Raw genomic sequence first — 120,107 nt, 5'->3', positions numbered from 1 at the left:
GATATTTAGGAACTCCTTTGCACTCCCCTCATTTAGTTCTACCCCACGGAATTAACAATTGTTAATATGTTCTTGTTTATCCTTTCAGAACTCCATTTATTGGTGAGAATGGTGTCAAATAAAACTTCTTAGCTAGACTCAGGAGGCTGAGGCAGCAGAACCGCTTGAACCTGGGAGGCGGAGGCTGCAGCGAGCTGAGACCACGCCACTGCCCTCCAGCCTGGGAGACAGAGCGAAACTCGGTCTCAGAAAAAAAAAAAAAGAAAAAGAAAAAGAAAAGAAGTCTCAGCCAGGCACAATGGCTCATGCTTGTAATCACAGCACTTCTGGAGGCCAAGGTGGGAAGAAGATCCCCCAAGGGCAGGAGTTTGAGACCAGCCTTGGCAACCCAGAGAGACCTCCCCCCCCATCTCTTATGTTTTTTCTTATGTTTTCTCTTGGACATTTCTTTATTACATTTCTTCCTCTTTTTACAAAACCACTGACTTATCTGTATATGTGTCATGCCAAATTCAAATGAGAGTGATAAACTCTCTTGTATCGTGGGGCACCTGTTTCACTTCAACTTTGCCCAAAGAGTGTCCATGAGGGATTTGCTGACTAATCTTTTCTTGGGATATTGTTTCTCATTTTCCCTTTCCTTTTTTATTTTCCTGTACATCTTCCAGCTCCTTTTCATTTTCCTCTTCTTTTTCTCACTCTCTCTTTCCACCTGCTTCTCCTCCTCCTTCTCTCCATTTCTGCTTTCCCTTTTGTTCATCTTCACTGTAATTTCCATTTGATTGTTCTGGATTTTGATCACAAGGCATAGCTGGTTGTTTCTGTATAACGAGATCCCAACTTTTCAATTTTGTGAAGTTACCACCACTTTCCAGCCCTTGCTGATTTAGATCCATGATTGTTTTGCTTTGGGTCTTCTCTCTTAGAGGCTCTGTTTGATTTTTAGAAATAAAAAAGTTCTCAGCGCCAGATGATTTTACCTCAGAAAAGTCACAATTGTAGGAACTGTCTTGGCCAGTCTGAAAGGATCCAAGCTTCTGATTTTAATGAAAATATTTCCTGGCTGGGCTCGGTGGCTCATGCCTGTAATCCCAGCACTTTGGGAGGCCGAGGTGGGCAGATCATAAGGTCAGGAGTTTGAGACCAGCCTGGCCAATATGGTGAAATCCCATCTCTACTAAAAATACAAAAATTAGCTGAGTGTGGTGGCACGCACCTGTAGTCCCAGCTACTTGGGAGGCTGAGGCAGGAGAATCGCATGAACCCGGGAGGCACAGGTTGCAGTGAGCCGAGATCACACCACTGCACTCCAGCCTGGGCGACAGAGCGAGACACCGTATCAAGAAAAAAAAAAATTTGAATGAGTTTGCTTCCACTAAAGCCAAGAAATTAGAATTTAATAAATTCTAGTTTTGGTGTAAATAACATGTTTTAAACTTAATTGCTGTGAATTGTAATTTATCTTTTTCAATATTTTTTCAACTCCTTTAATGTTCCAGGAAAAATTTAATTATTCAAGAATACATAAAAACCTGTATATGGAACCTGTATTTTGCCTTTTGCCTCAAGCTCCAATATGGTTCAGTATGGCACTGTTACTGGTCCTGTCTTTATTAAAAATATTGATATTTTGTTCATCATGGACGTTTGCATTAATTTGATTTTTTATATATTTCATTAAAACATCATTCCTCAGACTGGGTGTGGTGGCTCACGCCTGTAATCCCAGCACTTTGGGAGGCCGATGTGGGTGGACCATGAGGTCAGGAGATCGAGACCGTCCTGGCCAACACGGTGAAACCCCGTCTCTACTTAAAAATTCAAAAAAATTAGCCGGGCGTGGTGGTGGGCACCTGTAGTCCCAGCTACACGGGAGGCTGAGGCAGAATGGCATGAACCCGGGAGGCGGAGCTTGCAGTGAGCTGAGAAGGTGCCACTGCACCCCAGCCTGGGTGACAGCAAGACTTGTCACAAAAACAAACAAAAAATCATTCCTCTCGATAACTGAATTTTTTGGTACCCCCTTAAATTTTGCACATGAAGCAAGAGTCTCACTCACCCTACCCTATTCTCAGCTCTGCTCGAGGTCCTTAGATGTAAATAATCTATTTGATATGCCAGTGTTGTGTGGGAAGTGCAATTCTTTTTTTAAAAAAAGAGCTTCCTTTCGGCCAGAACTGCCATCTTCTAGTAATTTGCCAAAATGACGAATACAAAGGGTAAGAGAGGCACCCTATAGATGTTCTCTAGGCCTTTTAGAAAACGGCTGAGGCGGGAGGATCACTTGAGGTCGAGTTCAAGACCAGCCTGGCCAACATGGCAAAACCCCATCTCTACTAAAAATGCAAAAATTAGCTGGGCGTGGTGGCAGACGCCTGTAATCCCATCTACTCGGCAGGCTGAGGCAGGAGAATCACTTGAACCCAGGAGGTAGAGGTTGCAGTGAGCCAAGATCACGCCACTGCACTCCAGCCTGGGCAACAGAGCAAGACTCTGTCTTAAAAAAAAAAAAAAAGAAAATATGGAGTTGTTCCTTTGGCCATGTACACGTGAATCTATAAGAAAGGCGATATTATTAGCCGGGCGTGGTGGCATGTGCCTGTAGTCCCAGCTGCTCAGGAGGTTGAGGCAGGAGAATCACTTGAACCTGGGAGGTGAAAGTTGCAGTGAGCCGAGATCTCACCACTGCACTCCAGCCTCGGCAACAGGGCGAGACTTCATCTCAAAAAATATATATATATATGTATTTTTTTCTATATGTATATAGAAAAATATATGTTCATTATGGACTATATATATTTCTATATATATTCTATATACATATAGAAAAATATATATATACACATATAGAGACATCGAGGGAATGCATACTATTCAAAAAGGAATGTCCCATAAGTGTTACCATGGCAAAACTGTGTCTACAATGTTAACCAGCATGCTGTCGGCATTGTTGTAAACAAAGAAGCTAAGGGCAAGATTCTTGCCAAGAGAATTAATGTGCGGATTGAGTACATTAAGCACTCTAAGAGCCAAGATAGCTTCCTGAAACGCATGAGGGAAAATGATCAGAAAAAGAAGGAAGCCAAAAAGAGAGGTACCTGGGTTCAACTCAAGTGCCAGGCTGCTCCACCCAGAGAAGCGTACTTTGTGAGAACCAATGGAAAGGAGTCTGGGCTGCTGGAACCCATCCCCTATGAATTCAAGCATAATAGGTGCAAAAACATAAAAGACCTCTGCACTGTAAAAATGTTTCTCTTCATTAAGTAGACGTGTGCTGTCCTCTCCCCCAGATATTTAAAACAAAATTTAAAAGTGTCCTAATTCATTGTGTAATGTCTTTACTATTCAAATTTAATGTATTTCTTGTTGAAAGATGTGAGGTGGCTTATTATGTAACAAATTACTCAATTGGCTAGAAACGGTCAGATATTATTTATGAAATATTTGTACTTGTTGGAAGATAGTCAGGCTGGGCATGGTAGCCCATGCCTGTAATCCTGGGAGACGGAGGTTGCAGTGAGCCGAGATCACGCCATTGCACTCCAGTCTGGGCGACAAGAGCAAAACTCTGTCTCAAAAAAAAAAAAGAGTCCATTCAAATCATCATGGAAGAAATAATTTACAAAATTTAAAAAAAGAAAAAAGAATCTATTTGAGACTAGGGGATATCTGAAAGTATTGTAGTTGAATATATAGGTTTTTTATTCCTAAAAGTGGTTTCTATCACACGTGCACACTTTTTAGTACAGAGTTTATAGTGCTGAAATGGAGAGAAATTTTATTTTTAAAAATAATACGTATTTTTTCTGAATACGTAATTCATTCACATGATTCAAAACTCAAAAGGTATAAAGAAAAAATACATGGCAAAAAGTCTCCCACCCCTACTCCCCAACCACCCAGTTCTTTTCCCTAGAGGCAATCAATGTTAACAATATCCTTTAAGAGTTAATTAATGCTTATTCAAGCAAATATGTGTTTTAATCCCCACCCCTTTTTGCACAAATGGTAGTCTTTAATCTTGCTTTTTAAATTTAACAATATGTATTGGAGCTCACTCCATATCGGTTTATAAAGAAGTTTGTGATGGTTAATACTGAGTGTCAACTTGATTGGATTGAAAGATACAAAGTATTGATCCTGGGTGTGTCTGTGTAGGTGTTGCCAAAGCGGATTAACATTTGAGCAGTGGGCTGCTATTCGTTGAAAATGGCGTGAGTCATGGCAGTAGTTGGGAAAAGTTCATACTACATGGGAATGACTGCACTCCAGCCTTGGAAACAGAGCAAGACCTCATCTTAAAAAAAAATAAAAATAAAATAAAAAAAGGTATTGCAATGGGGAAAAATTGGTTTTTAAGAAAAGGACCATCGATTGTTTTCCATTATCCCATGTAAAGATTATTTTACATGGAGTTCATTGATTTGTTAACTTTAGAATTCAAATTCCTTATGGAGTTTATTGTAAATAAAGAGCAAGTTTTTGCTTGATTTCCTTCTATTATCCCTAATGATCGTACACAGACTCACTTTCAGAGTGTGCTTGGTAAAACCTGGAAGCTTGAAGACGAGCCTTAGGCATCACTGGCCATGCAGGTGGGTGACAACACAACAGTAGGCAGGCTTCCAGATACCCACCAACAGAGCAGCTTGGCTTTTCTGCTTTACATATCAGGCTTCTAAGTAAGATTTCATTTCATGAAAAGGGTCTGCTAATCCAATTCTTTTGTTTTACAACTGTTTTGAATTTTCTACCTTGAATATTTGAAATGAGGACTTTGAATGTCATCAGGGCTAACAGAATCACCTATCAAGGTTCTGAAAATGCATTTCGAGATTGACAAACCAAACAAAAGCCCAAATTGCTGCTCTGGGGCTTATTAACCTCAGACAGGGGATTTGTTACACCTTTTCTTTTCTATTGTCTTTGTGCCCAGTAGTGTCAAAACACATAATTGGTGCTCAAGTATACTGTATGAATCTGACAGACCTTTCTCATGATATATATTCGCTGAGCAAGCAATACTGTAAAGCAAAGACATTTAAGTTTGTGTGCGTATGTAATGAGAACACTTTAATACTAAATGAGGCCAGGCGCGGTGGCTCACGCCTGTAATCCCAGCACTTTGGGAGGTCGAGGCAGGTGGATCACGAGGTCAGGAGATCGAGACCATCCTGGCCAACACGGTGAAATCCCGTCTCTACTAAAAATACAAAAACTAAGCCGGGCACAGTGGCCTATAATCCCAGCACTTTGGGAGGCTGAGGCGGGTGGATCACCTGAGGGCAGGAGGTCGAGACCAGCCTGGTCAACATGGTGAAACCCTGTCTTTACTAAAAATACACAAATTAACTGGGCGTGGTGGTGGGAGCCTGTAATCCCAGCTACTTGGGAGGTTGAGGCAGGAGAATTGCTTGAACCTGGGAGGTGGAGGTTGCAGTGAGGTTGCAGTGAGCCAAGATCACGCCACTGCACTCCAGCCTGGGCGACAGAGCGAGACTCCGTCTCAAAAACAAAAAAAAACAAAAAAAACCCCCCAAAATTAGCTGGGTGTGGTGGCATGTGCCTATAATCCCAGCTACTCAGGAGGTTGAGGCCAGGAGGCAGAGATTGCAGTGAGCCGAGATCATGCCACTGGCTTGGAGCAGAACGAGACTCCATCTCAAAAAAAAAAAACTAAGAGGGAATAATATAGTAATAAATAACATAATAGATATAATAATAAAGAAAAGACTAAAGAACCATTCCTATGACTTGAGGTTTTAAGAACACTTTTTTTTTTATTTTTGAGGCAAGGTCTCACTGTCACCCAAGCTGGAGTGCAGTAGCGTGATCATGGGTCACTGCAGCCTCGACCTCCACAGGCTCAGGTGATCCTCTCACCTCAGCCTCCCATGTATCTGGGACTACAGGTATGTGCCATCATGCCCAGCTAGTTTTTGCATTTTTTGTAGAGATGGGGTTTTGACATGTTGCCTAGGCTCGTCTCAAACTCCTGGGCTCAAGTAATCCTCCCACCTCAGCCTCCCAAAGTGCTGGGGTTATACATGTGAGCCACCGTGCCCAGCCTCACATTAAAATTTTGTAGGAAAAAAGTCAACAGGGACATATAGATAAAAGGTACATGCATTTTAAAGTCTCATTTTCCTGGATTTCTAAATGCCATTATACTTACTACTACCGCTACTGTTACAACTTCTTCACCATGTGATGTTGCCCAAAGAGCAGCCAGACCCTCCTAAAATTAAGTTATATTACATCACTCACCCGTTAAAAATCCCTCAAATGGCTCCCCATCTTGCTTAGTAAAAGCCCAAAGTCCTTGCCATGGTCTACAAAGCCCCACATAATCAGTGCACACACACTCCTTGCCGTGATCCATTGCATGCATTTTTCTCCAACCTTATTTCTTTTTTTTTTGAGACAGAGTCTCACTCTCTCACCCAGGCTGCAGTGCAGTGGGCCATCTCGGCTCACTGCAATCTCTGCCTCCTGGGTTCAAGCGGTTCTCCTGCCTCAGTTTCCCAAGTAGCTGGGATTACAGGTGTCTGCCATCACGCCTGGCTAATTTTTATATTTTTTGCAGAGACAGGGTTTCACCATGTTGGCCAGGCTGGTCTTGAACTCCGGACCTCAGGTGATCCATCCACCTTGGCCTCCCAAAGTGCTGGGATTACAGGCATGAGCCCACCGCACCCGGTCTCTCCAACCTTATTTCTTACCATTTTCTTTAATTTACTTTACCTCAGCCATAATGACCTCTTGACTGTTCTCCATGGCATCATGCATGCAGTTCCTACCTTGGGGCCTTTTGGACTTACTGTTAACTCCTGCCTGCAATGTTCTTCTCTCAGACACCCACAAGGTTTGGTTGCTTAGTTCATCCAGGTCTCTGTTGAAATGCCACCTTCCCAAGGAGGCCATCTCAAACCATCTTATATAAAATAATCACACTCCATAAATATTCCCTAACACCCTTACTCTGCTTTTTTTCTCCATGGCACTTATTACAATGACATATTTATGTTTATTGTTTACCTCCCCTAACTAGACCACAAGCTCCTCAAGGGCAGGGACTTTGCTTCTGTGCACTGCTGAAATCCTGTCACTAAAAACAATGGCACAGAGTATGAATTTAAATGTTTAACTGTATTTTTATCATGATTTAAAAAAATTTCCAGCAGGGCACGGTGGCTCACGCCTGTAATCCCAGCACTTTGGGAGGCCAAGGTGGGCAGATCATGAGGTCAGGAGTTCGAGACCAGCCTGACCAACAAGGTGAAATCCCATCTCTACTAAAAATACAAAAATTAGTCCGCCACTGCACTCCAGCCTGGGTGACAGAGCGAGACTCCGTCTCAAAAAAAAAAAAAAAAATTTCCTTGTAGTACCTTTTAGGGAAAATCTAACAGGAACTTGAAGCTTTTAGAGATGTTCATTTCCCCAGATTTCATGGATTTGCACTAGAGGCTCCCAACAAGTAGGTCCATTTTAGGTCTATAGTCTACAAGGATTTGAAATAATAAGAGGAGAATCCAGTCAATACAACCTCTACTGTACTCAGGGACTTGACTGCCAGCACAGAACTGCTTCCCTTCCCATGTTAACTCAAGGTTCTCTTTTCTCTCGAAAAGGTCAGGAACCCCTGGAATACTGTGCTGTACCTTACACAGAGCAGGTACCCAGACTGACTGACTATATTTTAGCCTTGGAATCAATCAGCCCATGCTAAATCTCTCCGGGTTGCAGATAATAACTGCAATAGAATGCCTTCTCAATCACAGAGTTGAATCTTATATAGCTTTTATTTCAGTGATCAAAAAAATGCAATAAATGGAATCTACACTAATTAACATTAGGCATGCACCTCTACCTGAAACTGCTGTTAGCTTCTGATTGGCCTAAATCTTTATAACTTATTTAGGCACATCACTGAATTTTTTGTACCCTGATATACAGGGTAAGTTAACTTCTTTCTTGTGGCAGTCTAGTAATAAGAATTATGTTCACTGGCTAGATTCCTTTATAAGTAAAGGCCTCTAGACTCTTAGGCTACCTATCCTACCTTGAGACTATACTTAATATGGATATTTAAGCAAATCATCATATAGGAAAGGGAGATCATCAAGAAAACTGAAGTGTACTGTATAAACACTCTTACAGATCTTTTTCTCCAGCACTGATAATCAAACACTAGATAAGGACACCAAATTATTCTTCCCCCACTTCTGCCCTTTCTGATAAACACAAGGATCTTCCCTGAAATCAGAAATGACTCCACACAAATGAGAGATTTTTACGTATGTGGTCCCACTATCAAAATTATAGGAAGCAGTTAATGGGGCTTTGAGAAAAGCATAGTCCCATGTACAGTAATATGCATCTAAATAGAGTTTTCCATTCACCTGTCAATTATTTTCACAAGATTAGCATTAAAAAATACAAGCAAACATATGACCCTCAAGCTTCACACACAAAAAAATTGGTCTTTGTTCATTCTCAGATGACAGGATGTCCCAAGAGTAACAAAAGATGGGAGTCAATCCTCTCATAGCCGTTTCTTCAATCATCCCATCAACAGCTCTTCATTTCTTGAACTACCTTCCTTTTCCAAAGAGGTAATGCTGAGATCAGTCAGAAAGGCTTTCTGAGAAAACTGGCTTGGATTTCTGGGTCTGTTCCAGTCGATTCAAGATGAACTGGCTTGTATCAATGAAGCGCTCAACGCAGTTCACAAAACAGGCCTCAGCCCGACTGTCCAACTTTGGCCCAGGCTTGTCCATGCACTTCTCCTGCTCAGGACAAGATACAGAATCACAAAGGGAACTTGGAAAAAAAAAAAGACGGTTGGGGGCAGGGGTCCCTTTCTTGTTGCTTAGAGAAAAAAAAACTACCTAAAAATAGTATGTGATATGTTAATAATAGTTCACATTTGGCAGCTGACCAAGTATATAGCAATGTTCTCTAGCCTTACATTAAATTTTTACAACAATCCTATGGAATAGATACTATTATAAATCCTTGTTTTACAAAGAGGGAAACTGTGGCACAGAGATACTTTGCCCAAAGTCACAGGGCCAGAAAATGGCAGAGCTGGGATATTCCAGAGCAAGAAAATGGCAAAATACAAGTGAAGTAACCTTTCGATGAATTTGGTTTAACTCCACAATGCTGTTTGCACTAAATGCCTTTAAGTTAACTACAGAATAAAAGGGTGAAAGGATAAAGCATTACAGCAAGATACCCTAAAACTTACCAAAGAAGAAAAAAATCTATGACTTGAGATTCTATAACCTTGTCTACTTAAGCTAGAGATTCTTGAATCCTGTCACGATGAATGGAAAATTGTATGAATTTTCCTAGAGGGTTCATAGCTTACAGGTTTTTTTCCTTTCCTTTTTTTTTTTTTCTTTTTTGAAACAGAGTCTCTCTGTCACCCAGGCTGGAGTGCAGTGGCATGATCTCACTGTAACCTCCGCCAGGTTCAAGCCATTCTCGTGCCTCAGCTTCCTGAGTAGCTAGGATTACAGGCGGGTGCCACCCCGCCCAACTAATTTTTTCTATTTTTAGTAGAGACAGGGCTTTGCCATGTTGCCCAGACTGGTCTCGAACTCCTGACTTCAAATGATCCACCCACCTCCCAAAGTGCTGGCATGAGCCACCACGCCTGGCAGCTTACAGATTCTTGCAATAGTACTTAACCACAAGCCCTCCTGTCCCCAAAGTAACCAATCACAGATATTTTTTAAAAAGAATCAAAGCACTCTGGTCCAAGGCAGACCAGAGTTAAGTAAGCATCTGGTAGGTGTCATAATCCGGCAATACCATAAGTTTATGGGAAAGGGCCTGTGGAAACCAGTGACTGTATATAGTTCAAGTTAAGTGGTTCAAAAATTTCGTTCATTATTCTCTGCCATGTACACAAGCCTCAGACCCTCTAATTCCAAGGAAAATTATCCTTGGCCTCTGAATTCGGTGAACTGTGTACATTAAGGGAGAGCTGTCCTTGGCAAGCAGAACACGTTGTCAAGCTGCAAATGCCTTCCACCCTTTTGCCAAAGTCCCCTCACAGGGCAGGCTCAATTCCTTAACCTTCAGACCCGAAACGGCTTGGTATTACACAACAATCCAACAAGAAAGCAAATAAGTATGTACGTTGGAAAAGATTACACCACTTTTATAGTTAGTGGGCTGGAGCCACTCATTTCTCAGCGGAGAGGGTTAGAACTAGGTAATGAAGGTAAATCCCGAGAAGTCCAGGAATAGCAGATTCACTGATTCACTGACTCTCTGGGATTCGGGCTGCCAAAAATAAAATCCCAGTACTGGGGACTCCAATCAGTCTTGGTGACCAGCACTAGGCAGCTTCAACCTCGGGTGCCTGAAAGTGCTGGGTGTCCAGTGGCATAAGTCTTCTTTGATACCCAGTCCTCTGCACCAACAAAGCCGAGGTCCGGAATGACAGTCCCCAGAGAACCGGAGTCACCCTTCTCCCATCCGGCTAGGCCACAGGAACCTGAGAAAATCAAGGGGTGCTGCCAGGTGCCCACCCCCTCCCCGAATCCCCTACGTTGTCGCGAGTCCCGCGGTACAAGGGCAGAGGGAAAGTAGGTACACTGTTCAGGTCCCAGCCCCAGGCTCCTCACCCAACAAAGTTCAGTCATCTGGTGCACCAGCTGCTGGAAGCGCTGCTTTTGAGTTTCTACCTCGATGAAATGCTGCAACTGCGGGTCCACTGCACCCAAACCCGCCGCGGAGGAAGAAGAGGAGGAATCCATCCCAGGGCGACCAGGCTTGCAGAGACGAACTCCGCACCAACTCGCCGACCTTCACGTGTCTCCGCGACGGAACCGGAACCACAGCTCGCCGCCTCTGGGACCGCCCCCGTGAGTGCACTGCGTCGGCGCAAGACAGGCGCCCAACTCCACCCCGCCGCCTCACAAGCCTTGGCGCGGGTGCTTAGTTCCCGGAGTCGGCGGGTCCCACTCCTGGAGCCTGTAATCCCGTAACCCCGCAACCCCGCAACCCCGCAACCCTCTGGTTGCGCCCAGCCTTGCGCCTTGAGATCGCAGGGCTTAGTAAACCCAGAGCCGAGGTGCCGTTGAGATGTTATTCCAAAAAGAAAACAAAGGAGAAAAGGAATTTACTTCAGACCACGTGGTCCATTCCGTGCTGGCCCAACAGCTCCGCCCCTGTCCATTTCCAAATTGGCCCGCGTTTTCTGAGCTACCAGAGTTGTGCGCTGACCGAACAGCTGGGCCGGTTATTTGGCTATCCTGGGCCACTGGCTTTCGTTTTTTGATGAAGTTTTCCTCTCCCGACGTAGGGAAATGAGACTCTGGCCGTTTGTGCCCAACTTTCAGATTCATTCAAATAACATTGCATGCCTGCTGTAACAGGCATTGTTTTGGCATAATGCATCTCTGATTCAGAGGCAGGAGTTAACAAGAGGGCTTAAACCCGGAGGATCCTGTCGAGTTCTCAGTGTAGGAATATGCCAAACTAATGCCACACAGCAGCTTTCTGGAATACTGAGATAGGGTGCTTCAGGGAGGCTGCATGATTAATAGAGATACCAAAGACTTTCAAGCTTTCTAGTAACTTTATTTTATCAAAACACCCTCCCCTCCCATCTTTATGACACCATTTCATTTTTGCCAAATTCTGCCCACCCACCCCCATACCCCCAAGCTCTACCAAATGCCTACTCAAAGAGCTGTTGGACCCCTTTGTGCGGCTATTTACATCTTCCCTCCTAAAAAATGTTTTCATCGCAAATTCAGTCTGTCTTAATTCTCTCGGGAAATTTCAGGCACAATAATTTCTTGGCCTTTGCTCAGAAGCCACTGTCCCAGGGAATCAAAGAAGAGGGGCATTCCCAGATGTAGAGAGGGGCCTTTTTGTATTCAGTGGGAGTACAAAGGCTCCAGGGCTCCTAAGCTTGGGATTTCCTCTGAGAAAGTTAAATTGGGGCTTGTGGAGAAGAGAAGTAGAACCAAGAAGCTTATTGGCGAGCTCAGGATTCTTCATCCATGACATCTAGAATATTGCTCAGAAGAATTTTGAAAGTGGGACGTTCATCTGCTTTCTAAAACCAAAGAAAAAGTAAAGTGAGAGTGGCTAGAATCCAGAATTCAAGGGAAATGCAATGAGTAAGCAGCAAATGTTTATTAAATACATGCTCTATGCCCAGTAGCATGCCCTGTCGATCACAAAAGGAAAAAAAAAAAAAAAAAGAAAAGAAATAGCAGCTCTCCATAAAGTATTTGTGCACTTTTCATCTTTAGTAACTCAGGTTATTAGTGTGATAAGAACAATTTGCAAATTAAACTGACAATCACATTGATCAAAATTGAGGGCAGGTTCATTATGTAACTGTACACAACACATTCTTATTTTGGATCCTCAAGTGAAAAATGGCTACCAAACAAGTTCAAGTGGTTGGCAAAACAGAAATCTCATGTGATAATTTTTAATTTTTAGTGATTAATATTTCAAAACCAGGCCGGGGGCGGTGGCTCACGCCTGTAATCCCAGCACTTTGGGAAGCCGAGGTGGGCGGATCACAAGGTCAGGAGTTCAAGACCAGCCTGACCAACATGATGAAACCCCGTCTCTACTAAAAATACAAAAATTAGCCAGGCATGGTGGTGCACGCCTGTAATCCCAGCTACTTGGGAGGCTAAGACAGAGAATCGCTTGAACCTGGGAGACGGAGGTTGCAGTGAGGCGAGATCAGGCCTCTGAACTCCAGCCTGGGCGATAGAACAAGACCCTGTCTCAAAAAAAAAAAAAAAAAAAATTTCAAAACCACAGGCCATATCACTGAGCAGGGATTCTGAGTACCTGGGACCTTGTGTTACCACTGTCTGGTAACAAAATGACTAAGGGTTTTTTGTTTTGTTTTGTTTTTGTTATCACTCTCTGGTAACACAAAGACTAAGGGTCTTTTTTTTTTTTTTTTTTTTTTTTTTGATAGAGTCTCACCCTGTTGTCCAGGCTGCAGTGCAGTGGTGCGAGCTCAGCTCATTGCCACCTCCCGGGTTCAAGCGATTCTCCTGCCTCAGCCTCCCAGGTAGCTGGGATTACAGGCGCACGCCACCATGCCTGGCTAAGTTTTGTGTTTTTAGTAGAGACAGGGTTTCACCATGTTGGCCAGGCTGGTCTTGAACTCCTGACTTCAGGTGATTCGCCCGCCTCAGCCTCCCAAAGTGTTGGGATTACAGGCGTGAGCCACCGTGCCCAGCCTAAGACTAGGTTCTTTTTGATGGCCATGGCCCATAAGCCCCCAAGGTATTTAGTATTTAGTGGTTTAGGGAACATTCATGCCAGAATGCTCTCAATCTGTCAGAACCAATGGTCATCAATTTCTTGATTCCTTAATTCAGTGATTCTTAAACTTAGCTGAGTATCAGAATTTCCTGGGAAGTTTAAAAAGAGATTTCTGAGTTCCACTCCAGGCACACCTAACGAGAATTTCTGGAGAAAAGGCCCAGTAATCTGCTTTTTTTTTTTTTTTTTTGGTGATGGAGTCTCGCTCTGTCACCCAGGCTGGAATGCAGTGGCAGGATCTTGGCTCACTGCAACCTCCGCCTCCCAGGTTCAAGTGATTCTCCTGCCTCAGCCTCCTGAGTAGCTGGGATTACAGGCGCACACCACCACGCCTGGTTAACAGGGTTTCACCATGTTGGCCAGAATGGTCTCGATCTCCTGACCACGTGATCCGCTCGCGTTGGCCTCCCAAACTGCTGGGATTACAGGCATGAGCCACCGTGCCCAGCCAGTAATCTGCATTTTTAAGAGTTCTTTAGGGTTTCTGATATACATCCAATTTTGACCACTCCTCTAAACAGGCTGTGGATAAAATACCTGTCTGAAATCATTTTTAATTAGCAGAGTAAGAAGGTCCTGGTTGGGAGGGAGCATAGCCAATCACCCTTAATCCTGCATCACACAGGAGAAAGAAGGAGTCCTCCCATTCTGCACCCTTTCTCTGTGATCTGTCATTTGTTCGAGGGAAACGAGCCATGCTCGGATCCAGATACCCACTTTTCACCTCACCAAGAGGGCTCCAGATTCACATATGCACTTGTTAGACACTCTGAAGAGTTGAGCATTTATTTCCTACTAGAAATTTGGGTTGCCAAGGATCTACTGAAAAGTCGAGAAGGCATCTTGGGAAGAACTCGAGGTAAGAGGAGCAAAGCAGTTTAATAGTAGTAGGACAGATTTCCTTATTTCCAAAATACCACACTTACCCACATACCCCACAATGCACCATATTAAAAAGCAAAAACAAAACAAAGCAAACAAAAAAACCCCACTACCTATTTTAGTTCTCTTTCAAGCAGTAGGGTTTTTAAAAATATCTCATTTAGCTGGGTGCAGTGGCTCACACCTGTAATCCCAGTACTTTGGGAGGCAGAGGTGGGCAGATCACAAGATCAGGAGATCAAGACCATCCTGGCTAACATGGTGAAACCCCATTTCTACTAAAAATACAAAAAATTAGCCGGGCATGGTGGCGGGCACCAGCAGTGCCAGCTACTTGGGAGGCTGAGGCAGGAGAATGGCATGAACCCGGGAGGCGGAGCTTGCAGTGAGCCGAGATCGGGCCACTGCACTCCAGCCTGGGCAACAGAGCGAGACTCCGTCTCAAAAAAAAAAAAAAATTCTCATTTAGGACCTCAGCCAGAAATAGTAGGCAGCTAATAAAGTAGAAGAAAGGGCCAATGACACACAAAGGAATGAACAAACTTTCATGACTTTTCTTTTGTAATGCCCATTCACTTGTCTGAGTGCCTCTGGCTGCCTGTTTATGCTAGATGACATGGCCCCACAACACCCCACTCCCTAAAGCTGAGTTGGCATTGGAGTGTACTAATGACACTCTAGTGAGAATTGGAGTGGGCCTGGGAAAGCCTCTGGCCATCGGATGATCGAGGTGCAGGCCAAGGTCAGAGAATGTGTGCAAGGTCTGGCATGGTGGTTCACGCCTCTAATCTCAGCACTTTGGGAGGCCGAGGTGGGCGGACCACTTGAGGCCAGGAGTTTGAGATCAGCCTGGCCAACTTGGTGAAATGCCATCTCTACTAAAAATATAAAATTGGCTGGGCGCGGTGGCTCACGTCTGTAATCCCAGCACTTTGGGAGGCTGAGGTGGGCAGATCACCTGAGGTCAGGAGTTCAAGACCAGCCTGGCCAACATGGTGAAACCCTGTCTCTACTAAAAATGCAAAAATTAACTAGGCGTGGTGGCATGTGCCTGTAGTCCCAGCTACTTGGGAGGCCGAGGCAGGATAATCGCTCGAACCCGGGAAGCAGAGGTTGCAGTGAGCCAAGATCGCGCCATTGCACTCCAGCCTGGGTGACAGCGAGACTGTGTCACAAAAAAAAAAAAAAAAAAAAAAAAAAAAATTAGCTGGGTGTGGTGGTGCACGCCTGTAATCCCAAGTACTCGGGAAGCTGAGACATGAGAACTGCTTGAATCTGGGAGGCGAAGGTTGCAGTGAGCCGAGATCGCGCCACTGTACTCCAACCTGGGTAAAAGAGCGAGACCTTGTCTCAAATTTTTTTTTAAAAAAAAAGGAAAAAAAGAACATGTGCAGCTATCAGTCTGTGGCTGAATGGCCAGCTAAATGGGCAAGTAGATTCAAGGAAATAATTTAAGAGGTTATAAAACACTTACCTCATGCCAACAACTGTACATGATGGTATATACCTTCTCTGAAGCCAGATGAGGCCTGTAGAGACGTAGGCCTTGGGCAATGTGTTCAGCAGTCTCACTGTTAGTAAATCTCTCATATGGCATCTTCCCCAGGGAGTAAATTTCCCACATCAAAACTCCTAGAAGACGAAAAAAAGTGTTAAATTAGTTTGCAGTCTTTTTGGATAGCAGGGGGTCCTAGTCTTCCTAGATCAACCTCAAAGATTAGAATCAGTTGGTTCCCCACTCTGTGCTTTTTACATTTTGCCCAAATTTCTGCTATAGTACTGACCACACTAGATGGAGATCAGGGTCGTACTAGACTATTAACTCCTCTAGAAGAGAGACAGCATCTTATTTGTCTTTGTAGTTACAGGGTCTGGCAGAGTGCCTGGTACATAATCAGTATTCAGAAGCTGTCAAAAACTGAATGAATTGTTTTATTTAACATGGTTTAAGTTCTAAAAAGACAGAGATCATGTCCAGTTCAGTTTTAATCCTCAGAAACCCCTGTGGTGGCTGACACACAGTAAGTACTCCCCAAGGATTAGATGAATGAAAGCAAGAACAATCTCTCTGTGGAGGTTGCAAAGTGTGAATTTTCCCATTGCATTTCTTTTCCTTTGAGCTGTATAATCTATGTAATCTTATCCACTTACCAAAAGCCCAAATGTCAGATTTGCTGCTGAACTTGCTATACATCAGGACTTCCGGTGGGGACCACCGGACTGGAAATTTGGAGCCTACTGAGCTTGTGTATTCATCATCCAGGACATACCTGCAAGGGATCCAGGACTTGTTGTCATTAGGATTTGGAGAGCTTGGTATTTGCTTACGTTTTCTTGGCACGGTCACAAGAGTGTTACAAACACACACTTACAGGCTTTCTCAAAAGTCTATCCTTCTCAACTAGTATCTTCTACAAATGTTACTTTTAACGAATTTCCTGTTTTTGCATCTGATTGAGCTTTCCTGATTGACAATATGGTTACAAGAAGGATGAAGTGAAATAAGATCTAGTAGGTACTCCCTTCCTCTTCTCTATACCTTTCCTTTCTCTACTCTTCTCCTTCCCTTCCTTTTATCTGCAGTTGTCACTGGGAATTTGATTAAGAAAGAAGGAGGAATGGAATAAAGTCATCAGGATTAATAGATCGAGGTAAGGTATTGGGGAAATAGCTAAAAAAAAAAAAAAAAAAAAAAAAAAAAAAAAAAAAAAGAGGAGGTAGAGATAAAGAGAGAAAGGGAGGAAAGGGATATGATGATAAAACAAAAGGATGAAAGAGGTGGCTTAAATAACTCAGAGGAAGAAAAAGAATAGAAAGATAGGCAGAAAACACTAGAATGAGAGAAAAAAAAAAAAAGAAAAGGAGAGGATTAAAACTATAACACCTACCCATATTTCATACTGTGCTATTTTTACTTCTGGAGGGAAAGATGAAAAAGGCACACTCACCTGGACAGGCCGAAATCAGATACTTTAACAACTCCTTGATCGTTTACCAAACAGTTTCGAGCTGCCTGTAGTGCAAACAGATACCAGTGAGACTCCGTCCCCAGCACAGAGCACAAGCTTCTGCTGACCAGTAGAATGAAGGCAGGGAAGCCTCATCTCCTTCGACTACAGACACCTTCCCACCTAATAGGAATCTGTTGATGCCACCAAGAAATTTTGATTCATTTCCACCATGTGGAAAGCAACCTGCTGTGTAGTCCTAGGTAAAGCACTGAGGACATACAGAACGATTGCATTCTCATGGGCAATTCCATACCACCCCATTCCCTCACTGGTATGCTGAAAGAATTAAGGGAGAGGCTGAGTGCAGTGGCTCACGCCTGTAATCCCAACACTTTGGGAGGCCAAGGTGGGTGGATCACCTGAGGTCAGGAGTTCGAGACCAGTCTGGCAAACATGGCGATACCCCGCCTACTAAAAATACAAAAATTAGCTGGGCATGGTGGCGGGTGCCTGTGATCCCAACTACTCGGGAGGCTGAGGCTGGAGAATCACTTGAATCCGGGAGGCGGAGGTTGCAGTGAGCCGAGATGGCGCCACTGTACACCAGCCTGGGTGACAGAGCGAGACTCCATCTCGAAAAGAAAAAAAAAAGGAGAATGAGAAGTAAGTTTGTTTTGCTTTCTGCTTTTCTGCCAATGAGACTAGGTCAATTTGAGCCTTGGCCTGACCGAAACAGGGGCGCAAACTCTGATGCTTACAGGGGCCAGGCAAGTTAAGCAAGAGTGAAGTGAAGTGGATGGAGATTGCAGGAAATGGAGAGTACATGCCTGGTCTAAAGGAAAGGAAGTGGTTTGTGAGAATGTCGACCTGGTATTTCCAGATGGTCTAGATTTTCAAGAGAAGCTGGAAATTCCAGGGTTTTTTTTTTTTTTTTAAGTGAAATGTTTCTTTTTAAGGGTTTGCTAATTATTATATAACATTAAAAAACAAACAAACAAACAAAAACACATGTTGGCCAAATACATCCACAGGCCCCAGTATGTGACTCTGAAGGAACCAAATGATGACCCCATGACAGGAGCAGTCCCATTAGGAAGCACAGTCCCTTCTGTTCCAAATTCAGAATGGCCACTGAAAGACCCCACCATTTTCTTATAGGTGGTAGAGGGTTGAGGGTGAGTGACTGCTCTGATTCCCACCATGGCAGACTTCATGGAGCTGAGGCTGGAGATATTTAATGGGCTCAGCATTGGGGCAGAGGCACGCCTAACTTACAGTATTTTCTAGATAAAATTGAAATGATGGCACCAGCAGCCCCCCTCAACCATGTATGATATATCCTCCACTGCTACTTCCACCCCATCAGCCCTTGGTCCTAAGCCAATTCTTCTAAGGTCCCACCAGGTCTCGGTGAAGGAACTGCTTTGACTCCAGGTATTCCATGGCTTCACAGACATCCTTGCACATCTCCAGCAGCTGCTGAGTCTGGAAGCGGTGGCGCATCTCCCTCAGGTAGTTCAGGAGGCAGCCATTGGCCATGTATTCAGTGATGATGAAGATGGGGCGCTGCTTGGTGCAGACGCCATACAACTGCACCAGCTTCTCATGGGAAAGATTCCTACAGGAAAGGCAATGATCTAGTCTTCCCCTTTTGGCTCTGCATACTAGCAATAAAGGGGCTGTGGAGGAAGGGGTTGACCTAGTAGTAGAGCATCAGATAAGGAGTCATACCAGCAAGTTTATTTTCCTCTTTTCCACCCTAAATCCCAAAAGTGCTTAATATGTGGAAGTAAGCAGGGATTTGGAGCCCATCAATTGAAAAGGAAATGAGTCCAGGAATGAAAGAATGCTAAGGCTAAATTAGAATCTGTCTTTCTCTTGAAAGTTTAATTTTCTACATCTACCCCCAAATGCTACTGAGATGGTACACACCCATGATCACCACTATTCTCAACCAATATCTAAGTCACAAAAACCATTATCTTAGCAGTTGGGACTACCACCAGTTGAAGGTTAACTTCAATCCCTCGTCCCAAACCTCTCTCACTGTAAGTCATCTTTAAACCTCAGTGGATTGTTGTGTGAATTCCTAGACTCCAGCAAATAGATTGAGAGTTGAGTTTGGGCTATAACTCACATCATGACTTTGGCTTCTTCAATGAATTCATCTTCAGACATGGAGCCTTCTTTGATCATCTTGATGGCCACATCATACTGGCCTCTCCATTTCCCATACTTCACTACCCCAAATTGTCCAGTCCCCAGCTCCTTCAAGAAGGTCAGGTCCTTTGGATCAATTTCCCATGATCCTAACAACAAAGTCTTGGTGTGATTCTTTGGGGTCATGAATGTATAATTCTTACAATAGATAAGAATCCCTACTGGGGTAGAAATAGGAAAAGTAGTAAAAGGGAAATTTTTAGAAGTACTAATCTGTGTTTGCTTAAGTCAATCTCAGAGACAGGGGATTAGCTGGTTAGAGGAATCTGGGAATTTTAGGTTCAAGGTGGCCATAAGGCAAGAAGATAGACTAAGCAACCTCCCCAGATCCATTTATGATTATGTTAGTGATGGTAGTTAATGAACTCAGGGATAGTACTGAAAATTTTTCCACAATTAAAAATAAAAGACAAAAAGACCCAAGACAACGACAAAGCTCTTTATGAATCTATGTTTTTGCAGTCCCAGTAGTAGCCACTAGAGGGAGAAAATCAGTGCTTGGATCTGTCTTGAGTGTCCTCGAGGCAGTTGCTGCAGAACAGGGTACCTCAAGGACACTCCCCAAGGCAAGGCCAGCAAAGGTAGTTTTTGCAACTGGCCAGTCCACCCTATCCCAGAGAAATAAGGAGTTACCATATCCCAGGCCTGCCGTGGAAGGTGCATTCTTGTTTTGTTGAGACACTGGATATTTGAGCCTGGATATGAGTCCTGAAACAGAGAGAGATGTCATGCTGTTGGTGTGGTGTAGGAGATGGGATGCCTCACACTTAAGTGCCTCCTCACTTAAAGCCTCACACTTCTGGTGTGTATCTTTCTAGTACATTTTGAATCCCAGAAGATCTCCGTGAACCCACATATTTCCAGAGGTTTCTCCTCTCACAAAATACTTTTCAGGGACAAAAAAGAGAAAATACTAATTGAAATACACCGCCTAACTGAATATATTCCCACCTCCCAGCTGAGGCTTAGCTCACATCCTACCTTCTTGATGAAGTTTTCCCCCATATCCATGCCCTCACTGATCTCTCAGTTTTTAGAATTTTTACAGTGCTTAGAAACTTTCTTCTGATGTTGTCTAACCTGTATGTTCTGAGGACAAGGACCTCAACTCAGAATGTTCCTGTGTTCTCCTCTAGAACTGAGGACATCGCTGAGTACACAGTAGGAACTCAATGAATACTTGCTGATGAATCAGCCACCAGCCTCTTTTGTGTCTTAACACTGAGCATCAGTTACCAAATAAAGAGTCAGTCCCTGTTGGGTGTAGGCCTGCCTCTGACCACCTCTTTACCAGCTTCTACCCAATATCACAGGTATTTCCTTTCACAGTGAATTCACACTGTCCTGTGAGGTGGATTCTTTCTCTTATCACCTTGTCTTACATTGCTTATCCTGGTGTCTGTAACCCCCTTCTCCGTTGCCCCTGGTACTCACCCGCAGAGTTGTGCTGATGGTAGTTAATGAGCTCAGGGATGGTGCTGAAAAGGTGCTTCTCAGCCAGGTAATACTGGCTTTGAGGTGTGGAACACACAACATAATGACGTATCACCCCTTGAGGGTCCCTGAAGAAGTGGATGCTTAGTCAGTAACTTGGGCACAAAGGTCAGCAGAACCCAGGAAGTGAAGTGAGATGAGTTTTGAGTTTCAGAGACAGAGGAAGTGGGACGGGCACACTATCAAGGAGCTATTGGGAGGGTACCCCTGTTCTTTGTCCTCAGGGCCTTGGAATAGCAGCACTCACCCTGTGGATTTAGCAAACACAGACACTGTATATTTGCCAGCTTTACTGGAGTCTCTGACAATGAAACCTCCTTCTTTCCCCTGAAACAACAAAAAAGAAGCTGTCTGTAGGAGGAAGTGGTGCTCACACCTGCATCCCACCTGCCCAAACTTGAGAGAGAAAATAGAACAACCCCTGATTTTACTGCCAAGTTCCACGCTTGAGCTACAGCCTCATTGCTTTTAATATTAAAAGGTGCAGGCCGGGCATGGTGGCTCACGCCTGTAATCTCAACACTTTGGGAGGCCGAGGCAGGTGGATCACGTGAGGTCAGGAGTTCAAGACCAGCCTGGCCAACATGATGAAACCCCATCTCTACTAAAAATACAAAAATTAGTTGGGTGTGGTGGCTTGTGCCTGTAATCCCAGCTACTCGGGAGGCTGAGGTAGGAGAATCACTTGAACCCGGGAGGCGGAGGTTGCAGTGAGCCCAGATCGCGCCACTGCACTCCATCCTGGGTGACTGACAGTCTGTCTCAAAAAAAAAAAAAAAATGGTATAATTGGGACCCCAGACGATGGCAGCTTTGACACTGCCTTGTCCAAAGGTGGGGGGCAGAACAGGCCCTCAGTTCAAGATCCTCACTTATGCAAGGAGAATGCTGTGTGCTAGTGGTTCCACACTTACCTCTTGCTTTAGCAGTTGCTCAGCCTGACTCCGAGTCATGTGTTTGGAATACCACCTGTGAAGGGAGAGTGCTGCTTGAGTGGCTCCTGGTCATAAGCAGATTGGAGGTTACAGCACCCTCTAGGGCTTGTCCATGCCGGTGATTCAGTCAACTCACTGAAACCCTATTTACTGACCATCTGTCATGTGCATAGCACACTGTATCGCTTTCCCAAACCCAGGTTGGCATTGAAGATTCATGGAAATGGAGAGTAGCAGGCAAAGGCAGGCAGCAGGGAGTTGCAGGGAAGAGATCAGGGACTGGGGCACCTGAGAACAATCCACTTCCATGATTAGGGAGGAAAGAACAACAGTAGCAGTTTGACATTTTAATTCTTTCATGAGGTCATCAACTCCTTTTCCTTTGAGTGTGATTCTTCTGAATTTGAGGGCATGGTGACCTCTCCAGCTCTCATAAGTGGAGGGTGTTTGGGGGGTAAAGGTAAGACAGACACACTAATTTGAGGTGGTGGCATCATTTGATTCAGATGACACTAATTTTAATATATATCTTGAAATAAAAAATATGTTGAAAGTATAAAAAAAGTGTATATATATACACTTGTGTATGTATACATAATATACCTATATATACACCAGTGTATGTATACATATATACACTTGTGTGTGTGTGTGATATATATATATATGGAGAGAGAGAGAGAGAGAGAGTGTTCCTCCTGAAAGATTGTGGACTGACATAAACATACTTACTCATACATTTCTATGGAGTCTTCTGCTTCAGTGACGTAGTTACTAGGAATATAGCCTTCTTGCCTGTGAAGAAGACAATGTGGCAGTTCATCCAGCATCTCCCCATCCTCCAGGAGACAGATTCATATGCCCACATCCCTGAGCTCAGAACAAATCTCAAATGGAGGTATATGTATCATGCACCTCCCTCAAAGACAACCACGTCTCTGATGTATGGTTAGGCAGTGAGCCAGTGAGGTGCGGAGCTTCTGTACATGTCACATTGGTTATATGTGCCCAACAACAGAGGCTCAGAGAGGTGGTAGAGGCCATGTACAGAGAGCTGCACACTGGAAAGTACTTGGAGGGACAGCATGTTCAGTTTGGTGCGGGAAGAACAGTCTTTGATGAGGATGCTGATCAGGGGAATTATGCTGCAGCACTTTTCACATGTAGGGAGTGGGTGGGCACCAGGCTCAGGAAGGGCTGGTGTGGACTCACCCATTTTTATCTCGTGCTCGCCACCATGGTAAGTTGCTTTCCTCCAAGATAAAATATTCGTCGCCCTTCCGCAGCTGTAGGTCATTTGCATTCATTGGCATATAATCATAAAGGGCCACAACCTTTTTCAGCTCACTTGTGGAGACTGGTGCTGCTGCTGGCTCAGGCGGTAGTGGCTTTTTCAAGATCTGTGTAGTTAGAAGAAAAGGTAGGAGGGTTTGTCTAGATATCAAGTACTCTTTTCTCTCCCAACTCTCTCTCTCTGGCTTACTCAAGACGCTCAAACCAGGCATAATAAAATATTACTCAGCAGTCATTCAACAACTATTTTTAAGCACCAGTGCAGGAGTTCTCAGCCTTGCATGCATATGAAGACCATCTATGGAGCGTTTAATAATTCCAATGTACTTTGGGAGGCCAAGGCAGGCGGATCACTTGAGGCCAGGAGTTCAAGACCAGCCTGGCCAACATGATGAAAACCCATCTCTACTAAAAATGCAAAAATTAGCTGGGCGTGGTGGTGCGTGCCTGTAATCCCAGCTTCTCAGGAGGCTGAGACAGGAGAATCACTTGAACCTGGGAGGTGGAGGTTGCAGTGAGCCGAGATTGTGCTATTATACTCAAGCCTGGGCGACAGAGCGAGACTGCGTGTCAAAAAAACAAAAACAACGAAACAAAAAAACCCAGAAAACTTTCCATTAAAAAAAATCAGGCTTTGTTCTAAATAGGTGATTGGATTACAGGGTTGCTGAGAGCCTTCTATCTTTCCATTGAAGAGAAAATCCTAATTAGAAGAACAAATCCCCTGTCTTAGCAAGAATACCAATTAACACTGCCAAGTCCCAGGGTAATTCTAAGACTCTGGAGTGTTCTCAGGGTTTGACTCTAAATTTCCATTTGCTGCTGGCAGCACCCAGTTTCCCTGTATACCTGGTCCTCCTCAGGCGTTGGGGGAAGAGGCTTTTTTGTCTTCCTGTGAGAACTCCCAGGTTTTAAGCCTGCAAAACAAGAAGCCAGTGATGATATGGAATGTACTTTAGGAAAGGGCCCAAGGACAGGTTTGGTCAGGGACTTTACCGTCCATATTGAGTGCCTTTAGGAAAGTTAGAAAAAGTAGCTAGGCATGCCAGGTCACATAGCTCGGAGAGCAGATTACCAACTGGATTTCAGCCCTCATGTACCTCCTCCCTCCCCCAGGACCCTTTGTTTAGCACCCAAAATGTACAACCTTATGCTATGTCCCTGGGCTTGACAGACCCTTGGGAGAGTGATAGAAACAGAGTCAAAGGAGGAAGAAATTACATCGATCAGATCTCTTACTTCCATTCCTGTTTTCCAAAATTTGGCAGCCCATAGCATTTTTGGCTGTCTGAGAGCAGCAGAGATACTGCCCATCGATCCAGAAGCAAGGGTGGTATTTCTGAACCAGATCACTGTTGTACCGGATTACTGTAGTAGGAGAGAAGAGAGAGATCACGTCTGACATGGAGGAGAAGCCACCATTTGCATGTTTTCCTCTTTGAGCTTAGTGGTGAACTTCAAACAACTGCCTCCTCCTTGGCCACCCTGAAGGAAAGCAGATCTCAGGACCGGTTGGCTCACATGACTGGCTTGCTTGACTGTGCCCTGGTCCAAGACACTTCCTGTGCAGTTTTCTTTAGTGGTCTGTGATGAGGAGTTATCTCCCAAGCAACGAGATAAGACTATCTGATGGCTCTACAGCCCAATAACAGAAACATATTATCTATGTTTTCCCAGTAGCCATTACAATCTTCCTATAAGGCAGGTGTTCATCATGGTGCTTGTTTCCCAGATAAGGGAAACAATGTGCCCAAGCCAATCTCCCCAGCTTGTAATACTGTCAGTTCCTTGAGTGATCTTTTAGAGATAATTAGCCTCAGTGAGAACTTCTGCATGAGGCTTTCTATATAGAATAGTCAACAGAGCTGATCTCAAGGGCAAATGAAGGTGACTTTGCCTCTAGAATCAACATGATTTGAATCTTCCTAGGGCCACTGAAGTAGACTGAGCTCATTGCCAGAGGTAATACAGCAGCTTCATTTCCCTCATGGAGTTGTGAGGCCCAAAAGATCTCCCAGAATAAAAGTATTTTGCAAAGAATAGAGTGGATGCAGAGAGGAGGAATTAGTATTGGTGTTTATAATACTATGGCATATCAAGAACCTTAACATGAAGTCAATTAGAAAAGTCGGCCAGACGCGGTGGCTAACGCCTATAATCCCAGCACTTTGGGAGGCTGAGGCGGGTGGATCATGAGGTCAGGAGTTCAAGACCAGCCTGATTAAGATGGTGAAACCCCGTCTCCACTAGAAGTACAAAAATTACAGCACGCCTGTAATCCTAGCTGCTCGGGAGGCTGAGGCAGGAGAATCGCTTGAACCTGGCAGGCGGAGGTTGCAGTGAGCTGAGATTGCGCCACTGCACTCCAGCCTGGGTGACAGAGCGAGGCTCTGTTTCAAGAAAAAGAAAAAAAGAAAGAAAAGTCACCCAGGGTTCATAGTGTCAGATAACTGAGATAAGCAAAGACAACTGAAATAATTGACAGCAGCAAACACTGGAGCAAAGACACAGGCTGGTCCAAGAACACGCACATTTGAGAACATACACATTTCAGCATTTACGGCTAAGAAGAATCCCACATAACATCATCATCATCATCATCATCATCATTATTATTATTATTATTTGGAGATGGGGGGTCTTCCTGTGTTTCCCAGGCAGGCCTTGAACTCCTGGACTTAAGCAATCCTCCCACCTCAGCTTCCCAAATACCTGGGACTAGAAGCACTCACCACCAGGTCCAGTGGCTGGCATAACTTTTTTTAAAAAAGACAAAAGCAAAACAAAACCTTCCACTGTAGAAAACAACTAAAATTCGGCTGGGTGTGGTGGCTCACACCTGTAATCCCAGCACTTTGGGAGGCAGAAGCGGGTGGATCACCTGAGGTCAGAAGTTCAAGACCAGCCTAACCAATATGATGAAACCCCGTCTCTACTAAAAATACGAAAATTAGCTGGGTGTTGTGGCATGCACCTATAATCCCGGCTATGCGGGAGGCTGAGACAGGAGAATCTCTTGAACCCGGGAGGCGAAGGTTGCAGTGAACCGGGATCGCGCCATTGTGCTCCAGCCTGGGCAACAGGAACAAAACTCCATCTCAAAAAAAAAAAAAAAAGAAAAGAAAAGAAAAGAAAAGAAAAGAAAAGAAAAGAAAAGAAACAACTCAAATCCTTAATGACTTGCTAGTCACACTTCATTCACTTAAGGCTTTGCGGGAAAGCCTAAAAGCTTCTAGTAGCTGGTGCATTTTGCAGGCAAATGAACAAAAGTTCTTTTTTTTTTTTTAAGAGCCATTTTGATGCTTTTCTCCACATAGATTTGGAGACCATTCTCCCCTGCCCACCCTCACCCTGACTTTTTCAGCACTCCTCTTCACCAATGTACCAAGGACAGAATGGTGGGAGCTGTTCAGATAGAGTGCAGACTATAAGGGACTGCACTGCATAGAGGGAATTTTTTTTCTTTTTTTTTTTTTTTGAGACGGAGTCTCGCTCTGCCGCCCAGGCTGGAGTGCAGTGGCCGGATCTCAGCTCACTGCAAGCTCCGCCTCCCGGGTTTACGCCATTCTCCTGCCTCAGCCTCCCGAGTAGCTGGGACTACAGGCGCCCACCACCTCCCCCGGCTAGGTTTTTGTATTTTTAGTAGAGACGGGGTTTCACTGTGTTAGCCAGGATGGTCTTGATCTCCTGACCTCGTGATCCGCCCATCTCGGCCTCCCAAAGTGCTGGGATTACAGGCTTGAGCCACCGCGCCCAGCCAGAATTTTTTTTTTTTCTTTTGAGATGGTGTCTCACTATGTTGCCCAGGCTGGAGTACAGTGGCGTGATCGCAGCTCACTGTAACCTCCACTTCCTGGGTTCAAGCGATTCTTCTGCCTCAGCCTCCCGGAGTAGCTAGGACTATAGGCATGCGCCACCAAGCCCAGCTGATTTTTGTATTTTTAGCAGAGACGTGGTTTCACCACATTGGCCAGGCTGGTCTGGAACTCCTGACCTCGTGATTCACCCCCACCCCCACCCCTGCCCCTCAAAGTGCTGGGATTACAGGCATGAGCCACTAGAGGGAATTTTAAAGCAATAGTAAAACCAACCCAAAGTCTGCCTTTTGTTATTACTAAGCACTGGTAGTTGTGAACAATGTCATTGATACTTCTCCCTGCCAGGATTGATTACTCCTACCACATCCACCCTCTGGCCCCTCCCCCCCATGCCACTCCCTGTCACCTAGGGATTTGAAGACCCTCAGGTTTGCTCTGTCTTCTGCAGGGCTGGGCACCAGTAGACATGCCAAAGAATACCTAATCGACAACTAGCCACTCTAATAAACTAAGCTTGCTAATATGATAATGAGGGGAAATAAGGCTTCTTGCTTTCCCTACCCCTAGCACACTCATTAAGAAACCTCCCTACATTCTCAGATAATGTCTGCCTCTTAAGAGGTCCCTTGAAGATGACACCCCTTCTTTTGTTGGTTAATCCAAAGCTGGTATTTCCAGCTACTTAGGAGAGGATCGCAAAAGCAGGGTGTCCAAGTGGGAGGGCTAGGGGAGACTGCTTGCTCCACCAATGCACATGGCCAGCCCTATTGGGAAGCACTAATAGTACACATTCTCCAAGCGCTTGATGGGTTGGTCTTTTCTATCCGTATTTATCAGGTTAATGTCTAAAATTCTGTTTCAGGCATATATGAATCATTCCTTTCCATACTGTTGGAGATTTGCCAATGCCATTCTTCTGTTCATTTTGGCGAGGTCAGGTCATTTGCCTACTTTTGAATTTGCAATTAGGATAGGTTCTATTGAGCTTGACCAAACAAAGATTCAAGAATAAGTATAGGCAAATATTTGTGGTGCTGGAACATAGAAGGGCCCACTGCCATATTTAAGGACATGGAGAGAGAGTCTGTGGTTAAGCCCTCAGGAATATAACCTTTGCATGGCAAGCACCATGAGAAATGAGAAAATGTGGCAGCTGGATATGAGGTATCTGAGACTCTGCTTTTAAAATTGAGGTATAGGCCTGGTGCAGTGGCTCACGCCTTGGGGGGCCGAGGCAGGCAGATCACTTGAGGTCAGGAGTTCGAGACCAACCTGGCTAACATGGTAAAATCTTGTCTCTACCAAAAATACAAAAATTAGCCGGGTTTGGTGGTGCACGCCTGTAATCCCAGCTACTAGGGAGGCTGCGGCAGGAGAATCGCTTGAATGCAGGAGGCGGAGTTTGCAGTGAGCCAAGATTGTGCCACTGCACTCCAGTCTGCGTGACAGAGCAAGACTCTGTCTCAAAATAAAAATAAATAAATAAAATTGAGGTATAATTTACATATAATAAAGTGCACAGATCTAATGTGTATAGCAAACCATATTTTTCCACACCCATTTAACCTCCTTGAGATCCAGCACCTCATGCCTCTTCAGTCAATATCCCTGCAAAGGTAACCAGTATTCTCATGAGGTCCCCTTTTCATGTCAATGATTTCTTATTGGTGCATTTTACCCAAGAGCAGGATAATAAAAACATAAAAGCAAACAAGAAAAAACAAAAAGAGTGGAATAACATCATTATTTTGTGGCTCCTAGGGTGACTCACTATTGACATTGGCAGCACCTGGGACTGTCCTGGGATTGTTAGGACTTGCACCTAAATCTCCCAGCAGTCATGGTATTTGTTGGAAGGTGCCTACTTTTTGGCTCCTGTTGTTAGCCCAGGACGGTTCAATAAGACTGTACCTAGGTGGAACTGCTGGGGAAAAAAATGCCTTTGTTGAAACCTAAGGGAAGAGAAGGCAAAGATGTGCCTAGCCACACTCCCTGGTCACACTGATGACCCAGCTGAAGTGGTGGTGTTTCTGTTTATTTATTTTGGCTTTATTTTTAGCCTGTCGTAAATTTACTTAGCTAATGAACTTTAAGAGCAGCATATAATCAAGATTGTAAGGTTAATATCTGAGTGAAGAAACCAAGCTTGACTGGGCATAGTGGCTCACGCCTGTAATCCCAGCACATTGGGAGGCCGAGGCGGGTGGATCACCTGAGGTCAGGAGTTCAGGACCAGCCTGGCCAACATGATGAAACCCTGTCTCTACTAAAGATACAAAAATTAGCCGGGCACGATGGTGCACACCTGTAGTCCCAGCTACTCGGCAGGCTGAGGGAGGAGAATCGCTTGAACCTGGGAGGCGACAGTTGCAGTGAGCCAAGATCACGCCACTGCACTCCAGCCTGGGCAACAGAGAGAGACTCCATCTCAAGAAAAAAAAAAAAAAAGAAAGAAAGAAAGAAAGAAACAAAGCTCACAAGCTCACAAGCTGGATATCCTTATCTTCGGTCATTACTCACCCTTGAATATAGTGGACATTCAATAAATATTTGTTGGGGCAGGTGCGACGGCTCATGCTTTAATCCCAGCACTTTGGGAGGCAGAGGCGGGTGGATCACCTGAGGTCAGGAGTTTGAGACGAGCCTGGCCAACATGGTGAAACCCTGTGTCTACTAAAAATGCAAAAATTAGCTGGGCGTGGTGGCGGGCGCCTGTCATCCCAACTACTCGGGAGGCTGAGGCGGGAGAATCGCTTGAACTCAGGAGGCGGAGGTTGCAGTGAGCTGAGATCGTGCCATTGCACTCCAGCCTGGGTGACAAGAGTGAAACTCCATCTCAAAATAAATAAATAAATAAATAAATATTTGTTGGACTAAACTATGACTGGTTTTGAAATTAGTATATGAAGTGTAAAGAAGTTACCAACTTGAGCATGCCAGTTTCTCCCTTATTTCTCCTTCAGCTAGTCTGCCTTACATTTCCCCATTTCCAGGCTAAAACCTAGCCATTTATCAATGTGGAGCCCAAGTTGGTGGTGGTTGTTTACTCCCACGGATAAATCAGTTAACACAACTATTGATCCCTTTCTGTATGCAAGGCGCTGTATGAGGCATTATGGAGAGAACTAAAGAAGTACAAATATATATGTCCTGCAGAGCTCCTATCCCAGTCTCTGCAAATATTTCTCTGGCTGGAAATAGCATACTGGTTCAGGACATGGAGTCTGGAGCCTGAATTCAAAGCCTGATGCTGCCATTTACTAACTGAGTGCCTTTGGGCAAGTTACTTAACCTCTCTGTACCTCAGTTTTCTTATCTGTAAAATGGGGATGATAGGATAACTGCCTCATATGGTCAATACAAAGTTAATATATGTAAAGAACTTAAAGAAGAGCCTGTATCACAATAAGCAGTATTAAAGAGTTTGCTCATTTTGTAGCCCAAGGGCTAAAGCAGACCCCTTATCTTAAAATATGCCAAGAACTGAACTGTGTAGTGCAGGATATCACCTATTTGTAATATTCAACATAGCTTTACAATAGAATATTTTGCAACCAACTACATGTGAAATTTCTGGACTTGGAAACCAAGCAGCACAAAACTATGTAATGAGCTTGGGCTTTGGAGTTATACAGACACAGGGATGTGATAAGAATTCAGGCTCCACCATTCACTGTGTGCCCATGAGCAAGTTACATAACATCTTTGAGCTTCGGTTTCCTCATCTGTAAATAGGGGAATAATACATACTTCTTAAGGCTATTGCAAAGATAAAATAAGTAATACATTTGAAGCACTAGGCACAGAGCCTGCTACATAGTAAGTGCTCATTAAGTGTTAGTTATTGTTGTTGTTGTTGTTTTTAGCCCAAGGTTGTTGTGAAAATTAAATGAGATAATATATACAAGGTATTTAGCTCAACGTCTGACATATAGCAATAACTGAATAGATGATCCTTCATCTTCATTCCTCCTGTTCCCTTTCAGTTTGAAAGACTTAACTAATATAATTTTGACCAATCAAAGTTGCATTCAACGGAGTGTACAAGGCTGGTATAGCCAGCCAGTGAGTATCAGAATCTAAATGTTTATTAAGACAAAGAGCTGTCATGCAATAACCCAACCATACCATTATCAGTCTGCCATCCTTCCTGTTTCTCTAGGCAGCCTTTCCTGATGTCAACTCAACCAGTTAATCTCTCAGTCACTTGACATGTGGCTATATATATACGCAAATATGTGTGCATGCATCCTGTGCTGCAAGCATTTACAGTCAAGTTTATCTGAACACACTGTATGGTTGATGTGAAATGCTGAAACTGTTCAAGTTTAGGTCCTCACAAAGCAAGGAATATAAAATATTTCCTTGGGAAATATTTATCCACAACAAAGAGATGTACAGTGCTTTCTTGTACAGTGATTTACAGTTTTCCATGTGCTTTTACATGTATTATTACTTCATTTAATCCTTACAACAACCCCAGAGGTAGGTGTGGCATGAATTACCATTATTCTCTTTTGAGAAGAAGAAACCGAGCATCAGAGAAGCTTGTTGACCTTCTTGCCAGAAATCACCCAGTTTGTAAGTGGTAAAAGAGGGCTTGAAACCAGGTTCTCTGACTCTGACTTCAAGCACTCTCATACATCATCTATTTAATTTTTTGGAGCTAGGTATTTTATGCTTAGGATTCTAAATATTGTATAACTATTGAATGCCACATCACCCTTGTATTCAGTGTGAAAAATGGGACTTTTTTTAATAAACAGAGAAATGGAGGTGCCTACAATTACAAAATTGCACTAGAGAGATAGTGGTAGAACTGGAAAACTCTTAGTCTAATATTTTATCTTTTATTCATATGATAGAATACTAAGCTCAGTTGTATTACTAATACTGAAGCAAAATACAAACTTTCCTTTGTTTCTCTCTTTTCTATTTGTCTTTCTTTCCTCCCTCATCCCCTTCCTTCTTTCCTTGCTTCCTTCCTTCCTGTCTCCCTCCTCCCCTCCCTCTCTCTTTCTTTTCTCCCCTTCTATCCATTTCTTCTTCTTTTCTCTCTACGTTTCTCCTTTCTCTTTCTTTCTCGTTTCTCTCTTCCTTCTTTCCTTTTCCTCCCACCTATCTCCTCTTCCTTCCTTTCCTTCTTTCTTTGGAAACATTTATTTTCCAAATAATTCTCACCGTTTTTGAGCTGGTGAATCCACCGCTTCCTTAGTTCTTCAGTTGGGGAGAAGACGTAGAGAGGCCCTTCATCATATACAACCTGGATCAATGAAAACACAGACTTCTGCGGTTAGGATTCAGAAAAAAAGGAGAACGACCTTCAAGGTACTAATCTTAGGGGACAATTTGTATATTCATTGTAGAAAACAAAGAAAGGCAGAATCTTCAGTCAGCAGTGGTGTTCAGGTTATGTGAACTATCTGAAGGATTCCTGAACTCTTCATATCTAAGGATGTAGCATTTGAAAGCTCTTAGAATTTTTCATCCTCTTAGGTCCCTCCTGACTTGTGTTTCAATTCATGCATAAACTTATTTTATAATGTCTCAGTCTGCCCTTGCTGGAGATAACATTTTTGTTTATCCAACAAAGGGTATTTTATCTTATTATTAAATTCTGACTTTGTATAGAAGAGAATTGAAGTGATAATCTATATAAATTGTCTTGATTAGTACATAAGGGTTATTCACTTGGATAATATGGAGTAAAATTTTAATTCATGGCTAATTACCTCCACCTCCACTACCTAGTGGCCTCCCCTCACCAATATTAGCCAAAATAAATCAAATTTGGAACTACAAACCTACTTCAAAAAGGGCAAGTTATATAATAAGCAATATCATCAAGTCAAATAGTATTTTTTTAACCATGTACAGGCATCATGCTAGGTGTTATGAAGATGCACGAAATATATAAGATGTGGTTCCAACCCTCACAGAGTTTATAGACATCACATAATAAATTATAAAGTCAAACATAAATTAATTTAAAATTATCTGCTATTCAGCATTATTCACTAGTGCAGCCAAACAATGTCATTTTGTTGAAAGGCATTGGTAGTAAAAACTGTATCTGAAATACCCATCTTTCAAAGGTTTTGTAACTTTGATATAGTCAGGGACATGAACAAGATCCTTTTACATTTTTCTTTTTGCTTGTTAGTCTTGCTGTGCTCATAAATCCATGACAGAAAGCCCCCTCCCCTGAGACTTTCCACTTCCTTTTCTGGCTTTCACTGTTGCAGAGGCTGCTATATTCACGACATGTGGCCTACAGAGTTCTCAGGATGTAAGCAAGCCAAACTGAAGACCAAATTTGTAGTTCTTGCTCTCCTAAACAGATGCATATGTGGCACTTCAGTTCTTCCAGATTACAACAGAATTTAGGTTTATGCTAAGTCTAATAAGTCTTCCTCATACTGAACTTCCTAATACTACTCCCCTTTTCTGTCTTCAACCCACATGACCACCATTAGACAGATTATCAGAACCAGAAGGAAGTGAAATGCTCACTCAACAAGCAGAGCATCTTTCTCAATGCAGTTATCATAGACAAGACAGACTATGATAGAATTGGTCCTGCTATGTATTCTTTTTGAGGTATAGAGACTAAAAGAAACTATATTAGATTAGGTAAATAGAAAAGCAAACATTCTCAACCCATGCCAGTCTCATTTCTTGGTTCAGCATCCTTGTCCACCTCAACTTCTATTTACTGGGTCCTCGTAGCCTTCCCTCTGCCCTGCACCCCACCACCCCTTCTAATTGTGTTACAGGGGCCTTTCAAGACTTGGTGAGAGAAAGTAACTCACCTGGAAGGGATAAGGGAATCTTTCAATGATTGAAATTTGCTCCATTTCACTGGACTCTTCACCTCTTCTCTGTAATGAAATAAGAAAAAATGGTTATTGGTTGATGCATTACTCTTTTCTGAATTTCCTTAGGTACTGGAAGCCTTTTGCTGTGGCTTCAGAAGTTTCTCCTGCACAGACAAGGCTGATGCTTAGTGATTACTTTCTATAGGTCAATAGGGACACATATACAATAGGACCCAGCGCATACCCAGTCAAGAGAGACTCAGGTATTTCAAATCATTGGGAAAATGAAGGTTTCTAAAAAATTGTTGTTGGGACAAATATTTAACCACTAATGTTGTGGGGAGGAGAGGAGTTAGGTAGCTATGTTACACCATACACCAAAGAAAATTCCAGATGAATTCAAGAGCTTAATATAAAAAATAAAACCATGAATGACTGAGAGTAAATATAAGCGATTATTTATATAACCTTGTGGGAGGCAAGCTTTTTCTAATTTAATGATAAAACTTAGAACTGTTGAGAAAAAGCTGAACTAATTTGATGACATAGACTTTAAATCCCTATATGGCAAAAAGCATCATAAACAAAATTGAAAGATAAAAGATAAACTGAAAAACATTTTCAGCATACATTATAGTTAAAGGATTAATATTCTTATATCAAGATCTCTTTAAAAGTATTAGAAATGAGGTAAACATCTCAATGTAAAAATGGACCAAAAGGGCCGGGCGCGGTGGCTCAAGCCTGTAATCCCAGCACTTTGGGAGGCCGAGATGGGCGAATCACGAGGTCAGGAGGTCGAGACCATCCTGGCTAACACGGTGAAACCCCGTCTCTACTAAAAAATACAAAAAACTAGCCGGGCGAGGTGGCGGGCGCCTGTAGTCCCAGCTACTTGGGAGGCTGAGGCAGGAGAATGGCGTAAACCCTGGAGGCGGAGCTTGCAGTGAGCTGAGATCCGGCCACTGCACTTCAGCCTGGGCGACAAAGCGAGACTGTGTCTCAAAAAAAAAAAAAAAAAAAGGACCAAAAATTAATGGGCAATTCACAAATAAAATATAAATGAGCAGTAGACCAACTTTATGAATAAAAGAAATTGCAAAATAAGTTAGCAATAAAATTATATATATATATATATATATATATATATATATATTTTTTTTTTTTTTTGAGATGGAATCTTGCTCTGTCGCCCAGCCTGGAGTGCAGTGGTGCGATCTCAGCTCACTGCAACCTCCACCTCCCAGGTTCAAGGAATTCTCCTGCCTCAGCCTCCCGAGTAGCTGGGATTACCGGCTTGCGCCACCATGCCCAGCTAATTTTTGTATTTTTAGTAGAGACGGAGTTTCACCATGTTGGTCAGGCTAGTCTCAAACTCCTGCTCATGATCCGCTTGCCTTGGCCTCCCAAAGTGCTGGGATTACAGGCGTGAACCACCGCGCCCTGCCTCAAATGCTATTTTTCTTGGCTGTCAAATTAACTAATATTTAAAATATCTAGTGTTGGGCCGGGCACAGTGGCTCAGGCTTGTAATCCCAGCACTTTGGGAAGCCCGAGGTGGGAGGATCACTTGAGGTCAGGAGTTCGAGATCAGCCTGGCCAACCTGGCGAAACCCCATCTCTACTAAAAATACAAAAATTAGCCGGGTGTGGTGGTGGGTACCTGTAGTCCCAGCTACTCAGGAGGCTGGGACAAGAGAATCAATTGAACTGAAGGTGGAGGTTGCAGTGAGCGGAGATCGCACCACTGCCCTCCAGGCTGGGCAACAGGCGAGAATCCGTCTCAAATAATAATAATAATAATAACAACAACAACATAAAATATCAAGTGTTGGAAAAAATGTACAGAAACAGGCACTCTCATACATAGCTTGTAGGTGTGTATGAAATTCAATTCCACTTCTAGAAAATGAAATAAAAAGATAAAAATAACCAAAGTGCACAGATTTTCTTAAAGAGAAGAACAAAATTTTACTTCTAGGAAATTATCATAAGGAAAAGAATAAAAAAAGTACAGAAAGATGTATGCAATATTGTTCCTCTCAACATGGTTTATACTATCAAGCACTTGCAGACAAACTGAATGTGTAATAATGGGAGATTAGTTAAACAAATTACAATACATCCATAATAGGGAATACCATGCAGTCATTAAAATCATGTTATTAGAGAATATCTATTGCCATGAGGAACAGTTTCCCACGTATCGTTACATTGAAAAAGTAGGTTACAAAGCAAGATGTGTACTATGAGTCTATGTTTTAAATGTATAACATATATAAGTGTATGTGTATGTGTTCTTAGTGAAGAAAAACATCTGTTTTCCAGGTTTAGTAAGTCTAGGTACACCAATATGTTAATAGTTGTTTTAACTGGGTAACAGGATTATGCATCATTTTAATCTTTTTGTGTTTTTTATATATTCCAGAGTTTCTATAATAAATATGCAATTCTCTTGCGATCAAGAAAATACCAAAAATGGTCAGATACAGTGGGTGGCTCACTCCTGTAATCTCCGCACTTTGGGAGACTGAGGCAGGCGGATCACTTGAAGCCAGGAGTTTGAGACCAGTCTGGCCAACATGGTGAAACCCCATCTCTACTAAAAAAATATGAAAAGTTAGCCAGGCATGGTGTTGCACACCTGTACTTCCAGCTACTTGGGAGGCTGAGGCATGAGAATTGCTTGAACTCAAGAGATGAAGGTTGCAGTGAGCCAAGATGGCACCAATGCACTCCAGCCTGGGTAACAGAGCGAGATTCTGTCTAAAAAAAGAAAAAGAAAGAAAAAAAGAAAATACTGAAATTGATATATATTTTTTAAAAGTGAACTCAAAAGTCAGTAGGTTTTATGCCTCTTGCTCTGGAAAGTGAGAGGAGAATGAATAGTAGGTATTAAAGAATATCATGTGACTCAGAGCCCTAGGATTCTGGCATTCAGACTTACTCAAGCCTCTAAATCTGATCCTGGTAACTGAGGGAATAAAACCAATGATCTCTGATCAGTTTGAAAACTTGATATAGCATCATTTAAAAGTTTGTGTTAACAAATTTTCCAGGTTTAGTGAGATGTTCTGAATCTGAAAGAAAGAAGCTAAGCTTCTTTGTAACCAATGTGGTAGAGTGAAGATTTTTTAAAGGAAATTTGACTGTGTTCCACATTGCACAGCATCACCAGTCTATTTACAGAGAATTTAAATGTTGCAAATTTCTTCAAATCTGCTGTTCCCCGTCTCAGACATTGGTCCCTTCTTACCGGAATCTGTCTTTCAGGAGGAGGATTTTTTTCAGGAACCACTGTTTCAACGCAAGTGATCTTCTCAACGTCTATTGAACCCTTCTTACTGCCTCTTCTCTGAGAAATAGAATGAGGAAGAAAACGGAGAAAGATTAAGAGGTATTAAGCAACCAGATGATTAGATTTTGTTATCTAATCATTCAACGTAGTGAGGTGGCACGCACAGGCTACATCAGGACCTGTCATGTGGGGAAGAAAAAAATATCCTTCCAGATCTATAAATCTAATCTTTGACTACCAAATGGAGGGCAAATACCATGGAAGAGTGAATGACTGTATGTGCCTTACTCATAGGAAGTAAGGAAGCAATTTCCAACTCTTCGATTTCATTCTCAATAATCATTTCATGAGTGCTCATCAATTCCAAGATTCCACGGTAATATTTTCCTTCTGGCTTCTTAGGACCTTTGACTTGCCGGCTTTAGCTAGTTATAGGCTAGGAAATACTTCGCTGAATTTGAAGGGACTTAGGTCCATTCTACCCCCCTCCTCCTACCAATGAAAATTTACCTCTTCCCCAAGAAAGATCTAAGGCCAAGTCCTTGACATCTTGAAACTCAGGTTTCATAGTCGAGAAACTTACCCCACGTTCAAAGTCATACTCATAGTAGGAGAGTTTGTGCACGGTCAAGAGAAACAGGCGCTTCTTGAAGTTTAGAGGTGATGTTTTCTTTTTCTGTTGGGATCGCTTCAGAAAGATGCTCTCCAGAATCACTGCAGCCATAGCTTCTTCTTTCTGGAGCTCACCTGTGTGCTGTTGATAATGAAAGTTCCTGAGGACCCAGGACATTAATCCTCATCCCTCTTGGTTCCCCCTCAGCCTAGCTACCTAGTTTCAAATGGAACAAAAATGTGCACAGCTCACAAAATAATTTCTTTCTACCACCCTCCTCCCACAGCCCCCAGCTCTGTCAGGTTTTAGGTATAATGGATGCACACTGAATTAGGGAGATTGGTTCGATGTTGTGAGCTCATATAAACTGGGTTCTTATATAAGGCAATGGAATGCTCTAGATGTTAAATGGCACACACCTGTGTGCTTAGTAAGGTGTAGAGGTAGCTTTACACTATTCACCTTTATATGATATGTGTAGAATCTGTGAAAAGCAAGTATCTGTGCAGCTGTTGATCTTGATATACCCAGAAGGGATAATGCAGGTGCCAGAACTCCACTGAGGCAAATATTGGACTTTCAGTTCCCAATTTCCTAGACAGTGAATGTAATTTTTCAAACATTGTCCCACTGGGGTCTGTAACCAAGGGAACTAATAAGGATATGGAGGCTGCACCTGCAGTTATGGACACACACTAACTGCTGCCCAACTGATTTTGCCCACACCCACTGACAGAGCTACAAAGGATAGAAGCTTTGTTCTAAAGTTGAAAACATATATATATATATTTTTTGGTGTGTGTGTGTGTGGGAGGGGGGTAGTTGTTGTTTTCTGACCTTTTCCCCATTTAGCTTAAATTAGTTCTTTTAGACAGCATCAGGCAAAATTGATGCAACTAACTGTCTTACTGATATAAATGCCACCTCTGTTCATTTATGAAACGCAACTCATTTAGCCTCCCCAAACCTACAATACTCCAGAAGGATTCAATTTAGGTAACTGAAACACAGAAAGACAAATAAAATCCCCAAAGTCACCATTGGCTTTTTTATTCACACCAAGCAACACTTCATATCAGTTATTCACTTACAGTTTATGCACAATGTTATATTATTACTAATTCCGAACTTTCGTTGGAAAGATAAAGTGAAAACAAATGCTGTCATAAAAATAGAACACTAGGCCGGGCTTGGTGGCTCACATCTGTAATCCCAGCACTTTGGGAGGCCGAGGCTGGCGGATCACCTGTGAGGTCAGCAGTTCCAGACCAGTCTGGCCAACGTGGCAAAACTCCATCTCTACTAAAAATACAAAAATTAGCTGGGCGTAGTGGCAGGTGCCTGTAATCCCAGCTACTTGGGAGGCTGAGGCAGGAGAATCACTTGAACCCGGGAGGTGGAGGTTGCAGTGAGCCGAGAGTGTGCCATTATGCTCCAGTCTGGGCAACAAGAGCATAACTCCGTCTCAAAAAACAAAACCAAAAACAACAACAAAAAAACACTAAGTAAGTAATGAAAAAACCACCAGCCCTCCACTCAAGTTTTATTAGAGGTAGGGATTTTTCCTATGGCGGGGTGGGGGGTGGGATTTTTTTTTTTTTTTTTTCAGTAACTCCTTATGCTTTTGGTGGCACCGTGGAAGAAGAATGAATAAAGTCAGCAGGTTTTTTTTTTTTTCTACTTTTTAAGCAGATTATTGCTCACACTAGGAAAGCAAGGGAGTGAATTTTATGAAAGCCTGGGGGCTATCCACACTGTTATTTTGCTCTTTCCTGTGGTGTAGGAGGTTCTATTCTCATGCTGGGGAGATGAAAATAGGTCAAAGGAACACCAGGGGTGTTCTGGACGATCGCTTTGCCACTTATCTACCATGTGTATGCCACCATCTTCTGGAGGTGGATTAATTCAGTATTTTGTAAATTAGATTTTGAGAAAAATTGGGCAAGAGTGCAAACCTTTCCCTCCACTCTGCCACACACCCTGACTCCCTGGTTTAAATGGTCTCTCACTGGAGTGACAAATTGATGAGTTTACAATCAGCCCTTTCCAACACTCAGTTTTAGCTCTAACCTCAAAGAGGTTCATTTTAACATTACAATTATGCATTTACTCAGGAGTAGTGGTAACCAAATAATACTACTCTATTCTCTGGAACTACCAACTCATTGAGATCCCTGTAATCATACCACAGTCGTTCTTGTGGCAAATTATAATTAAGTACCTCTTCACAATCAAAGACTCAAATTACAGGATAAAAAACAAAACCCTAAACAAATTGAGTACCATGACCAGTAAATGGGGGTCAGAAGCATCCCAACAAACCACGTCTGGTGTACTTCTCTTAGTTGAATAGATCGCAGGCAGCATTTTACCTTTAGTTTTGTTGCAGGCTCTTAGTGGATACATTCCCTGCTTAGATCCACCATCTGTTTCATTCTTGGCCCCTGCTCTTACTTCCTATAAGACAGGTCCTTCTGGAAGCTGCCTCTACTCTTTTTCTGTTTTAGAATAAATCCAGTTTGTACAAGAGGAAGTCTTCCTTTCTCTCAAGTATCTGTATTGGGGCAGGGTTTGGTGCTGGTCTGACTATGAGGAAGTAAGCAAGTCTCTCACTAGCCATCGCCCCTCTGAGCAAAAGGTGAAATGGCCTCCACCTCTAGATCATTGAGCTAGAGGTCTACCAGAATTGCCATGATTTGGTATCACGTTCTTTGACTGCTTTTCTCCTATTTTTTGTGATCCAGTCCAGACTCACACAGCCTGAAAATGTGGTAGCTCTTCCTTAGACGCCACTGATCCATCACTCAATAATGTGAAAGGAAACGGATCCATCTTTGAGTCCTCCAGAAGGCTGATGTGTAACACACAGCTCTGAGTTAAAAAGTAGTTAGAGGGTAAAGTTTCTGTGGGTACTTATTGTTAAAGGCCTCATTTTTTTTTTTTTTTTTTTGAGATGGAGTATTGCTTTGTTGCCCAGTCTGGAGCACAGTGGTGCAATCTTGGCTCACTGCAACCTCCACCTCCTGGGTTCAAGCAATTCTCCTGCCTCAGCCTCCAAAGTGCCACCATGCCTGACTAATTTTTGTATTTTTAGTAGAGGTAGGGTTTCCCCATGTTGGCCAGGCTGGTCTTGAACTCCTGACCTCAGGTGACCTGCCCACCTTGGCCTCCCAAAGTGCCGGAATTACAGGTATAAGCCACCGTGCCCGGCCAGTAAAGGCCCCATTTTTTTAAAAAAACAATTTCAGTAGCCTACAGAGTCAGTTTGACCACAAAATATGCACAATGATGGCCGACCCTGAGCTCCACTCGGGGTGAAGGGTGGAAATGGAAGTCACATGAGTGTCTCAAACACACACACACATACACACACACACACACACACACAACTGTTGTTCATAGAAAGAAAGAAATGGGGGAGGAGAAATAATAGACACACAGCTCTTCATTTAAAATATAAAGTTCCAGTGTTATAATGTTCTCTTTATTAAACTATAAATGCAAGGATTTTTACATGGCCACCTTTTGCAGCCTCCTAGCTCCCTATGGAGCAGCAGAATTCAGAAAGACGAAGCTTATTAACAAGAGTTCAGCCATCATACGAACTGCACTGTGCCAAAGAATTAATAGAAATAGCACTTGCAGAATCAGTAAACTAAGCCATCTTGGGCTCTTATCTTTGCTCGTAAGATAAAATACTATTAAGAATAATAAGGCCAGGTGTGGTGGCTCACGCCCGTAATCCCAGCACTTTGGGAGGCCAAGGCTGGCGGATCACTTGAGGTCAGGAGTTAGAGACCAGCCTGGCCAACATTGTGAAATCCCGTCTCTACTAAAAATACAAAAAATTAGCTGGGCATGGTGACAGGCACCTGTAATCCCAGCAACTTGGGAGGCTGAGGCAGGAAAATCGCTTGAACCCAGGAGGTGGAGGTTGCAGTGAGCCAAGATCGTGATACTGCACTCCAGCCTGGAGTCTCAAAAAAAAAAAAGAAGAAGAAGAAGAAGAATACCAGAGCAAAATTCAGAAAACTACACAGCCAGCCTATGATTGGGAAGAGTCTATGAGATATGACTTAAAATAACCAGTCAACTGTACTTCAAATAACTACTTAGCCAAAATATCCAAGAAGTAGTGTTTTCTCTTGATCTCTCCTTGAAACTACTACTCATTTGGTTAGGAAGATTCTGGCCATTCCCTGTCTTTCCTTAGGGGGATGGAATGGAACTTCTGCTCCTTTCGGTGACTTCTACCTGTCAGGTATTTTACAGGTATTATTTCATTTATTCCTCACAACAAACAGATGAGGAAACTGACACTCACAGAGGTTATGTGACTTGTCCAACCTCATCCATCTACAGCTCTTGGTATATCATCTATAGCCCTTGCTCTTTTTGTGGTGTTTCATTGCCTACTGGAGGGATTTTTGTTTGTTTATTTGTTTTTTGGTCTTTGATGAGGTTGATGCTATCTGCCTTGGGGCTATCATCAAAGAGCAGTTGGGACAAACTCCTCTCCATTTTCTAGGAATGTTCAGCAAGAGAGGAAATGGTGGTAAATACAGGAGATAAGAGAGTATTTAAGATCCTAAGCTCTTTCCTCTGCAGTATTCCTCCAGGCTGGTAAGGATGATCTGTCCCTGTTAACTGTCAATTATATTTTTTTCCACATGAGAACTCTTCTTAGTCTTTCCAGGTTTTCTTACATTTTCTCTCTTTAAATCATGCCCAAGGAGATTCTGTCTAACTAGTGAATTTCTAGAGTCGCTTGTTTCCTTTCCTGGATGTTTCATTGTTGATGGAACGAAAGCACAGTGTTTAGGTGGAACATCCACCCTTCTCTGTCCCTAGGGTTCTTATTGCTTACTGTGAATATAAAACTTTGATCAAATATACCTTCTATTTTTTTGAGACAGGGTCTCACTTTATCGCTTAGGATGGAGTGCAGTGGCAGGATCACCACTCACTGCAGCCTCCACCTCCCAGGCTCAAGCGATTGTCCTACCTCAGCCTCTCAAGTAGCGAGGACTACAGGTGTGCACTACCACACCCAGCTAATTTTTAAATTTTTTTTAGAGACACGGGTCTCACTTTGTTGCCTAGGCTAGTCCCAAACTCCTGGATGCAAGTGATCTTCTTGCCTCAGCCTTCCAAAGTGTGGGGATTATAGGTGTGAGCTGCCACACGTAGCCTCAAATATACTTTGTTTTATATTATGAAATATTTCAAATAGAAAGTACAGAGTCTATAACATTACAATCATGGACTCACCGCTTAGCTCTACAAAATCCTAACATTGTGCCATATTGCCTGAGGTGTTAAGAACTGAAATACCATCTATATAATCAAGACCCCTTTATGTACTCCAAAATCTTAGTCTTCTCCCTCCTCAGAGATTACCAGTATCTTGAATTTGGTGTTTATCATTCCTAAGTATGTTTTCATATTATTATTACAGATGTAAGTATCTGTAAAAGATATATAGTATTGGTTTACATGTTTAAAATTTACATATGGCCAGGTGCGGTAGCTCACGCCTGTAATCCCAACACTTTGGGAGGCTGAGGTGGGTGGACGGCAAGGTCAGGAGTTTGAGAGCAGCCAGCCTGACCAACATGGTGAAATCCTGTCTCTACTAAAAATACAAAAACTAGCTGGGCCAACGCTACTCTCCCAGCTACTCAGGAGGCTGAGGCGGGAGAATCGCTTGAACCCGGCAGACGGAGGTTGCAGTGAGTCCAGATCACGCCATTGCACTCCAACCTGGGCAACAAGAGTGAAACTCCATCGCAAAAAAAAAAAAAAAATTTATATATATATATGGTACACATTCTTCAGCAACTTGCTTTTTTCCCCCTCAATATAATATGTTAGGTTTTATTTATCTGGGTAGTTCTACTTCATATGTTTTAATTCATTTTTATATGCATAAAATATTCTGTATGATTAATACCTTCCGATTTATTCATTCTCCTGTTGATGGACTTTAGGTTGTTTGTTTTCAATGATAAACCATGCTGCTGTGAACATTATTGTGATTTTTTTAATCTCAGAATGAATTCTCAGTTACTTAGACAAAGTGGCAAACCCAGGTCTAGCTTATCTGTTGGACTACGCACATTGCATCATTCCTTCTTGCCTTTTCAGTCCTGTCTTCCCAATGCTTCACTATGAAATGTGGTAGAATTATCAACTATCTCTAGTGGGAGCCTAAATTTGGCCTACAGAAAATCTCTTCCCAGTCCCAAGAAGCATCCTTCAGGTTCTAACTGAGATTTCAATTGAGAATTCCTTGGCCTTGCGACCAGAAGAGAAGTCTTCTTTAAATATCATAACTGGCCAGTCGCGGTGGGTCACACCTGTAATCCCAGCACTTTGGGAGGCCAAAGCAGGTGGATCCACGAGGTCAGGAGTTCGAGGCCAGCCTGACCAACATGGTGAAACTCCGTCTCTGCTAAAAATACAAAAATTAGCCAGGCATGGTGGTGTGCGCCTGTAATTCCAGCTTCTCAGGAGGCTCAGGCAGGAGAATCGCTTGAACCCAGGAGGTGGAGGTTGCAGTGAGCCAAAATTGTGCCACTGCACTCCAGCCTGGGTGACAGAGTGAGACTCCATCTCAAAAAAAAAAAAAAAAAAAGAAAAAGAAAAAAAGTCATAACCACAGCAACAAAGCAACCTAATTAATCTTGTTAAATTCCCAAGATGCTTTTGTTCGGGCCCCAGTGAAACCTAATTATTTTATGATAAGCTTCATAGTCAGGGCTACAGGGGACCAAATTTGTGATGAAGGCATCAAGCCAAAGTCAATTTTCTGGCTGCATGCTAACCAGGGAAACTCTCCTGCTGTAGTCATTTACAGGAGGCCGTAGGGCTCTCTGGTTCTTCCATAGCAGTTCATGTTTTATTTATTTATTTATTTATTTATTTTCGAGACAAAGTCTCGCTCTGTCATCCAGGCTTCAGTACAGTAGTGCAATCTTGGTTCACTGCAATCTCTACCTCCAAGTTTCAAGCAATTCTCGTGCCTCAACCTCCTGAGTAGCTGGGATTACAGCCGCACACCATGACGCCTGCTGCGGCCTCCCAAAATGCTGGGATTACAGTCTTGAGCCACCGCACCTGGCCTTATGTTTTTATCATTTTACATTTTTCTTCTGTGGTTTTGGAAACTTCTAGGTCTCTGTGATTCATCATCTCTTTTTGTCTTGCACTAGCGACAATATATTCTGGCCAACTGATGATGGAAGGAGAGCCAGAGAGCCAATCTGCAAGTTTATAGTCAGTGCCAGATCAGATTGGTGGTAATACTTTCAATATTTTCCCTCTGCTCTGAAGGTGACTGCTGGGGTGTCTGTCTTTCACTCTGGACTTGTGTGCCCCTTTGGCCTTCTTTTTCAACCTAGTTTTTGTTTTCCTTGGCTTAAACATTTTATTTATTTTTTCCATCGATATCAAAATAACACATGCAGCTGGGTGCAGTGGTGTGCACCTGTAGTCCCAGCTACTTAGGAGGCTGATATGGGAGGATCTCTTGAGCCCAAGAGTTCAAGGTCAGCCTGAGAAACACAGGAAGACCCCTATCTCGAAACAAAACAAAATATAGTAAAATAAAACATGCATATTGTAGAAAATATGTCAAGTACAGGGATATAAAAAAGAAAAAATCAATTATAAACTCATCCAGAGGCATTAATATTTTGGCATATTTCCTTCCATTTTTTTCTGTGCATGTTTCTTATAATATTTGAGATCATATTGCACAATCAGTTAATTTACCTATTTTTCGTAGCATCTATGTATGTATGTATGTATGTATGTATGTATCTATTTATCTATCTATCCATCCATTCAAGGTACCTTTTCCCAAAAAAAGATCTAAGATTCTTATTTAACATTATTCCTAATTATTTTCCCATGTTATTAGAATCTCTATACAAGCATCATTTCCCGAGTCAAAAAAGTATGTGCATTTTGCATTTTGATGCATACTGCCAAAATAGTTTCCAGAAACACTGTCCCAATTTCAGCTCCAAATAGTTTTAGAGAACCCCCTTTCTCATTATCCTTATCTCTTTTCTGGTCCATTTCTAATCATTTTTAAAACTCTGGTTTTACTGCAGACAAGTCTGTTTTGTTTTGTTTTGTTTTTTCATTGAGTCAACGATCTTAAACTCCAGTATATTCCAACCTCCAACTTGTCTAAAACTTAACTTCTCTTGACTCTAGAATTTCTTTCTTCTGGGGTGAGCTAACAGACTACAGTTTGTTTTCAGTTCAGGGAGGTAGGGCAGTGAGATCAGCTTCTCCTTGAGATTCAAATAACCAATATAATCCTAAAGATATCTTGTGAGAACTTTCTAAGAGCAGATAGAAGAGCCTGGGATTAAAGCTTCTGGGTTTCCAATGCTCTCAGATCACCCTCAGCCACTGCACATGAATCTCCATAGAAACTGAAAGTCACACGTGGCCCAATTGTTTCAGGGTCCTCAGAGGAGTTCTCCCTCCTCCTTCCCCTCCCCAGATGGCTTCATGCATAACCAAGTAGCTTTGGAGTCAAATATGTCAAGGCCTCTTTTCTAGCTTCTTGTTGAGCACTGTGTCCCTGAAAATTCTAGTCCTTCCTTATTTTCAGTAGTTACAATCAGGTCTCAGCAATCAGATCATTGCGGGAGTAGAAGCGGGTATCTGATAACTCTTTGGAGAACACCCAAACTTTGGTTTTTGAAAGCTATATCTTCCCTTTATACCTAAGTCACTTCCTGATATGGGTCTAGTCCACTGAAAGGAAACTCTATAGGAAATTTGCTCGAATGGAAATAGCAAATCATAGTGATAATTTAAAATTGCACCAATCCCCCATAAGTTGATGGAAAGTTACATTAGTTCACACCATAGGAGTTTACAAAGAATTCCAGGTTGGTTGTGGTGGCTCGTGCCTGTAATCCTAGCACTTTGGGAGGCCCAGGCAAGAAGATCACCTGAGGTTGGGATTTCGAGACCAGCCTGACCAACATGGAGAAACCCTGTCTCTACTAAAAATACAAAATTAGCTTGGTGGCGCATGCCTGTAATCCCAGCTACTTGGGAGGCTGAGGCAGGAGAATCGATTGAACCTGGGAGGCAGAGGTTGTGGTGAGCCAAGATCGTGCCATTGCACTCCAGCCTGGGCAACACGAGCAAAACTTCGTGTCAAAAAAAAAAAAAAAAAGAATTCCAAACAAAAACATCAACAGCCATATGCAATGGAAATTTGGACTTCAACACAAGCAAGCAGTTTAAATAGTTTGAATATAAAAGGAATCAGAATAGAATAGGGCAAGCCCTAAGGGACACTGTTTGGGTATAATGCTTTAGGTTGCCATGAGCAAAGATGACAGCCACTGAGCTGTGTAGACCCCCCATAGCCGCTGGGCTTTGCTGCTGCCCTGCCTCTAGACCTGCATGGCATGAGATAGAGACTTTCAGCTTTGAGAGCTAGGTGGCCAAGAAATTGGTTCATTTGGAGACTGGGCAACTTATCCAAGGATGTCTTGATTGGGGTCACCAATCACTTTTATTCTAAATGTCCTATAATTTGCTCTAGGTAGGCCCTCTGGGGGACATTGGCAGGTCTGAGGCAGAGTAAAAATTATAGCAAATACTGAGATCCAGCACTTACCATTGCCAGGCCCAGTTCTAAATGCTTTACATGTATTTGCACATTTACTGCTCACAACCACCTTATGGGGAAGGTACTAGGCAGGCAGGGAGGAGGAAAGGGAAAGGGAAAGGAAAAGGGAAAAGAGCAGGGGAAGAAAGGAGCAAGAAAAAGTCAATGTAATTCGGCAATTATTTATTAAGTGCTAACTGTATGTCAGAGTCTATGGTAATCAACAGAACAGAGGAGGGTATAGTGAAGAAGGGATATAGGTAGAGAAAGGAGGACGAGTGGGAAGAGGAGGAGGTTGGAGAGGAGAAAAGGAAAGGGGAAATAATGAAGACAAGAGACAAGCAAGCCATGCACATGGAGGGCAATGATAAGAGGAGAAACCTTTGCCAGAACCTGAGGGGTTGGCCGCACTGTCCGGGCTGAGGCAGAGGCTGCTTTCTCCTGGCCCAGTCTTTTACCCATTGTTACCACGAGGTTGGGACAGCTTTCACACAGTCCTTTCAACAAGCCGGCTCTGATCCTGGCAACATTTGGCCTGGTACAGCTCAAGGCAGGTAGCCTACACCCTGGCCTAGCCGGGCCTTTCCCTAGCTCACAAAGGTCAACTGCATAATGTGGAGTGTGAGCTTTTACCATGTTCTCAGAGAATCTGCCTCATAGTATTTCTTTTTCTAAGGGCTTCATTGACCCATGTATCCCTATTGAGTCTTCAAGCACTATTTGACAGAAGGGCTTGTTTTTATGTGACTGCTCCCTGCAATATTACTTTTCCACTAAGTTTGCCAGAGGTACCCCTTTCTAACATTTGCTACCTGTTCGGATGGTCACCTCATGTCACATTTTTCTCTTCCTGTTCACCCCACCCATAGCTCTTGTCGGAAAGGACCTTTTCGGCCTGTCTAATCACCAGACGGGACTGCCAGGGCCTTGTGCTGATGACACTCCCACCCTCCGTCAGCCTCCTCTGCTAGCTGATAAATGGCACCAGCCATGCTGTCTCTCTGTTTTTTAGGGGTCCCAAGAAAGGTACATTGCTGCTGCTGCCCAGCCCCTGCCATACCCCAGACCCACCTCAGTCCTGACTTAATGCAGGTAGCTTCCCAGATGCATTGAGATGCCAGGACTTGGAAGGTGGGACTCGATCGCAGCAGACACTGGCCCTGGAGACATATTCTTACAGTCCAGAGAGGAAGGACAGTCTGAGCAAACCCCACCCTTTCACAGCCACTCAGTTCCCTTTTTTTGTTTCCTGACCTAAACCAATGTCTTTTTTTCTTCTCAGCAGCATGCTATCTGGTTCCCTGCTGCCGTCCCTATTCCACCCCCTCAACTGTCCCCGCCCTTCATTTGCTTGGGACCTCTGACACTACTATCTTGAGTCTGTCTCTGAAAGAACCTTTCTCAACATGACTGGGGCCACTGAGACTCTAGATGAGGCTGGCCTGAGCAGACAGATCATCAAGCTATCCTCCTAGAGGTAAAGGGACAACATACTTGAAGTACTATGAAGACAGTCAGCACAGGGAGAGGGGCTTACAGAAAAGAGGAGAGATGCTGGGGGCTGGCAGACACAGAGCAAAGAGATTGGCCAGGAAGAGTGTTTTCGAGTCTCCTGTCCTCCGGGGCAGAGGAGTCTCAGGGACACACAGTTGAACTTGATAGTGAAGGGACCCCAAAGGACAGAGCCAGACAGAGGTAGAGACAAGACTTCCCCCTGCTGAGTCATTTTCTAAGAAAGCATTTTTCCCCTACAGATAAAAATGTCGGAATATAAGCCCACAGAAATACTTGTGCCCTTCCCCATTTTCTGTGGATGTTGATTTTCTTCTTTTAAGATTCAGCCTCAGGGATTATCTCTCAATGTACACCTTTCTCTTGAGTCGTGTAAACCCGTAAAGCAGACTAGTGTCACTTGAAGCCTGGAGGTTTTCTCAGGGGCCCCCTACTTTATGCTCCAACTGCAATGTTTCCCCCAGGGATTCTTCTAGGAAATGCAGCCAGTATTGAATGTAGACCATGACACTGGAGCCCCTGCTGACTGATCTGCCTGCCCACCTTGACATCTTGGGCACTACCATATTTCCTTGCCCCAAGGCACTGTATCCTAGTGTAGAAACAGATCACAGGTCCCACTACAAGTTCATCCGAGCTTTTAAGTCAACAGGACCTTATTTTATTTTCTTTATTTCGTCTAAAAAACAAACAAACAAGCAAACAAAAAAATGGGATACATGTGCAGAAGGTGCAGGTTTGTTACATAGGTATACGTGTGCTGTGGTGATTTGCTGCACCTATTGACCCATCCTCTAAGATCCCTCCCCTCACCCCCAACCCCCAACAGGCCTTGGGACCTTTTTTTTTTTTTTTTTTTTTCCAGACAGGGTCTTGTTCTGAAGCCCAGGCTAGAGTGCAGCGGCATGATCATGGCTCACTGCAGCCTCTGTCTCCTGGGCTCAAGCGATCCTCTCACCTCAGCCTCCCTAGTACCTGGGACTAGAGGCACACATCACTGTGCTGGGCTAATGTTTGTATTTTTTGTAGAGGTGGGGTTTCACTATGTTGCCCAGGCTGGTCTCAAACTCGTGGACTCAAGCGATCCTCCTGCTTCAGCCTCCCAAAATACAGGGATTACAGGGGTGAGCCACCTCTTCCGGTCACCAACAGGACTTTAAATAAAAACATTTAAAGTATTTGTAGACTGATGATATAGTGGTTGATCCTCACATTTGCACAAGATAGATGGACAGCATGTGTTGTATGATTGCCTTACTTTATTGACAACTTCTATCCTTTTGCTAGTCACCCCCAATAGCTGCTCCACTCACCTGCCTGAGGATTGGTCACAGGCATTCACCTTCCCTCCTCTTTTCTTCATCTTATGTCACTTGTTGTCACATGCCCCGTCCCTTCTCAAGGTCCATCTTGGGGTGGGGACTGGGAGGTGACAGGCATCCAGTGGGAGAGCTAAACAAGAGAGAGAGAGGAGCACAAGGGAAAAGAGCAAGTAGACGTAGGCTCTTCTTCACCCTCTGCCCACGACCACTCCCCTAGCACACTCATCCATACTGACAGGAGGACTGTACTCAGATAGCACAAATGAACAGCTGAGTGTCACCTGAACAGATTCCCAATGCGATATAAGATTCTATTCTTGGTGCTATCCTGTTCAACATTTTTGTTGATGATCTTTGAGGAAAATACAAAAAGTAGCCCAGTTAGTTTATGAATGGTGCAAGGCTCTGTGTGCTAGACTGGATGATGGAAGAGGGCAATTAGTTTCCAAAAAGATCTTGATCACCTGGTGTGAGAAGCCAAATTCCACAAAGTGTATTTTACCGGGGCTAAAGGTGATGTCTCACAATTGGGCCCCAAATTTGAACTTCAAATGACTCCAGGAGAAAGTGGAGTAGCAGTAGCATTTGTGAAAATGGTTCAGGGGTTTTTCTGATAGTAATCAAAAGGCATGCCATGTCAGTTAACATGGCTTCCAGAAAAGCCAACGTGACATTGAGGCTTCCTTACAGAAGTAAAATATCTAGACAGAGGAAGGTAACATGCCACCTACTCTGCAAAGCCAGACCACACCTAGAGTCCTGAGTGCCTCATCTTAGGGGAAATTAATGAGCAGGAACATGTCCAAAACAGAGAACAGCTCAAGTGATCCTCCCACCTCAGTGTCAGCATTGGTGTACAAACTTTCACTTAAAGGATGTATAAGTTCTGGGGATCTAATGTACAATATAGTGACCATAGTTAATAACATTGTATTATTGAAATTTGATAAGAGAGCAGATTTTAAGTGTCCTCACCTCCCCTATGGTAACTATGGATGGTGATGGATGATAAATATGTTAATCAATTTGACTGTGGTAATCATTACACAGTGTATACACATATCAAATCATCATGTTGTACACCTTGAATATAAACAATTTTTGTCAATTAAATTTTTTTAAGTAAGCAAAAACAAGCAAAAACCCCACAAAGCCATGTAATACAGGTATGATAGAAAGAACTAAGGTTGATTAAATGAAGAGGGGCCATGTTCATGGCCTTCATATTTCTATGTTACTAACATAAACCCCTAAAGGCCGGTGAGACTGCTTAAGAATCTGGAAAGAAAAAGAAAATGCTGGAAGTTTGGCAAAGAAACTTTCAGGAAATGTAGCAGGTAGTGGTAATATTTTTATTATCTCATTCCCAGAGACCACCCAACAAAAAAGGGGGTGATCAGAGTGTCAGGTCAGGTCCCACGCGTGTTCCTGGAGGGTTGTGCAAGCAAGATACCCCAGACTGTCATGGTTCGTCAGTCCCTACTCCACTGCCACCTCCTCCTGTGTCTCAGCCCAATTCTGTCTCCTCACCATCCTCTACACTGCAGATGCCCCTGCTTCCTTGGTATGATGTAGTGGTTAAGTGCAAGGCTGTAGTGTTAGACTACCTAGGATCAAATTCCAGTTCCACAAAAAAATAACAACCTGTGTGACTTCAGGTAAGTAAACTTAACATCTCTTGTGCCTTAGTGTCCTCACCTGTTAAATACTAATACTGGTACATACCTCCTGGGGTTGCTGTCAGGATTAAACGGGGTAGTATGTAAGGTGGTTAGGAGAATGCCTGGCATATAGTAACTGCGCCATATATACACACACACACACACACACACACACACACACACATATATATATATATATAAGCTATTATAATCACCAGGCCACAACAGCAGTATTTTATAATGTTAAAGGAACCCAGGTTCTAGAGTCAGTCTACCCGGGTTTGTATCCTAGATTCACTAAATACTGTTGACATTGGTAAAATCGTTTAACATCCTACGACCTCAATTTCTTAACCTGTAAAATGGGAATAATAGTACCACCTGTCTCCTAGAATTACTGTGAGAATTGTATGACACAATCTATTTAAAATGTTTAGCACCCTGCAGTCTTTCTATGCTGGACTCTCTTGAAACCTAGTATATGCCTTCTGCCAGGTCTGCAAGGAAGGGAAGAGCCACTGGATACTTTCTACTTCTAGGCTTGATGATTGCTATTACAGGAGCCGAACAATTTCATTGTCACTTTTCAGAACCTAGAGCAGCTGACTTACTCCCTCAACAGAAGGGTGCTGCTTTAACGCCAATCATTGTTCCTTTTCTTCAAAGTACTTAGTTCATAATTGTACATTTATAAGCCTATTAGATTACTGTATCCCTCCCCCTGAACAGTGCCTGACACATAATGGGCATCTAATGACCATTTGTTGAATGGACCAACTGGCCATGTGATTGATGAACTGGAGCAATTGGCTCCCTCCAGGCCTTCATTGAATCAGCAGTTTGCTGCGAAAGGTGTTCCCAGTGACCTTGAGGTGGAACAGGAATGGAACATGGAGGTGGAGGACCCCTCCTTTCGACCCTAGTCCTGGCTTCCCTCGGGGACGGGGAGGCCAGAGGATCTGGGAAAAACACTGCTCCCTTCACTGAACGCCACTATGTACCAGCGTCCACCAAAAGAGATAAAGTGACGAAACGCTGCAAAGCTGCGGGGCGGAAGTTGGGGTGAGTGGACCACCCTTTAGGCGGAGTCCTTCCTTAAGCTCCCGCCCGCGGCTCGGAACTGAGTCCTCTCAGCAGCCGGAGGGCGCTGCGCCGAGCCTTACACTCTATGATTGCTCCTACCGACTCCCATGAGGAAGTGCGATCGGGAACCTCCTATATACTTCCGTTTGCGGCGCGGCTTCTTTCTTTCTTCCCGTGCCGGTATCGCTCTCGCAAGCATGGTAGGACCTGCTGGTGGGGCCGAGTAACATCCAGCGTAATCTTTCCCCCCTTCGTCGCCGGTGCTGTGCCGGGATGGGTCCAGGCTCCTGTGTGGACTCGATATAGCGGAGCAACCCAATTTTGCCGGGATCAACCCTAAAGGGACTGGGCTACGGGGCCAGGAATTGAAGTGATGGGTTCAAAGAGGTAGAGTTAGCCGGGGGTGGAGTTAATAAGATCTTTTCCCTCTTTGGGGCTCGACGGAGGGAGGAAGCTCTGCTTGAAGCACATGGGGCTGACCCACCCTGTAGTCAGAGTTAGCATGTAGTGAGGAGTACTCGTGGAGTGCCTTAGCTTTAGCTGGGTGAGGTAGGGCGTTGTGCCATTGTCGTCAAATAACACTGCACATTCTGAACGGTTTCTTTACTAGGTTAACGTCCCTAAAACCCGCCGGACTTTCTGTAAGAAGTGTGGCAAGCACCAACCCCACAAAGTGACACAGTACAAGAAGGGCAAGGATTCTCTGTATGCCCAGGGTAAGATGGATTCTGCATAATTTGGTGTTAATGTGACATTTGTGTTGTAGAGTAACATACGGGTCCAGGTCTCTTCCCCCCCACGCCCGACTTGAGCGTTTATATTTCTGCTGCAAAATTAAGATAAAACCTGTAAGAATTACTTGCTGATCTTCCGTATTTTATAACAAATACCAATTCGTTTTCCCAGGAAAGCGGCGTTATGACAGGAAGCAGAGTGGCTATGGTGGGCAAACTAAGCCGATTTTCCGGAAAAAGGTGAGTGGTAATTACTGTTTGACGTTTCCCACTTAATTACAGTAAGGATGTATACTTGTCTCTAGTCCACACACTTCATGATATAGGTATAGCGTTAGTTTAGCGAAGTTTTCACAGTTGACTGCAGTGATATATCTAGTAGGTGATGGAGCTGGGAATGCAACTCAGGTCTGATTAGTCCACAATACTGCACTATTTCAGTGTTTACGATTTTGTATCCTTTCCCTTCTGAAGAGGCAAAAAATCGAGGAATGTGCCCTGCTTTCCTAAGAACTGAGGTGTGAGTACACTTGTAAATCCTTTCATTGGCCTTGCTCCTTATCTGTCGTCATGTCTGAATCCTCGACTGTTGCTTGCACTAAGTTCTGTTGTTTCTCATCACAGAAACCTGCAGTCAGCTACCTGTTCTCGTGAAGTCTTAAAACTCTTATAGAATAGCCATTTAGGCCTGTCTGCTAGCCTCCTGAATTCTGTATTCTCAGGCTGAGCGAGTTTCTGTTTATTCTCAAACCTTAGGTGATTTGGCTAACCATTAAAGTAATTAGCACGATGATTGGAATGGAGCATTCTCTCCAACACAGCATTTCTTTTGGCACTTTGCCTCTCGTGCAGTTTAGCTCCAGAAAGTATTAAGGAATGACTTTAGTGCTCATTTGGATGCAGTAAGTAGTTTGGTCTCAGGGTGGCAGAAAGAATGCTTTTTTATACCTTTTCACATTTGGATAACTTGTTTAGAAGACAGGTTCTAACTAGGTTTTGGCCTGTTAAGAACTGCAAACTAGCAGCAGTATCAGAACTCTTGCTAAAGGGGCAAGCTTATTAAGAAATTTGAGTATTTAAAAATTGAGCTACCATATGATCCAACAATCCCACTGCTGAGTATATACCCAGAAGAAAATCAGCATATCAAAGAGATATCTGCACTTCTATGTTTGTTGCAGCACTGTTTATAATAGCTAAGATTTAGAAGCAACCTTAGTGTCCATCAGGGGATGAATGAATAAAGAAAACGTACCTATATGCAGTGGCTCGTGCCTAGCACTTTGGGAGGTCGAAGTGGGTGGATCACCTGAGGTCAGGACTTCGAGACCAACCTGGCCAAGATAGTGAAACCCCTTCTCTAGTAAAAATACAAAAATTAGCTGGGCGTGTGGTGCGGGCCTGTAATCTCAGCTACCCGGGAGGCTGAGGCAGGAGAATCGCTGGAACCTGGGAGGCAGAGGCTGCAGTGAGCGGAGATCACGCTGCTGCACTCCAGCCTGGGCGACAGAGCAAGCCTCCATCTCAAAAAAGAAAAAAAAACAAGGAAAAAAGAAAATGGACCTATATGCAATGGAGTACTATTCAACCATAAAAAGAATGATATCCAGTAATTTACAACAACATGGGTGGAACTGGAGATCATTATGTTAAGTGAAATAGGCACACAAAGACAAACATCACATGTTCTCATTTGTGGGATCTAAAAATCAAAACAAGTGGACTCGAATATAGAGAGTAGAAGGATGGTTACCAGAAGCTGGGAAGGGTAGTGGGGGGAGGTAGGGATGGTTAGTGGGTACAAAAAATTAGAATGAATTAGACCAACTATTTGATAGTACGACAGGGTGACTAAAGTCAATAACTTAGTTGCATATTTTAAAGTAACTTAGAGTGTAATTGGATTGTTTGTACCTCAAAGAAAAAATGCAATAAAACTACAGTGGAGAAACCTAACAAGCACTACCTCAGCCAGGTAATCAAGGTTAACATCAACAGCCATGAGTCATGTTGATATATACCCTTGATAAGGTGTGATGAAAATGACACTAAAAAATCCATAACTCTATCTAATCATGAGAAAAACAAATCCCAAGAGGGGCATTTTACAAAATACCTGACCAGTAGTGCTGAAATTGTCAAGATCATCAAAAAGGTCTGAGAAATTGCCACAGCCAAAGGAGTCTAGAGACATGATGACTAAATGTTAGGTTGTGTCCTGGATGGGGTCCTAGAACAGAAAAAGGACATTAGGAAAATACAAGGAAATTTTTAAAAGTATGGACTTGAGTTAATAAGGCATCAGTGTTGGTTTGTTAATGAGTCATACTAATGTAAGATGAGAAACTGGTTGTAAGGTTTATGAGAACTCTGTAGCATGTTTGCAATTTTTTGGTAAATATGAAACTTGTAAACAATATTCTGTTTAGGTAAAAAGAGCAATCAAGGCCATGCGTGGTGGCTTACTAAGCACCTGTAATCCCAGCACTTTGGGAGGCCGAGGCGGGTGGATGACCTGAGGTCAGGAGATTGAGACCAGCCTGGCCAACGTGATGAAACCCCCGTCTCTAGTAAAAATAACAAAATTAGCTGGGCGTGGTGGTGGGCACCTGTTATCCCAGCTACTCAAGGAGGCTGAAACAGGAGAATTGCTTGAACCCAGGAGAAGGAGCTGAGATCACGCCATTGCACTCCAGCCTGGGCAACAAGAGCGAAACTCCGTCTCAAAAAAAAAAAAAGGAACAATCAAAAAAGTTGAGTATTAGTGGGGAGTGTAGTTTGAGTTAAATAATTCAGTTGAATGCACATAAATTCTAGGTAGGCTTAGAATTTATTGATCTTTTATAGAGACGAGGTTCTCACTGTGTTGCCCAGGCTGGTCTCAAACTCTGGGCTCAAGTGATCCTCCTGCCTCAGCCTCACAAACTGTTGGGATTAAAGAACTATGCAGAGCTGCTGAATGGCCACAAGTTCAGGGTGGCCCATTTGATAGGAATCTTTAGGATGTTTGATCTGAATGGGGTTTGGATTCAAACTGGATGACATGCCATCTTTGCTATTAGCACGTTTTCTCTTTTTATGTATATATAGATTTTTTTTTTTTTTTTGAGATGGAGTCTCGCTCTGTCTCAGGCTGGAGTGCAGTGGCTCCATCTCTGCTCACTGCAACCTCCGCTGCCTCCCGGGTTCAAGTGAGTCTCCTACCTCAGCCTCCCGAGTAGCTGGGATTATAGACGCGAGCCACCACGCTCGGCTGACTTTTCGTATTTTTAGTAGAGACAGCGTTTCACCATGTTGGTCAGGCTGGTCTCGAACTCCTGACCTTGTGATCTGCCTGCCTCGGCCTCCCAAAGTGCTGGGATTACAGGCATGAGCCACTGTGCCCAGCCTTTATTTTTTTTAGTCCTCAAGTTCTACACATTTTCTCTTAAATTCACTGATTTTTAGATTATTTTCTCCCTATGGCTTAAGAGTACACTGAGTACTATTTAAAGCAGTCATTTTTGAAGTAACTGATCTTCTGTAGTTACTTATTAAGGCTTTAATTTTTTTCCAGGCTAAAACTACAAAGAAGATTGTGCTAAGGCTTGAGTGCGTTGAGCCCAACTGCAGATCTAAGAGAATGCTGGCTATTAAAAGATGCAAGCATTTTGAACTGGGAGGAGATAAGAAGAGAAAGGTATATAATTGTGGGTGGAAGGTGCAATATTTTTCATAGCTTTATTATTTGAAAAGGTGAACATTCATTGTGGCGTAGAGCTCAGGGGTAATACTCTAAAAATACTAGATCTATAGCTAAAGGTATGTGAGATTTTCTGCTACAAGGAGGAAAGGAAGAATGAGGAAGCTTAACAGCATAGTGAACATTTTAGGAACAGATAATGTTCTTGATGGGGCAGTAGTTCATGGCAAAATACAAAACTCAACTTTTTTCTGTTCTGTTACAGGGCCAAGTGATCCAGTTCTAAGTGTCATCTTTTATTATGAAGACAATAAAATCTTGAGTTTATGTTCAGTTCATTTATTTGCCATTCATCTTTTGGGAGGGAATAAGCTAGAGCCATCAACACAGTTCCGCCTGTGGGGAAATTTATGCCTCTTCCTGGTACTACTTGTTTTGGATTGAAGCTGACTGGTTGAGTTCACATCGTATGTTGCAATTTTCTAATTTGGCACTTCAATCACTGGGGGCCTTATGAGATGCAGTTTGCCATTACGCAGTGGTTATTGGTTATGTAAGTAGACACATTTCAGGTTAATAGGGAGAAGTCAGTAACACATTCATAGTGAATATCAGATGTTTTTACTAAGAGTTAAGTCTCAGATCTTTGGTATAACAGTTAATTTAATAAAGAATTTTGGCATTGTTCTCCGGACACAGTTACGCTGTAACATATATAATACTGTCTATGGACTTGGTCTTACACTCTTAAACATTTTGACATTCCCCCTCACATTTTAAAGTAGACATATTTATGCCAAAATAACTACAAAGAACAGGTTTTCTGGCGTATGAAACTCTCTAGTGGAATTTTTTTTTTTTTTGAGACAAGGTCTCCCTCTCATGTGGACTGGAATGCCAATGGTATGGATCATAGCTTGCTACAGCTTTGAGCTTGCAGGCTCAAGTGGTCCTCCTGCCTCAGCCTCCTGAGTAGCTGGGACTAGTGGTGCCTGTCACCACACCTGACTACTTTGTTTTTGTGGTGGGGGTCTCTCTTTGTTACCCAGCTGGGCTGGAACTCTTGACCTTCAGTGAAATTCCCATCTCAGTGTTCCAAGATGTTGGGATTACAGGCGTGAGCCACCATGTCTGGCTAAACTCGGTGGAAGAGTCTTAAGAGACAAAATAACCATTCATTAAAATGCCTCCTAACAGTTCCAAATTATACATCTTTTATTTTTTTGAGACGGAGTTTTGCTCTTGTTGCCTAGGCTGGAGTGCAATTGGTGCAATCTTAGCTCACTGCAACCTCCGCCTCCTGTGTTCAAGTGATTGTCCTGCCTCAGCCTCCTAAGTAGCTGGGATTACAGGTTCCTGCCACCACATCTGGCTAATTTTTGTATTTTTAGTAGAGACAGGGTTTCACCATGTTGACCAGGATGGTCTAGATCGTCTGACCTCGTGATCTGCCCGACTCAGCCTCCCAAAGTGTTGGGATTACAGGCGTAAGCCACGGCACCTGGCCTATAAATCCTTTTTATTACATTTCAGTCTTAGTGATGTTTATAGCTCTTTGTAGTTAAATATTACACATTTTGATAATTGGGAGAGAATCTCAACAAGGGGGGTGGGTATCTGGATGAGTAAATACATGTTTAATAGTTTTAGTACCAAAGTTTCAACTTTGGAAAATTTTATTCAAGGAATTAGAACTTTTTTTTTTTGAGATGGAGTCTCACTCTGTTGCCCAGGCTGGAATGCAGTGGCATGATCTTGGCTCACTGCAGCCTCCACTTCCCGGGTTCAAGTGATTCTCCTACCTCAGCCTCCTGAGTAGCTGGAACTACAGACGCCACCATACCTGGCTAATTTTTATATTTTTAGTAGGGCTTCACTGTGTTAGCCAGGCTGGTCTCGAAATCCTGACCTCAGGTGATCCGCCTGCCTCAGCCTCCCAAAGCACTGGGATTACAGGCATGAGCCACTGAGCCTGGTGGAAAGGGAGCTTTTGAAGTGAATAGAGAAAAAGGTAGACGGGAAGTAGTAGTTGGCAACAAAATAAACATTTTAAAGTAAGTCTTTAATTGACATCTGCATTGTATTTTCTAGCCGAAGCAAAACAGTGCCTGTGGGATTTATGTGACTTCTTAACCTTGAAGTCCATTCATAGAACCCTAGCTTCCTTTTCACAGGGAGGAGCTGTGTGATGAAGCAGGCAGGATTACAGGCCACTCCTTTACCCAGGGAAGCAACCGCAATGGTATAAGAGCGAGGTCCACCGATCTCCTGCCGGTTTATCATAGCTACAGCCCAGGCTAAGTCTGAGAGAGGTCGTTCCCACACTTCAAAGTTGTCTCCCTGAAAAACCAAGAAAATAAGTGTGATTGCTTAGCAACTAGTGATAAGTGGCCCTGTTAGTTTGGCATTAATTCTTAATGTCAGAACTATCAAGCACTTGTAGGAAAAATTAAAATGATACTATAGCATTATTTTGGAAATAATAGTTCTAGCAAAAAGCTTTATTACTGATAGTAACATCAAGAGCAAGGGAAAAAAATAGATTTAGGCCCAAGACAAACTTGGTACTGGGTATATAAAGCCATCTTAAAATATATACCCTTATTTACCTGTCTAAGCTGGTACCCCTGCTTGCCCAAGGGGTCCTGATTGATGGCAATTACATCCTTATCCTGAAGGAGAGCTTTGGCTTGAGGGCTGATGTGTCGGAGGTCATTAGACATGAATAAAGGAGCAGCCATGATAGCCCAGAGGGCCATCTGAGTTACTTGCTGATTCCAGCTGAGGCCAAAGTTGCCAATCACTAACTGAGACAAAGAATGAAATAATTCAAACAACAGAAGAGGAAGCATTCTTAAAGTTACCTAGATGACCCATATGGAGAAACCACTTTCCACAGCATCCTGCTCTAAGTACTGTCACATAAAGCCTCCTCCCAGGAACTTTACCTTTATTTACCTTGAATGTCAAAATAGGAAACAAGCCTACTTCAGGGTCTTGAACAAGGAGAGCTCAAATTTTTACCATATCTGGGTCATTCCAACCCCCTGGTCCAGCAACATCAACAATTCTCTCCTGGTTAAAAGATGTCCAGTCCAAGATACTCTTTATACTTTTCCAGGAATCATCAATGTCAGCAAAATTTCGCCAGTGATTGCAGTACTGTCGGATTTCTGTATAATTGGGCTGTGAAAATAGATATGACTCTTCTGTTTACTTTCTACTAACATCCTTGTGAGATGAAAACAGTCAAGTTTAAAGGAGGCACTCGTAGCCTTGAGTTTACAGATTGAAGGTCTCCATAAGGAGGTCTAAACCCTTATAATGAATTTTCACTGTAAGAAGTTTGCTTCAGAAGTAGGCCATATAACTTGAAATCCTTTAAAGTTAATTTACTTCTATAATCAGAACTAAAATGATCTTAATGAGTACAATTAAAAGCTGCAAAATTACATAGGACTCCATCAAGCATTAAGAAAACTTAAATCCTAGGCATATAGTTTGTTAATGGAATAAAAAGTTTGTAGAGGCTGGGCGCGGTAGCTCACGCCCAGCACTTTGGGAGGCCGAGGCAGGCGGATCATCTGAGGTCAGGAGTTTGAGAAAAGCCTGGCCAACATGGTGAAACCCTGTCTCTACTAAAAATACAAAAATTAGCCAGATGTGGTAGTGCACACCTGTAATCCCAGCTACTTGGGAGGCTGAGGTTGCAGTGAGCCGACATGGCGCCAGTGCACTCCAGCCTGGGTGACAGAGTGAGACTCTGTCGCAAAAAAAAAAAAAAAAAAAAAAAAAGGTTTGTAGATAGGCAGGTGGGATATCAGGTTTAAGATGCTGAAAAAAAAGACTGTTTTGCAGAGATGAGGGAATAATAGGGATTCATTCCATAAATAACCATTCAACACTTAACCATATGCTAGGGATACAGTCAAAGTCAGACAAGGTCCCTGCCCTCATGAAACTTACACTCTAGTGGGGAGACATGGTAACAAGTCAACAAATACTTCCAAATAGTGCGGAGCTCTGAGAAGGAAATTAAACAGGTTAATGTGATAAAGAATGAATGGACAGAGGGCTATTTTAAAGTAGAGAAGAACTGTCTGCATATGTGGCATTTGGTCTGAGACTTCAATGTTAAGGAGCCCGGCCCTTTAAAAATATTTGGGGAAGAACTGTTTCAGGCAGAAAAAAAGCAAGTGTAAAGGCTCTGGGGCAGCAATAGGCTTGCAGTGTTGAGGGACAGAAAGAAAACCAGTGTAGCCAGGGAAAGAGCCATGACCCCTTGGACATTGGGGAGGCAGGCAAGGGCTGGATCAGTGCGGTTTGGTTTCATTCCAAGTGCAATTGGAAGCCAGTTAAGGGTTTTAAGCAGGGAACTGATGATGCCATTTATATTTTTTATAACTCTGCTAAGTCTCAGGGTTTTTTCTTAAAAAAAAAAAAAACAACTGATATTTACATTTTTAATAAGATAACTCTAGTGCTGCTTGGAAAATAGATGGGGGTTGGGACAGAGTGGAAGCAGAGAGATCAGGCTGTCACAGCAGTCTGGGTGAGAGCCGATAGTAGCTTGGAAGGCCAGGGTGCATGTAGTGGAGATGGAAGAAAGTGGGCTGATTCAGGAGATATTTTAGAGATACTGGTAGAAGGACTGTTGATAGACAGGACATGAATGGTGAAATAAAGGGGAAGACACAAGGATGACTTTCCAGGTGATGGTAGCTTAGACTATAATTATAACAGTGCAGATGGTGAGAAGTGGTTGGAACCTGGGAGAGATGGTAGGATGATATTAAGTAATGTTGGAGTTTAAAGGAGACCTTGGTTTCCTTTGTTGTCAAGTTCTATCTATCAGCACAGTTCTATTGGATTCTGGGCTCACTATCTCACCTTTTGAAAGGGCCACATATAAAGAGGCCACTCACAGGAGTACACAATGCTTCTGCCAGTCCTATTCAGGGCCAAGGACATGTGCTTATAACCTGTATGAGAAAACAATGGGTGAAATAAGGGAAAGAAATGAATTTCCAGCTGGGGTTATATATATATATATATATATATATATATATATATATATATATAATTTTTATTTTTTGAGACGGAGTTCACTCTGTCGTCCAGGCTGGAGTGCAGTGGTGCGATCTTGGCTCACTGCAACCTCTGTTTCCTGGGTTCAAGTGATTCTCCTGTCTCAGCTTCCCAAGTAGCTGGGATTACAGACATGTGCCACCAAACTCAGCTAATTTTTGTATTTTTAGTAGAGACGGGGTTTCACCATGTTGGCCACGGTGGTCTCGAACTCCTGACCTCAAGTGATCCACCTGCCTCAGCCTCCCAAAGTGCTGGGATTACAGGCATGAGCCATCACATCCAGATGGGGCTGTATATTTTAAGAAGAGGCTACCTGGAAGGTTCATGTTTAAACTAGCAGCAGGGACAGGCAGTTGCTCATGCTTAAATTATGTAAAGTACCTCCCAGACTGCTGGGATTGTTCTGAGGAAGTAGTGCAGAGATGGTGTGTATATTGAGGAAAGGCAGGAATGAAGATGCTTCTTTCTTTGTGACCAACTGACAACCTGGACTCTCCTAAATGGTGTTATAGAGAGTTACAATCACTAATTAACTCTTAGAGCCCTCTTGAATTATAAGTGCACAATATTAGCTATGGTTAGGCATGTGTGGATTTTACATGAATTAATTAATTAATTAACTGAAAGAGAAGAGATGGGAGCTCTGGCACATGGAGAATAATTACTTCCAGTATTGTGACAGGGTATTTAAAATTCTGAAGATTGGTTCTTTGGCTCAGCTACCTTGGCCTCAAAGTTCTTTCCTTTGTGGCTAAATCTCTGGAATGAAACATACCATCTGCCAACTTTTCCAAACTGTCACAGTAACAACCATCAAATTTCAGCAGATCTACTCCCCAGTCAGCAAAGGTCTGGGCATCAATGTCATAGTATCCAAAACTCCCAGGGAAGCCTGCGCAGGTTTTATTTCCAACATCTGCATAAATCCCTAGCTTCAGTCCTTTGCTGTGAACCTGAAATGAGAGGGAGGAAAAGAGTCACCATCGTAGAAGCACAATCATGAGGTAGCAGAAAGAGAGAACCATTCCAGGCTGGGGGAAGAGACAAGGTGACTTCACCAGGTATTGGGAGCTTTTTCCCACAAACCCCCAAAATCACCCAGATGAGTTTGTTGGCAGACAAAGAATAAATCCCCCAGTTCTGCTGCGCTAGTTCAAACTATGCGTGTGAGCTATAGCCCAGAACTGAGGAGAAAGCTAGCAGCCATGCTAATCTTCCTGATGGGATCCTGAAAGTTACCTTTTGAGGGCAATGATAGATTTACCTTGGCAAAGACTCTCCTTGACGAAACTTTGGTTAGACTTCTCTGATGAGCCTTCTTTTCGACTAGACCTCCACCTTGGCTTCCTATGTCTGTCCTAGCAAGCCCCCTTAGCAAGAATCCTGCTAAGTTATTACTGCCACCATTGATATCTGATCAATTTCCCTCATTCCCCACCCTTCATGTTTAAGCTCACGGTCTGCCTTTAGCAAGAAGCTCCCTACCCTTGATGTCTTCTTACATATTCCATCCACTGACCCCCTCAATCTGCTCATTGGCTACAAATCTCCACCTGTCTTTATTGTATTTGGAATTGAACTTGGCTCTTTCCTCTACTGTGGTAGTACTGAATAAAATCTGTCTTCATCGGCTGGGCGTGGTGGCTTATGCCTGAAATCCCAGCACTTTGGTAGGCCGAGGTGGGCGGATCACAAGGTCAGGAGTTCAAGACCAGCCTGGCCAATATGGTGAAACCCCGTCTCTACTAAAAATACAAAAATTAGCCGGGCTTGGTGGTGTGCGCCTATAGTCCCAGCTACTTGGGAGACTGAGGCAGGAGAATCACTTGAACCCAAGAGGTGGAGGGTTGCAGTGAGGTGAGATTGTGCCACTGCACTCCAGCCTGGGTGACAGAGCAAGAGTCTGTCAAAAAAAAAAAAAAATCTGTCTTCATCATCTTTTTTTTTTTTTTTTTTTTTTTTTTTTTTTTTTTGGAGACTAGAGTTCAGTGGCCGGATCTCAGCTCACTGCAAGCTCCGCCTCCCGGGTTTACGCCATTCTCCTGCCTCAGCCTCCCGAGCAGCTGGGACTACAGGTGCCCGCCACCTCACCCGGCTAGTTTTTTGTATTTTTTAGTAGAGACGGGGTTTCACCGGGTTAGCCAGGATGGTCTCGATCTCCTGACCTTGTGATCCGCCCGTCTCGGCCTCCCAAAGTGCTGGGATTACAGGCTTGAGCCACCGTGCCCGGCCAATGTCTTCATCATCTTTAACTAGTGTTGGACTCTATTTCTCTTCAATGATCTCCAGAATATTTTCCTTCTATCTTCTAAAATTCTAGTTTATAGTACCATTGCAATAGCTTCCCAAAGGTTATATGGAAATGCATGCACGCTTATGTCAAGAACCAAGTTCCTTTTTCCTCCTAGAGAGTTCAGTCGTTTTAGCAAAAGGAGAACTCCAAGATGGGCCTCAACAGCTATTGCAAAACATTTGTAGGCCGGGCGCAGTGGCTCACGCCTGTAATCCCAGCACTTTGGGAGGTTGAGGCAGGCGGATCACAAGGTCAGGAGATCGAGACCATCTTGGCTAACACAGTGAAACCCCATCTCTACTAAAAATACAAAAAATTAGCTGGGCGTGGTGGCGGGCGCCTGTTGTCCCAGGTACTCGGGAGGCTGAGGCAGGAGAATGGTGTGAACCTGGGAGGCGGAGCTTGTAGTGAGCCGAGATCACGCCACTGCACTCCAGCCTGGGAGACAGAATGAGATTCCGTCTCAAAAAAAAAAACTGTCTGCTGATGGCATGCAAAGTCCACATGATAAGCCTTACAATTCGATGTTCAGATAACAGCCAGCTATTCTACTTTCTAAGTGTCATGAGGGTTGTTTCTTTTTTTTTTCTTTTCTTGTTTTTTTTTTTTTTTTTTTTTTTGAGATGGAGTTTCGCTTTTGTTGCCCAGGCTAGAGTGCAATGGTGCGATATCGGCTCACCGAAACCTCCACCTCCTGGGTTCAAGCGATTCTCCTGCCTCAGCCACCCGAGTAGCTGGGGTTACAGGCGTCCATCACCATGCCCAGCTAATTTTTTGTATTTTTAGTAGAGTCGGGGTTTCACCATGTTGGCCAGGCTGGTCTCGAACTCTTGACCTCAGGTGATCCACCTGTCTCGGCCTCCCAAAGTGCTGGGATTACAGGTATGAGCCACTGCGCCCGGCCATGAGGGCTGTTTCTAAGCAAGCTTCTGTACAGAAGTGCTTACAGTTCTCTGAATGAAAAAGAACATTATCTATAAACTCACATAATTAGCTAGCTGGCGAATCCCATGAGGAAAGCGCTGAGGGTCTGCCTGAAGTCTGCCTTCTAAATCTCTTTGGGGAGCCATCCAACAGTCATCAATGCAGAGGTACTCATAACCTGCATCCTTCCAGCCATCTGAGACCATGAGCTCTGCCATCTCCATGAAGAGCTTCTCACTGAAAGAGAAATTCCAATAATCATTACAATTCATTAAGTGAACACTTAGGTACCTATTAGGCACCTTGTAATTTCACAATTTTTTCCAATCCAGTAATAGTGTGGTAGTAATCACAAGCAATGTAAGGTAAAATGAATTGTTTTTCCAAATTTTCTTTTGTCTCTCTTATCCCCTTAATACTTCTGCCCTAAAACCCCCAAATAAAATAGGAATGAGAAATATATGATGAAATTGAAAAGATTATTAGATCTAAGAAGACAGTTCAGTAAAGTAAGAAGCTACAAAGTTAACATAATCAACAGATATCAACAATAATCCTATTTGGAGAAAAAGATCCCATTCACAAGAACAACTGAACAACCTAAAATGCCTACAGATAAATTTAAGATATGTGCAAGGCCCATATGTTAAAACTATGATGCTTCTAAATAATTTGAATAAATGGACAAATATTATTTTGCTCTTGGATAAGCATACTCAATATTAAAAATAAGTTAATTCTCCCTGCAATCCTTTACATATTTAACAAAATCCTTAACAAAGCCCAAAAGTACTTAGGTTTCTTTTTTATCTTTTTTTTTTTTGAGATGGAGTCTCCCTCTGTCGCCCAGGCTGGAGTGCAGTGGCGCCATCTTGGCTCACTGCAACTTCTGCCTCCCAGGTTCCAGCGATTCTTCTGCCTCAGCCTCCCGAGTAGCTGAGATTACAGGCATGAGACACCACACCTGGCTAATTTTTGTATTTTTAGTAGAGACAGGGTTTTGCCATTTTGGCTAGGCTAGTCTTGAACTCCTGGCCTCAAGTGATCCACCTGCCTCGGACTCCCAAAATGCTGGGATTATAGGTGTGGGCCACCTGCCCAGCTTCCGAAAGGGCTTTTTAAGGAACTTGGCACAACATCACAAAAAGTTCACCTAAAAGATTACATACATGCACATTAATTAAAAGATAAAGGAAGGCTGGGTGCAGTGGCTTACGCCTGTAATAACAGTACTTTGGGATGCCAAGGTGGGCAGATCACTTGAGGCCAGGAGTTCGAGACCAGCTTGGGCAACATGGTGAAACTACCTCTCTACTAAAAATACAAAAATTAGCTGGTTGTGGTGGCGCGCCTGTAATCCCAGCCACTCGGGAGGCTAAGACAGGAGAATTGCTTAAATCCGGGAGGTGGAGTTTGCACTGAACAGAGATCACGCCACTGCACTCCAACCTGGGTGACAGATTGAAACTCCCTCTCAAAAAAAAAAAAAAAAAAAAAAAAAACAAAAAACCTAAGGCCGGGTGCAGTGGCTCACGCCTGTAATCCCAGCACTAGCACTTTGGGAGGCTGAGGTGGGCGGATCACGAGGTCAGGAGATGAAGACCATCCTGGCTAACATGGTGAAACCACATCTGTACTAAAAAATACAAAAAAAAAAAAAAAAAAAAAAAAAATGAGCCAGGCGTGGTGGCGGGCGCCTGTAGTCCCAGCTACTCGGGAGGCTGAGGCAGGAGAATGGGGTGAGCAAGACTCCATCTCAAAAAAAAAAAAAGTGTTATTTACCTAATGTCACAGGGTTAAGTAACAGTGAGGCAGAATTTGAGCCCAGGCTGGGTGCCAGGGTCTTGTCATTAGCCAAACATGACATAAACATGATCCATTTTTTATGGAAAATAATGAAAAAAAGAAATCTGTTTTCATTTATATAGAAAACAATTGCAAGGTTGTATATTAACATTTTAATCATGATTATTTCTGGGTGGTGGAATGGTGGGGGGAAATCTTTATTTTCATTTTGCTCTTCTTTATCTACATTTTTTGCAATGATCATGCATTAGTTTTCTAATCAGATGCAAATACTACTAAAAAAAAATCCGTGACGGGCAAAATTGCCACACATACTGTACCACAGGGTCACATGAAACTTAGAAGGCCAATTTCTTCTGTGAGATCTGACCAACATCCTGACTTTATCTGTAAAGATATTCATAGGAATAACTTATGAACACAGAAATGTACTGTGACTGCCACCTTTTACCAATATCTATCAGTGATTCCTAACCTTTTTAAAGTCACAGAGCCCTTTGAGAATCTGAAGAAAGGTAAATATCCTCTCTCCAGAAAAATACACATATTCATTCAGATTTGTAGGTTTACATTCATTTTCCCATCGATTCCAGGTTAGGGAACATTTGCTCTGTACGCGCAATTGAATGGTCAAGCGCTGTGCTATGTACTTTAAATAGGTTATCTCCTTGAAAGTTCACCTGTGTGAGATAAGAACTATTTTTCAGATCTTTTTTGTCAGCTCCCTGAAATTAAAAGGTTGTAATCCCAATTTACAGATAAGGATTGTGAGGGTCAGACACGTTCAATACCTATCTAATTCAGCCTCAACCCTCACCCAAACGTGTAAATGTATAAAGTTCCTCCATGTCAACCTTCCAGCCTGATGCCACGCTCATAGGCGAGGTGGGAGACATCTCAGCGACCTTAGGGTCTCTCTAACTCTCTCGAGATAGTGCCGAGAAATCCACGACCCCAAAAGGAGAAAAAATGGCACGAATCTTAGTCCCCGATCCCTCCTATCCATCCTAGATGTTCTCACGGTTAGCATCCGGCAGAGGAAGAACAAACGTTCACAAGAAGGGTCTGAATAGAACCGGGCAGGGCTACTTTGGGCACACTGCCTATGGGGTGGCCCTGCTCTGCAAGGAGCAGTGAAAAAGGAGAACCGGGCAGGGAGAGAGAGAAAGAGAGAGGAGAGAAGAGGAAGAGAAAGAGAAAGAGAAGGCGGGGGGGGGGGGGGGGGGGGGGGGGGGAGAGAGAGAGAGAGAGAGAGAGAGAAACAAACAGGGGCTGCTGGCCGGACCCCCATCCCAGGAAAGGTCACACAGAGAAAGTTTAGGGCTAGTCCCGATTCGAGACAGTTTGCTGGGGATAAAAAAGCAGCGCAGAGTCGGGTCGGGAAGCGCTCCCTCGGGCTCAACTGTTCCCGTTGAGACCCTCCAGTTCCCCAAACACACCCAAACACACGGAAAAGCAAAGGGAAGGGAGTACCCAATATCTGATACCTGATGCAGGAATCTGGCTCTTCCTGGCAGTCAAGGTTGCACATGAAGCGCTCCCAGTGCAGCCAGCCCATGGTAGGCGTCCTCGCCAATCCATTGTCCAGTGCTCTGGCCCCAGGGATGTCCCAGGAAACGAGGGCCAGGAAGAGAAGCGCAAGCGCGCAGCCCAGATGCATTTCTGGGTTCCTCAGCTGCATTGTCACAGTGATCAGACAGCATAGATTTCCGCGGGTAACCTAGGCTTTTAAGTTTAACCTCAGGGGAGGACCAATCACCAATTACTTATTAAATAATGACGTTACTGTTTCTCCGGCAACTGGGACGGTTATCCCCAGAGGTAGACCAATAATCAGTCACGTAAGACGTTCCGCTAACCAATCACCCTCTTTCTTTCTTGATATTGACCCGCCCTATTTCCATACCAGAAGGAAGTGCGGCACCTTAGTGATCCCGAGTTTAAGCCGAGAGTTGCTCACGTGACCGAGATCTCACATGACGTAGGCGCTCACGTGATTACTCGCTTACGTGAGCAGAAGTAGTTCTGGTCGTCGTCTACCGTCTCGCTATAGCCGTTTGAGGGAAGAAGGAGGAAAATTACCCGGTATCGTTAGAGGTTGGTGTGTGGGTGGGAACTGGGGACCCAGGGGTGGTGATGATGAAGACCAAAGCGGGGTTCGGGGGCCGCCTCCGCCTCTTTCGTTCTCTGCTTTCCCCTCCCCCCTCGCGCTCTCTTCCCTCCTCCCCCCCATCTCAGTGCCGGGAAGCCGCCTGTGCTGCGCCTGGTGGGGAAATGGTGGACGCTCATGACTGTGTATGTGTTTTTGTATATCTGTCTGTCTGGGCCGGTCTCGGGGGACCCCTAAGGGTGACCGTAAGGCGAAAAAGGTTTGAAAACCACAGCCCTGAGTTAAGAAAAACAGATACTGAAAATAGTGGTCTGAGTGCTGGTCTATCTATTCAGGCACTCAGTCTCCACTGCCTGATTGTCTGTAGGGGGAGGCCCCAAGTGAATTTTATCTGTAGAGTCACATCTAGGCAAATGCGTGCTTGACAAAGGCGCCCAATAAATTACTTTACTGAATTGAGTATTCGAATAATGTTTATTTTTCTGCTGATAACAACAATCTACATACTCAATTTCGAACATTTGAAAAATAACAATATAGTATAAAATTTAAAAATACACGTAATTCACCACCCAGAGACGACTACTCAACCTTATGTCGTTACAGTTTTTTAAAAAATGTGTGTAACACGCATATAAATACACAAATTTTTAACTCACAAAGAGTCCTGGTTCCCACTTGAGCCAGCAGTCCTGATGGCCTTCCCAGGAGACGCAGTAATGAAGTAGAACCTCTCTGCCCCTACAGAAGGGCTCTTAAGGGGTAGAGTGGTGCAGGGAATTAAATGGGACGGGTTATCCCAGGGATAAGGCAAGCAAAAAAAAAAAAAAAAATTGTACAAAATGTAATAAACAGCCTGTAAATCTGTCACTGAGACCTTAGGATGGTTAATAGGAAAACTGTTATCACTGCAGATGCAGTGTGCTAGGCACTTAATATGCAATCAGTAAATGTTAAATCGTTTCCTCAGTGTAGTTTTATGGCGGTTATTACACTTTGTACTTTGTTTCCAAGAGGCCCAATGCTCACAGACCATATCAGATAACCATCCACATTCAAAATTGGACAATTTTATAAAATTTCCTATACCAAATCCCAGAAATGCAAACATTTCAATTTGTTTTATGTTACTTTTTTGCTGAAGTAAAAGTAATTATTTCTGTAGAAATTTAAGACTGCATAAAAAAATTGGAAAAATAACATGGAAAATCCAAAAACCTACCACTCAGAGTAACCACTAATATGTTCTTTCTAACTTAAAAAAAATCCCAGTACAGCAAATTTAAAGAATTAAAACTGTATAGAAGTATATAGGGTAAAAAGCGAAAAGCCTACTTCACTCCCCCTAGCCTTCAGTTCTCTCAAAAACAAGTTTGCTTCCAGATCTTCTTTTATTTATTTACATACGTATATACATGCATGCTAATCTTTTACTATAAGTAGGATCATACTATGTATGTTCTTTCATTTAGTGTATTTTGGAGATCTTTCTGGGTCAAGGCAGATAGATTTTTTTTTAAATGGCTGCATTGCATTCCATTTTAAGGATAAGGTATAATTCATTCAGCCATTCCTCTAATGATGGCTATTTAGGTTTCCAATGTTCTGCCTTTACTAACAGTGCTGCAAGGAACATTCCTAAGTATTTCTGTTGACTAGATTCCTGGAAGGATTCTAGCAGTGTCAAAGGGTATGGGAATATGTATTTTGTACATAGTTGAGATTGTAAAGCAGCTGTGCTCTTGGGTCACTTATAATTATAGCATAAGTAATTTCTCATGTTATTAAATATTTTTGTAACTTTAAAAATTAAATGCATAATATTCCAGTTTTCTTAATAAAGTACTTTTCAAAGAATATATAGCTTCATAAATCTTTGTCTGAATTTCAGATCATCTCCTTAGGGCACATAACTGAAATGTATTTGCTGTCAAAAGGCGTGATACATATTATCAAATTGCTTTCAGGATATAGTGGGATTTATCAAAAAGGAAATAGTTTATATCAATTATCACTCCTCTAGTAGTGTATTATTAGTTTGTGAACTCTGCATAGCACTGATTTACTGTCACCGTTTAATTTCCATTATCTTGATGGGTGAAAAATAATGATTAGTTCTGGTTTTAACTTGCTGGAAGATTGATTAAATTTGAACATTTCCCAGATTGCTCTCCTGTATCCTCCTATACCTGTATTCTCTCATACTTAATCTGTTATCAAGTCCCGCAGATTCCACTTTTTTTGGTATGTGTAGATATAGCTTTTCTCCATTTTACTCCTGTTGCCTTAGGCGATTCCTTTAACGTATATTTAAGAGACAAGTTCTAACTAATCTCCCTAGTTCACCTCTGAGTACCACACTGTTGCCGGGGTGATCTGTCTGAAAGAGTTTTGGTGAAGTCACCCCACATACTCCCCGGTTTAAAAGTCTTAAAAGGTGCTTAGTGTATATAGTGTGTATATACTTCTATACAGTTTTAATTCTGTAAATTTGCTGCATTGGGATTTTTTTTAAGTTAGAACATATTAGTGGTTACTCTGAGTGGTAGGTTTATGGATTTTCCATGTTATTTTTCCAATTTTTTTATGCAGTCTTAACTAAGCACTGCATAAAAGTCTTTGGGATCTGATCTATGCCTTGCCAGCCTTTTCTCTTGCTTTTCCCTCTCCTATTTGTGCTTTATCATAATTTTAAAAAATCGTTTATGGATCCCTGGGCAGGTTAGTCTGTTTCATTTAACCATTTGACCTCCAACCAATAGAACTGATAACTAGTCCCTCCTTGATACTATGCTTATACCCCACCCAGAGGGTCATGGCAAGTATAATGTATATTTGTATTGACATCTTTAATAATGATATTTGGTGCTCCTGTAGGATCATAAGCCCTTTCTGGGCTTATTGATTCTTGTATGCCAGAGCTGAGTATTGGACATGGCAACTAAAAAATATTTCTAAAATGAATGTGTGAATTTCCAATAATGTCTTTTTTTCATTTATCTCTGAAGCCCAAATAGTTCCCTGATTTTATTGATTTGCATACATTTGTATATAAGGAGATTATATAAAGAACTTATATAACCTGTGTTTTGTTTGTGTTTTAATGTTTTAATTGTTTAATCTTTTGATCTAGTGAAGTTTTTTATGTGTGTATATTCAGATATAGCCATCTTTTATTTGTTGACTTATCCCACTGATTTGTTGCTGTTAATTAATTAATTAATTTATTTTTTGAGACTTAGTTTCGCTCTGGTGGCCCATGCTGGATGGAGTGCAGTGGCGTGATCTCGGCTCACCTCCACCTCCTGGGTACATAAAAGTGGTTTTCCTGCCTCAGCCTCCCGAGTAGCTGGGATTACAGGGGCCTGCCACCACGCCCAGCCAATTTTTTGTATTTTTAGTAGAGACAGGGTTTCACCATGTTGGCCAGGCTGGTCTCTGACCTCTAGGTGGTACACCCGCCTGACCTCAGGTGGTGGTACTACTGACCTCAGGTGGTACACCCGCCTCAGCCTCCCAAAGTGCTGGGATTACAGGCGTGAGCCACCACACCCGGCCGATTGCTATTAATTTTTAATGGTATCCAACATGTAATAGGCATTGAATAAATAACTTAAAAAATGAATGAGTTAAAAATTTGGTGAACTCTTTGTTTATACAGACATCTTACAGAAAAGCTGTCAGCATAGTTGAATTTTCTATTAATAGTTTGCTTTTTTATCTTACTATATCACGGGCATTTTTCCATGACAGTAGTCTTCTAATTTTTTTTTTCAGCTACACTAAAATTGCATTGAGCCAAACTTGCCACCAAGAGCCCAACAGTCACCATGATGCTGAGCACGGAAGGCAGGGAGGGGTTCGTGGTGAAGGTCAGGGGCCTACCCTGGTCCTGCTCAGCCGATGAAGTGATGCGCTTCTTCTCTGATTGCAAGATCCAAAATGGCACATCAGGTATTCGTTTCATCTACACCAGAGAAGGCAGACCAAGTGGTGAAGCATTTGTTGAACTTGAATCTGAAGAGGAAGTGAAATTGGCTTTGAAGAAGGACAGAGAAACCATGGGACACAGATACGTTGAAGTATTCAAGTCTAACAGTGTTGAAATGGATTGGGTGTTGAAGCATACAGGTCCGAATAGCCCTGATACTGCCAACGATGGCTTCGTCCGCCTTAGAGGACTCCCATTTGGCTGTAGCAAGGAAGAGATTGTTCAGTTCTTTTCAGGGTTGGAAATTGTGCCAAATGGGATGACACTGCCAGTGGACTTTCAGGGGCGAAGCACAGGGGAAGCCTTTGTGCAGTTTGCTTCGCAGGAGATAGCTGAGAAGGCCTTAAAGAAACACAAGGAAAGAATAGGGCACAGGTACATTGAGATCTTCAAGAGTAGCCGAGCTGAAGTTCGAACCCACTATGATCCCCCTCGAAAGCTCATGGCTATGCAGCGGCCAGGTCCCTATGATAGGCCGGGGGCTGGCAGAGGGTATAATAGCATTGGCAGAGGAGCTGGGTTTGAAAGGATGAGGCGTGGTGCCTACGGTGGAGGGTATGGAGGCTATGATGACTATGGTGGCTATAATGATGGATATGGCTTTGGGTCTGATAGATTTGGAAGAGACCTCAATTACTGTTTTTCAGGAATGTCTGATCATAGATATGGAGATGGTGGGTCCAGTTTCCAGAGCACCACAGGGCACTGTGTACACATGAGGGGGTTACCTTACAGAGCCACTGAGAATGATATTTATAATTTCTTCTCACCTCTTAATCCCATGAGAGTACATATTGAAATTGGACCCGATGGCAGAGTTACTGGTGAGGCAGATGTTGAATTTGCTACTCATGAAGATGCTGTGGCAGCTATGGCAAAAGACAAAGCTAATATGCAACACAGATATGTGGAGCTCTTCTTAAATTCTACTGCAGGAACAAGTGGGGGTGCTTACGATCACAGCTATGTAGAACTTTTTTTGAATTCTACAGCAGGGGCAAGTGGTGGGGCTTATGGTAGCCAAATGATGGGAGGGATGGGCTTATCCAACCAGTCTAGTTATGGAGGTCCTGCTAGCCAGCAGCTGAGTGGTGGTTATGGAGGTGGTTATGGTGGTCAGAGCAGTATGAGTGGATATGACCAAGTTCTGCAGGAAAACTCCAGTGACTATCAGTCAAACCTTGCTTAGGTAGAGAAGGAGCACCAAACAGCTACTCCATATATAAAAGCTGTACATTTGTGGGAGTTGAATAGAATGGGAGGGATGTCTAGTATATCCAGTATGATTGGTAAATGGGAAATATAATTGATTCTGATCACTCTTGGTCAGCTTCTCTTTCTTTATCTTTCTTTCTCCTTTTTTAAGAAAACGAGTTAAGTTTAACAGTTTTGCATTACAGGCTTGTGATTCATGCTTACTGTAAAGTGGAAGTTGAGATTATTTTAAAACTTCAAGCTCAGTAATTTTGAACACTGAAACATTCATCTAGGACATAATAACAAAGTTCAGTATTGACCATAACTGTTAAAACAATTTTTAGCTTTCCTCAAGTTAGTTATGTTGTAGGAGTATACCTAAGCAGTAAGCGTATTTAGGTTAATGCAGTTTCACTTATGTTAAATGTTGCTCTTATACCACAAATACATTGAAAACTTCGGATGCATGTTGAGAAACATGCTTTTCTGTAAAACTCAAATATAGGAGCTGTGTCTACGATTCAAAGTGAAAACATTTGGCATGTTTGTTAATTCTAGCTTTTTGGTTTAATATCCTGTAAGGCACGTGAGTGTACACTTTTTTTTTTTTTTTTTTTTTTTTGAAGGATACGGGACAATTTTAAGATGTAATACCAATACTTTAGAAGTTTGGTCGTGTTGTTTGTATGAAATTCTGAGGCTTTGGTTTAAATCTTTCCTTGTATTGTGATTTCCATTTAGATGTATTGTACTAAGTGAAACTTGTTAAATAAATCTTCCTTTTAAAAACTGGAAAAAATCTTGTGCTGATTGATTTTTATTATGTTCTGTCATATGGGCATGCTGATTGACTTTATAATTCCCTCAAAATTAAAATTTTTAATTTTAAAATTATAAACTATATTTAGCATCTTTATATGTTCATTGTTGCATATATCATTAATTATTTCTAAGATATATCCCCAGAAATGGGATTGCTGAGTCAAAGATATACTCATTTTTAAGGCTTCTGATTTGTGTTACCAGCAAGATTCTGGTACTTTATCTTTTTACCTGGAGTGTGTGCTTTATTTTCCCCCTTATGCCCTCCTTATTGATGCGCATTATTCTTTGTGATCTTTGCCAGTCTGTTAGTTGAGAAATGATATCTCATTGCAATTTTAATTCGTATTTTTTTGATTAATATTAAAGTTGAACATTTTCTTCTTTTATAAAAAAACTTACCATGTCTACAGGACTATTGAGCTACTTTTGGAGCCGCTTACCAAGCTAGTATTCTCTAAAATCTAAAGAAGTGAAAGTGAATAAATAATCCTTTGTATTTCATCACAAACTAGAAGGCACCTTTGTATGTTAAAAAAGAAGTAGGCTTACAATTATGTGTCAAAAACAAAACATAAAAAAGAAGCAGGCTTATGTTAAGGAAATAAATTGTCTCCTCCATGAATTCATTAGGAGATTCTCTAAACACTCTCAGGTGTATTTTAGGGCATCTAAAGCTTATCTTAAACCAGCGTTCTCAAACTTTTCATGTGCATCAGAATCATCTGCAGGGGTGGTTTAAACATTCATTTCTAGGCCCCATCCCTAGAGTTTACAGTTCAGTAGTTTTGGGATGTTGCTTGAGAATGTGCTGATACTGCTGGTCTCAAGACCACGTTTTGAGACCCATCACAGTTCCCCAAACAACTTTAAGGAGCAGCTTCCTTTATGATCCCTGATTGCCTCCCCTTTGTTCCCATAACAAGTAGTTTAAGTTTTCTATTAAAGTCCAAACCACATGTTTACAACACCTCGCACCTCTCACGAGGATTCTGAGCACCTGTGGCATTGTGTTCTGATGTCTTAGATTTTTGTCTGGATCACAGTGGTCATTAACAATTCCACCCCTCAATGACATTAAGACCCCGATGTCCCTCTGATCAGTACCAACTGTACCTTGAACTACAGATCTCTTTGTAGTTTCACTGACCCCTTGGGAACTGTATTGCTATACTTGGGCTGTTCAGAGCTTGGGGCCCAGAGAAATGAGATGGGAGGCAAATACCAAGTTGGTATTACCTGACTCCATTTCATTCAGGAAATGAAAATCAATTCTGGAAAATCATTCAAGCTGAAGATGCAGTGGGACGTGATTGAGATTCTTTGATGACTTCTAATTTTTATCACAGCTTTCAGGAGAGCAAGAAATCCATTTTGACTCCTATCATGTTGAGCCAGTCCTTGTCCAGGAAGCCTTTTTCAAAGGGTAAACAAGTAGGTGTTTTTGCCTTCCCAGGCTACTTAGTTAATTTTCCAGAAGTTTCTCTAAGTCTGAGCAAAGATTCTCAAGTTAGCCACTAGATGGCACCAAATCCCAGGAGACTGGAGGGCTCCTTGTGATCTTAAATGTTCACTTACTCTTCTTCGCTGGATAAGAAAATTCAGAAGGGCCCTGGGGAGCAAAGGAGAGAACCTGGAGAAGGTCAGTGGTCAGCACTAGAGGTTCCAAAGGGACAGCAGTATAGCTGGTGTGCACACGCGTGCACACACACCACCACACATGCTCCAACACTCACATCTAACACTACTACCCAGGAAAGTGCTGGGAGGTAGAGTGGGCAGCCCACCCACAACACCCCCCAAACACTGAGTCAGAGGATTTATTTTCAACTGCGTGTGTGAGCTATTTGGCAGGATCAGGCAGAAAATTTGCAGCCACAATTATCACGGCCTAAGAGTATCGGATGGCTTGTGCCAGTGGTTCTCTGTGTGGTGCCCAATCAGTAACAGCATGAACCTCCACCTTGTGAGATATGCAGATTCTTTTTTGCCCCCCCGCCCCACCCCCTTTCCCCCAACGACTGAATCAGAAACTGGGGGTGGAGCCCAACAAGCTGTGTTTTGTTTTTTGTGTTTTTCTGAGACAGGGTCTCGCTCTGTTGCCCAGGCTGGAGTGCGGTGGTGCGATCTCGGCTCACTGCAGCCTTGAATTCCAGGCTCAAGCGATATTCCCACCTCAGCCTCTCGAGTGGCTGGGACTACAGGTGAGTACCACCAAGCCCAGTTATTTTTAAAATGATTTTTATAGAGACGGGATCTTACTATGTTGCCTAGGCTGGTCTCGAACTCCTAGGCTCAAGAGATCCTCCTGCCTCGACCTCTCAAAGTGCTGGGATTACAGGTGTGAACCTCTGTCCGGCCAATAAGCTGTGTTTTAACAAGTGCTCAGGGTGGTTCTGCTGCAGGGAACTACTGGCTGATGGATACATGGATTCCGTTACCCACCCATTCATTGATTCCTGCATTCACTCATCCAACCCTAAAGGAAGTAACCAAAACAAAGACAATTCCATGTGTAAGCATGACATATCTTCTCTGCCTTCTCTACCCAGCAAAGTGATATGAAAATGCATTGTGAACGTGTTTATAAATCAAGCTCCTTTTCCATCAGGTAGAATTCCTAGCGCTGTCAGCTAAAATGATTTCTTCAAGATGGGCCTCCAGGGCTATTGCAAAACAGCTGCTGATGGAAGGAAATTCCACTTGCTGTGCCTTATACCAGGCCGGGAGTGTCACAAGAGCCCTTTACAAGCTGCTCCCACACTGACCAAAATTGTCTTCTCATGAGTGCAAAGCAGGCAAGTCCAAGGGGCGCAGGTTAGCATGGTGCAGGGCTCCTCTGGGAATGTGAGGGGTTATCGTCGCAGGGGAGTGTCAACTAACTGGGCTGGTGGTGCAGGGGTAGAAGAATTTACCAAGACAGTTGTAGGTAAAGAAAGGCAGATTTATTAGAGAAAGTAGGAAAATACATTTCGAGAAGGCAACGGGTAGCCTGCAAGAGAGGAGCCAACTGCAAAGAAACAAAGGCTTGCTGGAGATTTTACAGGATGGTTTTTGGGCTGATTGAGAAAGCCAAGGCAGTAGGGAGCTAACTTGCATTCTTCTGTCAGCTGGGGTGTTTGATAAATTGAGGCGTTTGATAGTGAGCAGGAAGTTTGTGAGTTATGTATGTTATCTGTGCAGGAAGCCGCATGTCCTGGGCTATAAAGAAAAGCAGACCTATAGCTTATCTGCTTCCTCTTTTTGTTTACATGTTCTGGACCATGAAGAAAGACAAATTTGTAGCTTATTTGCTTTCTCTCTTTGCCTTCCCCTGCTCCAGCCAGCCTGACTTCTTTTTTCTAATTAGGACTCCACAGTTATGTTGTCCCTGTGCCTGCAGCCTGTGAATGGACGCCCCACCACCTCTGTCACAGCAGTGGTCAGCATAGATAAATGCACAGAACACACATTGCTCTGGCCCTCTGAGAAGAGAATGTTAGGCTTCTGAAAGAAGAGATAAGTACTGAGAGATAACATCTAAGAATCAAAATAATATATTCAGTATTTATTTTCTGAACCACTGACCTATCCTAATGCTCTGACCGATACATTCTTTACAACATCTACCCGTACATTCCAAGGACCCTTTTTCCAGGGCCCTTTTTCTCCCTCCATCCCTCTTCCTGCTCCCCCTCTTTTGCACAGGGCATGTTTCACATATACAAGATGTCTTTACGTGTCATCCCACTTTAGAGATGAGGAAATTGAGTCTCAGGGAGGGTAAACATCAACTTTGTCTTGGGGAAAGGGCAGGAAGCTGGAGGAGAGGAGGAAATGAGCTCTGGCGAAGGACAGAGGACATGGCTGGGATCCTTATGGGGTGGTGTAAGGGTACCCGTGCCCCAGGATCTGTGGGGTGAGGGTGGCGGTGACCAGTGCTAGGACCAGCTCCTCCTCTCTCGCTCCCAAGCCCACAAGAAGGCGGGGAGAAAGGGTGAGGTAGGGGGCTTCGGGAAAGCGGAGAGACTTTGGAAAAAATCCATCCCTCCTCCCCGGCGGCTTTCTGGAGACCCTCACACAGCGCCCCCCGCCCCGCCCCGCCCCAGTACATTTCCTTTCAGGGAAAGGCACAGGGAAGAGGCTGCCGGGAAATGGCGGCCGCGGCCGGGCTGGGGCTTCAGCGGGAGGCAGCAGAGGGGAAGTGGCCAGCGCGGCGAATAACGGAAGGTGGCGAAGGAGAGGAAGAGGGGTCGGGTGTCCGCGGAGCTCCGAGAGGGAAGACAATCGCTTTGCCAAACATGGCAGGGCATCTGGAAAGGCCTGGGAACCTCACCCGCCCTCCCTCCCAGGCCCTTCGGGCTCTTTTCGGTCTCACTGGGAGGAGGGGGAGGGCGGTAGGTGGGGACCGGGAGCAGGCCTAGTCCTGCGACAGGAGAAGGGAAGGAAGGGCCGGCCCCAGCTGTGTCCCCCTTGCGTCTGACCTGTGCCGGGCGCCAGGGCTCCGAGTGATCTCGGGCCGGGCCCCGGGGGAGTCCAGCTTCTCGCGCCAGGGGCGTTCTCAGCCCCAGGGCAGTCCAGGGAGTAGGTGGAAGGGGGCATGCAGCCACCTGGCCGGGGCAGGGGGAGCTGCGGGGAGCCGTTTTTTCCCTACGCAGAGCCCCTTGCTTGACACACAGTAGGCACTCAATACATGTTTATTTTCAGTTGAGTGTTGCTTCAACTTTTATGGCTTGCGATAAGTCCTTATCCTTCTGTTCTAGAACTCGCATTGCTTGCTGGATCAAGGACAGACAGCTCACCGACCATGACAGCACCATATTGGAACTTCAGAAAGTTCTGAAAACATGTTGGTTCGTTCGTTGGAGTATTTTTCAACTCAAATTCCTTTTCCTTTTTTTTTTTGCGCACTTTTTCCTCTGCAGAAAAACCTTAAAATGTTCTACCTTTTCCTTGAAACCTCCGCCCACTCCTTAGTTCACATTGATTTGTCTTTAAATGTTTTTGAGCAAATAATCAGAAATGCACAATTAGTGCCTGGTGGTTCTCAAATTATTTCACGCGTGGTAGTTTTGATTTTTGCTTTTCCAGTGAGGCTGTACCTTTCATCCACAGGCAAATATGATGGCTTTCAAAAGCAGCTATGGGGTGGGAACTGGGAGTGGCTGCAAATGGGCATGGAGCGTCTTTTAGAGATAACGAAAATGTGGTGATCGTTTGCACAACTCTATAAATTACTAAAAACTATTGAATTTGCAATTGAAAAGGAGGAGAACTTTCTGAAATATAAATTATAGCTCAAGCTCTTAAAATGCCTATGGAATAATAAGTAAAGAGTAGTGGGGATATGATCTATTTTGTGGGGAGACTAGCAGCAAAGTAAGACATAAAGATAAAGAAACATACACTGGCCTGAGAAAGTAACAAAGACTCTCTCTTTGAGCAAACTTTGGACAGGCTCCTCTGAGCCTTCTTTTCAACTATGCCTTGTCCTTGGGCCCTGTCCTCAGCCTGCCTAACCCAGTTTTAGCAAGAATCCTGCTAAGTAATTCCCCCACCCTTGATACCTGATCACCTTGTCCTGCCTTGGGCAAGAATCCTGTTTAGTCAGTTGAGCAAGAATCCCCCTACCCTTGATGTCTCTCTCCCCTTTGGAATTTTCTTTCTACTGGCTCCCTCACTCTGCTGCTTGACTGTAAATCCACACTTGTCCTAGTTGTCTTTGGATTGAGCTTAATTCTATACTAAAGTCTCTTTTTCCTTATTACAATAGTACTCAAAATATGTCTTTACTGCTTTTGGCTAGTGTCTGGCTCTGTTTCCCTTTGGCAGAAGACACTCTCAGACAGTGCTTCTAGTAGTATATATTAGCCTGACCTGCTGGGGTACAATTCTTTTTAAAAAGTCTGCCAATTGACCAGGTGCAGTGGCTCACGCCTGTAATCCCAGCACTCTGGGAGGCCAAGGCGGGTGGATCACGTGAGGTGAGGAGTTCGAGACCAGCCTGGCCAGCATGGTGAAACCCCTTTCTCTACTAAAAATACAAAAATTAACTAGGCATGGTGGTGTGCGCCTGTAATCCCAGCTACTTGGGAGGCTGAAGCAGGAGAATCACTTGAATGCAGGAGGTGGAGGTTGCAATGAGCCAAGATTGCGCCACTGCACTCCGGCCTGGGTGACAGAGTGAGCCTCCGACTCCAAACAAACAAAACAAAACAAAACAAAACAAACAAAAAAACACCAATTTATTGCCAGGCCTTGTGCTGGGTGCTGAGGAAATTTGAGCAAAAACACCTATTAAGTCCCTGTCCTCAAAGAGCTCATAGTACAGTGGGGAGCCAAGTCACAAGCAAATAGCCATACAAGTGTATTGCAATGAGGACAAGTATGAAAAGGAGGGTACATGGTGCAATGAGAGCCTGTAAAATAGGGGTATTCGACTAGTCAAGGTGGTCAGGAATTGCTTCAAAGAAGCAATTATTGAGCTGAGAGCTAAAGGAAGAATAGTGGCTAATTAGATTGGAGGTGAGAATTGGAGGAGCTGGTTTGAGGCTATGTGTTCAGAGATAGCATGGTGAGTAAGACTGAATGAAAGTGGCTGGAGTTCAACAGGCAGTAGGGACAGCAGTGTGGTAGGGGTCAGGGCATGCAGGGCCTTACAAGCCACCTTAAGCCATTCAATCTATATCCTGAGAACCATTGGAAGCCCTGTGGGATGAGGAGAAGAATCAGATTTGTCTGAAAATATTGCCCTGGGGGCCAGGCGCAGTGGCTCATGCCTGTAATCCCAGCACTTTGGCTGAGGTGGGCGGATCACCTGAGGTCGGGCATTGGAGACCAGCCTGGCCAACATGGTGAAACCCTGTCACTACTAAAAATACAAAAAGTTAGCCGGGCGTGGTGGCTCACGCCTGTAATCCCAGCTACTCGGGAGGGTGAGGCAGGAGAATCACTTGAACCTGGGAGGCGGATGTTGTGGTGAGCTGAGATCACGCCATTGCACTCCAGCCTGGGCAACAAGAGCAAAACTGTCTTAAAAAAAAAAAAAAAAGGCAAGAAAAAGAAAATATTGCCCTGGCTGCAGTGTGGTGGATAAAGGATTGGGAAGGAGTCAGAATGTACTGGAGAGTTTCATTAGGAGCCATTTCAGCAATCTAGAGTAGAGGTAATAGTACCTTGCACTACAGTAGCTGTGGTTTACATGGAGTGGATTGATACACTTTAGGGTTTCTTAGTAGGTAAAATCCTCAGGACTTGGCAATGGATTGGAATTGGGAGGATGAGAGTGTGATATTGTGAAGTACACATTTAATCTTTATTTTAGTTTGTTTTGTGCTGCTGTAACAATACCCGAGAGTGGGTAATTTATAAACGGAAATTTATTGCCTCACAGTTCTGGAAGCTAGGAAGTCTAAGGTTAAGGTGTGGGCGGGTTTGGTGTCTGGTGAGGCCATTCTCTTTTTCCAAGATGGTCCTTGCACACACTGTGTCCTCCAGAGGAGAGGAAGGCTAGATCGTGACATGGCAGAAGATAGAAAGAAGGGCCAAGAGATAGAGCAAGAGGAGACCGATCTTGCCCTTTTATAATGGCATTAATCCCACCTGTGAGGGTAGAGCCCTCATGACTTAATCACCTCTTAAAAGTCTCACCTCTTAACACTGTTACTGTAACTGCCCAGTGGGTTCACCTTGCCTGCTGCGTAGACTGAGCCGATTTATCAAGACAGGAGAGTTGCAATGGAGAAAGAGTAATTCACACACAGCCAACTGTGCAGGAGACCAGAGTTTTATTATTACTTAAATCAGTCTCCCAGAGCATTTGGGGGATCAGTTATTATTATTATTATTTTTGAGACAGTCTTGCTCTGTTGCCCAGGCTGGACTGCAATGGTGTGATCTCAGCTAACTGCAACCTCTGCCTCCCGGGTTCAAGCGATTCTCCTGTCTCAGCCTTCTGAGTAGCTGGGATTACAGGTGCCCGCCACTATGCCGGTCTAACTTTTGTATTTTTTAGTAGAGATGGGGTTTCACCATGTTGGCCAGGCTGGTCTCGAACTCCTGACCCCAAGTGGACCACCCACCTCAGCCTCTCAAAGTGCTGGGATTACAGGCGTGAGCCACTGTGCCTGGCTGGGATCAGAGTTTTTAAAGATAATTTGGCAGGTAGCGGCTTGGGAAGTACGGAGTGCTCATTGGTCAGGTTGGAGATGGAATCATAGGGGGTTGAAGTCAGTCTTTCTTGCAGTTTTGTGTTCCTGGGTGGGATGGCAGAATTGGTTGAGCCAGATTACAGGTCTGGGTGGTGTCAGCTCATCCATGGAGTGTAGGGTCTGAAAAGTATCTCAAGGGCTGATTTTAGGTTTTACAATAGTGATGTTATCCCCAGGAGCAATTTGGGGAGGTTCAGACTCTTGGAGCCAGAGGCTGCATGACCCCTAAACTGTAATTTCTAATCTTGTAGCTAATTTGTTAGTCCTGCAAAGGCAGACTAGTCCCCAGGCAAGAAGGGGGTCTTTTCTTCTGGAAAGGCCTATGATTCATTTTGTTTCAGAATCAAACCACAAACTGAATTCCTTCCCAAAGTTAGTTTGACCTACGCCCAAGAATGAGCAAGGACAGCTTAAAGGTTAGAAGCAAGGTGGAGTTGGTTAGGTCTGATTTCTTTCACTGTCATAATTTCCTCAGTTATAATTTTGCAAAGATGGTTTCATTATAATGGCAATTAAATTTTTTATTTTTATTTTGTTTATTTATTTATTTATTTTGCGATGGAGTCTCACTCTGTTGCCCAGGCTGGAGTGCAGTGGCGCAATCTCAACTCACTGCAACCTCCACCTCCCAGGTTCAAGCGATTCTCCTGCCTCAGCCTCCCTAGTAGCTGGGTTTACAGGCGCCCGCCACCATGCCCAGCTAATTTTTGTATTTTCAGTAGAGACAAGGTTTCACCATATTGACCAGGCTGGTCTCGAACTCCTGACCTTAGGTGATCCACCCATATCAGCCCCCTAAAGTTCTGGGATTACAGGTATGAGCCACCATGCCCATCGGGCAATTAAATTTTAACATGAGTTTTGGAGAAGACAAACGTTCAAACCATGGTAGTCTTTATCCTCATTTTCTCGAATTACAGCTTTTAAAACCCTTAGAATCTCTGAGGTGATAAGAGTGTCTTTTGCCCCGGGTGTGGTGGCTTATGCTTATAATCCCAGCACTTTGGGAGGCTGAGGTGGGTGGATCACTGGGGGTCAGGAGTTTGAGACCAGCCTGACCAACATGGTGAAACCCCATCTCTACTTAAAATACAGAATTAGCTGGGCGTGGTGACGCATGCCTGTAATCCTAGCTACTTGGGAGGCTGAGGCAGGAGAATCGCTTGAACCTGGGAGGCGGAGGTTGCAGTGAGCTGAGATCGCGCCTGTGCGCTCCAGCCTGGGCAACAAGAACGAAACTCTGTCTCAAAAAAATAAAAATAAAAATAGAAATAAAAAAGAGTATCTTCTGCATGCTAAAGAGATAACTGGTGGCTGAGGCTCCTAGGTAGATTTAGGATAGGGGGCTGGTCAAGGCAGGATTAGAGAGTTGAGACTTTTTTACCACATCCCCAACCTCTGGGAAAGGGAGAGGAGCTGAAGGTTAAATTGACTAGCAGTGGCCAATGATGTAATCAATCATGCCTACATAGTAAAGCCTCTTATTTTATTTATTTTTAATTTTTAATTTTTATATTTTGAGACAGAGTCTCGCTCTTGTTGCCCAGGCTGGAGTGCAACGGTGTGATCTCGCCTCACTGCAACCTCCATCTCCTGGGTTCAAGCGATTCTCCTGCCTCAGCCTCCCAAGTAGCTGGGGTTACAGGCATGTACCACCATGCTCAGCTAATTTTGTATTTTTAGTAGAGACGGGGTTTTGCCATGTTGGCCAGGCTGGTCTTGAACTCCTGACCTTATGTGATGCGCCCACCTCGGCCTCCCAAAGTGCTGGGATTACAGGCGTGAGCCACCGTGCCTGGCCGTAAAGCCTCTATAAAAACGTGAAAGAACTGGGTTTGGAGAGCTTCTGGATAGTGAACACATGGAGGTTCCTAGAGGGTGCTGTTCCTGGAGAGGGCATGGAAGCTTAGTGCCCCTTATCCTATACCTTGCCCTATGTGACTGTTCCATCTGGCTGTCCATCTATATGCTTTGTAATATCCTTTATAATAAACCTGTAAACATGTTTTTCAGAGTTCTGTGACCCTCTCTAGCAAATTAATCAAACCCAAGGAGAGGGTCATGGGAACCCTGATTTATAGTGGGTCAGTCAGAAGCACAGCTTACAACCTGGCATCTGAAGTGGAGAGCAGTCTTGTGAGCCTGAGCTCTCAAACTGTGGGATCTGACACTATCTCCAGGTAGGTAGTGACAACTGAATTCAATGAGAGGACATCCAGCTGGCGTCTACTGCAAAATTGATTGCTTGGTATACGGGAAAATTCTCCCATACATCTGGGGCTACAGAAGCATTCTGTGTTAAATACAGAGTATAGGAAAATCCGCACTTTGTTTACTCCCCACTATATCTTACAGTGAGAGTGAGCGATCAAGGGTGACTTCTCAGTTTCTGGCTTGTGCAACTGGATGTTTGGAGTAACAGCATTAAAAAGCAGGACCTTTAAGATCACATTGAATACTAAGTTCAGGTATGAGGATTGTGAGTTTAGTCTTAGACATGTTGTGTTTGACGTATCTTTGAGAACACCCAAGAGAAGTTATATAGATGGATGGATGGATCTAGAGCTCAGAAGGGGCCTATATACTGGATATATAAATTGTGTGCTGTATGGATATAGGTGATAATTCAAGCCATGTGTGGGGATAATGTTGTCTAGGCCAGAGAGTATCAGAATGAGAATGTAGGAGATCAAAGAGGGAGCCTTGAGAAACTCCAGTATTTCATGTTGAGTATAGGAGGGTCAGGCTACAAAGGAGACTGGGAAACAGCAGCAGGGAGGTTTAAAAGAAAGTTAGAAGGGACTTGTGTCATTGAAGCCAAAAAAGAAACTGTTTCAAGAAGTAGGGAATGGACTGTTAACAATGTCCATTGCTGCTCAGAGGTCAAATAAGATGTGGACTGGTAAAATTTAAGAATATGGAGGCATTGGTGTCCTGGACAGATCTATTTTCATGGAATGACAGGGCAGAAATCTAGAATGGAATGGATTGGAGTGTGGTTAGCAGAGAGAGGAAGGCACTTTTTTTTTTTTTTGAGACGGAGTTTCACTCTTGTTGCCCAAGCTGGAGTGCAATGGTGCGATCTCGGCTCACTGCAACCTCCGTCTCCCGGGTTCAAGCAATTCTCCTGCCTCAGCCTCCCAGGTAGCTGGGATTACAGGCATGCGCCACCATGCCTGGCTAATTTTTTGTATTTTTAGTAGAAAAGGAGTTTCACCATGTTAGCCAGGCTGGTCTTGAACTCCTGACCTCAGGTGATCCACCCACCTCAGCCTCCCAAAGTGCTGGGATTATAGGTGTGAGTTATTGCGCCCGGCCGGTAGGCAAGTTAATGGAAACAAAGAGTATAGGCAACTATTTGAAGCAGTTTGGCTGTGAAGGGCATGGAAAAGTCAGGGTAGAAGCAGAAGTGAGACTAGGGGTCAAGAGAGGCCTTTTAAATTTATTATTATTATTATTTTTTGAAACAGTGTCTCACGCTGTTGCCCAGGCTGGAGTGCAGTGGCACAGTCACAGCTCACTGCAGCCTTGACTTCCTGGGCTCAGGGGATTCTTCCACCTCAGTCTCCTGAGTAGCTGCGACTACAGGCACGCACACCACCATGCTGGGCTAATTTTTGTATTTTTTGTAGAGACGGAGTCTCGCCATGTTACCCAGGCTGGTCTCGAATTCCAGGGCTCAAGCAATCTGTCCGCCTTAGCCTCCCAAAGTGCTGGGATTACAGTCTTGAGCTATTACACCCAGCCAAAGACTTTTTTTAATAGGGAGAAATTTTGTGGATGTGTAAAGTTTACAATTAAGGGTCTGTAGGGAGTGAGTGGTTAAAAATACAGCAGAGAGATAGGATAAATCGTAGTGTACATTTGTTAAGAAAGAGGAGCATCTGGAATCGAAAGCTTAGGTGGAGGAATTAGTGTTCACTAGAAGGCAAGAGTATCTGTCTTAATTGAGGAACTAACTGCTGGTAGGATGTGTGCAGGTATAGTTGATTTATTTTGGTGTTAGGAAGATGAGAGATAATTTCCTTCTGAAGAGTCCCCCAACCCCATTATTTTTTCTGTAAATGAGGGTGTGGTCATCTGCATGTAGAGATAATAAGGAGGAGGAGTTGGAAGGCTGAAGAGAATGGAGAAGGTTCAATGAGTTGTAAGGGTGAGGGCAGATTGTAGGTTGACCAGAGAAATATAGAAGGACTGCTGAGAAATGTTGATGGCTCACTTCTGGTTGTTGATGGTAAATTTACTATGAACCAAGCTTTATTTTTTCTAAGTGCTTCTCTAAGTGTTCTAGTGTTTTATTTAATCCCCTAAGCAGCTCTATGAGGTAGGTATTATTATTATCATCCGCTTGTCACAGATGGTGAAATGGAGGTACAGCAAAGTTGTGTCATTTGTTTAAGGACAAAGAGCTAGATTTGGAGCCAGGTAGTCTGACTCTAAAGCCTATGATCTTAACCATCACTCTAAAATATATCCTAAAAATAGGTCCTGATCATACTTTTTCATTGATAAACATAGATCTGTATAATCACATTTAAGGACTACATTGCATTCCATTGTATGGGTGTAGCACATGTTAAAAGGTGATCTAAGCATTTTTTTTTTTTTCCTTCAATAGGCACAAGCTCAGTTGCCAGAATAGGAATAAACTGTGCTTTGTGTTTCTTTGCCCACTGGGCTATGTAGTAAGAATGTTTAGGAAGGCTGGCAGTGAACATGGAGTTGTTTGCCTTTCTGGGCCTGAGTAGAGGCTCTGTTCAAATCAAGGCTTTCAGTATATTAGACTCTGACTCTTTCATAGAGACCATCTCCATGGATTTGTAAGTTGGTTTTGTGCTTGATGGTCTGTCCAGTGACTTTTCCAGAAACTCTCTAGCTGCATTCTCGAGTCAATGCCAAATCTCAGAAAGGAGAGAGCTTATTTGAACCCTAGGTTACAAAAGTTTTGATTTCCTTTCCTTCTAAGTTTGCTATATTTTCCAATTTTCTATAGAGAGTACATATAATTTTCATTTTGTGGGGAAAAATAAAGTTAACATCCCTAAAATAAAAAAGCCAGGCTAGGAAGGGAATAGAGGTCTAAGACTCAGTGTTTTTAAAATCTACTATAGCTAAACATGTTTACTCTGTGTCTTAGTTTATTTTGTGTTACTATAACAGAATACCTGAGACTGTGTAATTTATAAAGAAAAGAGGTTTATTTAGAGGTTTATTTAGTTTTGCAGACTGGGAAGTTCAAGGGCATGGCCTCAGCTTCTGGTGAGAGCCTTCTCTCTCTCTCTCTTTTTTTTTCAAGACAAAGTCTTGCTTTGTTGCCTAGGCTGGAGTGCAGTGGTGCAATCTCGGCTCACTGCAACCTCCACTTCCCAGGTTCAAACCATTCTCCTGCCTCAGCCTCCTGAGTAGCTGGGACTACAGGTGCACGCCACCATGTCTGGCTAATTTTTTTTGTAGTTTTAGTAGAGATGGGGTCACACCATGTCGGCCAGGCTGGTCTCGAACTCCTGACCACAGGTGATCTGCCTACCTCGACCTCCTAAAGTGCTGGGATTACAGGCATGAGCCACTACACCTGGCCGAGAGCTTTCTTGACATATCATAACATGGCAGAGAAGGTCAAAGGGGAAGTGAACACATGTGAAGAGGCAAAATCCAAGAGGCATCCTGGCTTTATAAAATCCTACTCTTGTGTGGAACTAATTCATTCCTAAGGGAATGAATCCAGTTTTGAAAGAGGGAGAACTCACTCACTACCGTGAGAATGGCACCAAGCCAATCATGAGGTATCTGCTCCCATGACCCAAACATGTTCCATTAGGCCTCACCTCCCAACATTCCACATTAGGGATCAAATTTCAACATGAGTTTTGGTGAGGACAAACTATATCCAAAGTAGAGCATTCTATAACTCAACAACTCCATTCCTAGGAATTTTATTTCAAGAGAAATGAAAGCTTATGTGTATATGAAGATGTGTGCACCAATGTTCTTACCAATTTTATTTATAATTGCCCCAAACTAGAAACAGACAAATGTGCGTAAACAAGTGAGTAGATAAACTGTGGTATATCAATGCAAGGGAATACTACTTAGCAATAAAAAGGAATAAATCCTTCATATATACACCAACATGGACAAATCTCAAAATAATTATGCTGGGTGAAATATGTCAGATTAAAAAGGAGAGTATATACTGTATTACTACATTTATATATTATAGGAAATGCAAATTAATGTGCATTTTCAGTACTTAGATCAGTGTTTACCTCTGGAGGTGAGGATTAACTAGGAAGGGGCATGAAGGAATCGTATGAGGCGATGGAGATGTTCTATATCTTGGTCTAGTTACACCAGTGTATACATATATCAATTTCATTAAGCTGCACATTTGAGATTTGTGCATGTTATTCTGTGAATGTTGTATCTCAATAAAAAGGTTAAGACAAAGGTTAGCTCCTTTTGTCAGTCTCCTTTCCCTTTCTCTTGACCCTTTCCTATATTTCTTTTTCTCTCCATTCCTTTCTGTTCTTTACTTTTTGTGTTCTTTTGAGAGAGAGTTGATGGCACGTCAGGCACTCATGCTGACTCTACACTTAACCCTGCCAATTAAATGTTCATATCCCTTCAAATGTACAGTTTATTCATGAAAGTAGGATTGAAGAAGTCTGTGGTTAAAGAATAGCTCTTAGGAGTGAACATTTCTTCCTTTTCCCTTGCACTTGAATTAGATATGTATCCTCAGGCCTTCACTTCTGTTTTGGTATTTCTTTTCCTTTTTTTTTTTTTTTTTTTTTTTTTTTTGAGACAGAGTCTTTGTCACCCAGGCTGGAGTGTAGTGGTGTGATTACAGCTCACTGTAGCTTCAACCTTTCAGGTTCAGGCAGTCCTTCTGTCTCAGCCTCCCGAGTAGCATGTGCCACCATGCCCGGCTAATTTTTTAAGTTATTTGTAGAGATGGGGTCTCCCTATGTTGCCCAGACTGGTCTCGAACTCCTGGACTCAAGCAATCCTCCTGCCTTGGCTTTCCAAATTGCTGGGATTACAGGCATGATCCACTGTGCCCAGCTCTGTTGTGGTATTTCTTTAAGAACTGGTGTCATAGGAATCAGACAGACTTGCTTTTGAGTCCCTGTTGCACCACTTGTTAGCTATTTGATCCTGAGACAATGACTTATCTTCTGTGATCCTCAGTTTTCTCATCCAGAGCATGGGTATAATAATGCCTACCTCCTCGATTGTCTTTTTTTTTTTTTTTTTTTTTTGAGATGGAATTTCGTTCTTGTTGTCCAGGCTGGAGTGCAATGACGTGATCTTGGCTTACTGCAACCTCAGTCTCCTGAGTTCAAGCGATTCTCCAACCTCAGCCTCCCGAGTAGCTGGGACTACAGGCATGCACCACCACGCTTGGCTGATTTTTGTATTTTTAGTAGAGATGAGGTTTCACCATGTTGGCCAGGCTGGTCTCAAACTCCTGACCTCAGGTGATCTGCCCACCTCGGCCTCCTAAAGTGCTGGGATTATAGGCATGAGCCACCGCGCCCAGCCAACTGTCTTAAGAATTAAATGAGATAATATTGGTAAAACACTTTGCCTGCCACCGAGAGGCCACTTAATTTTGGATGGCTTTCTTATTTCCAAAGATTGTGAACTTGTGACTTTTGATTCTTGGATGACATCTGGCCCTGCTCCATTAGATATTAAATAACTCTTTTCATTGTTACTACTGTAACAACTAGGGGGAGGACTTATACTTGCAATATGACTCTTAAATCTGTCCTTGGGCTCACATAACATGTTTCTTACCATATAAGAATGGAGAAGGCTTTTTTATTGACTTCTACAACATTCCTGGGTGGTTGGTTTGACACAGCTACTTGTTGCTATCCTGTTACTGAGGTGAAGACAGGAGAGGCATCTTGACTTCACCAAGGTCTTACATCTTGTATGGTGATAGGTCTGGCACTGACAAATGTTCTATATCTTTCCTTGAGCAGACGTAATAAGACATTACGGACATCTGAGTAAATAAAAATAGGGCTATGGTTTTTCTTTCTACCCCAGACTCTACCAGATGACTCATTCCTACTACATAGGAATAACAGTGAATGTCAATCATAACACAGATGCCTATTTATTTCTCTCCTTACTGACTCATTTTTGAGAGCTTTTTAGCTAGCTGCACTATTTAGTTGATCTCCAAGTTTTATCTTCTGTAGGGGAGTTTTGGTGGAAAGAAAACTGATACTTGCTGAATGATTGCTCTGTGTCAAACATAGGGCTAGTTGTTTTTAAGGAGGTCTAATCAACTCTGAGGTAATAAACACTATTGGATTTTGGAGAATGAGAAAACTTGATTGTGGAAAAGAGAACCAGTTTCTAGACCACCACTCAGCTAATATGTGACAGAAGCAATATCCCTTATCCCCATCCATTGATTTTATTTCTTTTTGCTTCAGATTTAAAGAGCATGTGACAAAGAGTCTAGCCTTTCTCTGTCTTAGCCCCATTGCAGTCACTGTTAACCAACTATCTGCTTGAAACCAGAATGACTCAGCCTAACCACAGAAGCAAATCAAACACTGATGGCCCATAATCTCCAGACAAGGCTTTAACCAAACCTCTGTCTATCTATCTATCCATTTGTTCATTCATTCAACAGATATTTGTTGAGCATTGACTCTTTGCTAGACATTGTGTGAGGGGTTGCTGTTGATCCTAGAGTAGAACTATTTATCTTCCACAAATGAGGCATGGCCCTGCTAGGGACCTGTGTTACTAGCAAGCAGCTTTGAGGTTAGTGTAGGAAGTGAGGATAGAGTCTCAGAAGGAAGAAAATAAATATTTAGAGAGTATGGATTGTATCCGATTCATGGGATCCTGGAAGTTTATTAACTGCCAGGAGGATTCCTAGTTCTCAGCTCTAGGCAGCAGCATCTTGGAAGGCTTCTCTGAAGGGTCTAAGCCTCAGATGTTCCCCTTTCAGCTTCTGCCCTCCATTCCCTGCACTCCTGGGTCTTAGATGGTCATGCTTGTCTCTGTATCCAAAACCTACTTTTTGGCACATGTTTATTTCCTCCCAGCTCTAAGAATGGCTTGTTCACTTGGGAAGGTCAGACTTCAGACTGGAACTCTTTACCATTTCAGAGGGGCTGTGAGGATACATAGTATACCTGGGGGAATGAAGGAGTTGGGTCTCACTCCCCAGGATAAGGCAAACAAAAACAAGTACAGACACATATCACTATGACTTAGGTATGGATTAAAGATTAACTGCGCCTTGCACAGAGGTGGCTCTCAATACATATTTTCTGCATCCCATCTTGAGCATCATTTTTTGGCTCTATTGTATTCTGCACTTCCTTCCAGTTCAGCGTTTCCTAATTCACTGACAGGCAGTTGAAAAATTGCCCCACATTTGGTATTACAAAAGTTTATGTACTATGTTTCTTTCTTTTCTTTTCTTTTCTTTTTTTTTTTTTTTGAGACGGAGTCTTGCTCTGTTGCCCAGGCTGGAGTGCAGGGGCACGATCTCAGCTCATTGCAAGCTCCGCCTCCTGGGTTCACACCATTCTCCTGCCTCAACCTCCTGAGTAGCTGGGACTACAGGTGCCCGCCACCACGCCCGGCTAATGTTTTGTATTTTTAGTAGGGACGGAGTTTCACGGTGTTAGCCAGGATGGTCTTGATCTCCTGACCTCGTGATCCGCCCGCCTCGGCCTCCCAAAGTGCTGGGATTACAGGCGTGAGCCACCGTGCCCAGCCTGCACCACATTTCTTAAAGGCATATATAGTGATGATTTTCTTTTCTAGTTTTGCTAATAGTGTATGTTTTGCTGATCATGTAGTAACAATGTTTTCTTTAGAAATTTATGAAAGTACAAAAAGATATATGTGAAAACAAATGAGCCAGAGGAAATTACTGTTGACATTCTGGCATATTTTCCTCCAGTTTTTCAACAAATCTTGAATATATAATCTTGAATTACTCTTTTAAAAATTGACATTATAACATGTGCATTTTCCTGTTTTCATTTAAAAATTCCCATAGTCATCTGTTTCAGGGTTTGCATATTCTCCCTCTTATGGCTGTAGGCAGGTTCACTGAATGACACCTTAGCCTTGAAGCCCTCTATGACCACTCTTGACCTTATATGTCCTGCCTCTGGAATGGACTGAAGTGAAGATGAGTCCCGTGTTCTCTATCTCTTAATAGTGGTTTCATGTGAGGGAGTTCTGCTTGCTGGATAGAGTGAATCACATTCTCCAAGACACTAGCCTTCTAAAAAATTTACCATATAGGGCTGGGCGCGGTGGCTCACGCCTGTAATCCCAGCACTTTGAGAGGCCGAGGCAGGCAGATCACGAGGTCAGAAGTTCAAGTCTAGCCTGACCAATATGGTGAAACCCTGACTGTGCTGCAAATACAGAAATTAGCCAGGTGTGGTGGCGCTCGCCTGTAGTCCCAGCTACTTGGGAGGCTGAGGCAGGAGAATTGCTTGAACCTGGGAGGCAGAGGTTGCAGTGAGCTGAGATCCTGCCCTTAGGACAGTGTTGTGCAATAGGAAGGTCTTCATAAAAACATTTTTGGGAAAAGTACTTACTTTCTCTGAGTTTCCTATCTGGCACATCTGTTTCCTCATCTGATCCATGTGGATCACAGGTATACCAAGTCATTGGGTTGTTTTGGTGATTAAATGAGAAAATGTCTATAGACAAACCCAGTGCTTGGCACATAGAATGTGCTCCATAAATGTCAGTCATTATTACTATTCCCTGATAAATGAAGTAGTGTCGAGAAGTATTGATTGAGTACGGAAAATAGGACAGGGCTTAGAAGTGGCGATTAATCATGATACAAAAATAAAAATTATTCTCCTGCAAAACCCGCTTGCTTTATGCACATTGGACTATTGGGGCAGAGACCATGGTGGGCCTGTGGGCTTTGAAACCACTTCAGAAAACATTTTACCTTAGAGCATTCTTTTTAATATTTATTTTTAAAAAGAAGCTATCTTAGGTGGTTATTCCCTTTTTTTTTTCCTTTTTCTTTCTTTTTTCTTTTTTTCTGAGACGGGGTATGACTCTGTCGCCCAAGCTGGAGTGTAGTGGCTTGATCTTAGCTCACTGCCACCTCTGTCCCCTGGGCTCAAGCAATCCTCCCACCTCAGCTTCCCAAGTAGCTGGGACCGCAGACATGTGCCATCATGCCTGGTTGTTTTTTTTGTATTTTTAGTAGAGACATGGGTCTCACCATGTTGCCCAGGCTGATCTTGAACTTCTGAGCTCAAGCGATCTGCCCACCTTGGCCTCCCAAATTGCTTGGATTACAGGTATGAGCCACTGCGCCTGGTCAGAGTATTCTTTTTTTTTTTTTTTTTTTTTTTTTTTAAGATAGAGTTTCATACTGTTGCCCAAGCTGGAGTACAGAGGTGCAATCTCTGCTCATTGCAACCTCCGCCTCTCAAGCAATTCTCCTGCCTCAGCCTCCCAGGTAGCTGGGATTAGGGGCATTCGCCACCATGCCCAGCTAATTTTTTGTATTTTTAGTAGAACAGAGTTTCCCCATGTTGGCTAGGCTGGTCTCGAACTCCTGACCTTGTGATCCACCTGCCTCGGCCTCCCGAAGTGCTGGGATTATAGGCGTGAGCCACCGCGCCTGGCCATGGTCAGAGTATTCTTAAAGAACATCAAAATGAGTATAGGGTGGGAAGAGACTAATATTTTTTGAATGCCTACTATGTGCCTGACACTGTAAAGTGCTTCCTCCACGGTTTCTCATTTAATGCTCTCAACAATATTGTGAGGTAGAGACATAATCCCAGCTTTACTGATAATGTTGCTGAACCTCAGACAGGCCCTGAAAGTCTTAGAAGTTCACATAACTGCTAAGAGGCAGAACTTCCATGCAAATCCCAGGAGTACCTGGCTCCAAGCCCACGATCCTCTTACTTCACCATGATGGTCTGCTTGCTGAAGGGCTCAGCAAAGCAGCCAACCTACCATCTCCTTCACCTTGAAAAAGCCCAGATTTCATGAAAGGCAAAGAGGAGAGAGCCTGAAGAAGGTCAGTCAGCACTAGAGGTGTGCCAAAGGACAGCAGTGCCTGTCAGGACAGCAGCACAGATGTGTGCATGTGTATATATACATGTGAATATACATACACACACACACGCACACACACACCAGCAGTGCTCTAACTCAAATCTAACACTACTACCCAGGAGAGTTTGCTGGGAGGTAGAGTAGGCAGGCCACCCACAACCCCCCGAAACACTGGGTCATTTTCAACTATGTGCGTGAGCTAGTTGGCAAGATCAGTCAGAAAGTCTGCAGCCACAATAATCATGGCCTAAGAGGATCTCTACTGATGGCTTGTGCTAGTGGTTCTCAGCGTATTATTCCTGGACCAGGAGCATCAGCAGTACTTGATATGCAAATTCTTTGCTCCTCTCCCCACTCCCTGCACCCCAGACTAAATCAGAAACTCTGGGGGTAAAGCCCAACAAGTTGTGTTTTAACAAGTGCTCAGGGTGGTTCTACTGCAGGGAATTACTGACTGATGGATGCATGGATTCCGTTAACAACCCATTCATTTATTCCTGCATTTTTTCATCCAATTGTAAAAGAGGTAACCAAAACAGAAACAATCCTATGTGTAAGCATGGCATATCTTCTCTGCTTCACCTGGCAAAGTGATATGAAAATGCATTGCAAATATGTTTACAAATCAAACTCCTTTCCCATCAGGGAGAATTCCTAGCGCTGTCAGCAAAAAAATGAAGAATTCTCCAAGATAGGCCTCGAGAGCTATTGCAAAACAGCTGCTGATGGAATGAAATCTGCTTGCTGTGCCTGATACCAGGCTGGGAGTGTCATAAGATCCTTTTCACAACTTGCTCCCACACTCAGTTTTGTCAGTGCAAAGCAGGTATGTCCAAGGGGTCACCAGATTAGTACAGCACAAGACTCCACTGGGAAAGACCTTGGTGGATTCAGCAAATAAAATAACTCCCTGGGAGTCAGACTCTCAGCCATACCCGACATGTCCTCCTCTTTTCTTATACACCTTCTTTATCCATGAGCACACTCAAACCCAACATCCTTGGTCCTGACCATGGGGGACTTTAGCTGCTGTGTAAAGCTCCTGAAACTCAAGGATAGAAGAGATATGTTTTAAGAACACACAGGGTTTTCCTCAACCTTGACCAAAAGGCAGGTCCGCCTGTTAGGAGGGCTCTTCAGAGACAGCAACCCATACTTGCCCCCAATTTTCCACCCCTGTAAAGGCTTCCCAGACCTCTCTCTACCTCTATCATCCTGTCTTCAGGCCACTATCCCCTGGCAAAGACACTGCTATAGTTTGGATGATGGTGACCCCTCCAAAATTTGTGTTGAAACATAATCCCCAATTGGCTGGGTGCAGTGGCTCACCCCTGTAATCCCAGCACTTTGGAAGGCTGAGGTGGGCGGATCACGAGGTCAGGAGATCGAGACCATCCTGGCTAATACAGTGAAAGCCAGTCTCTATTAAAATACAGAAAATTAGCCAGGTGTGGTGGCAGGCACCTGTAGTCCCAGCTACTCGGGAGGTTGAGGCAGGAGAATGGCATGAGCCCGGGAGGTGAAGCTTGCAGTGAGCTGAGATCGTGCACTGCACTTCAGCCTGGGTGACAGAGTGAGACTTCGTCTCAAAAAAAAAAAAAAAAAAAAAAAAAAGAAATCCCCAATTAAACAGTATTAAAAGGTGTAGCCTTTGGGAGGCCATATCTTTTAAGTCATGAGGGCTCTGCCCTCATACATGGGATTAGCACCCTTATAACAAGGCTCAAGGTTGAAGGGCACTCTCTTCCCCTTCTGTCCCTTCCATCATGTGAAGACACAGTGCTCCTCCTTTCTGGAGGATGCAGCAACAAGGTGCCATCTTGGAAGCAGAGGGCGGCCCTCATCAGACACCAATCCTACCAGCACCATGATTTTGGACTTTACAGCCTCCAGAACTATGAAAAATAAATTTTTATTCTTTATAAATTATTTTAGTCTAAGTATTTTTATTATTTTGTTTTTATTTCATAATCATAAACTTAACTGCAATACAGCTAGACATAGGAGTAAGGAAAATATGGAACCCAAAAAACTGCAGTGGGAGTACCAAGATTATAGGATACTGTGAGCAAATGAGGTGGAGTGCTCTCCCGAGCTACAGAAGGAATGATCTGGTGGTTAAAACACAAGTCACATCTATTAGAGTTATCTACAGTCAGCAATAGTTATCTTCTTGTCGATCTTGCCATTCCTGCTCCCAAAGTGCCCCATGGCTTCCACAATATTCATGCCTTCTTTCACCTTGGCAAAGATCACATGCTTGCCATCCAACCACTCAATCTTGGCAGTGCAGGTGAAAAACTAGGAACTATTTGCGTTGGGTCCAGCATTTTCCATGAACAAGATGCCAGGACCTGTGTGCTTCAGGATGAAGTTCTGATCATCAGATTTCTCCCCATAGATGGACTTGCCATCAGTGCTATTATGGCATGTGAAGTCACCACCCTGACACAGAAAGTCTGGGATAATTCTGTGAAAGCAGGAACCCTTATAACCAAATTATTTCTCTCCAGTGCTCAGAGCATGAAAATTTTCTGCTGTCTTTGGAACTTTGTCTACAAACAGAAGAAGATGCAGCCCAAGGGCTCACCATGGGTGGCGATGTTGAAGAACATGGTGGGTTTGACTGTGGCTGGTGGCAGAGGTCTCTGTGGGTCAGCGGCATCTACAAAGCAGCCCAATCTGAGTATTTTGTTATAACAGCACATACAGACTAGGACACCTTCCTTGACCAAACTTTAATTGGGCTCATCTGAGCATTCTGCTTAACCAGGGCATGACGTTGGTCTGCCATTAGGCAAGAATCTTGCTAAGTTATTTTAGGGAGACTCTCCCCACCTTTTATATCTAGTCACCTTTGATATTAGATCAAGTTTCTTATTCCCCACCCTTGATGTCTAAGTCCTTGGCTTCCCTTTACCAAGAATCCTATTAGACAATTTTAGCAAGAATCCCCCTACCCTTGATATCTCCTTTTGTTAATTCTCTATCCACTGACCTTTTCATTCTTCTCATTGGCAATACATCTATAGCTATTTTTGCTGAATTTGGAGTTGAGTGCAATCTCTCTCCCCTCTTGTAATAGTCTTGAATAAAGTCTTCCTTACCATTTCAATAAGTGTCAGAATAATTTCTCTGTTATCCACAGCTTTATTAAGGTATAAGTGACAAATAAATATTGTGTATATCCAAGGTATACACTGTGATGATTTGATATATATATATACAGTGTGAAATATTTACCAGAATCAAGTTAATTACAACCTCATCACCTCACATAGTTGCCATTTTGTGTGTGTATGTGTGGTAAAGGCACTTAAGATCTACTCTCTTAGCAAATTTCAAGTATACAATAATTATTATTGACTATAATCACTATGACTACCAACAGAAGGACATACTGCTTGCCCTGGCTGTCTCTTTCCCCATCCTCCAAGCTCTTGGAATAACATTACTGTCAAAAAGTTGTGGGCAAAATGCAGATGTTTATATGTACACAGCTTTATTTGAGATTAAATTTAGGAGTTAAAATTTTAGAATGTAAGACATGATGTATTTTAACCATAATAAGTAAGATCTTGAAATAAGAGGAAGGACACAAAAGATACCATTTCTACATCATTATCATTTGAAATATTACTATTCTTGGCATTCTCATGCCAAAGTATCCCCAACCCTAGCCAATGGTATATTTGCTATCCTGGGTTTTTTGACATTATTTGTAGAGTACTGGGCTGGCAGTCAAAGCTCCCCCCACGGTGGATCAAGACCACATTTTCAGTCCTGTTTTCCAAGAACTCTGTGCTCTTGGCAAACGGCACCATTTTCTGCTCCCTCAAAAGACTCCTTCATTTTCTACAATCCTTTAACATGCTAGGGTTGAATTTTCACAGGACTTGGCCTTGGCACACACATGATGTCACCACATCCTCAGATCAAACCCATGAAAGAACATTGATACCTACTTTTAGAGGAGAAGAAAACAAGTCTTGGGGAGGGCGTCTTGCCAGCCTTGTTTTTGGTAAAGAAACAGATTGCTGGAGATTAGAGAAGGGTGGAGGAATAAAGTTGTTTTGGTATTAAATGACAAAATGAATATAAATCTTGAATACATATTCAAGTTACGTAAATGGTGTTTATTATTATGAAGTCTCATTAGCATCATTGGCATAAATTTGCCCCTCCAGCTCTATTTCCAGATTCCTTTCCCCTACCCCTATCTATTTTGTGGAGGGAAGATGTGAGGAGGGAAAAGAGGAGAGGGTGAGTATGTGGTGCCTACCCTGGGGAGGAGAGTTCTGTACTTGGGTGGTAGCTACAAAGTTGGATGTAGTGAAAAAGTGAGCCACTTTTCCCCATGCAGATTCCCTTGCTTGGCACGTAGTAGGCACATAACACACGTTTATTTCCAATTGACAGTTGTCTTTATTGATTGTGATTACATTTTTTCCCTTCTGTTGCAGAAGACCTTACTGCTGATAGCACCATCTTCAAATTTATGGAAGCTTATGTGAGTTGGATAGGAACATTTCCTACATGTAATGTTGACTCTTCCATTTGTTTCCCATTTAGTATTTCTCAATTGATATTAGTTTATGTTTTTGTTGATTAGAAAAACAATTTTATTCTCTGCAGAATATACTGAAAATGTTTTTACTTCCTCTTTGAAACCACTTTTTATTTCTTCAGCCACTCTGATTTCTTGTCTCTTGGTTCTTTTTGAGCAGATTTTTTAGTCCCCTTTTGATGGTCTCATATAGTAAGTGTGTTCATTTTGCTCATTCAATTTTACCTGTAAACTATGCTAGGGCCTTCACAAAAGCTGATTGAGTAATACATGAAGAAGCATGACATGTGGTATATGCTGTGGGCAGAATAAAACAAGGGGGCATAGAATAGCAACTTCCTACATTGCTTCCACTAGTATCTGTAGTGGTATATATCTGCCTTTTGAAGGGAGCAATTTGTTTGAAAGTCTCTTATGAGTTATCTGCTGTTGCATAACAACTTACCCCCGAACTTAGCTGCTTAAAATAATAATTTTTTATTACCTCATATATTTCTGAGTGTCAGGAATCTAGGAGTGGTTAAGTTGGGTGTTTTGGGCTTCAGGTCTCTCATGAGGTTGCAATTAAGAGGTCAGCTGAGGCCGAGTGTGGCGGCTCACACCTGTAATCCCGGCACTTTGGGAGGCTGAGGCGGGTGGATCATGAGGTCAGGAGTTCAAGACCAGCCTGGCCAAGATGGTGAAAACCCATCTCTACTAAAACTACAAAAATTAGCCAGGCATGGTGGCAGGCACCTATAATCCCAGCTACTCAGGAGGCTGAGGGAGAATAATCGCTTGAACCTGGGTGGCAGAAGTTGCAGTGAGCCAAGATTGCACCACTGTACTCCAGCCTGGGCTCAAAAAAAAAAAAAAAAAAAAAAAAAAAAAAAAAAAAAAAGAGGTAGGCCAAAACTGAAGTCATTTGAAGGTTTGGAGTTAAAGGATCCACTTCCAAGACAGCGCACAGAGATGTTTGCAAGATGCTTCAGTTCCTCACCATGTAGCTCTCTTTACAGGGTTGCTTGAGTGTACTCATGATATGGCTGCTGGCTTCCTCCAGAGGGAATGATCTGAAAGAGAGAGAGATAAAGGAGAAAGCTGTGATGTCTTTTATGATCTAGTTACACACTGTTGTTTTTGCCAAATTCTATTAGTTGGAAGCGTGTCACTAACTCCAACCCACACTTAAGGAGAAGGAGATTAGCGTACACTTTTAGAGGGACTAATATCAAATAATTTTGGACATCTTTTTAAAATCACCACAGTCCCCTTAATTTTACCTACCTATTACCTATTCATTCAACAAATATTTTCTGAACATGCCTACTTAGTGCTGGGTCCTATGCTAAATCCAAAGGATCCAGTGGTGACGAAATAACAGTAACATCGACTAAACCCTGACAAGGTTTCTCTTGATGTCTACAGAGCAGAGTGGGAGGTGAAGAGATGGTCAGACAACAATCTGATAATGAAACAAACACATGTGAAGAGAAGATGCTTAGATGATGGTGGCCCTGAATTGGAAAAGGCTGTCTGGGAGCTCGGCTGCCCACCCAGCATTCAGTGTCTACTACCTCCTGTCTGTTATGCTTGTGTCTGGTTTTTTCAAGTTTTTATTTTTTTTAATTCTTAGTTTTTGTGGATACATAGTAGGTGTATATATTAATGGGTTACATGAGATGTTTTGATACAGGCATGCAATATGTAATAATCACATCATGGAGAATGGGGTACCCATCACATCAAGCATTCATCCTTTGTGTTACAAACGATCCAGTTCGACTCTTAGTTATTATTAAAATGTACAATTAAATTATTTTTGGCTATAGTCACCCTGTTGTGCTAGCAAATACTAGGTCTTATTCATTCTTTTTAACTATTTTATCATACCTCTTAACCATTCCCACTTCCTCCCCACCACACACTATCCTTCCCAGCCTCTGGTAACCATCCTTCTACTCTATCTCCATGAGCTTAATTGTTTTAATTTTTAGCTGCCACAAATAGTGAGAACATGCAATATTTGTTTTTCTGTGCCTGGCTTATTTCATTTAACATAATCACCTCCAGGTCCATCCATGTTGTTTCAAAAGACAGGATCTCATTCTTTTTTATGGCTGAAGAGTATGCCATTGTGTATAAGTACCACATTTTCTTTATCCACTCATCTGTTGGTGGACCCTTAGGTTGCTTCCAAATCTTAGCTATTATAAATAGTACTGCAATAAACATAGGAGTGCAAATATATGTTCAATATACTGATTTTCTTTCTTTTGATTATGTGCCCAGAAGTGGGATTGCTAGATCACAAAGTAGCTCTATTTTTACTTTTGTGAGGGAATCTCCAAACTATTCTCCATAGTGGTTGTACTAATTTACATTCCCACTGACAGTGTACAAGGGTTCCCTTTTCTCCACATCCTTGCCAGCACTTGTTATTGCCTGTCTTTTGGTTAAAAATCAGTTTAACTGGGATATAACTGGGGTAAGATGGTATGTCATTGCAGGTTTTTTTTTGTTGTTGTTGTTTTGTTTATTATTTATTTATTTATTTATTTATTTTTAATTTTTTGAGATGAAGCCTCACTCTGTTGCCCAAGCTGGAGTACAGTGGAGTGATATCGGCTCACTGCAACCTCCACCTCCCGGGTTGAAATGATTCTCCTACCTCAGCCTCCCAAGTAGCTGGGACTACAGGCACGTGCCACCATGCCCAGCTAATTTTTGTAGTTTTAGTAGAGACAGGGTTTCACTATGTTGGCCAGGTTGGTCTTGAACTCCTGACCTCGTGATCCGCCCACCTCGGCCTCCCACCAAAGTACTGGGATTACAGGCAAGAGCCACCGCATCTGGCCGTTTTTGTTTTGTTTTGTTTTTTCACAGAGTCTTACTCTGTCACCCAGGCTGGAGTGCAGTGGTGTGATCTTGGCTCACTACAACCTCCCCCTGCCAGGTTCAAGCAATTCTTGTGCCTCACCCATGCAGCTGGGATTACAGGTGCGCACCATCACACTAGCGAATTTCTGTATTTTTAGTAGAGACGGGGTTTCACCATGTTGGCCAGGCTAGTCTGGAACTCCTGACCTCAAGTGATCCTCCTGCCTCAGTCTCCCAAAGTGCTGGGATTACAGGCATAAGCCACTTCGCCTGGGTCAAACCACCATTATAACTTTCTTGTACTTTGATATTGGTATCTTCTCTAGGTTTCAGAAGTTCTCTGTTATTATCTGTTTGAATAAACTTTCTACCCCATCTCTTTTTCTACCTCCTCTTTAAGGCCAATAACAGATTTGCTCTTTTGAGACTATTTTCTAGATCCTGTAGTTGTGCTTCATTTCTTTAAATTCTTTTTTCTTTTGTCTCCTCTGACTGTATTTTCAAATACCCTGTCTTCAAGCTCACTAATCCTTTCTTCTTCATCATCCATTCTGCTATTAAAGGACTCTGATGTATTCTTCAGTATGCCAATTGCATTTTTTCAGCTCCAGAATTTCTGCTTGATTCTTTTAAATTATTTCCATTTATTTGTTACATTTATCTGGTACAATTCTGCATTCCTTCTCTGTGTTATCTTGAATTTCTTTGAATTTCCTCAATACAGCTATTTTGAATTCTCTGTCTGAAAGATAACATGTCTCTTTTCCTCCAGGATTGGTACCTGGTGCCTTATTTATTTTGTACGGTGAGGTCATGTTTCCCTAGATGGTCTTGATGCTTGTGGATGTTCATCTGTGACTGGGCATTGAAGAACTAGGTATTTATTGTATTATTTACAGTCTGGGCTTATTTGTACCTGTCCTTCTTGGGAAGGCTTTCCAGGTATTCAAAAGGACTTGGATGTTGTGATCTAAGCTGTATGCATTAGGGGACACCCTAAGCCCAGTAACACTATGGCTTCTGCAGACCCATAGAGGTACTACCTTGGTGGTCTTGGATAAGATCTGGAAGAGTTCTCTGGATTACCAGGAAGAGACTCTTTTTCTCTTCCTTTACTTTCTCTGAAACAAACAAAGTCTCTTTCTTTCTCTCTCTCTTTGTGCTGAGCCTCCTGGAGCTGGGGGTTAAGTGACAAAAGTACACCTGTGGCCAGCACCACTGATAATTTTCTGGGTCAAACCTGAAGCTAGGACAGCACTGGGTCTTGCCCAAGGCCCTCTGTAACCACTACCTGGCTACCACCTATGTTTGCTCAAAGCCCTAGGGCTCTACAACTGGCAAAGCCAGTTAAACTTGTGTCTTTCTTCCCTCCCCTTCCCACAGGCACATAAGCCTCACTCCGTAGTCACTGCCACCACAGGCCCATGGGGAAGTACTTCCAGATTACCATCAATATTCACTTAAGGCCCAAGGGCTGTTCAGTCAGCTTGTAGTGAGGGCTTCCATACCTGAGACTCATCCTTCAGGGCAGTGAACTCCCCTCTGGCCCAGGGCAGGTCTAGAAATGCTGTCTATGAGCCAAGGCCTGGAATCAGGGACCCCAAGAACCCACTTAGTGCTCTACTTCCAAGGGCCAAGCTCATACCTAAGGTGCAAGAGAAAGTTCTCTTTACTTTTCCCTCTGCTTTTCTTAAACAGAAGCAGTTTTTCACTACAGCCACCATAGCTGGGAATGTGCTGGATCTCTCCTGAAACCAGCACATCTCAGAACCCAAGGCCCATAGTGTACTTTCTGGATATTGTTGCTGGTTATTCAGCGATCCAGGGCTCTTCAGTCAGCAGGTGATGGGTTCTGCCAGGACAGGGTCTTTCCCTTTAAGGGAGTGGGGTCCCTTCTGGCCCACAGTGTGTCTAGAAATGTCATTTGGGAGCTAAGGCTCAGAATAGGGGCCTCACAACTCTGCCCAGCACCCTATCCTACTGTGTCTGAGCTGGTATCCAATATACAAGATAGTCTTCTTTACTCTTCCCTCTCCTTTATAGAAATGGAAGGAAGGGTCTCTTTTAAAGCTGTGAGCTGCGCTGCCTGGGGTTGGAGGTGGGGTGGCATAAGCATTCACTGAGCCTCCCTGGCTTGTGTCTCAATAGATCACGGGACCCTCAGTCTTCTGGCTCTGGGCCCAGTTCAGCACTAGGACATGCCTAGGAATTGCAGTCCTTACGGCCTAGACTACCTTTCAAGTTTATTTAGGGCCCCAGAACACTTTAGCCTGTGGTGACAAGGCTTGTCAGAACTCAAGTTCTGACCACCTCTGGCTAGGGATGGTCTAAACGCTCCCTCTATGGGCAGACATCAACTGAGTTCAGCCTGGTTTTGCTTTCTGCTATGACAGGGCATCACTGAGTTCAATGCTAAGTCTCAAGATCACTGCATTCTCCTTCTCCCAAGCACATGATATTTTTCTCCGTGTCATATGGCTGCTGCCAGGGGATGGGGGAAAGGTGCCATCAACAATTCATGATGATATTTCCTACCCTCTTTAGTGCCTCTTTCAGTGATATGAAGTTAAAACCAGGTACTGTGAGTGCTCACCTGATTTTTAGTTCTTTTGAAGGTGCTTTTTTGTAGATAGTTGATAAATTTGGTGTTCCTGTTGGGGAGATAATCACTGGAGCCTTCTATTCAGCCATCTTGCCTTGTCCTTCTCCATGTATGTTTTTTTGATAGGTGAAGACACAAGACCAAAATGTGCTTCCCAGAGAGCATGAATGAATACAATATTTACTCCATACACTGATCTAGAAAGTCCAAAGAATGAAAGGAAATCCTACAAATTCATTTAAAAAGAATGTAATGTTTTTTCTTTCAACTCTATGTCAACCTAAAATAACCAAAAAGTTCACAATATAGTTTGGAAGTTTATTCAAGCAAAAAGGTTGAGGACAGCCTGCCCAGGAAGCACAGGTTTCAAAGAATGCAAGTCAGTGTTCCAAAGAGTAGAAGTTCAAGATCATTTATATAGATAAGGTTCGGGGAAGTTTAGCAGAATTTCAGTGTCTTTCTATGGAAGCCTTAATGTATAATTACAATGATACAATTGGTCGAGGTGGTCTTTTTATTTCAGGAAAGGTTTATTTAACATTCCACACTGAAGATATAACTGTCATGGGATAACCGTTTGGGGGTGTTATCCGATCTGAGTTAGATGCAGGACAAGAAAGGAGGCAATTGGTCTATAACAAAGATCAGTGATTGGAAGCAGGAAGTCTAGTCTCTGATCTTCCCTAGTTATTTACAGAACAAGAACAATGAGGAAGAGAGTTAATCTGTAATCTAAGAAGCAGAAGTTATAAATACATGCTACATGACTCAGATCACAGTTACATCTCTCTCAAGCCTTTAAATGTCTTGGGGCTTCCAACAGCTTTTGTATTTTATTTTCACACCTTGTCCCATCAGAACAACTCATTATATCATGCAGAAATAGTGTTATCACATAATGTGCAAAATATTGTTTATTTTCCTTTTTGCTGTTAAATTTCCAGAGGTTCTCCATGACATGGTTGGGCTAGTTTTTTATTTTTATTTTTATTTTTATTTTTTGAGACAGAGTTTCATTCTGTCACCTAGACTGGAGTGCAGTGGTGCAATCTCAGCTCACTGCAATCTCTGTCTCCCGAGTTCAAGCGATTCTCCTCCCTCAGCCTCTTGAGTAGCTGGGATTACAGGCGTGCACCACCATACCTGGCTAATTTTTGTATTTTTAGTAGAGACGGGGTTTTGCTATGTTGGCCAGACTGGTCTCGAGCTCCTGACCTTAAAGAATCTACCCCCCTCGGCCTCCCAAAGTGCTGGGATTATAGGTATGAGTCACCACACCCAGCTGGGCTGTTTGTTTTATTATGATTCTTTTTTTTTTTTTTTTTTTTCAGAAAGCAGGTAGTAGGGAGGGAGAGAACTTACACTAAATGAGCAACTACAACACACCGGTTACTATATAGGTTTTCTTATCTAATTCTCATTACCAGCCTGAAAATAAAGTACTATTATCACCATTTTACAGATGAGGAGATGAACAGTTAGAAAGGTTAGTTTTTTTATAGGATCACTCAACTAGTGAGTAGAACAGGAAGGACTCAAATCCAGGCTTGTTTAACTGTGGTGGTTATTATGGTGCTTCATTCTGAGATGGTGTGCTTTCAAGATTCAGGGTTGCATTGATTTGAGCTTGCTAAGTCATAGAGTTCTTTTTTGATTCAATGCCAAAATGAATATAAATCTTTACCATATTTTCATGACACAAAAATAGTATTTGTTATTATGAAGGGCCACTAACATTAATACTCTGAACTCCATGGCTCTAAGCCCCTAATTGCTCAGTTTCAGTAAATTTGATGTTCTATAGACCCATGCTTCTCAAACTAAAATGTGTAACAGATCACCTGGGGTATGTGGTTAAAATGCGGGCTCTTATCCAATAGGTCTTGGGTGGGGCCTAAGCTGCATGTCTAATAAGCTTTCACGTGGTGCTGATACTGCTTGTCTTCATATCATAGTTTGAGTAGCAAGACTGTGGAGTAGCAAGACTTAAATACTCTTGGAATTTCCGGGGTGCTTCTAGCAGTCTAAGAATTTGTAGTCACGGACAAGGAAGGCTAGCTGAGCTAGAACTCTGAGGCTTCTGGTCACATCTGTTTTACAGGGGTTCTCCTCTACACCAGAACTCTGCTTGTGGTACCACTTCTATCTCCTGTATATGAGTAGATTTGGAAATCTGCTATGCCAGGTATTATTGGATCTGCATACTATTGCAGTCCCTTGATGTTAGTTATAAGAAGATATGAGCAATGGCAGCCTAGAAGAGGGTGAATCAGAGAGGCATGTACGATAGGCATCTGCTGTTTGATAGGGAGGAGAGAGAGGGAGCCTGGACCATGAAGAGCTTTAGAAAGTTTAAACTTGCCGGGCGCGGTGGCTCAAGCCTGTAATCCCAGCACTTTGGGAGGCCGAGACGGGCGGATCACGAGGTCAGGAGATCGAGACCATCCTGGCTAACACGGTGAAACCCCGTCTCTACTAAAAAATACAAAAAACTAGCCGGGCGTGGTGGCGTGCGCCTGTAGTCCCAGCTACTCGGGAGGCTGAGGCAGGAGAATGGCGTGAACCCGGGAGGCGGAGCTTGCAGTGAGCTGAGATCCGGCCACTGCACTCCAGCCTGGGCGACAGAGCGAGACTCCGTCTCAAAAAAAAAAAAAAAAAAAAAGAAAGTTTAAACTTCCCTATATATCTCTGTAAGCCAGATACTAAGTAAGATTTTAGAGATATAGCATCTTCACCCTCAAGAAAATTTCAGCCTGGAGGGGAAGACTGACAAGTAATCTACAGAACATAGTGATGGTTGTAAGTTTAGGGCATTATCAGAGCCTAGAGTAGAGCCATTTAACCCACACTTGGGATGGGGTGGGGAAGGAGCAGGGCAGTGGTGTGTTGGAAAATGTTTAACAATCAGTTCTCTGAAAAAAAAATAGAAGCTCTGATCTGTAGTGTTTGTTGACTTCCATGGTGTAAATACTTCCATCATGGCCAATTCCTTTTTATTTTTTTTGAGACGGAGTCTCACTCTGTTGCTCAGGCTGGAGTGCAGTAGTGCAATCTCGGCTCACTGCAAGCTCTGCCTCCGGGGTTCATACCATTCTCCTGCCTCAGCCTCCCGAGTATCTGGGACTACAGGTGCCCGCCACCACACCCGGCTATTTTTTGTTTGTTTGTTTGTTTGTTTCTTTTCTTCTTCTTTTTTTTTTTTTTTTTAGTAGAGATGGAGTTTCACCATATTAGCTAGGATGGTCTCAATCTCCCGACCTCGTGATCCGCCCACCTCGGCCTCCCAAAGTGCTGGGATTACAGGCATGAGCCACCGTGCCCTGTTCATCATGGCCAATTTCAATGTGCTATATTGATGCAACTGAACAAAGAATTGGGAAGAGTTGTTCATAATTGGCTCTTGTAAGTCAGGCCAAGCTGACTCTAGCACACCATTGAGGTAGCGAATCCTTCCCAAAGTAAATGTCTTTGTCAATTCGGGCTGTCATAACAAAGTACCATAGACTGGGTGGCTTGTAAACAACAAGAGTTTATTCCTCACCTTTCTGGAGTCTAAGATCAGCGTGCCAGCATGGTTGGACTCTGGTGAGGGCCCTCTTCCCAGGGTTGCAGACTACTAACTTTTCACTGTACTCTCACATGGTAGAAACAGGGCAAACTAGCTTTCTGGCCTCTTCTTATAAGGGCATTAATTCCATTAATGAGGGCTCCATGCTTATTACCTAATTACCTCCCAAAGGCCCCACCTCCTAATATTATCACATTGGGCATTGGGATTTCAACATGTGGATTTTTTGAGGGAAGGAGAGATACATTTAGTCCATTGCAATGGGTAAGAAGAGATTTGAAGGATAAGCAGAAGTTAGCCCATCAAATGTAGAGGACAAATGAGAGGATTCCAGGTAGAAGGAATGGCAGGTACAAATGACCCAAGGTAATAGGAAACATGGTGCTTTGGCAGTAAGTTATGAATTAGAGTGGAAGTGGACAGTCCTAAGTCTCCAAGTAGGCAAACATTTAATTACAGAACACATTTAATTATACTCTCTTTTCTGATCCCATTATTAAGCTTTTGCCAAATCATTTCCATCAAACTAGACCAATGCTGCATTTATGTCTGTGATGAGCTTAAATCTTAGTAAGGACATTAATTGAATCTATTTGTATTTTCTTTCAAGTTATTAAGCAAAGCATGTTACTAGATACTCCACAAAGAGCATATTTGTAGTAATGACACAATTTTAGATTATTACCACTAAACTCTTTTAAAGATAATTTATAATCTACTTAAGAATTACACAACTATCACAATGTGCATCTTAACAAAGGCACAAAAAGATAATGCTCCTCCATGGTTTATTATGATTTTGTGTATAAAAAGAAGATATATGAATATGAATGCTTTTTTTTTCTACTTTTATTTTAGGTTCGGGGGTACATGTGCAGATTTGTCACATGGGTAAATTATATGTTGCTGAGGTTTGGTGTATAAATCGTCTCATCTCCCAGATTGTGAGCATAGTACTTCATGGGTAGTTTTTCAACCCTCTCCCCCCTCCAGCCTCCCATCTAGTAGTCCCCAGTGTCTGTTGTTTTCATCTTTATGTCCATGTGCACCCAATGTTTAGCTCCCACTTATAAGTCAAAATACGAGATATATGGTTTTCTGTTTCTGCATTAGTTTGCTTAGAATTATGGCCTCCAGCTACATTGGTGTTGCTGCAAAGAACATGATCTCATTCTTTTTTAATGGCTGTGGAGTATTCCATTGTGAATATGTACCACATTTTCTTTATCCAATCCACCATTGGTGGGCGGGTACCTGGGTTGATTCCATGTCTGCTATTGTAAATACTGCTGCAATGAACATATGGGTGTGTGTCTTTTTGGTAGAACAATTTATTTTCCTTTGGATATATACTCAGTAATGGGGTGCTGAGTTAAATGGTCGTTCAACTCTAGTTCTTTGAGAAATCTTTAAAGTGTTCTCTTTAGTGGCTGAACTAATTTACATTCTCACCAAGAGTGTATAAGTATTCCCTTTTCTCTGCAGCCTCATCAATACCTGTTTTTCTTTTTTTTTCTTTTTAACAAAAGCCATTTTGACTGGTATGAGATGGTATTTTATTGTGGTTTTCATTTGCATTTCTCTGATGACTAGTAATGATGAGCACTTCTTCATCTATTTGCTAGCCTCATAGGCGTCTTCTTTTGAGAAGTATCGTTCATGTCCTTTGCCCATTTTTAATGGTGTTGTTTTTTGATTGTTGAATTTTAAAGTACTATAGATATGTACTTCTTTTTATTGTGGACTTTTTCAAACATACGTAAAACTAGAATGGTAATGAATTGCCATATTCTCACCAACCAACTTCAACAATTATAAACTCATAACTAATCTCATTTAATCCTCCTAAAGAGTTTTGACTTAAAAATCCATAACTTCAGTATTATTATTATTCATCAAACAATTAACAATATTCCTTAAAATTATTAAATCTTCATTTCGTGTTCTAATTTTCTTAATTGTCTAATTTTTCCTTTATAATTTGTTTAAAACAGGATTCAAAGTCCGTATATTTTATTTTATTGACTTTTTAAAAGTTTCTCTTAATTTGTTGGTTCTCTGTGTATTTTTATTTTAAAATTATTTTATTTTACTTTGAGGTGGGGATTTGCTTTGTTGTCCAGACTGGTCTTGAACTTCTGGGCTCAAGTGATCCTTCTGCCTCAGCCTCCCAAGTAGCTGGAATTACAGGCATACGCTACTACACCCAGCTTTATTTTAAAATTATTTCAACTTCTTTGTTGAAGAAAACAGATTGTTTAGCCTGTAAAATTTTCCACATTCTGGAATTTGCTGACTCCATCCCTGTGGTATTGATTAACATATTATTTTGTTTCCTATTTTCCTGTAAACTGGGAGATCTAGAGGCTTATTTTGACTCAGGGTTGATTTTCTGGAAGGAATATTTCATAATTGTTGTTTGTATTTCTTTCAAGAGGTACATACTACCTGACTGAAGCTCTTTTTTTTTTTTTTTGAGATATTAGTGGCCATCAATGGTCATAGCCTAGATTCATTATTTCCTTAGGGAATTGTAAGATGGTGATATTCAATTTCTGTAATTCCTTCTTCATTTATTAGTGAAAAAAAAAAAAAAGGCCTTGGTGCAGTAGTTCACTCCTGTAACCCCAGCACTTTTGGAGGCAGAGGTGGGCAGATCACCCGAGGCCAGGAGTTTGAGACCAGCCTGGCCAACATGGCAAAACCCCATCTCTACTAAAAATACAAAGTTAGCTGGGTGTGGTGGTGCATGTCTGTAATCCCAGCTACTCGGGAGGCTGAGGCAGAGAATCACTTGAACCTGGGAGGCGGAGGCTGCAGTGAGCCGAGATCGTGCCATTGCACCCTCGCCTGGGTGACAAAGCGAGACTGCGTCTCAAAGACAAACAAACAGAAACCCCCCAAACCCCCTTTTTTTAGACGGAGTCTCACTCTGTTGCCCAGGCTGGAGTGCAGTGGTGCCATCTTGGCTCACTGAAACCTCTGCCTTCTGGGTTCAAGCGATTCTCCTGCCTCAGCCTCCTGAGTAGCTGGGACTACAGGTGTGCACCACCACACCCGGCTAATTTTTGTATTTTAGTAGAGACGGGGGTGCCATGTTGGCCAGGCTGGTATCGAACTCCTGACCTCAGGTGATCCACCAGCCTCAGCCTCCCAAAGTGTTGGGATTACAAGCATAAGCCACTGTGCCTGGCCTAAAAAACCTTCTATAAATGGAAAATTTCTCTCAATAACTGGTCACTGTGAGGGACAATTTGGATTCCCTTAGCATCATCCTTTAAAGGTGGCCAATAAAGATTTTTTTTGGTATTATTATGAATTCTTAGAGTTTTAACATATTCGATGTGTTTCGACTCATCAGTTCATTGCAGTTATTTTTAATGATGCTAAAATTTGCTATTGCGATCATTTTCAAGTCGGCTCCTGAATGCTTTTGAAACAACCCCAATAGCCTTTGATAGCTTTCTTGCTTGGTAACTAGTAAAATAACATAAATAAGTAATTTGAAATATTTATGACATGTTAACTGCGAAATTGTGATTCTAAATTACCATTTCGTTATGCTTCATATAAAAGGAAATAAAAACTACCCTTGCATCCAACCTATGGAATGTTAAGTTGACATATAAGACAGTCAAAGCTTCCTTTAATTCAATATCCGCCCCCCCCACTTGTTTTTTTTTTTTTTTGAGATGGAGTGCAATGGTGTGATCTCCACTCACTGCAACCTCTGCCTCCTGGGTTCAAGCAATTCTCGTGTCTCAGCCTCCCGAGTAGCTGTGATTACAGGCGCCTGCCCCCATGCTCGGCTAATTTTTGTATTTTTAGTAGAGACGGGATTTCACCATGTTGGCCAGGCTGGTCTCGAACTCCTGACCTCAGGTGATCTGCCCGCCTTGGCCTCCCAAAGTGCTGAGATTACAGGCGTAAGCCACCGTGCCCAGCTCAACATCCCACTAATTTCTAGCTTTACAGAAAAATAGGCAGCTAGTGCATGATTTCCTCTTCTAAACAAAGCATTGACACTTATCTAAATATAAATAAAATAAAAATGGAATGGGGTAGAATCTCTTCCTTCTTAAAAATGTGTTCCTGTCACTGTGGCACATATATACCATGGAATACTATGCAGCCATAAAAAAGGATGAGTTTGTGTCCTTTGTAGGGACATGGATGCAGCTGGAAAACATCATTCTCAGCAAACTATGGCAAGAACAGAAAACCAAACACCGCATGTTCTCACTCATAGGTGGGAACTGACCAATGAGATCACTTGGACTCGGGAAGGGGAACATCACACACCGGGGCCTATCACGGGGAGGGGGGAGTGGGGCGGCATTGCATTGGGAGTTATACCTTATGTAAAGGACGAGTTGATGGGTGCTGACGAGTTGATGGGTGCAGCACGCAAACATGGCACAAGTATACATATGTAACAAACCTGCACGTTATCCACACGTACCCTAGAACTTAGAGTATTAAAAAAAAAAAATGTGTTCCTGGAGCTACTAAAAAACTTGGATTTTCAAAGTGCTTGATAAAAACCGTTCCCCCATATTGTAGAAGAAGTAAGTATTGGGACCCCTGATAATACTGGGTGTAAATATGCTGTTCAGACTTGGCTTCTTTTCATCCTGCTGCATCAGAGGCTGGATTCACCTTTTATGTTTTCCCTTTCTTGCCATCTTTAGTGTCTTGTTTAGCCACTCCAGTGAGTTTCCCTTTTGCCCTTCCTTTCCCTTATGTTTGTACTTTTTACTTAAGGTTTATGCTTTCACTTTGCCTTTTGTTTATGATTTAATTTTAACTTCTGCAGGAGCAGGCTTGAACTACTACCTTCAGATCTTCTCTTGGGCTCTTTATTGAGCACCTCTTTAGCTTAATTGACTTTCTTCTTATAAATCTTGGCAATGGCTGCAGTGGGGAGGGCAGGTGCTTGGGTGCCTGGGTGCCTGGGTGCCTGTGGGCCTTCACGAAGCTGGCCTACCTGTGTATTTCATTTCTTGCTTACATTTCCAGATGCTATCTATAATAGCTCTCTAGCTATAATAGCTATAATAGCTCTATGCAGTTTATATCAAAGTCTTCTCTTTATGTGAGAAAGAAAGCAGGGTAGACCAGGACTAACATTTGTTGAAGTCCTTTTATGTGCCAGACATTCTTTGTTGATTTTCTCATTATATTCTCTTTTAGCATCATGTAAAAGGTAAAATAAGGAGGACAAGAAAACATAATTTTTTAAAAAAGGAAATGGCATAGGGATTTTCTATTTTTTTTTCCTCAGCCCCAGAAGGTAATTACTCTTACAATGCAGAAGTATCACCAGATACTATCTGCACAGGTTTTCCCATTTTTTCCTACCACTGTGGTAAAGCAGGGGGATCTGTCACCTCCACTGAGGAGACTGAGGCTCATGAGAGGTGATAACATATAAAACTCTATCAGTCATTTATGGAGTGGAGCAGAGGTTCTCAAACTTCAGCATGTATCATCTGTAGGTGTATAAACACTAATTGCTGGGCCCTGCCCCTAGAGTTTCTGATTCAGACCATCTGGGTGAGACCCAAAGATATGCATTTCTAAGAAGTTCCCAGTAATGCTGATGCTACTGCTCTAGGGACCACAGTCTGAGAACCACTGATCTGGCTAATAGACAAGCAAACAAATAAACAAAACAGCATTCATTCTTTAAAGGGTACACAGAGAATTGCACTGAGCTGAGAGGATTGGTGGAAGTACATGGCCTGGAGTCAAAGCAAAGGGGTCAGAGTTTGCAGTGTGCCCAGGCCCATGACATGGGCCATTCACTCAGGCAGGGGGTGACACTATATCATTCTCCTAAAATGTAAGGGAACCAGTCACTGGTCCTTAGAACAGCTCGTGTGGGCGTTGGTGATTTCATCACATCTACCCTGGGGAGCCTGGTGGGTGAGGGATTAAGCTCCAGGCTCCTGGGGTCTCCCTTGATCTTAGCTATTCAAGTTACTTATTATTAAATCCGTAATTCAGATCAGGGTATAGGAAGTTAGGAGATGTTAAGTAAATCAGGGAAACTGTCTTATAAATGTTTGCTTAGTAGTGAAACCTGGAATTACTCTAAAGCTTTTCCCATGGTGTCTGGAATCCACCAGGGCTCTAAGTACTCCAATCTGTCTGGGTAATTGATGCTGGGCAGGGTATGGCTTAATTTTTTAAAATAGTGAACTGTATTCCTTTTAAATTATATTATTACTAAAAAATTTAAAACACAGTATATGGCAAGAAATCAGTAAAGCTTGTCTAAAATGATGACAGCAAATATTTGCAAACTATTAATATATGTGACTAATTCTTATGATATAGGAAGCCTTCCCAGTAGCCAATATAAAGACATGGACAAATGAGGTAAGCAGCCTTTAAGATGATGATCTCAATGAGCCACGCCTCCTAGTGTTCATGCACTTGCATAATCCCTATCCTTGAGTGTGGGCTGGTAGTTAGGAGAGGCTTAAATAGTGAAAACTGAAATTACTCTAAAGCTTTTCTGTTTGTGTCCTGAAGCCTCCAGGGCTCTGAATGCTCTAATTTCCCTGGGTGCTGGCACTTGATGCTCTCCAGGGTATTGCTCAATTTCTGTTATAATGAACTGTTTTATTTATTTATTTATACAATATAACATAACATTTACCATTTTAATCATTTTAAAGTGTACAGCTCAGTGGCATTAAGTACTCTCACATTGTTGTACAACCATCACCACTGTCCATCTCCAGAACTCTTCATTTTGAATAAAACTCTATACCCATTAAATTATAACTTCCTATTCTCCTTTTCCTCAGACCCTGGCAACAACCATCCTTTTCTCTCTCTCTATAAATTTGACTACTCCAGGTAGCTCATATAAGTGGAATCATACAGGTTTTGTCCATTTGTGTCTGGCTTCTTTCACTTAGCATAATGTCTTCAAAGTCAGCATGTAACAGACTTTCCTTCCTTTTGAAGGCTGAATAATATTCCATTGTATGGATATACTATCTTTTGTTTATCCATTCATCCATTCATGGACATTTGGTGGTTTCTACCTTTTGGCTATTCTGAGTAATGCTGTGAGCGTGGGTGTGCAAATATATGTTCAAGTCTCTGTTTCACTTCTTTTGGCTACATACCCAGAAGTGGAATTTCTAGATCATATGGTAATTCTATGCCTAGTATTTTGAGGAACTGCCATACTATTTTCCACAGTGACTGCACCATTTTACATTCCTACAAGCAATACACAAGTATTCCAATTTCTCCACATCCTCACCAACACTTATTATTTTCTCTCTTTTTTTAAAATAGCCATCCTAATGGGTGTGATTTATTATTTATCTTTAAAGCTAAACTTTATTTTGTAATAATTTTAAATTTACAAAGCTGTATAATTTTAATTAACATTATTGAAAAATTTAAAACACTGTGTATAGCAGAAAAAAAGGTAAAAGTTATGTGAAAAGTAGAGAGAATAGGCCGGGCATGGTGGCTCACGCCTGTAATCCCAGCACTTTGGGAGGCCAAGGCAGGCAGATCACCTGAGGTCGGGAGTTCGAGATCAGCCTGACCAACATGGAGAAACCCCATCTCTACTAAAAATTCAAAAAATTATCCAGGCATGGTGGTGCATGCCTGTAATTCCAGCTACTCAGGAGGCTGAGGCAGGAGAATCTCTTGAACTCGGGAAGCAGAGGTTGCGGTGAGCCGAGATCGTGCCATTGCTCTCCAGCCTGGGCAACAGGAGCAAAATCCCGTCTCAAAAAAAAAAAAAAAAAAAAAAAAAAAGAAAGAAAAGTAGAGAGAATATTTGCAAACTAATGGGGCTTATATTTGTGATATGTTATGCAGACTTACTGACCAACAGTGGGTCAATGAGGTCAAAAGAAAATTCACTGAAAGAGCAATATTTATGTCAGTAAACATTAGCTAATGAAATGTCAATGAAAATCAGAGGTATCATATTAAGTGAAATAGGAAAATTGCAGAAGAATATGTATAGTATGACTACAGTTTTGAAGAATATGTGTATTTTGTATATTTTATGTAAATATTTTTCTTTATATGTAGCTATACAGTAGTAAATTACATGTACATAAACATCTGGAGAACATGCACCTATTTTCAGTGAAAATCTTTGGGTCAGGAAGTGAGAGTTAGGCAGATGAAACAGACAGGATAAATTTAATTTACACATATACCTTTTTGGCTTGTTTGAAATTTTGTAATCAGGAACATTTATTAAGATAAAAATTTGTAGGCCGGCACAGTGGTTCATGCCTGTAATTCCAGTACTTTGGGAGGCTGAAGCAGCAGATCACGAGGTCAGGAGATCGAGACCATCCTGGCCAACATGGTGAAATCTTGTCTCAACTAAAAATACAAAAATTAGCTGGGCATGGTGATGCATGCCTGTAATCCCAGCTACTCCGGAGGCTGAGGCAGGAGAATCGCTTGAACCAGGGTGTCAGAGGTTGTAGTGAGCCGAGATCGCACCACTGCATTCCAGCCTGGCGACAGAGTGAGACTCTGTCTCAAAAAAAAAAAAAAAAAAAAAGATAAAAATTTGTAAAGAGCAAAAATATGTATCCCCAACTGAAAAAAATTAGATACACATATATTATGTCTTGGAAATATGTGTACAATATGCTGGTTTCTTGGGAAAAGAGCAGAGTAATTGATTTGGTGATGTATCTACTTACGTGTGTGTTGCTATGTCTCAAACTTCTTCACCCCAAATAATCACACACTTACACATGCAGCTTTCGCTTCAGCTCAGGCAGGAAGTGGATGTCTAGTTTTAGGGCTTAGAGACCACAGAAAGTCCTATATTCAGAGGATTGCTGACAGTGAGTGGTACATTCCAGAAAGATCTGGCTGGTGCCAATAAGTCCAAGCCTCTCCCTCCTTTCCTCTTTCCCTTGCAAAGTCCTCTGTTCTGACTTTCATAATTGCAACTCTGATTCTAATCACCAGGTGGCATCTGTCTCCATTCTGTCTTTCTCCATCAAGGTTGGCTAATGTCCACACTGTAGAGCGCTCCCTGGAGAGAGCAGGTGGTTCAAGTCCTCAAATACCATACGCCTATAATGACTTCCCGAACCAGGCCACTTTACACACAGCTGCTCAGAACGGTTTCCCTGAAGTTAGCTCTAATACCGTCACACAAACACCCTCAGAGGCAATCCGCTACCCACCTAAGAGAACTATGCACTCTTTCCCAGCTGGCATGCAAGGCTCCTCATCCCATGGATCCAGACTACATTTCCGGCACTCTCTTGCAAGTGCTCTTGGCAAACTGTACCATGGCTGCTCTTTCAAGGGACTCTTGTATTTTTTGTGTGCCTCTCTCCATTAGGTTAGGAATCAATTTGCATAGACTTTGGCCTCTGCCCACACGTGGTAACGTTAAATATTTAGATCAATTATTTGAGGAGGGATTGTTATCCTCATTTTAAAGAAGTGGAAACTGAATCTCAGGGAGAGTGAGAACCAGTCTTGTCTTTGGGAAAGACACTGGGATTATAGAAGTAAGAGACCCAGTGGTAGCTTGGTAGTGATAATGAACAGTATTATTTTGCTCTATAACAAAGAGGAATGGATAAAGTGCTCACTACAATTAAGTGCCTACTATGTGTGGTATTAATTTTATTTTTTTCTAGGATTTATTTATTTATTTATTTATTGAGAGGAGGTCTCACTCTGTCACCTAGGCTGGAGTGCAGTGATGTGATCTTGCTTCACTGCAACCTCCACCTCTCAGGCTCAAGTGATGGATCCTCCCACCTCAGCCTCCCGAGTAGCTGGGACCACAGGTGTGCGCCACCATGCCCGGCTAATTTTTCTTTTTTGTATTTTTGGCAGAGATAAGGTTTCACCATGTTGCCCAGGCTGGTCTCCAGCTCCTGAGCTCAAGCGATCCACCTGCCTAGGCCTCCCAATGTGCTGGGATTACAGGCATGAGCCACTGCGCCCAGCCTATTTTTTCTAAGATTTAAATAATATGTGTTCAGGCTGGGTGCGGTGGCTCACGCCTGTAATCCCAACAATTTGGGAGGCAGAGGTGGGTGGATCACCTGAGGTCAGGAGTTCGAGACCAGCTTTGCCAACATGGTGAAGCCCCGTCTCTATGAAAAACACACAAAAAATTAGCCAGGCGTGGTGGCAGGTGCCTGTAATCCCAGCTATTTGGGAGGCTGGGGCAGGAGAATCACTTGAACCCGGTAGGTGGAAGTTGCAGTGAGCCGAGATAGCGCCATTGCATTCCAGCCTGGACAACAAGAGCAAAACTCTGTCTTAAATAAATAAATAAAATAAATAAATAAATAAATAAAATGTGTTCATAGTAGAACATTTAGAAAATATACTAAAACAGAGAGAGAATGGGATTGAACGCCCACAATACCACAACTAGAACAGCCCATCCCTTTCTAGGATTTGCTAACATCAAGTGGTAGGTTCAAGAATGTCAAGTTATACCTATAAAATAAATGAAGATAGGTCAAGGGAGAGTGAAAACGTTTCCAGTTTCCATCTTACTCTGACTCCAACACGCACAACTCCAATTTTCCTGCATTGCTTCCCCTTTTAGATGATGGATTTCTAGATTTCTAGAGCTCAGGATATGGCTGTGTTACATTTGTTTGGAATGGTGCACGTGTATTATGAAATGACGCATACA

The 120,107-nt window shown here is 42.8% G+C and overlaps 5 protein-coding genes, 1 long non-coding RNA gene and 1 pseudogene across 7 annotated transcripts; 3 read left to right on the top strand and 4 right to left on the bottom strand.

Annotated features, from left to right (window-relative positions):
* The window catches only part of LOC140710836 (NANOG neighbor homeobox pseudogene), a 2,897-nt pseudogene extending 183 nt beyond the window's left edge, over positions 1–2,714 (bottom strand).
* Positions 2,715–7,786: 5,072 nt separating this feature from the next.
* Positions 7,787–11,068, bottom strand: TIMM8A (translocase of inner mitochondrial membrane 8A). The gene is made up of 2 exons (XM_007992290.3): positions 10,647–11,068; positions 7,787–8,792 (listed from the first exon to the last, which is right to left on the bottom strand). The coding sequence occupies exons 1-2, from the start codon at positions 10,776–10,778 to the stop codon at positions 8,631–8,633; spliced, it is 294 nt and encodes a 97-aa protein (XP_007990481.1). The 5' UTR covers positions 10,779–11,068; the 3' UTR covers positions 7,787–8,630.
* Positions 11,069–11,583: 515 nt separating this feature from the next.
* Positions 11,584–48,611, bottom strand: BTK (Bruton tyrosine kinase). Its single transcript, XM_007992292.3, has 19 exons — positions 48,374–48,611; positions 37,624–37,794; positions 36,999–37,097; positions 33,737–33,805; positions 32,106–32,187; positions 24,346–24,474; positions 23,956–24,023; positions 23,026–23,213; positions 22,546–22,608; positions 21,793–21,847; positions 21,127–21,206; positions 20,820–20,947; positions 20,019–20,093; positions 19,303–19,474; positions 18,567–18,783; positions 17,163–17,227; positions 16,366–16,484; positions 15,689–15,846; positions 11,584–12,088 (listed from the first exon to the last, which is right to left on the bottom strand). Exons 2-19 carry the CDS (start codon positions 37,762–37,764, stop codon positions 12,017–12,019), a joined length of 1,980 nt encoding a protein of 659 aa, XP_007990483.1. The 5' UTR covers positions 37,765–37,794; positions 48,374–48,611; the 3' UTR covers positions 11,584–12,016.
* A 4,339-nt stretch (positions 48,612–52,950) lies between these two features.
* RPL36A (ribosomal protein L36a) lies at positions 52,951–57,634 on the top strand. Its single transcript, XM_007992296.3, is given in 6 exon segments — positions 52,951–53,052; positions 53,054–53,080; positions 53,491–53,596; positions 53,787–53,854; positions 57,171–57,293; positions 57,562–57,634. Coding segments are annotated over 6 exon segments (432 nt in total). The 5' UTR covers positions 52,951–52,965; the 3' UTR covers positions 57,583–57,634.
* A 1,705-nt stretch (positions 57,635–59,339) lies between these two features.
* Positions 59,340–69,183, bottom strand: GLA (galactosidase alpha). The gene is made up of 7 exons (XM_007992295.3): positions 68,898–69,183; positions 65,667–65,841; positions 63,163–63,340; positions 62,187–62,278; positions 60,321–60,482; positions 59,906–60,103; positions 59,340–59,636 (listed from the first exon to the last, which is right to left on the bottom strand). The coding sequence occupies exons 1-7, from the start codon at positions 69,089–69,091 to the stop codon at positions 59,346–59,348; spliced, it is 1,290 nt and encodes a 429-aa protein (XP_007990486.1). The 5' UTR covers positions 69,092–69,183; the 3' UTR covers positions 59,340–59,345.
* A 203-nt stretch (positions 69,184–69,386) lies between these two features.
* HNRNPH2 (heterogeneous nuclear ribonucleoprotein H2) lies at positions 69,387–75,507 on the top strand. Of its 2 annotated transcripts, none has more exons than XM_007992294.3 (2): positions 69,387–69,495; positions 73,298–75,507. In XM_007992294.3, exon 2 carries the CDS (start codon positions 73,351–73,353, stop codon positions 74,698–74,700), a length of 1,350 nt encoding a protein of 449 aa, XP_007990485.2. In that variant the 5' UTR covers positions 69,387–69,495; positions 73,298–73,350; the 3' UTR covers positions 74,701–75,507. The 2 variants fall into 2 exon arrangements, with proteins under 2 accessions (XP_007990485.2, XP_007990484.2); XM_007992293.3 differs by having other exon boundaries at positions 69,398–69,507.
* Positions 75,508–77,775: 2,268 nt separating this feature from the next.
* On the top strand, positions 77,776–80,542 carry LOC103232364 (uncharacterized). Its single transcript, XR_497135.3, has 2 exons — positions 77,776–79,739; positions 80,273–80,542. It is a non-coding gene; the product is annotated as an uncharacterized lncRNA (long non-coding RNA).
* Positions 80,543–120,107: the final 39,565 nt, after the last annotated feature.

This window comes from Chlorocebus sabaeus, chromosome X (genome assembly GCF_047675955.1).
Source record: "Chlorocebus sabaeus isolate Y175 chromosome X, mChlSab1.0.hap1, whole genome shotgun sequence".
NCBI lineage: Eukaryota > Metazoa > Chordata > Mammalia > Primates > Cercopithecidae > Chlorocebus > Chlorocebus sabaeus.
The sequence above is the reverse complement of the archived record's forward strand: the minus strand, read 5'-3'. Positions and strand labels throughout refer to the sequence as shown.

Bases quoted from the DNA above. Each gene is read 5' to 3' on its own strand.
- BTK (XM_007992292.3), bottom strand. From the start codon at position 37,764: ATGGCTGCAGTGATTCTGGAGAGCATCTTTCTGAAGCGATCCCAACAG. The intron at 20,094-20,819 runs GTGAGTACCAGG...TCTCTGTTTCAG, and splicing joins CCATCAGCACAACTCTGCGG to GACTCATATCCAGGCTCAAA. The intron at 19,475-20,018 runs GTAACTCCTTAT...CTTTGTTGTTAG, and splicing joins CACGGCAGGCCTGGGATATG to GATCATGGGAAATTGATCCA.
- TIMM8A (XM_007992290.3), bottom strand. From the start codon at position 10,778: ATGGATTCCTCCTCTTCTTCCTCCGCGGCGGGTTTGGGTGCAGTGGAC. The intron at 8,793-10,646 runs GTGAGGAGCCTG...TGTCCTGAGCAG, and splicing joins AGATGACTGAACTTTGTTGG to GAGAAGTGCATGGACAAGCC.
- GLA (XM_007992295.3), bottom strand. From the start codon at position 69,091: ATGCAGCTGAGGAACCCAGAAATGCATCTGGGCTGCGCGCTTGCGCTT. The intron at 62,279-63,162 runs GTATGTTTCATT...TTTCTCATACAG, and splicing joins TTTGGAAAAGTTGGCAGATG to GTTATAAGCACATGTCCTTG. The intron at 60,104-60,320 runs GTAAAAATTTGA...TCTTTGTCTCAG, and splicing joins GTTGGAATGACCCAGATATG to TTAGTGATTGGCAACTTTGG.
- HNRNPH2 (XM_007992294.3), top strand. From the start codon at position 73,351: ATGATGCTGAGCACGGAAGGCAGGGAGGGGTTCGTGGTGAAGGTCAGG.